The sequence below is a fragment of the Zingiber officinale genome, chromosome 2A (genome assembly GCF_018446385.1).
Source record: "Zingiber officinale cultivar Zhangliang chromosome 2A, Zo_v1.1, whole genome shotgun sequence".
NCBI classification, from domain to species: domain Eukaryota; kingdom Viridiplantae; phylum Streptophyta; class Magnoliopsida; order Zingiberales; family Zingiberaceae; genus Zingiber; species Zingiber officinale.
Genome location: NC_055988.1, coordinates 150,615,603 through 150,755,320, shown reverse-complemented (window position 1 = coordinate 150,755,320; position 139,718 = coordinate 150,615,603). Strand labels below are relative to the sequence as shown.

The 139,718-nt window shown below is 40.9% G+C and overlaps 4 protein-coding genes, 1 long non-coding RNA gene, 1 other non-coding gene and 2 pseudogenes across 7 annotated transcripts; 5 read left to right on the top strand and 3 right to left on the bottom strand.

The window, feature by feature from the left end:
* Positions 1-24,577: 24,577 nt before the first annotated feature.
* On the top strand, positions 24,578-25,410 carry LOC122042681 (gibberellin-regulated protein 11-like). The gene is made up of 2 exons (XM_042602929.1): positions 24,578-24,990; positions 25,061-25,410. The coding sequence occupies exons 1-2, from the start codon at positions 24,855-24,857 to the stop codon at positions 25,240-25,242; spliced, it is 318 nt and encodes a 105-aa protein (XP_042458863.1). The 5' UTR covers positions 24,578-24,854; the 3' UTR covers positions 25,243-25,410.
* Positions 25,399-25,470, top strand: TRNAD-GUC. Its single transcript has one exon. It is a non-coding gene; the product is annotated as a tRNA-Asp (tRNA).
* An 81-nt stretch (positions 25,471-25,551) lies between these two features.
* On the top strand, positions 25,552-32,098 carry LOC122042680 (prolycopene isomerase 1, chloroplastic-like). 2 transcript variants are annotated; one of them, XM_042602926.1, is made up of 14 exons: positions 25,552-26,125; positions 26,281-26,487; positions 26,566-26,665; positions 26,840-26,922; positions 27,027-27,083; positions 27,166-27,318; positions 27,411-27,489; positions 28,390-28,538; positions 28,633-28,767; positions 28,865-28,978; positions 29,977-30,087; positions 30,178-30,286; positions 30,592-30,671; positions 31,625-32,098. In XM_042602926.1, exons 1-13 carry the CDS (start codon positions 25,706-25,708, stop codon positions 30,663-30,665), a joined length of 1,791 nt encoding a protein of 596 aa, XP_042458860.1. In that variant the 5' UTR covers positions 25,552-25,705; the 3' UTR covers positions 30,666-30,671; positions 31,625-32,098. The 2 variants fall into 2 exon arrangements, with proteins under 2 accessions (XP_042458860.1, XP_042458862.1); XM_042602928.1 differs by having other exon boundaries at positions 31,618-32,098.
* On the bottom strand, positions 31,711-65,638 carry LOC122044130 (annotated as a pseudogene).
* Positions 60,935-62,643, top strand: LOC122040341 (annotated as a pseudogene).
* A 98-nt stretch (positions 65,639-65,736) lies between the features above and the next one.
* Positions 65,737-67,613, top strand: LOC122042679 (serine/threonine/tyrosine-protein kinase HT1-like). The gene is made up of 3 exons (XM_042602925.1): positions 65,737-66,640; positions 66,703-67,158; positions 67,251-67,613. The coding sequence occupies exons 1-3, from the start codon at positions 66,140-66,142 to the stop codon at positions 67,497-67,499; spliced, it is 1,206 nt and encodes a 401-aa protein (XP_042458859.1). The 5' UTR covers positions 65,737-66,139; the 3' UTR covers positions 67,500-67,613.
* Positions 67,614-82,664: 15,051 nt separating this feature from the next.
* LOC122044129 (putative RING-H2 finger protein ATL21C) lies at positions 82,665-83,267 on the bottom strand. The gene has a single exon (XM_042604667.1). The coding sequence runs from the start codon at positions 83,265-83,267 to the stop codon at positions 82,665-82,667; it is 603 nt and encodes a 200-aa protein (XP_042460601.1).
* A 45,820-nt stretch (positions 83,268-129,087) lies between these two features.
* LOC122040149 lies at positions 129,088-129,590 on the bottom strand. Its single transcript, XR_006128529.1, has 4 exons — positions 129,545-129,590; positions 129,390-129,465; positions 129,236-129,307; positions 129,088-129,163 (listed from the first exon to the last, which is right to left on the bottom strand). It is a non-coding gene; the product is annotated as an uncharacterized LOC122040149 (long non-coding RNA).
* Between the last annotated feature and the right edge of the window lie 10,128 nt (positions 129,591-139,718).

Here is a 139,718-nt window from a genome sequence, read left to right as displayed (position 1 = left end):
TTAATACCTTGGTTCACTATAGATCATAGTTTCAGAAGTTTTTCTGGTTTTGAAACCTTAAAGTTCAAAACGTCTGAACTCTATGCGTTTGGAGTTGGTCTGAGTTTTTTTTGTTTGGAACCTTCCGGTTCTGAACAATTTTAGACCGTAAGAGCTCATCTCTCGGAAATATTTATGTTTGTAGATTCTTCAGGTTCTAGGTTCTGAATTTGGAAGTTTCTGAACTTCTTAAGTTCTGAATCTTCAGAATTTTCGATAGAAAACTTCTACGAATTTCAGTTACTGAATGGAGAATCTTCAATTTGTCATACACTGATCGGTCTACAGCCCGATCAGGAGAGGCTGGATCGGTCTGTCGACCGATCCATAACTCTCTATTTGTTTACTGATCGGTCCAGGGACCGATCAGGAGGTTCCCTGATCAGTCCACCAACCGATCAGGGTATTCCCTGACCGATCAGGAGGTTCCCTGATCGGTCAGGATCTCTCCTGATCGGACAGCCGTCCGATCATATCAACACCTGGATCGATCACCCATCCCTCTTAACTCTTCTCGGTCTTTTCTCTTCCCATTGCACATCGAAGCCCTAGCCGACACCCTCCTACGCCTTAACTCTTCTCGGTCTTTTCTCTTCCCATTGCACACCGAAGCCCTAGCCAACACCCTCCTACGCCTCAACTCTTCTCTCCTTTATCCGAAAGATACATAAATGGCACCAAGGTAACTCCATTCTCCCCGAGCTCTACTCATTTTTGGCACTTCATTTTCATTTCTCACCGTATCTTTGTAATTTGGCTTGGTTCTTGGTTGTTGGTGGCTTCTGCGCTCACCTATTTGCCCCGTTCGTGTCACATTTTAACCTTTAGGAAGAAACAAGTTAGTGAGGGAACCTCTAAGTCGTCAACTGAGAAATCTAAATCTAAGGCTCCCTCCCGACCTCAACCATCCGTTTCTAGAAGATTTCCAAACCATCACTTTGAACAAGCTTTTCAACAAAGAACCTTCAAACTGCTTCCTTGTAGGTCTGTGGATCAAAAATTCATGGATGAATTTTGTCCATCTGTGTCAGAAATACTTGTCTATTACAAACTTGATTCTCTAGTCTATTTAGAACGGGACATCAATTACGACTTAGTATCTGAGTTTTATAATAATCTTCATTTAATGATGTTAATTATAGAACTAGAGTTGCTAAGCAAACTATTTATTTCTCTTTCTCGGTCTTCTTTGATTATCTAGCTTGCCGGAGGTGTTCAGGAAATGTCTTTTCCATATATCCTGATTTACCAGACCCCTTACCTTCTCCCTTTGATGTCTCATCTGACTCCATTTATGAGTATTTCTTCAGACATCCTAGACCAGGTGGACAAGATGAGTTAGATGTTGATTTTCCTACCTTTGCAACTCTGAGACTATCTGTCCCAGATTACATTCTCTTTAAGATTGTCACAAATTATCTTCTGCCAATCACATCTAAACCCTTATCAGAGATCTGACCATATCACTGCCTGATGCTTTATGGATTGCGTCGGCGTCTTGATTTTGACATCATGTCGAGCATTTATTCGTCTATCATCTCCTATAGTGAGCCTAACAACTTCACCATTTATATGCCTTATGGGCATATAATTACGGATTAGCTCGAGACCCTACAGATTGATGTCTCCAAGGGAAGGATAGTCAAGATGGTGAGGCAGGACTGCAGACTTGGAAAACGTGCATTTTCCAAGTCTGGCATCATAGGAGAGTATGGGGCGGTTCGTTGGAAGGACGGGAGAGCACTGGGTGAGTTACCATGGGCACCTCCATGACAGGTTGATGCTGCTCCTGTTGCTGCTGCTCCTCCTGCTGCTGATGACTATGGAGAGGCAGATCCTGATCTGCGCTGGCAGATCGCTGAGCTGGAGAGCCGCATCGATCAGCACGATGAGCTGCTGGCTCCATGGGCTGCGTTACGATAATCTACGCAGTCAGCATTTGGCGACGCAGCAGGTGCTTCTAGGATGGATGGCCAGCTACCCACCTCCGCAGTATTACTCGTGCTATCCACCCTCGAGCAGCAGCATGCCGCCTCAGGGACTCATTCCTCCAGCTGATGATGATGATGCCCCTCATATTGAGGATGTTGATTGATACACCTTGTTTTATGTTGGTCATTTTGATTGCCTATGTTTCGGATACTGTTTGATAGATACATGTGTCTGACCTGGATATTAGCTGTTTTCATATATTTATGCTACTCGTTTTTCTATTACTTACTTCTCTTTATGTTTCTATTTATATGTTTTTCATATGTCATAACTTGATTGTCTCTTATTTACTGTCCGATAATACACTTAGAGGGAATTCTATGTGGATTAAGAAAGAGACAATATTGGTTAAGGGGGAGTCCTTTAAGTCTTATTACCTAATTCGCACCTTTTCGGTGTTTGACAAAGGGGGAGAAGATGACTAAGTTTAGAGATGAATGAAGTTTTGATTTTAGGGGAGAGGATAATCTTGAGGATTATTGACTTCCTTACATAGTGTTGTATCCGTCTTAGGGGGAGGATCTTGATTCTTCTAAAATTATGGAAATATGAGCATTTCTGATCTAAACTTAAATCGTGTTGTCAAACAACAAAAAGGGGGAGATTGTTGATACAGTCTGACCTGGCTGTTGTTTTGATGTTGACACTGATTTAAGTTTGTATCAGATATTAATTAAACTTAGATTAATTACTGATCAAGGTTGATCAGGTGGAAGGGAAAAGTCCAAGTATGGAAACTTGGCATGCGAAGTCGGAGAGGGCTCGGTAGCTCGTTCTCCGGACTAGTTCAGAGAGGGCTCGGTAGCTCGTTCTCTGGACCGGACGAAGTCGGAGAGGGCTCGGTAGCTCGTTCTCCAGACTAGGTCAGAGAGGGCTTGGTAGCTCGTTCTCTGGACCGGACGAAGTCGGAGAGAGCTCGGTAGCTCGCTCTCCGGACTAGGTCAGAGAGGGCTCGGTAGCTCGTTCTCTGGACCGGACGAAGTCGGAGAGGGCTCGGTAGCTCGTTCTCCGGACTAGGTCAGAGAGGGCTCGGTAGCCCGTTCTCCGGACTAGGTCAAAGAGGGCTCGGTAGCTCGTTCTCTAGATTAGGAAGGCTTTAGGGTTTAGGGCTGGGAAGCTCTAAACCTACATAAGCATTGGATCGGTCTGTTGACCGATCCAGTGATACTATGGTTATCTGATCGGTCACCAGACCGATCAGTAACCAATCGGTGTGAACTCACCGAGAATTACTGATCGGTCTGTAGATCGATCAGGAGGCAACAGAGTTCGGGAGAGAGGATAGGGGGATCGGTCTGTGGACCGATCCACCTATAGCCTGATCGGTCCACAGACCGATCAGAGCCCTCCTGGACCGATCAGGCTGTAGCCTGATCGGTCAAAGAGGCTGTGGATCGGTCTGCTGACCGATCCACAATAATGGTAGTTTCTGTTGTTTCTCTGCAACTTCTGATTCGTCTGATTTAACCATCTGCTGTGAGCTTTTTAAATCTGCAGGTTGCAGGTATCGTGCCAATGCTTAAATTCAAATTAAGCTCCATCAGAAGAATAAGACAAAGTGTTCTTTCTACTGTGTTTCGCTGCAAATGGTGCAATTGGAGCATCAACGTTTACTGGCTGCGATCTGCTGGCAATCAGCTTGACTCCTGTTTATTGGTTCGAGCTCAGATACACCTGTGAAGACCATGGGTTCTATTGGTGTGAGTTCAGAGAACCAGATGAAGAGGAAGAGTGATTGACGACACCTTAGCTTGCAGTAGCGATTCGGTGCAGGTTGACAGTGATTCGATACAGACTGAATGCAGTGGAAAAGCAGAGGCATAATAAGAAGGATGAAGAGATTTTTCGTAGTAGAAACCAAAAAAAGAAAAACTCTCTGTCGATCAAGCGAGTGTGCTAAGCTTTGAGCTCTTGGCTGAGAAGCTGCTTCCTTCTTGCGCTCTGCTTTCACTGTCGTCTTCGCGTGGCTGTGAGCATATTCTTCATTCTCTTTAACCACTGATCATTGTAAGTCTTGTGCTTTATTTACATATCTCCTGAGACTTTGTGGAGAGGTTACTCCACCGAGAAGGAGGAAATCTTTAGCCGGAATCTATCCGGGGTGTGATCTACCGAAAGATCAAGGGATCGTCCACCTTACGGATACGCCGAGGAGTAGGGGCAAGTTATCCCCGAACCTCGTACATACTGGTGTTAGTGGTGTTTGTCTCTTTTTCTTGTATTATCTTTTCGTTTGTATATTCCGCTGCGCTAACGATTTGTAGGAAGAAATTCTTTAAGCTTTTAGAGGAGGCTATTCACACCCCCCCTCTCTAGCCATCCGAAGATCCTAACAATCATAACCCAAAGTCTGATTGTTATTTCAATATTGTTACATTCTACGAAGTCCCAAAGACTTTACATGTTCTATAAATGACTCTTTAGTCATTGGCTTAGTAAAGGATCTGCAAGCATAGTACGTGTAGGGACATACTCAAGAATTACTTTTCTTTCAGCCACAATATCCCTCACAAAATTATATTTAATTTCTATATGCTTGCCTTTGCTATGATATTTGGGATCCTTGGAAAAAGCTATTGCAGCTTGACTGTCACAGTAGACAGTTATTGGACTCCCACTATCCTCAGTAATTTTCAGATGATTCAGGAACCTTCTCAACCAGATTGCTTCTTGCACAGCCGCTTCAGTCTCTACTCCCCATGAGAGCAAGTTAGCATTCAAAACATCAAATCATTATTTATCCGTATAGTCCAATATCAGAGGAAGCAAATATCAATTTTATCATCCTGTTAACTAACCACAACTAACTAAATTTATTAAAATCTCATAGGCACACTCAACCTTAAACTCTCTAGCACCCGATTTATAATCTAATTACCAACTATAATCATCAAACCTGTGAATATCATACATGACACTCACTATGTCACCATCAACGACAACCCAAATAATAGATCATCAAAATAGTTATCCACTAATAGATCATCAAAACAAATATCTAGTAATCGATCATCAGATAACCACATAACATTTACTCTCATAAATCATTAGAAATCAACATATCACAATATCTGATATCATAATATCCCTCAACCTCAAACCATTCTCAACAATGATCAAACATGATAACTCCCCAACGACCAATTTTCATCGTATCGGGTACCCTAATATCCAAAAGATATGAGTATAAAAACTCTACTGGCTAAGTCAACAGGAATATGTAGGTATCATTCATTACCCAGCTAACAATAGCAGAGGTTGGTATGTGTCTCCATCTCCTACTAGTAGTAACAGAAGCTAAAACTATTGATGGTATGATATGAAAAATCACCAGAAACTATAATCCTTGATCTCTATTAAGGTCAACCATGCTCAATGGCTAACCTATCACATGTAATATGTGTTACAACAACCAGACAAGTATTAAATAAAGAATGCTAATACATGTCATAAACTATAAAATTAAACATCATACCTAATTGCTGTCTGGAGATGTTCCGTCGTTGTCCAGTCCCCAAATTGATCTCGGAATTCCGAACATGAAAATCACCGGAAATCCATATAAATCCGAAACGGAAATCCATAACATATACATAATGGAAAATCCGTGCAATCCAAATAACTACCCAGTTTGACTCGTAAACTTGGGCTAACCCAAATATCCAGAACACCAAAAGTAGGTAACATAACCCGCTTTGATACCAATAAATTGGTATCAGTTAAATCTCAAAAATCCGTAACACGAAAATCAAACAAGAATCGCCAAACTTTGGCACTCTGATACCATATCAATTGGTATCAGGTTATACCAACTATCCAAAATATGAAAACAAAGATCGTAAAACTTAAGCTCTGATACCAAATAAATTGCCACGCCCCGGAAGAGTCCCTGTTCGAAGAAATTTCGCCAGCATCTCCCCTGTACGGTGGACAATCTGAAACTTTCTACATATCCATATAACTCAGCCACATACGCCTGGAATAATAAAAGTAAATAAACAATCACCCACGCAGTTTAATAGTAGACAAACAGAGCAGTAATAAGATGACTCGAAAATAACTCTACTCCACTGCACCCATAAAGCTCAAATTTGATTTTTCCTACTCCACTACACTCATAAAACACAAATCCGACAAACTCACCTCTTCTGCCGTCCAGGCAGGTATGTAGTAAAACATATCGAATAAAAATCTATCGACAAATACAATCCATACATTATCCAAGTATCAAAGTAAACCAATTATAAACATAGTCAAATAAGAAGAAAAACTAAAAGGTCAATAAATCCTCGTGGTCTGCAGGGGACCAGCAACTAGAACTCTCTCCTGACAGCATCAACCTAAAAAATAACAATAATGGAGGCGGGGTGAGTCCAACACTCAGCAGGTACAACTGTTGGAGTGTATACTGAAAGCCTAAGCTTTTGTAAACATTTATGTTAAATAAAAAATCACATTTGGTCAATTTATCTACATTTGTTTATAGTTGTTCAATTAATTTATATTGTAGATAACATAGTATGTGGTGTCACATATAGAAGATGATGTTATCAGTACCTTATAAATTATAAACAGTAGCTCACGATCAAAATGGAAAGGAACAAACCATTGGGAGGTCGTAGTGTAATTAGGAATTAGTTTATCTTGACTATATAATTACACTAGTACACTTAGAGTGTATTAAGTAGGACCATTTGAGGTCGTTTCTTTTATACTGACTTTATAAAGAAACAAAGACCTCGGTTATTATGGAAGTGTGTGCTCTTAATCCTAATATAATAACAAGCACATATATTTGATATTTATTTCTTTAATTTATCAATGGGTGAGATTTAGTTCGATGAATCAATAAGCCTGATAAGTTGGGAAATGGTATCACTTATAGTGTGTGTTGTTGATTATAGAAGGAAACTGTGTCCTAGAGATACTAGGTTGCTAATGTCCTCAAGAGGAGCTCATAAGGATTGTCATGTTAAACCCTGCAGGTGGACTTAGTCCGACATAACGATAAGGTTGAGTGGTACTACTCTTGGACTAAGATATTAATTAAATGAGTTGTCAGTAACTCACTTAATTAGTGGACATTCGATATCTTAAACACAGGGAGACTAACACACTCATAATAAGAAGGAGCCCAAAAATGTAATTTGGGATTGGTGCGGTAGTTCAATAATAGTTCTCTAGTGGAATGAATTATTATTGATAAAATTAAGTTGTGTGTTCGGGACGAACACAGGATGCTTAATTTTATCGGGAGACCAAAACCAATTCCTCCTCTCGGTCCCTATCGTAGCCTCTTATTTATAGAGTACTATACCCACCTTCTATACCCACCAATAGGGGGCCGACCAAGCTAGCTTGGGAACCAAGCTAGGGTCGGCCTAGGTATAAGATTGGGTGGCCGGCCCTAGCTTGAACCCAAGCTAGTGAGGGCCGGCCAAATTAAATTTAAAAGGGATTTTAATTTTAATTTTTATTATGTGGGAGATATAATTTATTAAAGAAAATTAAAATTAAAATATCTCTCTTGTAAAAGATCTACAAAAGATTAAAAAAAGAGATTAGATCTCTTTCCTTATTTGTAGATTGGTGAGATATTTTATTTTCTCTTTAAAAATTATTCACATGTTGAAAAATTAAAATTATAGAAATTTCCTTTTATCAACCATGAAGAGATTTTGAAGAGAAATTTTATTTTTTAAAATTTCTGGAAACAAATTAGGAAGTTTTAATTGTTGATTGAAACTTGTCCAATTTGATTTCATTGATATGGCCGGCCATAAGATTTCAATTGGGGAAATTTTATTTTATTTTTCTCAATTAAATTATGTCAAGGAAATTGAAGAAATTTTATTGTAATTAAATTTCCTAAATTGCCTAGGCCAAGGAATATAAAAGAAGGGGTGAGGGTGCCTTCATGAGATACAACCTCTATTTTATTTCTCTCCCTCTTTTGTTCCTTGGTGTGGCCGGCCATCCTTTCCCTCTCTTCTTCTTGTGGTGGCCGAACCCCTCTCGTTCCTTGGAGCTCTTGTGGTGGCCGGATACTACTTGGAGAAGAAGAAGAAGAAGGAGAGGAAGCGAGCATCTCTTGGAGCTTGGTTAGTGTTTTGATTTTCTTCCTTGGTGAAGCTTCTTTCTTTGTGGCCGAACCTAGCTAGGAGGAGAAGAAGGTGGTTGGTGGTTTCTCATCTCGGAAGATCGTTGCCCACACAACATCCGAGGTTAGAAGAGGAATACGGTAGAAGATCAAGAGGTCTTTCTAAAAGGTATAACTAGTAATTTTTCTTTCCGCATCATACTAGTTATTTTTGGAAATAATACCAAATACAAGAGGCTTACGATTCTAGAATTTCGAATATGTTTTTCGATATTGTGTTCTTTTGTTTTTTCTTTTCCTTGTGATTTGATTGTTCTTTTCGGTTAACCTAAAGTTATTTTAGGAAATTAAATATTAGCTTTCTATAAAAGGTTTTGTCTAGTCGGTGGTGGTTGCTCCCATATCCAAGAAGGCCATGTGCCTCGCCACGTCAGTACTGGGAACCAATTATGGAAATTAATATTTAATGGAATTAATAACTTAAGGTGATTTGGGTCGAACGTGTTAAGTTCCGCAGGAGACCCAAGTCAAAACCTAAAAGAACGAATAGATTAAGTTTTGGATCAAACGTGTTAAGTTCCGCAGGCGATCCAAAATTTAATTTAAAAGAACACATGGTAGCTAGGAAAAGGTTCAGACCTTTGTACAAAATTTTTGTACAGTGGAACCTCTAGGTTTTCCGAGTAGCAACCAACAATTGGTATCGAGCTAGGGTTTCTGTGTATTTGGTATTAGTTTAATTATGCACATGTCATACATAATTTAGGCAGGTTAATAGTAGGATGTGCTAACTTTGTGGATGCAGGATCCAACTATTATGACTTTTAGTTATTATGTGTGTGATTGGACCCTTGGACATGTCAAGGGCATTTATATGTGTGTGCATGATTGTATTAAAATACAGCAGGAGCTGTATTTAGTTTTATTAGGATTTTATTTTTGATCTAGATACATGTACATTCCTTTTATGGAATATAGGATCAAAATGTAAAATTCTATTTATGTCGCGGATCGAATCTTGCAAAGCGTGGAACCTTCTAAGGACCAGAGGCGCAGTGGAACTAGGAGCAAGATGGATGCGACAGCTAGACCCGGTGGCGGTGGCCAAATATGGCAGCAGCTTGGGATGACAACACACGGAGGACAACTAGAGATAAAAGCCATAATAGTTGAAAATTAGATTTTCTATTTATTGCTTTTATATTGTGCTGTGTGTATGTGTTAGTTTACATGCTTAGTAGGCTAGCATAGTTAAAATTCCTCATTTATAAATAACTAAGTGGGAGAGGGATTTTTAAATAAATCCCATGGTCTCCATTACTGGTTTGTAAGTGATGCAAATAAGCTTGCGCGTTGGCTCTGAGTGTCTTCCTCCATAACGGATGAGCTTGTTTGTGGATCACTAGAACAGACTTCCATTTTTGGATGACTATAGGAAGTTAATTAAGAGCGTGTGATCTTCCCCAACGGAAGGGGCATAATCTTATTAATGGACTTAGTGTCAAGTAATGGTATACACTTAGACACATCTAATAGTATCCTCCCCATCGGAGTCACTGCTATTATTTGTGTGACCAAAAGACACCAACTATTAATTTTATTTGTCAAAAAGTTAGGTTGACAAGATAATAAAATTAATGGGATAAAACCCTCCTTTTACAAATGTTGAATTTGTATACGTCCACACTAACGTGGCATACAAAATTCACGGTGTTTTGAGGTGTTGGTTAATTTAAAATAGTATTGTTTGAGGAATCAATATTATTCTAAATTTAGAGTTCTGACCAAAAGTTATTTGTGATTCTTAGGATGACTTTCAACCCACTGTCCATCATACTTCAACAAAATAGACTTACTGGACCTAATTACATAGATTGGAAAAGAAACCTAGATATTGTTCTTACTGCTGAAAGCTATAAATTTGTACTGACTGAGCAGTGCCCTGATGCACCTACTGGTGAATCTACCCAAGAGGAGATTGAATATCATAGGCAATGGGTAAAAGCAGATGAGATGACGCGGTGTTACATTTTGGCTTCAATGTCAAATGTATTGCAACATCAGCATCAAGATTTACCAACAGCCTATGATATTATGAACAATCTCAAGGAACTCTTTGGTCATCAGGATAGGGCTTCTAGGCAAGAAGCCATGAGAAAGATAATGACAGCCACCATGCAAGAGGGTACTCCTGTGAGGGATCATATCCTAAAGATGATGGCTTACATATCCTTGGAGGAGAAATTGATGGGGAAACCCAGATCGATATGATCCTCCAAACACTACCTAGAAGTTTTGAGCAATTCCGCCTGAATTACAATATGAATAAAAGGGTATATTCATTGGCGGAACTACTGACAGAACTTCAGGCAGCAGAAGGATTATTTCGTCACAATGCTCAAATTCACTATGTTGAAAATGGTTCTACTTCTAAACCGAGAGGAAAGAAGAAGAAGAAACAAGCTAGTTCAGCAAAGAAAGTGAATAAGTCTCAGAGTACAGGATTTAAAGCTGGAGTGAAGAAGCCGAAGGGCAAGTGCTTCATCTGCAAGCAGGCAGGACATTGGAAGGCGGACTGTCCTCGTAGGAACCAAAACAAAGGTATATCTCATGCTCTAGTTGTTGAAACATGTTTAGCGGTGTTATCTACCAGCACCTGGTGTGTAGATACGGGAGCCACTGATCATGTCTGCAATTCCTTGCAGGGGTTCCAGGAAACCCGACGACTATCTGAAGGAGAAATTACCGTCTACATGGGCAATGCTACTAAGGTGGCAGCTGTTGCAGTGGGAGACGTCTACTTATCTTTTAGTAGAAATAGGAATTTGGTTTTAAGAAATTGTCTTTATGTACCCAGTTTTAGAAAGAATTTAATTTCAGTTTCTAAACTGTTTTTAGATGGATATTCAGTTTCTTTCAGTAACGATGTAGTTATTAAAAGAAATAAAGTGATTATCTGTTCTGGTGCATTAGTTGGCAATTTGTATACTTTAAATTCAATTTCTTCCACAAAGCAAAACATGGAAATTTATAACTCATCTTCTAATTCTAATAAGAGAAAAGAACCTTCGGAAATGAACCAAGCATATCTTTGGCATCTAAGGCTTGGTCATATTAACTTAAGTAGGATTCAGAGGCTTATAGCCGATGGACTTTTGAGTTCATTAGAGTTGGAAAATTTTCCAACTTGTGAATCTTGCTTAGAAGGTAAAATGACCAAGAGGCCGTTCAAGGCCAAGGGGTATAGAGCCAAAGAAGTGTTAGAGTTGGTTCACTCGATTTGTGTGGTCCTATGTCTGTCCTGGCAAGAGGAGGTTTTGAATATTTTGTCTCTTTCATGACGATTATTCAAGATATGGATACATTTACCTAATGCGCAGAAGTCCAAGTGCTTTGATAAGTTCAAAGAATACAAGGCTGATGTAGAAAAACGACTAGGTAAAAGTATCAAGACACTACGGTCAGATCGTGGTGGTGAATACCTCTTAGCAGAGTTTAGGAATTACTTATCAGATGTCGGGATTCAATCCCAATTGTCTGCACCTGGAACACCCCAACAGAATGGTGTAGCAGAACGAAGGAATATGACTCTTATGGAGATGGTTAGATCGATGATGAGTTATTCAGAATTACCAAATTCATTTTGGGGATATGCTCTGGAAACGGCAGTGCACATTCTAAACTTAGTACCTTCTAAATCAGTATCTTCTACTCCCACAGAATTATGGAATGGGCGAAAGCCCAGTCTAAGACATATTCGGATTTGGGGTAGTCCAGCACATGTGCTGAAACCAGATGCTGATAAGTTAGAATCCCGTACAGAAGTTCGCGTGTTTGTAGGATATCCCAAAGGAACGAAAGGTGGTTTATTTTATAGTCCTAAAGACCAGAAGGTCATTGTTAGCACCAATGCCCAGTTTTTAGAAGAAGACTATATAATGGATCACAAGCCCAATAACAAAGTTGTTTTAGAAGAACTTAGAGAGGACACGTCTACTTCAGTACCAACAATACAAGATGAAGTACCACAAGAGCGCAACACGTGTCACACATGATACACAACCGAGACGGTGCCTCGTCATAGTGGGAGGGTTGTGAGGCCCGAGAGATTCATGTTTTGGGAGAGTCTTGGACTTGATCCGGGACATGAACCTAATCCCGGACATATGATAAGCACTCCAAGATATAGATGCAACATCTTGGCAAAAGGCAATGAATTCGAAATAGAGTCTATGTACTCTAATAAGGTCCGGGAGCTTGTAGAACCACCGATGGTGTAAAAGCCGTTAGATGCAAGTGGATCTACAAAGGAAAAGAGGGATGACGGAAGGTAGAAACCTTCAAAGCTAGGCTTGTTGCGAAAGGGTATACTCAGAAAGAGGGAATCGATTATGAGGAAACCTTTTCACCGGTAGTCATGCTTAAGTCTATCCGGATACTCTTATCCATTGCTGCTCATATGGATTATGAGATTTGGCAAATGGATGTCAAGACAGCTTTCCTTAATGGAAGTCTTGAAGAAAATATCCATATGAAGCAACCAGAAGGGTTCATTGAAAAAGGCAAAGAGCATCTAGTGTGTAAGCTCAATCGGTCCATTTATGGACTGAAGCAAGCTTCAAGATCTTGGAACATCCGGTTTAATGAAGTAGTCCAGTCATACGGATTTATTCAAAGTCCGGATGAGTCTTGTGTATATAAGAAGTGTAACGGAAACGTGGTGGTATTTCTTGTACTATACGTAGATGATATTTTGTTAATTGGCAACAATGTCAAGGTATTATCAGACGTAAGGGTATGGTTGTCCAAACAATTTGATATGAAGGACTTAGGAGAGTGTGCACACATTCTTGGGATCAAAGTGATAAGGGATCGCAAGAAAAGAATGTTGTGTCTGTCCCAAGGTTCATATATAGATACAATCCTTGCTCGTTTTAGTATGCAGGATTCCAAGAAAGGTTTCTTACCTTTTAGGCATGGAATAGCTCTATCTAAAGAGATGTCTCCTAAGATATCAAAGGAGATAGAAGACATGAAAGCAGTTCTTTATGCCTCGGCTGTAGGAAGCCTTATGTATGCAATGCTATGTACGAGACCTGATATTTGTTTTGCCGTGGGCATGGTCAGCAGATATCAGAGTAACCCTGGACAAGGACATTGGACTGCAGTAAAGCATATATTAAAGTACCTGAGAAGGACTAGAGATTATATGCTAATTTACCAAGCAGACGATTTGATCCCTGTGGGTTACACGGATTCAGATTTCCAATCAGATAGGGACAATAGTAAGTCTACATCAGGCTATGTGTTTACTTTAGGAGGTGGAGCCATTTCATGGAGGAGTGTTAAGCAGAAATGCGTATCGGACTCAACCATGGAAGCTGAGTATGTAGCAGCCTCTGAGGCAGCTAAAGAAGCAGTATGGCTCAGGAACTTTCTAATGGACTTAGATGTGATTCCTGGTTTGCCCAAAATTATCACAATTTATTGTGATATTAGCGGTGCAGTTGCAAACTCGAAGGAACCACGAGCTCATAAGGCAAGTAAACATATAGAGCGCAAGTACCACCTGATACGAGATATCGTGAAGCGAGGAGAAGTTGTCATCGCCAAGATTGCATCAGCAGATAACCTGGCAGATCCTTTCACTAAGGCCCTTCCGACGAAAGCTTTTGATCGGCATGTGGAGGGAATGAGAATCAGATGTATGGTAGAAGATATGACAGCTTAGTCATTAGTATAAGTGAGAGATTGTTGGAGTGTATACTGAAAGCCTAAGCTTTTGTAAACATTTATGTTAAATAAAAAATCACATTTGGTCAATTTATCTACATTTGTTTGTAGTTGTTCAATTAATTTATATTGTAGATAACATAGTATGTGGTGTCATATATAGAAGATGATGTTATCAGTACCTTATAAATTATAAACAGTAGCTCACGACTAAAATGGAAAGGAACAAACCATTGGGAGGTCGTAGTGTAATTAGGAATTAGTTTATCTTGACTATATAATTACACTAGTACACTTAGAGTGTATTGAGTAGGATCATTTGAGGTCGTTTCTTTTATACTGACTTTATAAAAAAACAAAGACCTTGGTTATTATGGAAGTGTGTGCTCTTAATCCTAATATAATAACAAGCACATATATTTGATATTTATTTCTTTAATTTATCAATGGGTGAGATTTAGTTCGATGAATCAATAAGCCTGATAAGTTGGGAAATGGTATCACTTATAGTGTGTGTTGTTGATTATAGAAGGAAACTGTGTCCTAGAGATACTAGGTTGATAATGTCCTCAAGAGGAGCTCATAAGGATTGTCATGTTAAACCCTGCAGGTGGACTTAGTCCGACATGACGATAAGGTTGAGTGTACTACTCTTGGACTAAGATATTAATTAAATGAGTTGTCAGTAACTCACTTAATTAGTGGACATTCGATATCTTAAACACAGAGAGACTAACACACTCATAATAAGAAGAAGCCCAAAAATGTAATTTGGGATTGGTGCGGTAGTTCAATAATAGTTCTCTAGTGGAATGAATTATTATTGATAAAATTAAGTTGTGTGTTCGGGACGAACACGGGATGCTTAATTTTATCGGGAGACCAAAACCAATTCCTCCTCTCGGTCCCTATCGTAGCCTCTTATTTATAGAGTACTATACCCACCTTCTATACCCACCAATAGGGGGTCGACCAAGCTAGCTTGGGAACCAAGCTAGGGCCGGCCTAGGTATAAGATTGGGTGGCCGGCCCTAGCTTGAACCCAAGCTAGTGAGGGCCGGCCAAATTAAATTTAAAAGGGATTTTAATTTTAATTTTTATTATGTGGGAGATATAATTTATTAAAGAGAATTAAAATTAAAATATCTCTCTTGTAAAAGATCTACAAAAGATTAAAAAAAGAGATTAGATCTCTTTCCTTATTTGTAGATTGGTGAGATATTTTATTTTCTCTTTAAAAATTATTCACATGTTGAAAAATTAAAATTATAGAAATTTCCTTTTATCAACCATGAAGAGATTTTGAAGAGAAATTTTATTTTTTAAAATTTCCGGAAACAAATTAGGAAGTTTTAATTGTTGATTGAAACTTGTCCAATTTGATTTCATTGATGTGGCCGGCCATAAGATTTCAATTGGGGAAATTTTATTTTATTTTTCTCAATTAAATCATGTCAAGGAAATTGAAGAAATTTTATTGTAATTAAATTTCCTAAATTGCCTAGGCCAAGGAATATAAAAGAAGGGGTGAGGGTGCCTTCATGAGATACAACCTCTATTTTATTTCTCTCCCTCTTTTGTTCCTTGGTGTGGCCGGCCATCCTTTCCCTCTCTTCTTCTTGTGGTGGCCGAACCCCTCTCTTTCCTTGGAGCTCTTGTGGTGGCCGGATACTACTTGGAGAAGAAGAAGAAGAAGGAGAGGAAGCGAGCATCTCTTGGAGCTTGGTTAGTGTTTTGATTTTCTTCCTTGGTGAAGCTTCTTTCTTTGTGGCCGAACCTAGCTAGGAGGAGAAGAAGGTGGTTGGTGGTTTCTCATCTCGGAAGATCGTTGCCCACACAACATCCGAGGTTAGAAGAGGAATACGGTAGAAGATCAAGAAGTCTTTCTAAAAGGTATAACTAGTAATTTTTCTTTCCGCATCATACTAGTTATTTTTGGAAATAATACCAAATACAAGAGGCTTACGATTCTAGAATTTCGAATATGTTTTTCGATATTGTGTTCTTTTGTTTTTTCTTTTCCTTGTGATTTGATTGTTCTTTTCGGTTAACCTAAAGTTATTTTAGGAAATTAAATATTAGCTTTCTATAAAAGGTTTTGTCTAGTCGGTGGTGGTTGCTCCCATATCCAAGAAGGCCATGTGCCTCGCCACGTCAGTACTGGGAACCGATTATGGAAATTAATATTTAATGAAATTAATAACTTAAGGTGATTTGGGTCGAACGTGTTAAGTTCCGCAGGAAACCCAAGTCAAAACCTAAAAAAACGAATAGATTAAGTTTTGGATCAAACGTGTTAAGTTCCACAGGCGATCCAAAATTTAATTTAAAAGAACACATGGTAGCTAGGAAAAGGTTCAGACCTTTGTACAAAATTTTTGTACAGTGGAACCTCTAGGTTTTCCGAGTAGCAACCAACAACAACTGATATGCAAAGTAGGGAAATAACATCTAGCACTAATCATGCGTACAGTCTCCTGATATAAAAGGATGAAATGCAACTAAAGTAAACAGGAGAAAAACTTTATTAACCAGGACCTGGGTATAAGGACAAACAGTCTGAGGGGTATAGAAATCCTGTATGCATGTCAAACATAGGCGTCCAAACAATATACAGCATACAAATGCAGCAAGCACAAACACAAACAATAAATGCATCATGCATATGATGCCAATGATGCGTCCTGGTCACCCCTGACGCCAGTCGATCATCTCACACACAATAGTGAGGCCGAGTGGGTAGGGTTATGACAACCGTGCACTTTGTCGTCACTACTCCTGATGAGTGACCGAGTGGACGGGATGCTGTCGGAGTACACCTATCCTCCTACCCAAAATCATAAATGGGGGAGCGCAATGCTCTCAACTCCCGGTACACGATGACGGGGAGGAATCCCTGCCGGCTAACACGTTGCATCACGCTACCCATGAGCGGACCAACGGAGCCAAACAAAGTCCCTGCTGCAACACACACTGCCTGAATCGACCACTAACCCATGAGTGATGGTGTGTGCAGATCCATGTCACTGGCGATGTGCTCAACAATAATGGAGCGGACTATCGCACAGCATGCAATCATGCAAATGGTGCATGGCACTAACCACAAAATATCCTGAGCTAATCCATATATATATAAAAGTGCACCATAGGTCAACGAATCAAATCAAAGGTACACTGAAGGTACAAAACCTAGGTCCTGAACATGGTGAAGCATGATATATCACTACCCCTATAAGCATGTATAAGCAGGTAAGGAATACATGAGATGCAAAACAAGCAATCAACCAAGCATGTAATAGGTATCGGGTAGTGATTAACCGAACCAAATAAGAGAACATAATTATTGCTACTTGTTAAATTCACTACTATGCATATCAAAGACATAAAGTCAAAAGTACCCACCTCCAATAAGAAATGTCCAAATCCGACATCGAGATGCTCGTCTCACGTCAAAGTCCTGTATCCAATAGATATACGATTATTTAGCTAAATTCCTATAAATAGCTAAATAAATTATTTAACTCTAAATTAGGGCAAATCCCAAATCAACACCTAAACCTAATTCAAACACATAAACAATTATGTATATTCCAATTCCTACCTACATCAACATGTATCATAATTATGTTCTTTACCTTAATTCACAGCCACTGGTTTGTATTGAAATCCAAGAGTTGCTGGAATTCTTCACTGTTCGGATTAGATGAAATCAAGATCGACAACAAATCAAGCAACAAATTCTAATCAACAACCAAAGTTTACCTCCAAGATCCGACTAGGGCACAGCTCTGTGTCGTCTTCAGCACTGTCGAGCAGAGCACAAACAGGACTCGGCACTGTTGCTCCTGTCCGAAACTAACCTGTGCAGAGGTAGCAGTGGACCAAGGATAGGGCACGGAAGCAAGCAATCTCCAGCGATGGTCGGCTCTGTTACTCCTGTCCGAACCCAAACCTGAGCAAAGACACACCGGCGAGATGGTCGGCGTCGGCGCTGTGCCGAGACGCGACAGAGAGGAAGAAAGACACAGAGGAGTCGGGCTCGCGGTGTGCAACGGGGAGGAGTGGCGGTGGTGGCTCACGTGAGGGGATCGGCGAGGCTAGGGCTCGGCGTTACCCTCGTCTGCCGGCGTCGGCCGTGGCGATCGGGCTGGCTAGGGCACGCGGTGGCCGGCGCTAGGGCTGTGGAGTCGGTGTCGCTGCTGTGGAGAAGGAGAGAAAGGAATCGGGAGAGGAAGTCGGCGTGAGGGAGGTTTAGGGCATGGTCCTTGGCGATGAGATGAAGAGAAGGGGGAAGAAGGAACCGCCGGGCCAGCGCCGGTTAGGGCAGTTAGGGCAGAGAGTTCGCGTCGGGCGCGTGGAGGGGGGGAAAGGAAAGAATTCGACGAAAATAAAGAAAAGGAAAAGAAAAGTAAGGAAATAAATAAATTAAAATTTTTTTTCCTCGTTTAATTGGGTAGCCTAAACAGGCTTTTCTGGGCCCCATTTTTGTCCCCGTTAACTCGTCCATACGAGCTCCGATAAATTCCCGAAAAATTTCCAAAAATTTCAGAAAATTCCCTTATTAATATTCGCCTATTTTCGGTATTTTACACCCATTTTGCTATGGAGTTCCAGGGATTGTTAACTGTCTAATAATCCCTCTATCATTACATATTATCTTAAACATATCAGACAAATATTTCCCTCCACGGTCAGTGTGTAAAGTCTTAATTTTACGTTCCATTTGATTCTCAACTTCGTTCATATAACGAATGAAGCAATCTAATACTTCAGATTTGTGAGAAATCAAATACACATGACCGAACCTAGAGAAATCATCAATAAATATAATGAAATAGGAAGCTCCATGTCTAACCTTCACATTCATTGGACCACAAATATCCGAATAAATTAACTGCAATGTTGATTCAGATCTAATAGCCTTACCAAATGGTTTCCTAGTTGCTTTTCCAACAAGACAATGCTCACATATAGACAATTGAATCTTAACCCGAGTGCCCAATAGACCCTCTCTAGCCAACCGATTCATAAGTTCCTGTCCTATGTGTCCTAATCTAGCATGCCAAAGTTCATCAGTTATATCTGCATCACTAGTTAGAGCAATGTTTGAAAAACAACCATTAATAGCATAATTGACATCTGGTTCTACATTAAAAATCATAAAACCATTTGTTAAAAAACCATGTCCGATTGACACTGAGTCAATCTTAAGTTCAACAGATCGACTGTAAAAATTAATACAATATCCTAAATCAAGAAGACATGTAACGAAAATAAGATTCCGTCGAATTTCAGGAGCATACAAGACATCATGTAGAAACAAAACTCTACCACCACGGAGGTTGAGTTTGCAAGTGTCGACTCCTTTGAATTCAACTCTTGCATTGTTTCCTACATAGATCCACTTGTTACCAACTGGTACCCAACGATACTCAACAAATGAAACTCGTTCCCGAGCTATATGGTTGGTTGCTCCCGAATCTGTAATCCACAAAGGATAAGAATCAACTAACAACACTGAACTAGCAACAAAATGCTCTTGAAAAGAAGACACACTTGGATTTACCTTTTTCGGCTCAGTGCACTCCCGAGCGAAGTGACCCTTCTTGCCACAGTTAAAACAAGTCAACTTGTTTTTATGTTTCTTTCCAGTCTTCTTTACTATCTTCTTGATTGAGCTCTGTCCCATAGCAGCAGCTTGCCTTTTCTTTCCCTTCCCTTTCTTGAACCACTTCTTTTTCTTGGATCCAGATGATTTTGCAGAACCTATAGCCACATAGGCTTGTCCAGAAATCCTTGCGGATTCAACTCTCTCTGCCTCCAATTCTACACCTCCAATTCTACATGGCGTGAGACGTCAATGAAAGTTTTGATACTCTCACTGTGAGTTAAGGTTTGCTTCATGATCTCCTAAGAATATGGAAGTGAACGAATAACTGCTTGAATCTGTTGTTCATCAGTCAACTCATAACCAGTAGTTTTAAGCTCCCGAATCATGTTCGACATCTCCTTGAGGTGTTGAACCATTGATACATTCAGACGTTTTTTGTAGCTGTCAAACTTGATTGTCAGCTGTCGAAGCTTGCTCAGACTTGTTCCACTGTATTTTTCTTTAAGGGTTGCCCAGACTCCATGAGCCGTAAGATATGACTCATACTCAAAAGCTAGGTCGTCTACCATTGAACTAATCAATATACCTTTTGTAGTGGAGTCCTTTTTCTTCCATGCCTTATAGACATCAAAATCTCATCTGTGTTGTGCAGTAGGACCATCTACAGGTTCTTCCATAACCTGATTTACAGTCTCTAGAATTTCTTGTTTCTCAAGTACATACTGTATCATGAGGTGCAAGATCTTATAGTTATCCCCATTAAGTTTTTCACCTTTGTTGAGTTTAGCTATTATGTTTTTTGTTGCCATAATCTATCATAAATAAACATATTATTTAGTATTCAGTGTAAATCATATGCATGCAATTTATGATTGACTCAATATTACTTTGAGTTGGTTTACAAAATTAAGTGACAACTATGTTTTCACTCATCATTCGTATGACCAATCAAATTAATATTAATCAATTCTATTACATACATCCCAACAAATGAACTGATCATTTTTAATATCATGAATTCTTTAATTAAATAAACTAATCATTTAATATATCGTGATTTCTTTAATTAAATGAATTAATCATTTAATACATCATGAACTAATCATGCATCATGTCAAGTAAACAGCATAAATAAATGAACATATCATTAACATAAAATTATGCTGCATAATGTTAACATATAACTAACTGACATGAATGAAAATGAACTAAATATTGTTCATACATAATGACAATAACAATAACAGAACCTTAGTAAATTAGATAGGTTACTACCACCCCCACTAGGACAGACACTAGTGCAGTGACCAATATTATCCCTTTCAGCCTGAACTCATTTGGGGTAATCTCAGGCAGGACAGCTTCAGGATTCTCTATTGGATCTTCAGGATCTTCTGAATCCTCCTCAGATTCATCTAGATCCTCCTCTGGATCTTCAGGACTCCAATAAAAATGAAATTGGCTACACATCTCTGAATACGAGATGTTCCCATCATAATCATCCCATAGTTGGAATGTTATCTGTCTGAGATTTTTCGATAGTGAATAGACTAGAGCCCATGATCTGTGTGTGTCTTGGACTGGAAACTCTTCTCGCTCGAGTTTCTAGAACAACCGATCGAACCGACCAATAAGTCATCCGAGTCCTAGAATCGGGTCGAAATCAGGCTCCTTAATCTCCTCCCAAAGCTCATGTTGTCGTAAATCGTGACTAGCCATATGAAAACTTGAAATTAATTAAGTCAGTACAAAACCGACTAACCAGTACAGAATCAGTTTATTTCAATTTATACAGGCATAGTACCAACATAATAAATCAAGAAAAACAAATCTTCTCGATTTTCAGGAGTCTAAGTTGACTGACCCATCGGATCGGTTGAATAGGAATCCAGATCCTCAACCTGGTTCATTGTCCTTAATTAGAACTAATCTAATTGGGCAGGGATTTTTGTACCTATGTTCTGTTACTGTTTGATCTAAGTCCATTTCTACCAATTTCAAACTTTATTGATCAAACTCAGATCCGTTTGATCAAACCAATGTCCATTGGTTTAAGTCAGACTGATTAGAACTAATCTAATCATTTTGATCAAATCTAATTAATTGTCAGATACGGATGAGGTTCCACGACGCGTACGTGGACTTCCCGGAGAAGAAGATGAAACGAAGGGAACGGAGAGAAGCAAACATGTTTACTTTAGCGAATGGAAACTGGATTTCGTGGAAATATCACGGTTCTCCTTGCATTGCTTGTCTTACACCATTGGGACAATCAACACCATTGCGTTTAACAAAGAATAAGTCGCAATCTAGATGGGCAAATTGTTATTCTTTTATCAAACAACACCTACTGTTAGTTTGGAGCTAGGAATTTTATATCGAGGGAATAAAATATATGTGCTTATATTGAAGATAGGTGATCAGTATCGTTGTCTCCCATTTACATATCTTTTATCCTCTATTTTTATACCTCATACATTTTTTATATTTAAAAATTGAGGGGGGTGACCGCCGCCATCGCTCCCCTTTAGCTCCGTCCCTTGTAGCCTTTGATATAGAAAAGAATGCCTAATACAAGACATGGAGAGGAGGGTAGACTAAGAGAACGTCCTAGGTTAAGAAAAAAATATATTCAATGAGTGTCTTTTAAGAAAAAATAAATGGTTGTTCCAATTAGTAATTTTATTCTTAAAAATACATCTTCATCTATTAGTTAACTGTTATAGCTTGCTGTTACAATTTGTTTAAGAAGTTATCTAGTAGTTGTTATTATAAACTACTTGTTGATTATTCTAAATGCATGAAAGACGATAAATTAAAGCAGTAAAAACTTACAGCGATCTTCCGCAGATCCGCAATCGGCAATGGCGAAACTCGCTGTTGGAAGAGCGATCACAGGATCGAAAAGCCCTCCACGATTCCACGAACCAAATTTCACCGCCTAAGATGTCCTTCTCTAGCTCTCGTTGCCTTCGTTTTCTTCTTCGTTCGTTTTTTTTTTCTTTTCTTGAATGATCATTGGATGCTCCCCTTTATATAGGGAAATAACCCAGGGGCATAATGGACTTTCCATTGTAAGTAGTGGGAAACGTGGGCCATGTTTTCACGTTTTCCACTTTCCCATTTCCTACATTACTAGTAGTCATTATAATGTGTTTAGGATAAATTAAGCATTTAATATTTATACCGTGCAGAAGTTATCGAATAACTATTACAATATATAGAAGCTACCAAATAGCTATTACGTGTAAAAGTTACTCAGTAACTATTACAACATGTAGAAGATACATAGTAACTGTTACAATGTGTTTAAGATGAGTTTAGGATTTAAGACTATAGCAGTTATAAAAAAACTTGTACAACTATTTTTAAGTGATTTGAAATATTTTAAAATGATTTTAATAAAATTTAAATAATTTTGATTAAATTGATAAATATTATATTGATATAATTGGGTTTAGAGATCATAAATTCTAAATTTTAAATCCTAAATTCTAAACTCACAATAAGCACATTGTAGTAGTTATTCAGTAATTTTTACATGTAATAGTAGCTACTCGATAATTGTTATACAGTGTAAATTCAAAATTCACACTAAATGTTTTGTAGTAGCTATTAGGTATATTTTATACTATATAAACCCTGTCTTTTAAATCATAAACTCACTTAAAGACATTATAATAACTACTTGATAGACTTTTGCACATTATAGCAACCATCCATAGCTAATAGTACTGGTTCAAAGAGTATTTTTGAAATAAAATTATTAAAAGAATGTCCTTTTATTGTTTATTTTTAAACAATAATAGATGCTCTTTAATAATTTATAAAATTTAAGACGCCGGGATTTTTTCTTAAAATAAATGTTAGAAATGAAGGGATGGCCCTTCCTATTTTTTTTTTATTTGACTCAATCCTGCACGAACCAAGAACTAAATGGTCAAGACTATTATGCATAAGATACTACTACTTATCTTTTTTTTATATAAACAAATGTTGAACTAATAAGCACCAAATTTGAAATAGTTCAGCTTTTAAAAATTTTCTATCGACATCTCTGTGATAGGCGGTCAAAAAGTCTAATATTCTATTTTAGAGAAAAAATTTCTATTAACTAGAAATTCATCATGTTTTTTATACCATATCCAGTTAGTTCGAAAATAATCTATTAAATGGACAAAATTAAAAGGCGTCCATTTTTTTATTAAAAAAAGTTTTCATTTTCAAAATTTACTAAAAGTCTTCTATTCAAAATCTATATCTTCCACGCTCTGCCTTAATTTTATTAAAGTGATAGAACTTTGATTAAAACTGCACTAAAGTCGTATAAATTTAATTAAATATGTTGTTCAATGATGTAGCATTAGTCAAATATCAGAATAAGCTTATTATGCTTAATGTCAAATGGGGGACGTAATTAAAGGATATTAAATTTCTAGGTTAGTCGTCGCGTGTACTTTCCGATTATCCTGGTGGCTGATGGGAAACTTTTGTGGGACCGAATCGGTCATCCCAGAAATAATTAATGAGGCTAACTGAGATTATCAATTTTTTTATTATGCTTAATGCTGTGAGCAAATAATAATTTACCCCTGCGGCTTGCAACGGTAACATGTTTGATGGATAATAAAAACACTTAACTGATGAACTATGTACATTTTCTATTTGAAAAAAATATACAAAATAATACATTATTCAGGTGAGACCGGATGACTCCCACCGGAGAAGTTGTGCCTGCGAGTATTTTTTTTTTTTTGTTAGATTTATCCATAAAAGGACCAAACCAATCCGGATTAATTGATTTAAAGAATTGAAAATGTAGATTATATAAAAAAAATAATTTTGATTAAAATTATTTTCCATGTTCATTAATTTTAAATTATAAAAATAAAGTTTAAATATTAGTATTTTAATAGTATTAATATTTTAGGCTGGGCGGGTTACCACTTGACAGCCCGAGTCAGTCCTACCGGTCACCCAAATCAGGCCGGTCCTATTTAGTACCAAAGGTTGGGCCGACTTTAATTCGGCCTTGGCCCATGAATTCAAGGTGCGTCGCCCTGTTCTCTTTCGCAGGATAAAAGTTGGGAGTCGGTCACCGAATCTATCAATGATGGATGATGCCTCCAAAGAAGAGAAAGCGTCGAACAATCCCCCTCTCCCCTTAGCTGTCCTCCATCGTCGCTCAATTATCGACATTATTCAATTCACGATCGAATTCACTCCAGACTGCTTCATCCTTATCCCTCACTTCCATGCATCAACCTGCTTCACCACACGTGTATTTACAATCTGAAACTCCACCGACTCGATTGCCACCTCCTATAAATCGGCCGTGTCTTGCTTGCTGCTGCTTCTGCACACATACCTGCTCAAGTCATGGCTCCGAGGCGGCGGCTGCTTCTGCTGCTTTCTCCTCTTCTCGCCTCCCTGCTGCTGTGTGTCTGTTTTGCGGCGGAACCAGGAATATTGTGCGGAAGGACAGGGGGAGCTCTGTTCGCCTACACGGCCATTGGTAACTGAATTCATCGTTATTTTAATGTGTGAAGTGATTTGTGGTTGACTACCTAGTTGATGGATGATAGACTGCGTGGGGCTGTGCGGAGAGAGGTGCAAATTGTCGTCGAGGCCGAACCTGTGCAAGAGGGCGTGCAGGACGTGCTGTACGCGGTGCAGCTGCGTGCCGCCGGGGACGTACGGGAACTACGACAGCTGCCCTTGCTATGGACAGATGACCACCCATGGCGGCCAACGCAAGTGCCCTTGATTGGTTCAGTACTCTTGGGGGAAGATGAAGTTGTGTGTCATGGAGAGAGCTCGAAATTGCAGAGGGCGAAGATATGAACAGAGTACTCTGAGATATGTTTGTCACTGGTGTATATATATATATATAATAAATCTTGTGTTAGAATAAATCAATCGAGTCGTTGTAGTATAGTGGTAAGTATTCCCGCCTGTCACGCGGGTGACCCGGGTTCGATCCCCGGCAACGGCGTAGAAAGTTTTTAATTTTTTTAATGTTCCAAACTCGTCCCTATTCTCTTCCACCAAATATTTAAACCCTATCGGCACTTTCCGCCCCACTTCGCCTTGTCTGGTTCCCATCGCGAAATCCCTGGCCATGCCTTCCCGAGATTCCGCCACGTAGTACTTTGCCGGCACTCCTTCCCAATCCTCTAGCAAATTCTATCGATCTCTCCCGAGAGCCCCGCGTCGCGTTCCGCTCCGCCATGCTCCGTTTGGCCCCGCCGCTGCTTGTCGCAGCCACCTGTCCGGCCGTCGACACCGATGGGTTCCCCCTCCGGAGGCGAATTCTAGCTTTGCCCCCTTTAGCATCTAGGCGGAGCTCAAGCCGGGCCTTGAGGTCAGCGTCCGGGATCCTTCGGATGCCCCCAGTCGCCGTCCTGAGCCCCGAGAGGGCGATCCGGAGAGGTGCGAGCGAGAAGGGAGAGGCGGGAGAGGAGTACGACGCGATTGTGATCGGGTCCGGGATCGGCGGGCTCGTGGCGGCGACGCAGCTGGCGGCCAAGGGAGCTAGGGTTCTGGTTCTGGAGAAGTATGTCATCCCTGGGGGAAGCTCTGGGTACTACGAGAGGGATGAGTTTACTTTCGACGTCGGTTCGTCCGTGATGTTTGGTTTTAGCGATAAGGTGAGATCTCTGTGCACTCTTAAGAGGTAAAAAAAAAAAGTCAGAATTTTTTAACTAGTTTGGTCTCAATGGAAATATTTGTTCTATCAAAGCTAAATTCTTTCAATTACGATCATCTTTTCAAACTTTCACATTTTGGTTACGTTCACTTGTAGGGCAACCTGAACCTAATCACACGAGCATTAGCAGCAGTTGGTCATAAGATGCAGGTCATACCTGATCCTACCACCGTTCACTTCCACCTTCCTGGTGAACTGTCTGTTCGTGTGCATCGTGAGTATAATGACTTCATTGAGGAACTAATCAGTAAATTCCCGCATGAAAAAGCGGGAATAAATCAGTTTTACGATGAGTGCTGGAAGGTAGTTTATAGTTCTTTATTTGACAGATTGATTCTTCTATTGGCCACTATAATCATGTTTAATTGTATTCGTGGATAGATATTCAATGCACTGAATTCATTGGAACTGAAGTCACTGGAAGAGCCTATATATCTCTTTGGACAGTTCTTCAAGAAGCCAGTCGAATGCTTGACTCTTGGTAATCATATTCCCTTATGCTTGTGAATAAGTAGAACAAAGCATAATCCCTTATGCTTGTGAATAAGTAGAACAAAGCATAATGTTTACGTCAAGATTTCAATGTATTCTATGTGATGGACACCAAAGTACGTGTCTCTACACTTGTTTTAAAGTGGTTTCATTTTTTTCCCAGCTTATTACTTGCCACAAAATGCGGGGGATATTGCTCGGAAATATATAAAGGATTCTCAGTTATTATCATTCATTGACGCTGAGGTGCAATGTTAACCTTTGTTCTTTTCAGTTTCAATATAAGTTACATCTCATAAAACTCTGTGAACTTCATTTGAAGACCAAAATCCTTTGTGGCGTGTTTGCAGTGTTTCATTGTGAGTACAGTAAATGCATTGCAGACACCAATGATCAATGCCAGCATGGTATGTTTCATTTGAAGATAATTGCATGTAATCATCATAGTTTTCTTTATTGACCACTGTTATTTTTCATTTTCCATGCAAGGTCTTGTGCGACAGACACTTTGGAGGGATTAATTATCCAGTTGGCGGTGTTGGTGGTATTGCTAGGGCTTTGGCAGATGGGCTAGTTACTAAGGGAAGCAACATACTTTACAAGGCAAATGTGACCAATATAATACTGAAAGATGGAAAGGCTGTGAGTAATGACTAATGAAGCTCCATAGTCAATGACTTTGCTGTATGAGATAGGCTATCTCAACTTCACAGATTTGTGTTGGTTTGTATTAGGTGGGAGTGAGGCTCTCAGATGGAAGGGAATTTTTCGCTACTACAGTTATCTCAAATGCAACAAGATGGGATACCTTCGGTAAGTTCCTTCTATTGTAAAATGGTTGAGTTGAACTAATACTTTCAACTTCCAACCTCAATTCATACCTGCAATTTGCATTTGTACCTGGTGGTATCCTTGATTCCGAGTTTACTTGGAACACTGTCATAATCTAATAATTAAAGAGCAAGTCATCAAAACTTTGGTTACTACTTAGAATACTCAAACGGACAGAAATGAACCATTGCTTTGATAAATAAAAAAAAAAAAATTAATTAGACAGTGGAATCTTAATGGGTGATGATCCATCTAACTTTCTTTAGTTATCACCAGATGTAAATCTTGAACATTATTCCTTTGCTTACTTTAATACTGTCAGGAACATATTAAATAGTTGATTTTTCCATCCATGTCGTGCCTATTTGTCAAGACAACTGAATCATATTAGGTGTAAAAATATTTAATTTTTATTTTCTTTTTCAGAAAGGCAATGGTAATGCTGATATGAACTTCCAATGAAAGGTTATAATGAGGCAAGAAGAAATGTGGCAAATAATCGATGGAATTATAGCACTCATTTTCTTTCGTTCTATCCAAATTATGCTAATAATGACAATGGGCCATGTCTTCTGCAGTCGCCTTTTAAACCCATCTAGTATAACATAAATCAAGTATCTGCTTCATCATTAGTTTTCTGTTTCTTCTACAAAATAGAATTTACAATATTGTAATTCTTTCTTCTTTTACAGTTTTTTGTCAATTTTCTAGATTTCTTTCTTGTGGTGCTTTGCATTCATCAATTGGTATATGTTCTTTATCCCTGTGTATTGACAAGATTTCTTCTGAATTCTACCTAGTGCCTACGATCTGACATCGTCAACCTTTGTATGCTCCAAGCTCAAACTTTAATTTAGCACTCCTTACTCCTTTGATTTATAGGTAAACTTGTGAAAACGGATGAAATACCGGAAGAGGAGAAAAACTTTCAAAGAGTTTATGTCAAGGCACCGTCTTTTCTTTCCATTCACATGGGAGTCAAAGCTACAGTTTTGCCTCCTGAAACAGATTGCCATCATTTCATTCTTGAGGTAATTAATGCTTTTCTGTTTCAAATTTTTGGATAAAATACTACCATTTAAGATGCTGCCGGTGCTCATATTTTGGCGATTATCAAGAATGCAGGATGATTGGGCAAATTTAGAGAGGTCTTATGGAAGCATATTTTTGAGCATTCCTACTGTTCTTGATTCATCTTTGGCCCCAGAGGGACATCACATTCTCCACATTTTTACCACATCTTCCATGGATGACTGGAAGGTACGTGATTCAGTCATTTGTTTGTAAAATTTAGTCTTGTATAGTGGCCTGGCGATTCATTGTAATTTTTGGAATAAAAACATGTACTATTTTCCAGGGCCTCAATTCAAAGGACTATGAAAAGAAAAAAGAACTTGTGGCTGATGAAATTATATCAAGGCTTGAAAATAAACTCTTCCCTGGTCTCAAAAGCTCTATAGTGCTTAAAGAGGTATAAGGCATCTGTTCGTGGACTGCATTTTGTTTTGTGGATGTGGCATGCACTTAGCATTTGAACACCATCCTATAGATGTCCTATCATTTCGGTGCTAATTCAGATGGATGTTTGTACCGTACACTGAAACTGCTACTGATTCATCCAACTGAAAGCATGTAGATGGAAAAACATTTATCGTTCCTCTGGAAACCCATTCCCTCCTTTCAAACAGCAAACACACCAAATTTCAGAGATTGGCTCGGACATCAATTCGGGAATGTGTCCAAGGGAGGTCTAGTCGGTTGAGTTTAGACGAGTTAAGATTGAAGTCGAGCAGGTTTGACCTAACTGGAAGGACTGTGGTCAAGGTAAATGAATGAAAGGGAAGTGTTTATTTAATCTGTCCAATGTGCTCAGGAGTTCAGCTGAGTTGTTTGAGAATGATGAAGGTTCGGATGAGGTGAAAAGTTTAGACGGTGATAAAGTTTGGTGTAAATGACTTGATGAAGGGGATGAAGTGGGGCTAAATGAGTTACATTTACATATTCACGGTGGTGTGAAGTGAGGTTAGAGAAAGTCCAAGTTGGAGAGAAACTTAATCGTCTTGCGTGTTGTCCAGGATGCCACTCATGGTCAGAGTCCTTAGCCTTTTATAGGTCATAGGAGTAAGGTCCACATCCAAGAACCTTATACTTGGTGTTGGCTGACATGTCTAGCTGTTTTCTGTTCCCTCAATTGGGGGTTAAGCTCTAGGATGATTTTTTAGATAGACTCTTGTTCACATTGACTCTTTGTGCTTTGTTACACGTGTATTTCGACAAATGGCCATTAATCCACATCAGTTCCCATTCTAAAAGCTGACACAGGTGGACCTTTTATCGACTATTTCCAAGTATTCAATGAGCTTCTTGCAAACATCTGATCAGTGATAGGTTAATCATACCTATGCTTGTTGTGCCATAGATTCATTTTTTTTACTTCTCAATTAGAATCTCTTTCTATTCTCATGGCAGGTGGGTACTCCAAAGACCCACAGAAGATTTCTTGCTCGAGACAGTGGTACATATGGGCCAATGCCACGCCAGATTCCAAAAGGATTACTTGGGATGCCCTTCAACACTACTGTATGCGAGAAGCCACCTTTCGACATTTTCAGATTGGTTATTTTGTTAATGGAATATCGATTTGGTAAAGTAAGAGTGTTGGATTTGCAGGCAATCGACGGTCTATACTGTGTTGGCGATAGCTGTTTTCCTGGACAAGGAGTTATCGCTGTTGCCTTTTCTGGAATCATGTGTGCTCACAGAGTTGCTGCTGATATAGGTAAGCAGGAATTTCACATTTCACCATCTTGCAATGATTAGAAATGTGAACAACAAAATGATCATTATATTTCTTCAAGTACTTGTATGGATAGCCTTGTCTATCGTAATTGTCGTAGTCATCATCAAGCTGTGTTTGCCCTAATTATTTAGGATTGACTATGTAAATCTTATTCTTCCATTGAGTTACATGCAAAGCGATAAGCTCCTCATAGAACATAGGAGGTTCTTGTAAGATTGATTGTATTTCTTTCGTCGGTCCTAGATGCGACATCTATATCAGCTAATTTTGATGTATCATGCCAGGTCTTGAGAAAAGATCTCCAGTGCTGGATGCTGCTCTTCTTCGCTTACTTGGCTGGTTGAGGACACTGGCTTGATAGCAGGTCAGTGTGTGTGTATGTATTAACAACTAGCAGTACTTATTTCACCCTTAAGCATGCTAATTGCTAAAATGAAATCTTTTTATTATTATAAAGTGTTTTGACAATTTTACAATTGTCAAAACAATTTGAAAAGAAGGATTCCTAGTAAGCAAAATAAATTATAATTTATTTTTTTATTAAGTGAGTTGATATAAATTAGACAAATGAGCTACTATTAATTTGAGGGTATTTTAGATTAATGGTCTAAGTCTACAAGTGAATGGATAAGCTCTTATGATCAAGTGAGTTATGAAAAATGATAGCAAAAAGATTTAATTCTAAATGTAGTCTAGATGATGGTATAACCACTATTTCACCTTATATACCATCAAATAGGAATTATTTAAAGTTACGAGTTAAACTTTAGGTCGTTATGGAACATCAAGTCTTAAGCGGGGAGATTAACACTCTCGTGAGTTCCCAATAACGGTAAGTTATGGATAAGTTACTATAATTTGGATTTAAGCATTTCCAACTAAATAAGCTTCTTGCGGACGGAGTACTCAAGGGAGCAAGGGACAACCATCAAGGCGTTAAGCTTTGACAACATCCAATGAAGACCGTAGCAAGGTAGACGCCATCAATGGAGATGTAGTCCATGTTATTCGACTCAGTCCTCCTACTCATCATTCTAAATGTATATCAAGAGTTACACCTCATTTGAGTCATCCACCTTGTTGATCACTCCGCACTTCATTAGACCGAGTTGTTAGAATAGTTATGTACAATTACACTCATAATCACACTTTATGGACAAGCTTATACAAATACACATCTTACCATCCTTTTGTAGCAATTTAATCTAATATGATCAACCACATAAATTTACATACACATATTTACTGATAATACTTGTGATTTTTTGTCACCATGTATCGTCCGTTGCCTTTCAATAACTCCTATAAAGTTTCCAGGATTTTAAGAACCGTATGAGTTCTCCATAGACATCATCTCCGTCTTCACGCTTAGGATGAAGTCGATGTGGCCATCAGTAACATGCTTAGGATGTAGTCGATGTGGCCATAGTTGTCTTTGTTGAAGATGGATGAGGTTCCAACTCCAAGTAATAGTCCATGCGGGACAAGTTGAAGCAGCAAATATCGCCTGCAAAATAGGAGCAAATTTAACCATTAGCGCGAAACAGGGAGTCTTCATAGCTTGAACAGATCGAACCAAATGGAGAGCGTGAAGATCCTATTCTACAGGCAGTAGCAGAGCCAAACTCATGGGGGTTGTTTGACCCTTTGTAAAGTTAGGTATAAGTATATTCGATATAACAAATTGTAAGGATATTAACTGTAAACTGTATGTAAAGATATTAACTGTAAACTGTATGCTGCTTCTTGTTGCTTCCTACTTATGCATTTTCGAACAATTTCTCTCGATAACCATGCATTTAACTTTTCCTAGTTTCTTCTTTTCCATTTTTTATATGCTGACACAACCAATTTCTTCTATGTGATTCCTATTGGTGAATTTAAGTAGCCAACCTGTTATTGAGGCCACCAAATGTTTGCAATACACGTGGCCAACATTTCTTACAAATGAGGGAGCTAATGGACATATCTGCGATCCCATAAAAAGACATTACAACCTGGGAGGGAAAAAAAATAATTTGTTGAGATGGAAATACAGAATTAGATAACGGAAGTTCCAACCACTAAGAATCCTCATGAACTTTTTTTTTTAAAAAAAGATACAATAAAAATTGCTCGTTTTTTGACACAAAAGAATACGACGAATCAAAACCATACCTTCGTGGATTTAGTTGGTGAATGCCCATGCTTAGAAGCATCTGCAATGTAGAAACAAAGGAACAGTTCAAATTGAATGCATTCCATGCTTCCCTCAAAGACTCTGGATTCACAAGGTTATCTGATCGAGATGACGAGACACTGCTCAAAGGACAAAGCTTGAAGTGATATGATCTAAATATGAAATTGGACAATGAAGAGCAGCAGCCTCAACCATCTTAACAAAATCCGGCACCGTGAAGGCAGCTAAACCCATAGTAGTTCCCTGTCAATTGTAGAACAAATGCAATTTACGAGTCGTTGCCTCTCTCGTCGACTAATAAATATTTGAAACATCCTAATGGAGGAAGTAAATGGTTAATGAGATGAATGGCCTAGGTAGAAAACTTTAGAATTTGAAACAGAGGATATATAGTTTGCTACTCGTACTGCACCCATTCTTGCCGACTCCAATCCCAAAATGCCTAGAAAAATAGTCAAAGGATTACATAACATTTGGATCAAAATACTCTTATATAAAGAGTACAAGAGAACATAATTATATATTATCAAGGTCTGATACATAAAACTTCTATCAATATAGGATCTCGAGGAAGGGTTGGTCTATTCTATATTGTTTTATCTTATATTACAAGAGGTTATTTCTACAATTCAAATCTGTAACTTGTGAGTCACATGATAATAATTTTATTATTACGTCAATGCTCCCCTTCAACTATGTATTATTAAGTTATTGAAAATGAAAAATAGGAGACGAACCTTCTAATGAATAGGTAAATTGGTATGACCTTGGCTCCATCTTGTGCCATGAACATTCCCAACCCAAACGTCAAAACCACTATCTGCAAGGATAAAACATAGGAGACGAACCTTCTCATGAACAGGTAAATTGGTATGACCATGGCTCCATCTTGTGCCATGAACATTCCCAACCCAAACATCAAAACCGCTATCTGCAAGGATGAAACCTAGTGACTGCTCAAATGAATTCATGAACATGTGTCTCCGCCCTGCTCACACTAGAAGACAAAAGAACAAGAATATGACAATAACATGAACAAATGTTCAAATTTGGGAGACATTCACATCACCAAACATGCAGCAAATGAGGAACTATTTGATAGTAAATGTATATAACAACAACAATAATCAAGCTTTATCCATAAGGTGGGATCAGTTATATGGATTCTTTTACATCATTGAACTCTATTTCTTATTATATCATTATCTATACTTAAATAAATTTTATATTATTTTATTATTGTTAACCAAGTCTTTTTTGATCTTCCTCAATTGATATGCATGTTTGTCATAGTCTCACATCACTTAACTGGAGTATTTATTGGTCGTCTAAGTACATGTCCGTACCATCTTAAATGTGTCTCTCGGAGTTTTCCCTCAATAGATGCAATTCCGACTTTCTCTTTAATGCTTTCATTTCTTATTTTGTCCATTCTCGTATGTTCATACATCTACCTTAACATCCTAATCTCTGCAACTCTCATCTTTTGCTCATGTACTGGAGTTATAGCTCAACATTCAACTCCATATGACATAGCAGGTCTAACTATGATTTTGTAGAATTTTCCTTTAAATTTTAGAGGTACTTTATGGTCACATAAAACACCCGATACTCTCCTCCATTTTAACAATCCTGTTTGTATTCTATGTAAAATATCTCTCTCAATCTCTCAATCATTTTGTAAAAATGATCTTAAATATCTAAAGCTCTCGGTTCCGGACAACTCGTTATCTTTCTATCTTAACAATTGTCTTATTACGTCTAATATTACTAAACTTAAATTTCATATATTCTGTTTTTATTCTACTAAGCTTAAAACATTTCCCTTATAGTGTTTCTCGCAAAGATTCTAGTTTAACATTTACTCTTTCATGTGTCTCATCTACCAAAATAATATCATCTATAAACAATATGTACCGCGGTACTGTATCTTGAATGTGTGTAGTGAGTTCATCCATAATTAATATAAAAATATAGGGACTTAGAACTAATAATTGATGTAACCCTATCTTTATTGGAAATATTTCAATTACTTTGTCTGAAGTTTTTACTCTAGTTATTACATCCTCATGCATATCCTTAATTAGTTCAATATATATTACGCTAACATCTCTCTTTTCTAGAATTCTCCATATAATTTCTCTTGAAACTTTATTATAAATTTTTTATAAGTCAATGAATAGCATATGTAGATCTTGTTTTTGCTCCTGATATTTTTCAATTAATTGTCTAAGAAGATATATAACTTCTATTGTCAACCTTCCAGGCATGAACTTAAATTGATTTTCGATTACCGTGGTCTCCTTCCTTAATTTTTTTTATTTTTTTTTCTTAAAGTTTCATGGTATGATTTATTAGTTTAATACCCCTATACTTTGTATAATTTTGTACATCTTTCTTAGTCTTACTTTTTCGAATTCTGAAAACAACCTCTTGCAAAAAGCAGGGTAAGACTGTGTACAATAGATCCTTCTCCAAGACCCCACATGGCGGGAGCTTCGTGCACTGAGTTGCCCTTTTTTTCCCTTAGTCTTATATAAGGGAACTAGAGTATTTATCCTTAATTGATCATACATTTTTTTCATTTTTAATATCATGTTAAATAATTTTATAAGACATTCAATACCTTATTTCCCTAGACACTTCCATACCTCTATCGAAATATCATCTGGTCCAATGACTTTTCTATTATGCATCCCATTTAAAACTTGTTATACTTTTGAAGTTTGAATTTTACGATAAAAATTTAAATTTCTAGGCATTTGACCTACTTAAATTACCTAAGTTAAGTTGATCACCTAAACCTTCATTAAAAAATTGATGAAAATACCTTTTTCACCGCTCTTTTATTTCTTCATCATTTACTAGTACCCTATTACATTCATCTTTAATCTATTTTATTTGGATAAGATCTCTTGTCTTTTTTTTTTTTCACTTTAGCTATTCTATAAATGTCTCTTTCCCTTTATTTTGTATTCAATTTTTGATATAATCGTTCAAAAGTTTCATTCTTTGCTTCATTCAGTATACTGTTAGTTTCTTTCTTGGCTATTATATATATTTTTTAAAGTTTTTCTCGTTCTTACAAATATATAATTCCTTATAAGCTATTTGTTTTTTCCTTTACTTTCTCTTGTACTTTTTCATTCTACCACCAAGATTCCTTATTTAGTAGTACATGTCCCTTTGACTCACCGAATATACTCTTAGCTACTATATTCAACTTTGATACCATCTTATCACATGTTATATTAGAATCACCATATATTTCACTTAATGCTTGTACTTTTACCTTCTCCTCAAATAGATCTTGCTTTCCATCCTATAACTTCCACCACTTAATTTTAGGAGACATATATATTTTCTTTCTATTAATACTATGTTTGCGACGTATATCGTATATCCAACACTATTAACATATGTTGGACAGTTAAGCTTTTCCAAGGATGGCGTTGTAATCTTTACAAATCTTTTTATCCTTCTTCCTAACCATAAGAAAGTCAATTTACGATTTATTATTTCCACTTTTGAACGTGACTAAGTGTTTTTCTCTTTTCTTAAAAAATGTATTAGCTAATATAAGGTCATATGCTATCGTAAAATCTAATATAGTTTTCTCTTTCTCATTTCTCATTCCAAACCCATAAGCCCTATATACTCTCTTATATTCCTAATTTTTCACTCCGACATGTTTATTTAGACCACCTCCTATTAAAATTATTTTATTTGATGGAATGTTTTGTAATGTTTCATTTAAGTCGCCCCAAAACCTTGATTTGGTAGCTTCATCTAATTCTTTTTGTGGTGCATATACACAAATTTGTTCATATTTTCTTTCGTTACTATTATCTTAAGGGCTATAATTCTATTTCCTTTTCTAACTACTACAACTTCATTCTTTAACAAATTATTTATAACAATGCTTACTCCATTTCTGGTTTTACTCTTTTATGTGTACCATAACTTAAAATCCAAGTTCTCTATCAGTTTTGTCTTCTGTCTACCCATTTTGTCTATTGTACACATTAAATATTAATTATTTTCATAATCATCATATCTACTACCCCCATTGATTTACAGCGAGAGTTCCTATGTTCCATGTTCCAACTCTTAGATTGTTAGTTTTCCTATCATATTTGTTCTTATCTAATCTATTGTGTGAGAACTTTTACTTATTTAATATTACACTCAAGTTCTCATGGAGATGTAGCAGTCCTTGTCGATACGTTACAGTCAGATCTTGCAACGTAAACTTTTGCATATTTAGCACTACACTCGAGTTCTGAAGATGTAGCGGTCCTTGCCAAGATGTTACAGTCGAACCCTATAACACATTTCTTCTGGGGAACAACCTAGCATTAGCATAATAGTTTAATGTATCCATTCATTGATATTTGTCATAGTTTTAATGTTGGCTGAAAACCTAACGTAACCTTCATCCTTTATCTGGGCTTGAGACCGACCATAACTAATTCATCATGGACGGAGTTAGGACTATGACAAATGTATGCAACCAGAATAAAATACTTTAACAACTAAGAAATCATATCGAAAGGATCCTTTAAGTTAATGCCTGAAAAATACCATGTTGGAGGAAAACCGGAGACCATGTCTTTCTCCTAATTTTTTTTCCGTGATGAACTTGTTGAATGGACAAAAGATAGCTATCTTTAGTTTTAACCTACAGTCTGTCAGCGGTTGGAGTTGTGTCTTGAGAAACCGAAGAGTTTGCTAACCCATCAAGCTAGATAGTATCATAAAAAAATCACTTAACTTTGCTCGAAGAGATAAAAAAACTCCCAAAGTAACATATCAAAGCACACAAAATGTCCAAGAGCTTAACTTGAGATAAGACTCCACACTCAACTCAATCCCTACTTACAATCATACATCTCATGAGCATATGTCACCCAATGAGATGTCCACACCTATCAACCTTGCATGCAAGCAAGAAACACGTGCATTAAGTCCCCTCGGATGGGTCTAGTGGCTAGCGCATGAGATGTTGCCACCATGAGGTCTGGGTTCGAATCTCGGCAAAGACGAGGTAAATGCCTCCCTTATGTGCTAGTCCCTATTCTAAAGGCTAGTAGCCGCTCGTGATTTACCTCCTCCGTGTTGACCTGGGACGGGTTGGCGGGGGCGCTGGGGGCGAGTATATTCGCCTTTTGCCCCCAAGAAACACGTGCACTACTCGTCCACATTTGCCATCAACATTACAATTGCAGCCATGCGCGCATTACACGGACTCCAACCGAACATTACACGTACTCCATCAGACAGACTGAGGAGCATCACGTTGACTTGAGGTCCACAAATCGATACATATGATTCTGGATTTTACAAAACATCCGGTCAATATTTGGAGCAATCTCTTAATACCGACTTTTATTGCGTGCCTCTCATATAAAGTAGATCATATTTGAGATGCCTAGGTACTAAGCCTTCATCTTTCAGCTGCTATCCTTATAATACCATCCAAGAACCTGTTGTAGCTCATCAAAGGAGTGGAAATTCTGTACAATATCCAGTCATTGCCTCACTTTACACCATAAATCGCAAGCCATATGACACTCAAAAAACAAGTGATGGTTTGTTTCTTCATAATGCCGACACAACGCATATTTTTTGTTTGGCTCATATTCCATTCTATCCTTAGTTCGTAGATTTCCGTTTGCTAACATCCACAAAGTGGACCGATGCTTTGGCATGATTTTCGACCTCCACACCACCGAGTTCCAATCTACTTCTTAACCCCTCAGCATGAAGAATTGGTAAGCATTCACAACCCCCTTTGTTTCACCAACGAACCACTCCATCATTGTCATGTTTGTTGTTCCTACTCCATTTGAGGCTCTTAAAATTTTGTTTTGGGTTTCTATAAGTCTCTTAATCAAAGGAGAGCCCAAAACTTTGGTTTCCCATGCCCCAAAATCTACATATTTCATATAGTGATGATGTACCCACTTGACCCATAAAGAATCTGTTTGACTTGATATCCCATAAAATTTTGCTTAACAATGCGTCATTCTATGCAAGTAGATCCCTAAGGTCATACCCCTCATCTTGCTTTGATAGCCAAATCTTTGACTAAGATATATGAGAGTATTTTGAGGATCAAACAAACATACGACAAATAACTTTTATCTTATCTATGACTTCACTAAGAATTGGAAGCATTGAAAGCCAAAAACGCTCCATACCTTGGAGAACCATACCTACCAATTCCAACCGCCCGACATATGACAAGGTATGCTTGGGCAAAACATTTATTCTTTTTGTAATAACATCTAGGAGTGGCCTATAGTTAGTAATTCTTAGTTTTTCTGCCGCCAATGAAATGCCCAAATATCGAAAAGGAAAAGAACCTTCTTGGAATCCCATGAGACCAAAAATCTGAACCTGTAAACTTGCCCGAACACTGGCCATATAGATTTGCATTTTTTGTGGATTTGCCCTTAGTCCCGAAGTTCTTCCAAAGAAATCTAGGTGTTGTGTAGATGATTTATCCGCTTGGCAAAATAACATAATGTCATCCGTATAAACAAGATGTGTGATGCCTACCTCCTTGCATATTGGATGGAAATGGAAAGAAGGTAAAGTGGTGGTGGTCTTGAGCTTCCTTGATAATACTTCAATACTTAGGCCAAATAATGGATCCTTCCCCAGGACCTCGCATAGCGGGAGCTTCGTGCACTGAGCTGCCTTTTGTTTTTACTTAGGCTAAACAATAGGGGAGAAAGGGGATCCTCTTGCCTAAGTCCTCTTTGCCCACTAAAGAAACCATATATGTCACCATTTAGAAAAATTGAGTAAGATACCGTAATGACACATTCCTTTATCCAATTGTAATATCGTTAAGGAAAATCAAAACCAACGAGTACCGACATAAGGAATCCTAATCCACCATATCAAAAGTTTTTTTCAAGTTCACTTTGATCATGCATCTAGGAGAAACCCTTTTGCAGACATACTTCCAGAGCAATTCTTGGGTCAAATATATGTTATTACCTATAGAACGCACCTTCATGAATGTTACTTTAGCCGGGTCCAATAAGAAATCCAAGACCTCCGATAACTAGCCAGCAAATATCTTTGAAATGACTTTGTAGAATACATTACAACAAGAAATAGGTCTCTAATTTGAAACCCCCACAGTATGGTCTCCTTTTGGCACGAGCAAGATCAAAAAGTGATTCCATTGCTTGAGTAGCTTGCCACTTTGAAAAAATTCCTGCATAATTGTAATAAGATCATTACCAACAATATCCCAAGATGAAGTAAAGAATTTCGAACTGTAACTGTCCAGGCCCAGAGCTTTTCCACAGCCAATATCATATAACGCAGCCTTTATTTCTTCAAGCTCAACCAGCTTTACATAAATTCTCAAATTGCCTCATGGTTAGTTTCCTTCCCATGAGCTCATTGCTGTCCAGAATTCTCCACGCCTCCTTTTGACCAAGTAAGTTATGGAAGTAGTCAACAAATTCCTCCGCCACTTCACCTAAACTTGTGGTTTGTTCCCCATTCCATTTCTTGAGTATAATGATTGCATTTCTCTTATTATTCCTTTTCACCATATCATGAAAAAACTTTGTACATTTGTCCACACTCTTCAAGTAGACATTCTTTACCCTTTGTTGATAAAATTATCTTTCTTCTTTGGCTAGTAGGTTGGCTTGCTTCCTTATGTGTTTGTACTCCATAAGAGTTGGACCACCATCTAAAATACCTCTTTGTGTCTCCTCCAACTCTTCCTTTGCCCTTCTTACCTTCTCTGAAATATGCCCAAAGTTTTTCTTATTTAGCTCTCTCAAGCATCCTTTCAAATGAAACATCTTTGTCTTGAGAACATATTGGGCATTTCCCATGTTAATGAATTTAAAGACTCTATTTGGTGGCCGATCCTTGGCTAATGTGTGCACAATGGCACATGAGTGATATGAGAGACATCTCAGTGCCATAAACTCTGTATACACATCAAAATCTACCATCAAGCAAAATGAGTTAATCAAATCTCTATCTAGCTTGCAGGAAACATTACCATTAGACCATGTAAAGTGACATCCAAAGGACCGGAGATCCACCAAACCACATGCTTGTGCAAAAGTCTGTAAGTCCCGTATTTCATGATTTGTAACTGGAGATCCTCCTTTCTTTTCATGAATAGATAAATAAGAGTTGAAGTTTCCCATAATCATCCATGCATCGGGAATGGTACCTCCTAAATCAGTGAGTTCTTTCAATAAAGGTCTTCGTGAGACTATTGAATGCAACCCATAGATAAAAGTCACCAAGAAGCCTTTATTGGAGATGTGACATCGAACATAACAATGTATGTACTGATCAGTAGTCATAATAACATTCATATCCACCCTCTACAAGTCCCAAAGAAGCAATATACGACCATGGTTAGAAAAACTAAAGTTGTGTGCATGTCCCATACCTGAAAACCTTATCCCCGGATTCGGTTCTAAAGAGTTCTCATTAAGTTTTGTCTCCATTAGTGCCATAACTTAAATATCTTTGTGTTGAAGGAGGTACTGCACTCCTCCATGCTTTAGGGACTTGTTAAAGCCCCTAATGTTCCAAGCGGCTACCTTCATTGACCACCTCGGTGAGCTGCTCGTGCCCGAATTTGTCTCTCACTCCTTGGTGCCAGCATCATCTCTTTTGCGGCTTCATTTGTGTCTCTATTTATAGCTAAGGTTGTAGTTGTAGGTATGGAGGAAAATGAAGATTCATTAGATGTAGATGCCAAGGTTTCACTTGATGCCGTGGAGGATGAAGAGGAGCTCCCCTCGCCGGATGTTGCCACCTGCTACACATCATTTTGCTATTGTGGTTCCTCATTAGCCTGTGTGTTGACAATTGGTGGGGGGTTGCTGTTGGGGCAATTTCCCTAGGTCAAGTTTGACCAGTTTGACTAAGCTTGAGGTTGAGTCGGGATTTGAGTTTTGATATTTGACAATATAAGGAGATTACTGGAGCAATCGTTCGATTGTGGAGATGGTCAAAGGATTGACCAGGTTGATGAGAATACAAGTCAAGTAGGTCAAGGTTGGCAGGAGACTTGACTGGGAAAGTCCTAACTGAATGTTAGGTATTTGGAAAGTCCTGGTGAGGAGCCAGGCAACAGAAAAGTCTTAGTGAGGAGCTAGGCAGGAGGAAGTCCTGGTGAGGAGCCAGGCAATTGGAAAGTCCTGGTGAGGAGCCAGGCAATTGGAAAGTCCTGGTGAGGAGCCAGGCAAGTGGAAAGTCCTGGTGAGGAGCCAGGCAGTTGGAAAGTCCAAGTGTGATCTTAGCAAAGGAGAAAGTTCTGGTGAGGATCCAGACAATTGGAAAGTCCAAGTGTGATCTTGACAAAGGGTGTGAGTCCAAGCATGTGATCTTTGCAAGGTAAGTCCTGGTATGACTTGGCAAGGAAGACCCGACAACTAGGATGAGGCCGAAGGAAGCTCCTGAAGGTAAGGCGTGAAGGATGGGCGATATCCGAGGGATGCAAGGCTGATGGAGGAGGCTAGAAGACTAGTTCGAGGTAAGTCCAAGCATGTGGTCTTGGCAAGGTAAGTCCTGGTATGACTTGGCAAGGAAGACCTGACAACTATGATGAGGTCGAAGGAAGCTCCTGAAGGCAAGACGTGAAGGATGGGGAGATATCCGAGGGACGCAAGGCTGATGGAGGAGGCTAGAAGGCCAATTCGAGGTTGGTCGGGTGTGGCCAAATGCTAGGCATGGAGACCGAACATGTAACACCCCACCCTCCTCACTACTAGTCTGTGAGGGCGGAGCGCTACTGGACTACTAACTTATCTTAACTAACATTGCACACATGTGAATATCAATACATAAATCTCTCTAAACATGCAACTGATAGCAGCGGAAAACATAAACAACTATCTCTACATACTACTCCAGTATATGAACACAACTAAAACTATACATCAATCTAATCATGCTGAAATATATGTATTAATCTGAACATGCATGCAACCATTATACAACTCAAATGATAGGTCTAATGTGCATAACAATTTAAATGAAAGAATTCTAAATACATGGCAATCTTAATAAATTCTTATACTAAATCCCAAGGCTTCTATAGTCCAGGCATCACACATCCATCCGCACCTCCTTGTCGCCTTCCTTTGCTATAGCTTTTCCTTTCCTTTATCTGCAGTAAGAGGAAAATGCATTTATAAGAAAAATTGTTTAGTAAGCGTTATCTAACTCACAAAACTCGAATATGCATGTGAATAAGAATAAATCTAAAACTGAATGCTTTAAAGGAAATACTACACATGCTCATCTAATAGCAAAAGAAGCAAGACATGCTGAAATGCTAAACATGTAAAGCTTATTTCACTTGTTCAAAACTTATACTTTTATACTTCAGAATAATAAGTTTAACCGAACTGATACATAAGCTGAGCTAAACTGATGCTAGGCTAATGCTGAATCTGAACTGTATTCACGTAACTGATTTGTGAAGTTTTGAAAACTATTTTTATAATAGATAAAAATAATAATCATGCTGCTGATGGGCCCGACAACTGTACTTGCTATGCGTGCATCCCTAACTAGACCCGAGGTAGCTAGTCCCGAATCTAGTATGATTTACTAGGTTATCTAAACCTAGGGACGACTATGGGAGCCCAACCCAAGGACAACTAAGAGTCCAGCACAGTGCCACTGATAAAAGTAAAATACTGATTCATAAGCTGATTTATCTTAATTACTTCTTCTTTAAATGCCTTGGCATTTTAACAAGCACCTTGTGTGCCAAAATCTCTAAAGTCTTGACTTTGGGATCTACTTAAGGCCTTGACCTTTTTCTTTCTTTTCTTTATCTTTCTTATACTTGTTAATACCTCTAATTAAAGAATGCTTCTTTAAAAACTGAAATGTTTAAATAAATTTTAACTTTGAAATCATAAACAAAAATCTGCATACTATGCTAATTAAAATTCTGCATACTATACTAATAAAATCTGCACTTGTAAGCTTAATAAAATCTGCAAATCTAATTAAGCTACTAGAGATCTAATTGGATCTTCCAATGCTAAACCATCAAAACTGCAATGCTAAACAATTCAAAATCTGTAATGCTACACATAGCTATTCCACACTAAAAATCTGTTAAAGCTTGATACCTATGTAAAGCTTATACTTTTATAGAGCAATAGAGATCTTTAAGCATGTTACAACATGATCTAAACTGGAATACTAAGCCAAAATCGTAAACTGAAAACTAAATCTGCATACTATACTAATCAAGATTCTGCATTCTATGCTACACAATTTCTGCATACTATGCAAACATAAATTCTGCACTATAATACTTAACCAAACTGCACTATAATCTTTTTTTAAAAACTGCACTATAAGTTCCACCAAAAATTTGCACTACAAGTTCCACAAAAAATCTGCACTATAAATTCCACCAAAAATCTGCACTACAAGTTCCACAAAAAATCTGCACTATAAACTTAATTAAAATATGCACTATAAGCTTAATTAAAATCTGCACTATAAGCTTACATAAAAATCTATACTATAAGCTTAATTAAAATCTGCACTATAGGCTTAATTAAAATCTGCACTATAAGCTTAAATAAAATCTGCACTATAAGCTTAATTAAAATCTGCATAAAAATTCGAATTTCTAATTTCAAGGGAAAAACAAATCTTGGATCTACTCTAAATTCCCAAGCAACCACAATCCTTTACAGCATATTCCGAAAACTAAAAGAAACACTAAATCAAAGCTCAAAACTACCCTTACCGCAGGTGAGTAGCACTTACCTTGCGTTCTTGGACTCACTACCGAAGGAGAAGGCTCCTAGGGTTTCGGCTAGCTCAAGATTTCGGCTCCTCCTCGTGCCCACGAAATCTCCTCGACGAGGAGATCGTGACGGTGGAGAAAACCCTTCGGATTGGACCCTTGGTCGGCCACCGGAGACGAGCCCTAACCTTCCTTGCTCTCCCCCCGAGCTGCCGTCACACGCGAGAGGGAGAAGGGAAAGGAAAATTAGGTTACGGAAAAATCAACCCCTAAGTTCTCCTTTTATAACTCCCATATTCTGTTAACTAACTATCCTTAAAATTATTTCCGTTCGATATTTGCTCAGCACCGCCCGCTTGGGCGCTTGGTCATTGCGCTTTGCTTAAGGCGTGGACAGGGTCGGAGGTTGCGGGTTCGAATCTCGGCCTCAACTCTTTTATACTTAATATTTTTTGTTTAACTACTACTACTTAAAATATTTATGCTATCTTTTCTAAGCAGAACCGCCCGCTTGGGCACTTGGCTATCGCATCCGCTTAAGATTCGGGTCGGGTCGAAGGTCGCGGGTTCGAATCTCGGCCGAATCCCTTTTATTCCTAATTATTTTCTATTTACTACTACTACTTAAAATATTTCCATTCCTTCTTTAATAAGCACGACCTTGCTGGATTCTTGGTCAGCCGAGACAACTAAAGGTTTTGCTTAACCGGAGGTCTTCGGTTCGAACCTCAGCTTAATTTCTTTATTTTTTTTGTAACTTGTTTCATTTGGTAAAAATACCAAACGACCTCCAAAAATTACATAAAAATACTCTAAAAATTTCTAAAAATCTCTAGAATATTTCTAAAGTATTTCTAAATATTTTTAAATACTATTAGGACTCGTAATGAGGAAATTTTGGTCGTTACACAACAGGTCACGGTTGACCGAGAGTGGGTTGGAGACTTTGGATTTGAGTTTGAGTCAAGTCCAGGATGGTCAATCGATTGGGAAATCAATTGAACCAGGGTTCAATCAATCAGCCGATCGATTGGAGTGTGCTGCGAAGGAAGAAATGACCCAATCGATTGGTCGATCGATTGGGAGCATGAGTCACGAGCACAGAGGCCTTTCCAATCGATCGGGCAATCGATTGGGAATCTCCAATTGATTGGTCGATAGATTGGAGATGGGAGTTCTCGCGCGATCGCGAGAACACAGAAAGCATCTAAATCGATCGGTGGATCGATTCAGAATGTCCCAATCGATTGGCCGATCGATTGAGATTCGATCATTGCGCAGGATGCAGGTGATGGACGACTGGGATTGTGCTGAGCTGACGTGGCAATCGATTGGGGTTGATTTCAATCGATTGGGAGCACATGATATAGCCGTTACGGAGTGTTTTTCTTCGCAGATCTTTGTGATCTTCTCTTGCGAGCTTACAGCGATTTCTCCAGCACTCACGCCAGTTCTTGAAAGTACTTGAGGAGCATCTTCAAGGTTCAAGAGGCAACAACAAGTAGCAAGAAGAAAGGTGTATTCACTTGTATTCTTAGAGTTTCTTCTTGTATTTGTGTTTGTGTTGTGTGTGAGTTTGTACGAGGCTTCTCCGCCTCCGGCTGCGACCGAGAAGGAGGTTTTCATTAGTGGAGATAGCGTGTCGTGTGTGGATCCTTGGATTAGTCACCTCTTCTTGAGGTGGATACCAAGTAAATCCTAGGTGTTAGCATTGTGAGTGTTTGTCTTCGAGTATTCCGCTGCACAACAACAAGACGAAGCAAACCGACACAAGCGTGATGAAACGCTATTCACCAACCCCTTTAGCGGGCACATCGGTCCCAACAATTGGTATCAGAGCGAGGTCGCTCTTCTACGGACTAACGCCAAGAGATCAAGAAGCTAGAGGAAGAAGAAGATGGGGATTGAAGGACCGCTCGGATGGGATATCCGAATTCCACCTCTGTACGATGAAGAATACTTCAATTATTGGAGGACGAGGTTGGAGACATGATTTCAAATGGATTGGAACCAATGGGTTGCATTGGAAGATCCATTTTAAGCTCCTAAAGATAAAAAGGGGAAGCGCCTCCGACCTCGACATTGGAGCGAGGAGCAACGGGAGCAAGCGGAGGCGGATAAGGAGGTAACAAAAATCTTGTTAAATTTATTACCTTCTAATATCATTGTGAGTGTAGATGAATGCATAAGTGCATGTGATCTTTGGAAAAAGATCATTGCCTATCATGAAGACCCATCACAATTCCAAGGAGTAGAGGAGCCTAAGGAGAAGGATTCATTGGTCCAAGAAGAGGAGGACCAATCGGATGTTGACACGAGTGCAACATTCAAGGAAGAAAAAGAAGAGGAGAAGAAGGAAGATGAGGAGAGATCATCCACATCTTCGAGATAGGAAGAGGTGGAAGCATCCACATCCTCAAGGGTTGAAGAGGTGGAAGCACACATATCCTCAAAAGGAGAAGAAGAAGAAGATGATGCAACCTCCACAATTCAAGCTACATCAAATGGAGAATCAAACATCATTCCTACAAGCAAAGGTATAGAAATTTTGATTGTAAATAATAAAAATCATATCATTTTCTTTGAATGTAGGGAACATGGATACTATAAGAGCAAGTGCCCAAAATTGGCCAAAAAGAAGGGCCAAGTGGCAACCAAGGCTAAGGAGAAGCCTAAAGTGGTTGGTCCCACGGAACACAAAAGCAAGGAGCACATTGTGTGCTTCTCATGCAAACAAAGAGGACATTACCAAAGTCAATGTTCTAAAGAGAGGAAGCCAACTAAAGTCAAAGGAGGAAACACAAGTCTAGAGGGAGCTTCCAAGGTAAAAACCAAGGTATCATTTAATGAATCTATTCCTTTGACACAAGATAAAAAGCATGCTAGAAATAATTCTTATCATTTTAATGCTAATTATCATGAAAGTAGGAAGCATGATGACACTAAGGATAGATATATTCCTCTTCATGCTAGATCTACCATACCTAAGTTTAGGAAGGTAGATAGCAATTTAGGCAATAATTCTAAGGATTATAGATATATGCCTAAATATAGAAATGCTCATAGGAATCAAGAAAAATTCAAATCTACGAATTTAAGAGTGGACAATCAAGTCTTAAGGTCAAGACTTGATAATTTAGAAAGGATCCTAGCAAGAATGGAAAATATGCTTAAGGGTCAAAATGAGTATAACCTAGGAAAAGCTAGATAAGAGCCTTCCAATGGCTATAGAGGTTTGGGATACAAACCTAAAGCCAAGAAGGATGTGACTTCCTTTTATAGGGTTCCATATAGCTATGGGACCAACCCTAGGTGTAGAGGTTAAGTCAAAGATACTAGGGAAGGAATCCCTAAGAGTACTTTTGATAAGACCAATGTGACTAAGACTTCTAAGAAGTGTAACAAAGTCATAAAGAAGGTTACAAGGGAATTTATTCCTAGAAGTGACCTAGTAGAGGTGACCAAGGCTTCTAAGAAGCCTAGAAAGGTCCTTAGGAAGGTATCTAGGGAAGTCATCCCTAGTGAATACCTAGAGCATCCAAGAAGTAACAATAGGTTTTCGGTTCCTAAGAGCATATTCTCTATACCCTAGATGGGTTTAGAGAGTGTCAACTCTAATTGGAAGGGTAGTCAATCCAACCCTGATGAAGTTGGCACTTGGAGAGCATTTTCAAGGTTTTACTTGTTGGTGCGGGTAGCACTAACGGTCTAACCTAGGTTTTGATGAATGACAAATAGGTTAAGTTAGTTTTGTTGTTGTCTGACACTTTGATCGAGTGTGCAGGAGAAGTCCAGACAGGTCGACGGGCTGACCGGATGTCTGGCACGAAGTCCAGCTAGGTCGACGGGCTGACCGGATAGCTAGCGAGAAGCCCAAGCAGGTCGACGGGCTGACCGGACGCTTGGAAGAAGTCCAGCTAGGTCGACGGGCTGACCGGATAGCTGACGAGAAGTCCAGACGGGTCGAAGGGCTGACCGGACGTCTGGCAGGTAAGTAAGGTAAGTCACTGGAGGGGAGTGATTGTGAGGACGCGTTCCCGGGAAGGGAACATTAGGCGTCGATCCGGCTTAGATCCATTTCGGATATCTAAGTCGAGATCGTGACTAGATTCCGGTCTCGGAAAGACGGAATCTAAGTCATACTTTTTCTGTTAATCAATACTTTATAAATTGTGCTAACAATCTGTGTTGCAGGATATAGTTTTGCCTCGGACTAACCTTGTTTTGCAGGAGAAGGAATCTCTGGAAAAAGGTGGTCCGGGCGCCCGGAGGCAAGTTTTATCCTCTGCGTCGCCTCGTCACGTGGAGCATCCTGACTGGACTTGCCACGTCGCACCAGGGCGCCCGGAAGGGATCCAGGCGCCCGGAGTAAAAGAAGCCCCAGGGGTGGAGCTTATACACATCTCTCAGAATTCCCAGATTGCTTTGCTGCTCTGTGCTCTAGCGACGCTAACAAAGCTCCGACACTTCGCTCCTTCCTTTTCTTTCTTGTCGGTATTTGTTTTCATTAGCATTCATTGTACTTCTTTTGTAATCATTATTTCGAATTGCTAGTGATTGCCCAACGAAAGTGGTCAAGGACCACGGGCCTTCGAGTAGGAGTCGTCATAGGCTCCGAACGAAGTAAAATCAATTGTGTCTATTTACTTTTCCACTGCGTACTTTCACACTCGAATTTTCGAATCGATATTCACCCCCCTCTATCGAACGATCACGGTCCTACAAATGGTATCAGAGCAGGTACCGCTCTGATTTGGTGCAACCACCAATCAGACTGGGGGTGAAACCTTTATTTTCGGTCTTTAGTTTTACGCTTAATTCTAAACTGGTTTATCATTTTTTTTTAATATTTTTTGTTTGTTGCAATTAAACCTAAATTGATGCAACACCAATCTAGATTTTTCTACTATTTTTTCCCGCACTACTAATCCAAGACCAAGTCTTGGGATTCTTGTTTTGCTTTTCTTTCTTCTGTGCGCAGGACTAAAATGTCTCAGACAGAAGGATTCAGCACAGTACGACCTCCACTTTTCAACGGAGACGATTTTCCGTACTGGAAGAAGCGCATGGAGGTTTACCTCAAAACAAACTTTGACCAGTGGATGAGCGTCACGAGACCCTATAAAATTCCAGCGGACAACTCCGGGAATATACTGGATCCTGAAGACTGGACAGCAGATTTGAAGAAAAAAGCGTCAACAGAAAATAAAGCGATCAACACTCTACAGTACGGATTAACAAGAGAAGAACTAAACAGAGTCGGTCCACACAAAAACGCTAAAGAGCTGTGGGACAAATTGATCGAGCTGCACGAGGGAACGAGCGACGCCAAGGTAACTAAACGAGACCTGCTCTTAAATAAAATTCTTAATATAAAAATGCAGGAAGGTGAAACGGCAAATCAGCTTCACGCGAGGATCAAGGACATCCTCAACGGACTTCATGCGATAGGCCACCAGATGGAAAATAGAGACTTAATAAGGTACGCATTAAATGCTTTTCCACGTAATAGTTTATGGGCATCAATCGTAGATGCCTACAAAATTTCTAAAAATCTTTCTAAGTTAAAATTAGACGAGCTTTTCTGTGAATTAGAATTACATGAACAAACTAATGCTGTAGCTGAGAAAGGTATAGCTTTATTTGCAGGTTCCTCCAAAGAAAAGAAGAGCAAACCTGAATATGAAGAAGATTCCGACCAAGACTCCGAAGACGAAGAACACTTGGTGAACTTGGTAAGAAAAATGTTCACCAGGAGAAAAAGGAGCTTCAGCAAAAAGGACCTTCAAAAGATCAGCTCTCCCTCAGAACAAAAGAACGTGACTTGCTTCGGCTGCAATAAAAAGGGACACTACAAGAACGAATGCCCAAAACTGAAGTTCGACAAACCGAAGTCAACCAAAAAGAAGGCCCTCAAAGCAACGTGGAACGACTCCTCGGACGAATCGGAGGAAGAAGAGCAGAAACATCAGAGCCACCTCGCACTGATGGCTCGTGAAGCTGAAACAGAAGACGAGTCGGAAGATGAAGACGGGTCTGAACCCGAAACAAGCCACGAGTCTGTACTCGTTTCCGAAGGTCCGAATGAGGTAGATTTTAATTTAAACAAAAAATTTTTTAGAATTATTTCCTGTTTAAATAGTAAATTAATTAAAATAGAAAATGAAAATAAATCACTACTTGAGGAAAATCAAAACCTCAAGGAACAAATTAAAAATTCAAATCCAACTCAAGATTTAACACTTGAGGAGGAGAATCTATCATTAAAAAATAAGATTAACAATTTAAAAGAAATGTTAGAAAAATTCACAACAAGATCAAAAAATCTAGACTTAATCCTAAATAATCAAAAAGCATGCTATAATAAAACCGGACTAGGATATAAGTCGAATTCAAATAAGACCTTCAAATCATTAATAACCCAATACAAATCAACCAATCTTGCTTGGGTTCCGAAAGCGTGCTTAACCACGCAAATAGGACTTAATCAATATTATATACCTAAAGAAAAAATACATTATATAAAATCGAATAAACCAAACCAAAATCCAAAATCCAAACCTAAATCAAAATCAAAATCTAAACACCTTAAAAAACAACAAAATTATCATCAAGTTAACTGTAACTATAAAATGAATCGACACAAACCTGAAACTAAAATTTAAATTAATGGCCAATAATTCAGGGGGAGACTCCAGAATAGCTGGCACCTCCAAAACTAACTTACCCGACAGGGTAACCTAAAACAAACTAACCTGGCAGGGTAATTAGGATTAGAGACCATGTTTAACTTGAATCATGGTACTGGTGAAGTTTTTAGATGATAGTACGTTAGGGAAACTTGGGCATCGCATGTCTAGAAAGATATGGTTTCGATCTGGTGCATTTGGCCAAGTGGAACTGACCGAAGCTACCCTTAAATGAATCATAACCAGTTAGACCAAGATTTAGTACTAAGCTCCGTGGATAGGACTATTTAGAAAACCTCGAAAGGTTGGTTACTATTAATGAAGTCCATGTGACTCACCAAGCTTAGAAGTTTATCCGAAGATTGCCTATTTGTGGAGACCAAACCTAAATCTGAATCTAACACAAGTTAAACCAAAACTCCATAATTAAAAATCCAATTTCATCTCACAAAATCATAGGATTCCCTGATTGATAATATAGATCGGGTGAGATGAATAAGGCTTAAATTTGTTTAATTAATTTCAAAATTTTAATTTTAAACTTAAAAATTAATTTCAAAATTTTAATTTTAAACTTAAAAATTAATTTCAAAATTTTAATTTTAAACTTAAAAATTAATTTTAAAAATTTTAATTTTAAAACTTAAAAAATTAATTTCAAAATTTTAATTTTAAAACTTAAAAATTAATTTCAAAATTTTAATTTTAAAACTTAAAAATTAATTTCAAAATTTAAATTTTAATTTTAAAAATTAATTTCAAAATTTTAATTTAAAAATTAATTTCAAAATTTTAATTTTAAACTTAAAAATTAATTTCAAAATTTTAATTTTAAACTTAAAAATTAATTTCAAAATTTTAATTTTAAACTTAAAAATTAATTTCAAAATTTTAATTTTAAACTTAAAAATTTCAAAATTTTAATTTTAAAACTTAAAAATTAATTTCAAAATTTAAATTTAAATTTTAAAAATTAATTTCAAAATTTTAATTTTAAAACTTAAAAATTAATTTCAAAATTTTAATTTTAAACTTAAAAATTAATTTCAAAATTTTAATTTTAAAACTTAAAAATTAATTTCAAAATTTTAATTTTAAACTTAAAAAGTAATTTCAAACTTTTAATTTTAAACTTAAAAATTAATTTCAAAATTTTAATTTTAAAACTTAAAAATTAATTTCAAAATTTTAATTCTAAACTTAAAAATTAATTTCAAAATTTTATTTTTAAACTTAAAAATTAATTTCAAAATTAATTTCAAAATTTTAATTTTAAACTTAAAAAAATATATATATAATTTCAAATTTTTAATTTAAAACTTAAAAATTAATTTCAAAATTTTAATTTTACACTAAAGACTTACTCAAAAAATTCAGAATGGAAAATACAAAAAAAATAAAAACACCTATGGCAGTAAACACAATCTTTGACAATGACCCAAATGGAAAACCAGTTGATTTAAAATATTATAGGAGTGCAATAGGTAGCCTACTGTACTTAACTGCAAGCCGACCTGATATTTTATTTGCAGTTAGTATGTGTGCTAGATACCAAACTTGTGCTAAGGAATCCCATTTGACACAAGTTAAAAGAATTTTTAGATATCTTAAGGGAACAACAAATGTAGGAATTTGGTATCCTAGGACAAATAATTTTGAACTAATAGGGTATTCTGACTCAGATTATGCTGGATGTAAATTAGACCGCAAAAGCACAAGTGGTGGATGCCAATTATTAGGTTCATCACTTGTCAGCTGGTTTAGTAGAAAGTAACATTGTGTTGCTCTATCTACAACTGAGTCAGAATACATAGCTATAGGCGAATGTGTTGCACAATTATTATGGATGATGCATACTCTAAAAGATTTCAACTTAAATATCACAAATGTAAAAGTATTAATTGACAATATAAGTTCAATTAACTTAACCAAGAACTCTGTGCATCATTCAAGAACCAAACATATTGAAATTAGGCACCACTTTATCAGGGATCATGTAACTAAAGGTGATATTGAACTCAAATACATTGAGTCCAAATCAAATTTAGCTGACATTTTCACAAAACCACTCCCTGAAAGTGAATTTAGCAACTTACGTCGAAAATTAGGGATGTGCTTAATAGACTAGGATTTTTCAAAAATATTTTCAAAAATTGTTTTCAGATTATAAGTTAAACCTGTTTGTGTTCAAAACTTTCCATTTTTAGATTTTCAAAAACAGTTTTGGCCTTAGACTAGTTTTTGAATCCTTAGAAAGCATGTACCCATAGGACTAGTTTTTGAGCATCTCACCAACACCTTAGGTCTACCTTGCTTGTTTTTGACAAACATAGAAAGGGGTGAGATGCATAGGCCAACTGTCTGGACTTAAGATGCTTATTTCAGTGCATCAGCATAAGTCTGGACGTTAAATACAAATCAGACATTAATCAGATTAAGCTCATCAGTCAAGTCAAACACTGACTGCTTATAATCACCTTAATCTGACTAACCAAGTGAAAGCTACTATGTTCTGATAGTTAGTTAGTACCTAATTGGTTAGACAGTTGTGTAATTTTAAGTGTCAAGTTCAGGGGGAGAAATTAATTAAAATTTTGTATGTTTTTGTACATCTATTTTAAAACTAACTTATTTTAAAATCCCACCTAATTTTTAAACTTGATTTTAAAGTTGAAAATTATTACAAATCTATTCAGTTTTGTAACATCTGCTTGAAACTTAAACTTTCCAAACTTAGCTTTTATCAAATTAGCCTTAACAAATTTATTTTGGATAAAATTTTACTTGTCTTTTGAAAAATTAAAAATTTTGCTTTGTTTTGAAAAATCAAATTTGAAAATTGGAATTTGAAAAGTAGAAATTACCTTTTGAAAAGTAAATGTTACTTAAACTTGAAAAGTAAATTTGAAAAACCTGATTTGAAAAAGTTTACACGTTTGAAAAGTTAAACTTGATTAACTTTAAACTTATACTTTTCAAAATTAAACTTGTCTCCCCCAAGTCAACGTGACTATCTTTTTAACACTACTAGAAAACTAAGCTTTTGAGACACAACAAAATATGTCTTAAACTATAAATTTAGTGTCTCAAAATGTTTTTGAGACGGTGATGAGACGGTAATGTAGTCGTCCCTAATACAAGCGTCTCAAAAAAATATTGAGACAGTTGTACTGTCTCAAATGCTATTTAAGACGGTGATGAGACAGTTATCCAATTGTCTCAAAAGTATTTAAGACAGTTATTGTTTTATCTCAAATGTTATGTCTTATCCTGTGAAAAAACTAAAGACACTAAATCGAGATGGTAATGTGCTGTCTCAAATAGAAGTGAAGACAGTAAATTATTATTCTTAATATTTTAACTTATTAGATGCAACAATTATGACAAAAATTAATAATTTTTAAAGAACATTTATTATACAAATTAATCTAGATTAAATTTATTAAATTGTAATTTCAAAACAAAAGAAAAAACTCTCTTTTATACATTAAAAATGATATCCACAATATAAAATTCTATAATCATTAATTGAAATGCATCCAATATTCATCCAATAACAGAAATATCTGCATATCTATCATTAATTTGATAATAAAAAAATAATTATTCCCATGAAAGTTACACAAAAGAAAGTCTAAAGAACAACTCCTCGTGATCTAGAGATAACTTCTATAATCCTTCTTCACCAGAATCCTGAACATAAAAAAAACTCTTATTAGAGGTAAAGATGATTTATAATATATACTGTTCAAAAAAATCAATAAATAGAACATTTCAATAAGAAATCTCATCATCTAACACATAATCCTCTTTATTGCAACTATATATATATATAACATAAACAATCGCAAGTTAAACAAACCTCTTCATCTCGTAATAAGAAATGATGGTCTATGTGTTTGTCAATATCTTTGTGCCTTTCAAGTTGTTGCACCTGTAAAATAAATTTATCTACAGCTTAAAAATATATACACTACTACATCACCAAAATTGTTAATAAAACTAAAAAAAAAATTCTTATGAAAACAACTACCAATGTACCTGTTGGTTATCCAATCTTTGTTCATGTGAAATAATATTATCTGTAACCTAAATAAAAAATAATGTACGTATCACAAAACTATCAAAATTTATTATAAAAGTCAATTATTTAAATAAAGTAAAGATACCTTTTGATTTCTAAATCTAGTAATTCGTTCAAGATAGTACCGTATAGTTAACCCGGACCCACCTTTGGAATGTCATAATGCTCATTGAGATTTGCCAGATACTGATTGAAATCCTGGATGCGATCACGGTGAGACTTGTTTGATGTCTTCGCCAGCTTTTTCGCATTAATCCTCTCCCTCTATTCAATATATCGCCTTTCTGCTAGAGTCAAGTGATCATCGACTGATGGGGCTTGTCCTTCAAACCCAACCTTCTCGGCTTCAGTGAGGACTTCAGTTGGATCAGTTGATAATCCAGAACTCCCACCTGTATGATACCATAAGCAATCTTAAAAAAATGTTACATCCCTTCTCAAATAAAGTGGATTTTAATAAGCATCAGAAAACAAGAACATCTCATGAAAGGCCAAGGTAGGACAGAATAATCTTGAAATTGCTTGGTATGATTATAAAATATTTTCTAGAGAAAAAAATAGTAAGAATCTACCTTATGTAAGTTCCTGGTTTTCGGTCTTGGAATCTATTTCATAGTTATGCTTCTTCTTCTTTTTCACGCCACCTCCCTTCACATCCAATGCTTTTCCTTTCAGTTTAAGCTTCCCACCAACATGAAACATAACTCAAATACAATAGAGCGAAGGAAAAATACAATATGTGAAAGATCCTACATAGCTAATAGGGGTGAGTATGCCACATATCTAGTAACCACTAATAGAGCCAGTCAAACAGTCCCATGACCCTAGAGGTACCTCCTAGAGAACATGTAGTCATATAGCCGAAGCTAACAATAAATAACAATATCAATCATAAGTTACAGTATCAGTCATATTTGGAAGGGCCCTTCCCGGAGCTCATCCCGGGGCACCCAACCCGTACTGTCACCACATATGCTCATACCCATCCAATTAGCCACATAAGAAAATATGCTCAATCCACGTTATACCTATAACAATAATACATTAAATTCATTCTGTATTCACAACAATTCATAAATCATGTATAACATAGGATAACTAATGAATAATAAGGACTCATGCATAATAAATAAAGACTACAGCTCTAGTTCTTCCATAATTCTACACCTCCTAAGCAGTTAGGTGAAGCAACTATATTAAACTTCAATAGTGCAATAACGTTCAAATTTCACAGAATTGATGGATCACAACTACCCAAGTTCAGCTATCATGGAATAAAATTCAGCTAACTATAAGATGTGCACACCATTGAAAGAAAACCCCTCATCTTTGTTACTGCCAGGAAGAGGAAACTCAATGCCAACTCAATTGAAGAACACTTAAGGGTAACTAAGAAAATTGAAATCCACAGCTGCTTGGGTACAGAAAAACAACGATACAGGGAAGTCCCATAACATTCCCATTTCGTCCAATCTTTACCGAACACAAACAGACAGCATCAAGAACCAAAACAGAAATCAAAAACCACAACAAAGGAACAGAACAATCTCGAAAGGTAATTCCATATCAAAGCCCAATTTCATCCAGTGTTCTCGAAAACAAAAAGGAATGCAGCAAGATCATCAACAAACCCTATAAAAATCCCAACGACCTTTTCCAAAACTTCCAGATGCGCAAAAACAAATTTAACATCATTGCAACCAATCAAGGCTACCAAAAACTGGATTCCAAGCTCAAATTGACAAGAAGAAACCAATCAAAACTCATTTCAACCACAAACCATAGCAAAAACCTCATGGAAACCCAATCCGAAATCAAGACCTGACAGAAATCTCAAACCGAATCTAGAACTTCACAAAAGCTCGATCACAACTCATTCTACCAATCAATATCTTAGTCAAGCATTTAAGCAAACAAGTGTGACACAGTAAACTCGTAACATCCACTTCACATAAGAAATCGAATCTAAACTCAATCACAACCCATCGCACACCAGAAGAACCATGAGCAGAACACTCTGGGAAAAATCAAACTCATCACCACAGAATGCACTAGCAAAAAAATCCAGAAGCAATGCGAACCAAGCAAGAACACCAACGGAACCTCAAACCAAATCAATAACAACACGGAAAGAAATCGATCCCTAACACAATCCATCAATCGGACTTTGTTGGCAAGTTTATCAACCTACCTAGCTACCTATCCTTTACCTCATCGATCCCATATCATTATAGAGGATGTACTTGCCTTCTCCTTCTTTTGCCACTGCCGGGAACCTTAGCCACAGGACGACACGAAGGAGAGGAAGGCTTGTCCACAGAGGAGATCGCCGGCGTGGCGTCAACAATCAGCCAAGATCTCGGCCCAAATCGAGAGCTTGGGTTGCGGCGGTGAAGTTGAGAGGAAGAGGATTAGGGATTCCGTGAGAGGTGAGCGGCGGAATTCCCTTAGGCAATTAAAACCAAGGTTTAGCTCTAAACTTAGGTATTATATATATATATATTTAATTAACTCCTCACTTAATTAGGTATTACAAATGGTCTTTATCTTTTATCCAATTTTAACCTTTAAAATATAAAATAATTCTTTTAAAATCCAGAAAATTTTCAGTAAATATCTTAAATTCATATAAACTTATTTCCTAATAAATTATATACTGAATTATATTTATTTTCCTTAAAATAACAAAATTTTAGTTAGTATATCCTTATTTACATTTTTGGTATGTTACATTAGGTATCTTATTTAGTTGAATTTGAGACAAAATCTTAAATACCGTCTTAAAGTTAATGTCTCCATGTAAAATTTTGAGACATCTATTATTACTGTCTTAATTACTTAGTATTTGAGACGAGTTTTGTCACTGTCTTAAAATTTTTGTCTCAAAAGCCTAGTTTTCTAGTAGTGTAACTTGGTGTTTTTATCATTATCTTTGAATCAAACTTAGATATTTTTTCAAAATTAACTGTTTTTTAATTGATTACTTTTTACAGTAACCCTACACTATGCTTGTTTACCCTTGCTTATTTTTTGATGAATGCCAAAGGGGGAGGGTTAGGTGGTTAAATTAGCTAAACCAAATTGAAAACACTAAAACCCATGTACCTGTTTATTGCGTCTTTTCACTAACTTAACTAGGTTGTCATTCCATCAAAAAGGGGGAGATTGTTGGTACGGGTAGCACTAACGGTAACCTAGGTTTTGATGAATGACAAATATGTTAAGTTAGTTTTGTTGTTATTTGACACTTTGATCGAGTGTGCAGGAGAAGTCCAGACAGGTCGACGGGCTGACCGGATGTCTGGCACGAAGTCCAGCTAGGTCGACGGGCTGACCGGATAGCTGGCGAGAAGCCCAAGCAGGTCGACGGACTGACCGGACGCTTGGCAAGAAGTCCAACTAGGTCGACGGGCTGACCGGATAGCTGACGAGAAGTCCAGACGGGTCGAAGGGCTGACCGGACGTCTGGCAGGTAAGTAAGGTAAGTCACTGGAGGGGAGTGATTGCGAGGACGCATTCTCGGGAAGGGAACATTAGGCGTCAATCCGGCTTAGATCCATTTCGGATATCTAAGTCGAGATCGTGACTAAATTTCGGTCTCGGAAAGACGGAATCTAAGTCATACTTTTTCTGTTAATCAATACTTTATAAATTGTGCTAACAATCTGTGTTGCAGGATATAATTTTGCCTCGGACTAACCTTGTTTTGCAGGAGAAGGAATCTCTGGAAAAAGGTGGTCTGAGCGCCCGGAGGGGATCCGGGCGCCCGGAGGCAAGTTTTATCCTCTGCGTCGCCTCGTCACGTGGAGCATCCTGACTGGACTTGCCACGTCGCACCAGGGCGCCCGGAAGGGATCCAGGCGCCCGGAGCAGCATATAAAAGAAGCCTCAGGGGTGGAGCTTATACACATCTCTCAGAATTCCCAGATTGCTTTGCTGCTCTGTGCTCCAGCGACGCTAACAAAGCTCCGACACTTCGCTCCTTCCTTTTCTTTCTTGTCGGTATTTGTTTTCATTAGCATTCATTGTACTTCTTTTGTAATCATTATTTTGAATTGCTAGTGATTGCCCAACGAAAGTGGTCAAGGACCACGGGCCTTCGAGTAGGAGTCGTCACAGGCTCCGAACGAAGTAAAATCAATTGTGTCTATTTACTTTTCCGCTGCGTACTTTCACACTCGAATTTTCGAATCGATATTCACCCCTCTATCGAACGATCACGGTCCTACATTACTAACCTTTGAAAATGAGAAGGATTATTAGTGTTACTCTTTGAAAGAGTAAAATGTGTCACAATTTGAGGAGTTGAATCTAATTTAAATTGACACACTTGAGAGAAGCAAAAAAAATGCCAAATTGGGAATTTGACATTTTCCTATGGAATTAAGGGAAATGTAAACCTTAATCCAAATTGTCACTCTTAGAAAGAGTAAAATGTGCCAAATAAAATTTGAGGATTTAATTTTTAATTTCAATTGGCACAAATGGGAAAGGGTAAAAGACATGTCAAGTTGGGTTGTGGCATTTCTTCAATAGGCAATCTAGGATTAGAATTTAAAGGCTTAGCTAAGGGATTAAGGATACTTAGATAGTCTATCTAGGTATATTTTATATATGCTAAAGTGCCATGATTGATTGCTTATCACATCTCATGACATCATGTGTTGCATTCATTTTTAGTATGAAAAACATAAAAATACCATGTCATGTCATACATACATCATGTAGCTATAACATTTAGAATTACTCATTTTGATGTATGCCATATAACATCATGCATTATGTTAATTTCCTTGTAATTAAGGACAAAAGACATTTATCATGAATGGTAAATATCTCAACAAGTGGGATGATACCAAGTGACATCCTAGGTGGATGATCATAAATTTCATAATATCTAGATAGATATGCATGATCCCTTAGTTTAGGGTAAAACCAAATCTACATCTAACAAAGAATCATAAGGTGACTTGTATGTGTTTAGTATGCATTAGACACTAGTGAGATGTTAGGATGGTGAACAAAACTCAAGATGTTGATATAGTGCATCTTGTGAAGTTTTAGGTTCATCAAAGCACATAGTTATGTGTCTTCCAATCATTGGGAAAACTAATGTACAAGTTATGTGCATTGATCCCAAGGAACATGGTTGGATATTGGTTTTGAAAATGATTTTAAAAGGCTTTTGGAAAATCTTGGTGAAGACTATCTTTTGATAGTAATCATCATTGAATAGTTAAACACAAACTTGGAAGAAAACACTAAAATTTTTACAAGGTCTCAAGTTTATGTCAATCTTTTAAAATAGGAAGTATTTTCATAGAAAACTATTTTTCCTTGATAGAATATACCCTAAATAATGTCTACATGAGTTTTCATGATTTTTAGAGGTTTGTAGAATTTTTGGAGAGTTTCTGAAGTCTGCTGAAATTGAATTTCAAAGAAATCAGAAACCCAATCGATCAGTCGATCGATTGGATGAGTTTCGATTAATCAATGGGTCGATTGGAAAGTTTATTCCCACGAACAAAAGGTCAGTGAATCGATCAGTCGATTGATTGACCCAAGATGGATCGATCAGTCGATCGATTCAGAGGGAATTTCTGCAAGCAGAAGCTTGCGGAATCGATAAATGGATCGATTGAAGTAGCTTCAATCGATTGAGTCCCAAGTTCAATCGATTGGGAAGTCTGATTATGGTTGGAAAAGCCTAATTTTAGCTTAGGAAGTGAGAGTGGTGTGCCGTATTTACCACAGTTGTCATAAAACCTTAGATGGGTGTTAGTAACAAATTGTGTGCAAGCTAACTGTTGTCCATCAAATTGTGTACTTAGTAATGGTTGTGATGCTGTTTTATTTATATATATATAGGGCTTTGGGCCTGTGGAGCATGCCCTCGGTGGCCGTGGCTGTTCTCTTCTCGTCGCATAGTGCGATCCGTGAGTTCCTTCCTCAGTTCCTTGTGTTGGAATCGGTAGCAACTTGGGTGGAGAAGGGAGGATGTCTTCTCCTGCTCCTCCCTTCTGAGATGGACTGCGAAGCCCTGCATAATGGACAAGCCGGAAGAGGTGCCATTTTGGGTACACTTGTTTTCTCCTTCATCCTCCATTTCCTCCCTTCTTTCCCACTATGATCACTTGATTTCGCTGCGTATTTCATTGACAAAGAACGATCATCTTCTATCGGTTTAGGTCCCATGGTGTATGGTTGCTTGTACTGTGCGAAGTCCTACCAGAAGACCCTCGCCACTTTGAACTTCGCAGGTCCAAATTGTCGTCATCTTCTACTGCTTGTTGATTTTTCCCCCCTTTGATGAAGTGTCTTGTTTCTAATTAGAAAAGCTTGTCAGTTGAAGTTTCTGTGTAGGTACGAATGTGGGCACATTGATTTAATCCTGTGATTAGGTTCAGAATAGATAATTAACATAACATTTCTTCCACTGATACTGTCTTTATCTGATTATTTTGTGTTGCTAACAATGTGGTGCAGCTGTGGAACTATCTATGCTAGTGTTGTCTTCTAAAATAGTTCGTGTATTGTCGTTAATGTTGTTCTAAGGAAAGAATTTATCTCACAATTCATTGTTTACTTAACATTTTGTTCCTTGCATTTCACTAAGTTAGTTTGCTAAAACAAAAGAACACTTCGTAAGAATGTTTTCCTTATTTTCTCCTCCTTGGTAATATTTTAAGAACTAGTGGCAATGCACTTATTGAGATTGTTTTCATGTCTACTTTGAATATTTTGATCTCTGAGTGTCTGGAATGAGAAGATTAAGTTCATAATGTTATGAATGGAGTTGAACTATTGGCAATGACATTGCTTGAACAAGAAGTAATTTTTGTTCAGTGGAGTTGAGGGAGAGGTTTATTTTTACTGTATTCATCTATTTATTTTAGTCTTAAAGTTCTCCTAGTTAATGAAGTTAGAAATCATTTTATTTGTGAAATTTCAAATAAAGATTGATGCGATTCTGCACCATTCTACAAGTTGATTTGCCTGTTATTATGGATCCGAAGGCAGCGTATGTGATGGCTTTTGTTGTTTCAACTTTTCATAGATTCTAAGACTCATAAAAAGGAGAAGAGGGAAAAGTTGTTTGAAAATCTAAAACTTGATGATTCTATTGGATGGGAAGTTGATGTTATAGATCCACGGGAGCTATCAGCTAAGATGTTAAAGAGGTATGCATATGATGCTTAGCACCTTATCTAACAATCAGCTCTAGAATTGTGTAACCGAACACTCCATTAACCATTAACAGGACAAAAATCAATTTGAATGACATCTCTCACAATTCAGCTATGGGTCTTGTCAAAAGGCTTCTTGACGTGGGAGTTTTATTGACCGAGGTAAAGCACATGCTATCTAATTAGTCAAAGTAACTGTTTAGGATAATTCTGATCCCCTTGCAAGTTGTGACGACACTGGCTTCCAATTATCTTAACAAATTTTCCTTCATTGTGAGGCGATACTGAGAAATATAGAGTCAAATTGTCTGAAAGATTACCCAGTATACAATTTGTCGTGGCCAAGAAAACTGACAGCCTTTATCCTGTTGTTAGTGGTGCTAGTATAGTTGCTAAGGTAAGCAAATAATCTATGCTGTTTTACTTGACCAGTTAACTGCTTGATAAATAGTCGAAGTAGTTATTAAGATACTGCATAATGATTTCGGTTGCACCACTTCAAGGGTACCTGTTTGAACCATTGTCAAGGAAGGTCGAGAGGAAGTTGTTGAAAGGTAGGACTTGCAAGCATATGGTGCTTGGCAAGGATTGTAAGTAGAATGATGGTTTTAAAATACTCCTGGGTTCAAAGCCTACTAAAAGCATTATTTACTTAAGAATAAAAAAAATTATTCCTTCAATTCTGAATGTAGTAGTTATCAATTAAAACAATTGACAGTTCATGTTTGCATATGAACCATAAGAACATAAAAAATAACAAATTGATGACAAATGCATTTAAATTCATTGTGCTACATTATTTGTAAGTAGCAAGATATATATATTGACTTTCAAGCCTATCGCCAACCTCTAATATCACTCTAACTTTATAATTTAAGTACTTATCTTTCTTGTTAGAAATAATCTGGTTTGCTTGTTTATTTTTATATAGGAAAAGAAGATTTGATGAGAAGAAAGTTTGTGGGAAAAAAATATGAGTTGATGTATGTATAGTTTATTTTGAAAAAACTTGTATAACTTTTAGGAGTGTTGGATTTGTAACTTCGTGGAGTCTTTAAGAATTGGTTTGTGAAACTTTGGATTTGTATTATTGTAAAATTGATTTTAAATATTAATAGATGTGTATATTTGTTAAATAGGATGTGATAATGTTAATTAGGATGTATCGAATGCTTATGATGTGCTAGTTAATTTTGTTGTACATGGATTATAAATAGGTATTGGATTTGATTAAATTGTAAAATTGGTTCTGTTGAATTCTTTGATATTTAGGGATGAATTCTGTGATGAAAATAATTTAAATTACTGTGTATTGATAATTTGTGATAAATTAATTTTTATTCTAAAATTCGTCTTAGATCCTGGGACAAATATGTGAATTCATCCCAGAATCTAGGATGAACCCACATTTTTGTCCTAGATTCTAGGACAAATCTGTGAATTCATCCAAGATTTTGGAACGGATGAATCAACAAATTCAACTCAAAATCTGGGATGAATTCACAAATTCGTCCCAAAATTTGGGGCGAATCCACAAATTCGTCTCAGAATTTAGGATGAATCCATAATTTTGTCCTAAAATCTGTGAATTCATCCATAATTTTGGGACGAAAATTAATTTATCACAAATTATATATTTTTTTAAAAAAATATTATTTTTGTCGTCAAATTCATCGTAAAATTTGCAATAAATTTGCAATGAAAATAATATTCGTCGCAAGAGTTGTTTTTGTCACAGAGTTGACTATGAGAATTTTGCGACGAATATAATTTTTGTTACAGAATTAGTGATGAATTTGGCGATAAAATTATAATTTCTTGCCAATTTCGTTGCTGAATTCCTCCCCAATTTTGTAGTAATTTTGCGACAAAAATATTGTTCGTCGTCATTTTCGTCTCCAAATTTGTCACTAAGTTGGCAACTAGAATTTTGGAACGAATTTTTTTTTGGTGCAGAATTCATCCTAATATAAATTCGTCTCAAAATTTATCCCTAAACACTGTATTTTTGACAATGGAAGATAGCTCATCATACCATCCTTTTTCAGATTATGATAATTCAATCAACATTCTAGCCACATTACTCTGATAATTTCTGTCTTCTTAACTTTTAGGGAGGATCAGTCTATAAGAAACAACCACTCAGTTCATTGTTCATTTTCCATATGTTTAAATATGAGTTCCTAAGATCCATAAGTTTTTGACAGATACTGTCAGTGACTCAATTCATACATTGAACTAAACTTGGCGTGGTGTTATCATTTTATCCATGGGAGGAAGGAGTTATATACAATGCAAGCAGAGTCATGTGATCAATAATAGTAGCCAAATATCAACAAAATATAACCAATCAACAAGTCTGCAAGCAGTCAAGCACTGATCCAGAGTTTCCTCGATGGCAAATTCGAATCTACAGTCCCTCAAAACTCACGCCATTGCTTTTGTGACCAACAATTTTCACTAAAGAGAGGTCAACAAACAATCACAGACAGCGAGCGAGATTTCAGCACCGTGTGTTCGGAGCAGGGGTAGCCGGCCGAGAGTGGCGCAGAGGCCATCGGTCGCCGGCGGCGGAGCGGTCTGGCCGAGGGTAGACTCGGGGGAGCAGGTGACCCTCACGACGAGGAGAGAATCGAGGCAGGAGACGGCGCTCTCTCCATGAACAGCCGCCGCGGGCGGAGGACGAGACTCCCCCTCCCAATCCCTCGATAGCCTTCTTCGAGCGGTACGGTTACCGATTTCTCGCCGGTTTTTTTAAGACGGCCCTCGGCCGGGTTCGGATAGGATTGGCTCTTTATAACTAGTACACGATTGAACTTCCGGCGTCGGCACCCGACCCCACCACCCCAACTAACTGCGTGGGTCCCTCCACCGGCGTCAGCGATTTATCCGCCGACTTGGCCTTCAACTTTGGCCTCCTCTTCCGAGGAGCGCGACGGCAGCAATGCAGGTACCTGCGACTCTCCTCTCGGCGGCGACGACGACGAAGCTGAACGGGTCAGTGACGGAGTACTGCTCCATCTGCCTGACGGAGTTCGCGGAGGGCGACGCTCTCCGGGAGCTGCCGGCGTGCAACCACGGCGTCCACGGGTGGCGTGCAGCACCACAGCTCCCCGGACGAAGCCCTACCAGTTTAGAGCGTAGTTAAGCAATCGAATTAGTAGCTACTTAATATTAATTAATTTAATCAATCGTTAGTTAATTAACGTAACTATTAATTATACCTTGTAATTTTAATATTACACCATCTAACGATCTTCGTGTTTCTCATTTAATGAAGGATGCAAATTAGCAGTCCTTGTCCATCTCCATGAGTTGGGAAATTTAAGAGGAAGTGATACAAGTGCCAAAAGCGAAAAGAGACAGACAAGAAGAAGAGCCAAGAAGAGGAAGAAGAAGCGCATGGATGCTTGCACTTTTTGAACTACCACATCACGAGACTTCCTTGACTCCTTTAAAATTTTTTCTTATCTGTCTCTCTCTCAGAATCACAGTTATAAATCGGACCACGAGAAGACCAAATCGATCGATTCAGCATGTTACTGGTCATTGATCATCAATCTATCTACGTAAAGTGAACCAACTTGACAATCAATTTAGGCTTTTATATTATATATATATCTATCTATCTTTACTTTGTTGGATTATGGCTCAAGGATTGAAGAAACGCCGCGTCTCCCTCCATTCCAAGTCTCTTTGGATTCTTTGCGTTAAATTCTAGCCCTTTCTCATCATGCCCAATTTCAGGCACACAGTTGTTATGATCTCCATGCGCCAATATCGAATCCTGAGGAGGAAGATGACCATGATGCCATTGAGGTTCTTGGGCTTCTTCAGCCTCGCCTTCTCCTTCTCCTCCTCCTCCTCCTTCAGCTAGCTAAAGCTTCTTCCCTTCCTCGATCTCGATGGCCTTTTGCTTTCCAATCGTGACCTTGTGGCTCGGGAGGAGGAGGCAGAGTAGCTCGGGCATGGCCCTCCCTTCATCATCATCATCATCCTCGCCGCCGCCGCCTCCTCCCCCTGGCTCGTCCTCCTCCCGGTGGCCGGCGAGAAGGAAACCGTTGCTGCCGGAGATGGAGATCATGGAGAAGAGGAGGTGGGACAGTTTGGAGTCCTGGTCCATGCTCCTTGACCCTAGCAATGGAGATCAGGGTTACAATAACTTGGAGGGCGCCGGCGGGAAGAGGGAGGAGTGGATGGCCGACCTCTCGCAACTCTTCCTCGGCAACAAATTTGCTTCAGGATCAAACAGCAGGATCTACAGAGGGATCTACAAACAGAGAGCCGTGGCGATAAAGTTAGTGAAGATCCCAGAGCAGGACGAGCAGAAGAAGGCAGTCTTGGAGAAGCAGTTCAACTCAGAGGTCGCCTTCCTCTCCAGGCTCTACCATCCAAACATCGTCCAGGTCAGTTTCGATTCTTGCCCATCGCCATTGACACATGCAATCGATCTCATCTCCTCGTGCAGTTCATAGCAGCTTGCAGGAAGCCCCCGGTGTACTGCATCATCACAGAGTACATGTCGCAGGGGACTCTGCGGATGTACCTCCACAAGAAGGAGCCCTACTCGCTGTCGACGGAGACGATCTTGAGGTTAGCGCTCGACATCTCCAGGGGGATGCAGTACCTGCACTCCCAAGGAGTCATCCACCGCGACCTCAAGTCCCACAACCTGCTGCTCAACGACGAGATGCGGGTGAAGGTGGCGGACTTCGGCACCTCGTGCCTGGAGACGCAGTGCAAGGAGTCGAAGGGGAACATGGGCACCTACCGGTGGATGGCGCCGGAGATGATCAAGGAGAAGCCCTACACCAAGAAGGTCGATGTCTACAGCTTCGGGATCGTGATGTGGGAGCTCACCACTGCTCTCGTGCCCTACCAGAGCATGACCCCCGTGCAGGCTGCCTACGCTGCTTCAGAGAAGGTCATCGATCGATCGATCGATCAGAATTAAGCGCCGCCTTTAATTCCTTCCTTCCAAATCTTTAAAATTTTAGTTTAATATTTTCCTTGCAGAATCTGAGGCCTCCGCTGTCGACTTCATGCTCGCCGGTGCTGAACAATCTCATCGAGAGGTGTTGGTCGGCGAATCCGTCGAAGAGGCCGGACTTCAACTACGTGGTTTCCCTACTGGAGAAGTACGATGAGTGCCTCAGGGAAGGTCTTCCGATTCTGGTGGGCAAGGAGTTGAGGCTCGGCACTTCGCTCTTCAAGCTCGTCAAAGGCTGCATGGCCACCACTTCGTCCATTCCCGTTCAAGCTTGATCAATTCTCAATTCTCAATTCTCAATTCTCAATTCTACCTGTGTAACTGACACTGATGTGGAATCATTTACAAACCAAAATCTTGTTTCACACTCAAAATAAATTTTGAAAGAACATCCCTAGATCTCAACAGACTTTCAAAACTATTCATTGTAGAGCATAGCTGCATAGCATAGAGGGAGGACACATGGATATACGTGACAAAAGGCGATTCGCTCATCTTGAACATCCTCCGTCAACTTGTTCTTAAATTGACACGGAGGAGATAAATCATTGATGACTACTAACCATTATTAGTGTATGTGATCAAGACATGGGGGAAGATATGTTTTCGAGTTTTGATTCTAAGATCTCATATAACAATATCCTATACTTCATCCACTGCACCACCCTGAGGAGACGAGCACATGGATATATATGGACTAGAGATCTCTAGGCAATTAACATAGAAATAATTCTTTTTTTCTCTAGCCGAGAAGCACAAAAGCAGGGTATACCTCCTTCCAGAAGAACAGTGAGTAGTTTACAGGAAGTTAATCCTGAGCTTGATGCAGGTTTATGATGGTGCAATATTAGTAAAGTGAGGAGTTTTACTTTACTAAGCCCTGGTTTTGCCCAACTAATTTGAAGACAGATGGTTTTTCTCTCCCAATTCACCTATCGGACAAATTCAGAGCACAAGCATCGCCTATTAAGTAATTTGGGAGCACAACACTCAAGGGTCGACCTCTAAAATATTTATCTCTATAGAGATTCAAATTTTAATCCTTTATTTTCTTAAATATTTTACCTCTATATCACATCCACTTAGGCAAGAGTGAAGTCTTACTAGAATACTTAATATGAATAATTAAATTCACATGAACACTTCGTGCAACTAATAATGGAAGAAAACTTGATTTGATAGAAAATTTTGGTAGGATTGAACTGATAATCCTATGATTAGTTGATTCAAAAAATTAAATATAATGCCAACTAAAAAAAACAATAGAAGAAAGTCACCCCCAACATGTTGTAGCTGTAAAACGTTCAACAGATTAACTAAACACGCATGGTTCGAATTCAAGCAACAATGCGGTAGAACATTTTTCTTCTGTAAAATAACATATCTAAGACAATGACGATCGATGTAAGAGGAGTCACTTGTATTTTTAAAATTTTCTAATAGATAAATCAGGGGCTGCTCGCCTTCCAGATCAGTTGGGTTTTTAGAAGTATAAATATTTTGATTATTAAAAAACAATAATAATAATTTCTTTGAACTTTGATTCATTGCTTCGTTTCCTTCGAGGACGGAGCCACCTTTTAGCCTACCTGGGCCGTGGGACCCGACGATGTCGAAGTGGAGTTGCAGTTTAGAAGTATATGGGAGAAAGAAAAAATGTGGGTAAGAGAAAAAGGTAGATTAGAAAGACCATAACATAAAGGAACATAGGCAGATAGCCCGGGAGCTTTTCTTTTCATAAGCTCGATTCAACCCAGACTATAAAATTCTGGCCCCCTTACAACCAAGGGTCAGCTGAGTTCGTAGCTAACTTCACTACATAGGCATTCTTGGTAGAGCTCAAATTCTCTAGACCACTTTTTACGATTTAGAAGATGATCCCTAAATATTTATTGATGGGGATGAATAATCCTCACCTATTTTATAAATGAGGATCATGTATTCCACCAATGAATACTTAGAGACCATCCCTTAAATCATAAAATACGGTCCAAAAAATTTACCCTTTTCTTGGTATACCCGAATGTTTGAAAGACCTTCGCCTCTTTCTTTGAGCACCATTTAGCCCCTAAATTTCATTTCATTTGCCGCATTTTTTATATCAATTCATTAGCATTATTTTTTTTTGAAAAACAAAATCAATTCGTTTATGTTAATGGTCATTGTTTATAATTAAAGCATGCGCATATAAAAAATCTCCTTAAATTTTTTTTAGAGTTTAATATCATAAAAAACTTTTAATTTAATCAGCATTTAGTTGATTATCCTTGTTGACACTGGACAAAAGCAACTAATTTTAAATGTTTTAGTTGATTAAGACCTCAAAGTCAAGTTTTAGCATTTTGTTTTGGGCAAAATCATATTTTTATTATCTTAAAAACATTGTATTTTTAAAAATATATATTCCTCATCATTTTTTTATTTCAAAATTATCTTAAATAAAATTATTGTATAAAAAAATACTGCTGTATCAAAATTATTTAAACTTAATAATATTACTCTAACTTAATGATCCTGTCTAAAAGTCGAGGTGACGAATGCGGGGATATGACACTCCTGTTGACTGTTCGCGGACATCCGACGAGACAAGCCTATAAGCACAAAAGCGTCAGTGTCGAGCCAGGGAGTGGTTCTCCGACTATGGCCCTCCGACGCTCAAGTCAGATCTCCGGCGAAGACAACAAGCAAGCGAAGAAATGAAAGTGGCAGCGTAACTGTAGCTACAGTAGAATGCGTCTACCTCCGTCAAAGCCTTGGGGTCCTTATATAGAACTCCCAGGGAGCGCATGCGTGCTTCCCGAGGCGCGCACGCTCCTCAAAGTATACATGAAAAAGACGTGTTAGAAAAGCGTCTTCGACACCATACCGTAATAATGCGAGTATATTTCTGACAAGACAGGGGAAGCTTCCACCGTACAATCTTTTGTCTGGCCATATGATGTGCGTAGATTTTATATACTTTTATGCATGTTTTGACGCACATTTACGTACTTTGAGCATGCTTGATCTATGCATTTTTGTACTTCCAGTTTTCCTTTTAACATATTTACTCTTTTTGTTCGGAGATATGCTTTTGTGTATTTTCTGTACACAAGAGTCGAATTCGGTGAAGATTCTGCATTCTTGGGCAAAACTTATGAGCAAAGCAAGTGAGAAGGCACCTGGCTGTGTACCAGACACGACCCTGCATTGGTAGGGAGCTCTGGCCGTGTGGAGTTCAGAGGTAGTGTGGCAGCAACAGCAAAGGAAGAAGGCCTGGCTGTGTGAACCTCACACGGTCGTGCCAAGTTTTGAAGCAAATCAGAGTTCAATCCTTACATGGCCGTGTGGATCTACATGGCCGTGTAAGGTTTCCAGAGACCAAGAAGGCCCTGACCGTGTGCATCACATGGCCGTGCAGGGTTCCCAGCACTTAAAGGTGTTCTGGCCGTATGCACCACACGGTCATGCCAGGTTTCCAGAAGCTGGGGCAGTCCAGGCCATGTGGATCTACACGACCGTGCTTGGAGGTTTTGATGGGAGTTGCCCACGGTCGTGTACCACACACGACCGTGTATAGATGGCAGAGAGGGGAAAGGCTCTGGTCGTGTGAACCTCACACGACCATGCCTCGGGGTCGTGTGGCGCCCAAAAGCCTCCCTCTATTTAAAGCCTCCTTGGAGATTTGAAAAGGGATCTTCTCCCCTTTGGGAGAAATCAAGATTTGGTGGATTCCTCCCATTCTTGGGAGGATTTTTGGACAATCTAAAGGGTAATCTTGGCGAATTCGACTCCGGAAGCGAGGATTAGATCCGAAGATGGAGCTATATTGTAGATAAGTTTTCTTTCTTTCCTCTTCTTGGATTGAGATTGAAGAATGCTTGTAATCTTCTTATCTTTGGTTTTCTTCCTTCGTTTTATGGAGTAGATCTATTTGTTCTAGGATGGAGGGAGTATTTGTGAGATAAATTGATGTAAACTCTTGTGGATTTGCCATTTCTTTGTTTCTATGATGTTGCCTAGTTTGTATCGATTGGATCTTGAATGATTAATTGTGATTAGGGCTTAATTCTCATTCTTGATTGATTGTTTGGATATCTTATAGACTTTGTAGAGATTAACTCTCACTCGATTTTCCGAGGGATCCACGTGACAGGTGCAAGCCAGTGTAAGGACGTTTGAGAGATAACCTTGAAGGGGAAATGAGAATATTCAAGAGGGTAGGATAGATTTTATGATTCAATCCTTGTATCTTTATGGGTTAAGAAGCTATGAACTTCTATGTTGGTATCCGAGGGAAGCATAGTAATAGGTGCAATCCTGTGTAAGGACAACGTAGGTTCATATCTAATTGATCACATTTAGGTACATTTTCAGTCCTAAGATGGTTATCTATTGCAAGAGAGAACCGACAACTTTCTACAAATATTAGACAATTGAGGAATAAGAATTGGTAAACCATATACATTCAAGAGATCTTATAAAGAACCAAAACTCCTAGAACCTCCCTTTATCATAACTCAAACCCCCAAACTCTTATTTGTTAATCTTTCATTTTAGATTTGTTTTTCATCCTTAGCATTTGAACCCAATTGATTAGTTGTTTAGCTATTTCGCTTTGAGATATTTCTAGTGCTTATTCCAGTTCCTGTGAATACGATAATATTTTATATTACTTGCGACATTTCCGTACACTTGCGGAGAGCGAACACCATGCTGTCAACCATGCTGTCTGTCGGTGGCACGGGTTCTCAGGAGGATATCGTCAGCTGCTCCTTTTGTCCCTTACTGGGTTGAGTGGGAGAGTCGCTCGGCCGGACGTCTAGATGATATCATGGTTGGGCCGAGCGAGATGTCCGCTCGGCCAATGGTCCGCTATCCCGGCTCCGACCTGTCGAGCGAGGGAGTCATGCCTACTTGGTCGGGGCTGTGCCCGCTGGTCAGCCTAGCGGGATGGCTGTTCGGCCTTCATTTCTTCATGCTTGAGCCTTTTGAGCGTCGGAAGCTCGGTACCTGCCGAGTTATAGTAAGGTAGCATTGGATACTCTTCGTCAGATCAGGATGGTTAGTCGGTCGTTCGGTAGACCACTCGCGACGTTGCCCGCTTTGGCTTTGACCTCCAACGTGGCGAGGACCCCCTCTAGGGCAGGCCCCACCTTACCTGTAACACCCATAAAAATCTCTAGCAATTTTATATAATTTTTTTATGGTTAGAATGAGTTTTATGTAGGTTCCTTCTTCAAAAAAAAGAAAAAAAAAGAAAAAAAAAAGAGAAAATAGAACCAAAAAAAGGCATGGCCAAGGTTCGAACCTTGAACCTTTTAGTAAGTGACAAGCTCTCTGTGATATGGGATAACCAGTAGCCCCAACATGGGTGGGTTGTTAGGAATGAAAGAGAAATTGTAGTTAAGGGTAGGGAAGGTGAAGGGACACCTTTCTCCCTTCACTTAAAATGAAAAGTTTATTTTCCCTTTCTCCATTCACTTAGAATGAAAAGTTCATTTTCCCTTTCTCCCTTCATTTAGAATAAATAGGAGTAATGGAAAGAAAAGTTATTTTTTTTCTTCTTCCTCCTTCTTCCTCCCTCCACCGAAACTAGCCTCCTTCTCCTCCATTTTCGGAATCAAGCCTAGGATTCCTTCTTAGGAAGTCTTCACAAGGAGGAGTCCTTAAGGTCTAAGCCCTCTTACAAAGCAAGATATGCAAGGGGGAGTCCTAGAAGCGGAAGGTCTTTTTTTTTCTCTCCACCAAGTGTTCTCCTTGTGGTAAACTAAGCGAGAGGGTGTAAATATTCCCCTCACATGCAGTACAAGTAGTTTTCCTCGTTGTTTTTTTTTATGTTGCTTAAAGCCTAGGAACATGCCCTTGTAAGTTTCGGCCAAGAAGAAATAAAGAGGCTTAGGAAAGTTTAAACTCCAACTAGACTTGCTTATGCTTTCTCCCATGATACCTAATATGTTATATGATGTTATTAAGATGCTATTCATGGTTGATGTTGCTTAAAACCTAGGATCATGCCCTTGTAAGTTTCGGCCAAGAAAAAATAAAAAGGCTTAGGAAAGTTTAAACTCCAACTAGACTTGCTTATGCTTTCTCCCATGATACCTAATATGTTATATGATGTTATTAAGATGCTATTCATGGTTGATGTTGCTTAAAACCTAGGATCATGCCCTTGTAAGTTTCGACCAAGAAGAAATAAAAAGGCTTAGGAAAGTTTAAACTCCAACTAGATTTGTTTATGCTTTTTCCCATGATACCTAATATGTTATATGATGTTATTAAGATGCTATTCATGGTTGATGTTGCTTAAAACCTAGGATCATGCCCTTGTAAGTTTCGGCCAAGAAGAAATAAAAAGGCTTAGGAAAGTTTAAACTCCAACTAGACTTGCTTATGCTTTCTCTCATGATACCTAATATGTTATATGATGTTATTAAGATGCTATTCATGGTTGATATTGCTTAAAACCTAGGATCATGCCCTTGTAAGTTTTGGCCAAGAAGAAATAAAAAGTCTTAGGAAAGTTTAAACTCCAACTAGACTTTCTTATGCTTTCTCCCATGATACATAATATGTTATATGATGTTATTAAGATGCTATTCATGGTTGATGTTGCTTAAAACCTAAGATCATGCCCTTGTAAGTTTCGGCCAAGAAGAAATAAAAAGGCTCAGGAAAGTTTAAACTCCAACTAGACTTGCTTATGCTTTCTCCCATGATACCTAATATGTTATATGATGTTATTAAGATGCTATTCATGGTTGATGTTTCTTAAAACCTAGGATTATGCCCTTGTAAGTTTTAGCCAAGAAGAAATAAAAAGGCTTAGGAAAGTTTAAACTCCAACTAGACTTGCTTATGCTTTCTCCCATAATACCTAATATGTTATGTGATGTTATTAAGATGCTATTCATGGTTGATGTTGCTTAAAACCTAGGATCATGCCCTTGTAAGTTTCGGCCAAGAAGAAAAAAAAGGCTTAGGAAAGTTTAAACTCCAACTAGACTTGCTCATGCTTGCTCCCATGATACTTAATATGTTATGTAAAGTTCTTGTTGCCTACAAACTAGGGTTATGCTCTTGTAAGTTTCGACCAAGTTTAAGAAACTAGGGTTAAGGAAAAATCTGAATCCCATTTATGTTTGCTAAAGGTCTCCCATGTTATGCTATGTATTATGTGATGCTAGTTTGATGTTCCATGCTTAATGTGGCTTAAAACCTAGTACTATGCCCTTGTAAGTTTCGGCCAAGAGAATTACTAGAGCTAGAAGAGAACAAATACTCCAATCATGCTTACTAATGGTTCCCTATGATTTGCTATGTGTTGGGTGAATCTTACGTCACCATGTTATGCTTATGCAAGACTTATGTATGATGAATTGCTTAAGAGATGTTTCCCTATAAATTGGGACTAAGAGCACTCTTTATGTTATGACAAGGAACATGATGTGCTATTTTACTTTTGTATGGCTTGTACCGGACCCTAGCAAGGTCCAGGGGATGGGCTCTTACGTCGCTCCTAGGTCGAAGCATGGTCCTAATTCCCTAGTAGGTTCGGGATTAGCTATCTCGGATTTATTTAGGGATGTACGCAAATCATGTATGTGGTACAATGTCGGGCTCTCATGTTGAGATTTATGTTTAAGTATTTATATAATATATGTTTTCAAAAGAACATCTTGCATATATATATTATTTCATTCTATGTGATTATTATGCTTTAAGATGATGTACTCTTGTGATATGCCTATATGTTGTCTAAATGAATAGGTCACTACTCTATGGTTAATTCATGTTTTATGGCTTTTGTGGGTAGGAAAGGATCTTACTAAGCCTATGTGCTTATAGTTTTATTTTTCCTTGTACTGCAGAAAAGGATAAAGAATGGCTAAACTAAAGGGAGCAGCAGGAGGGGCAAAGATGTGTGTGGCAGTGACATGGTGGAAAGGATCTATTTTGTGTTTCAAGACTTATGCATGTTCTAAGTTTTTGCATGATAACTTGTTCTTTTACTTGATGCTTTTAATGGTTGCTACTTGATGTGAACTATACTATCTTTTGTTTCCATGAAACCTTGAAATGATAAGCACTTGTTTTAGTTAAAGAATTGCTAAGAACCTCCTTATCATGCTTGAAGTGTTAAGTGATGGATGACTAGGTACTTAGCTTATGCTTCGAACCCCATATTAATGTTTATACTTGTGTTTAGACTCCTATACTTCCATCAGGTTAGTTATCATGAACTTTCTTTAAAGAAGTACCAATCACCCCTTTAGAGAACAATATACATGCTTAGTAGTTCATCCTCTCTTTATTAGTACACTTTATGCTCTAGTTTTAAACAATCATGTATCATGTTCCAAGAAATAGATACTAAACCAAGTTATATGCAAGAATGCTAAGCATGCCCACATGCGTTACATGTTTACATGCTTTAAGAGATTTACATGTTTAAATATTTGTTTCTCCATGTTTAAATTTAAATTCTTCCGCTACAACGATTGCATATGCATGTATGTATGTTCGCGTAGCGCCGCCCTTCCTACCCCCTATAAGTAGGAGGGCATGCGTTACAGGTTGGTATCAGAGCCAGTCTATCTTTTCACTACACACACATCAAGCTTCCATCTTGCCATTCTAAGTAAGAAATTCTATGTCTACTCTATTTCTTTTAAGTATGATAAGGAATGATTTTGTCTAGGTATGCATGAATGTAAGTAAGAATGGAAATAATCTTATGCTAGCCTTGTTGTCATTCATGAAGATAAGCATGGATAGAAGACGCAATAACAGAGTCGAGGAACAGGTACCCTCTACCACGGATTGATGACCTATTTGACCAGTTAAAAGGTGCCACCGTCTTCTCTAAGATCGACTTGAGGTCGGGCTATCATCAAGTAAAAGTGAAACAGGATGATATACCGAAGACGGCTTCCCGAACAAGATACGGACACTATGAGTTCGTAGTTATGCCTTTCGAAGTGACGAATGCTCCTGCGATGTTTATGGACCTGATGAATCGAGTATTCTCGGCCTTCCTCGACAAATTTGTGATAGTCTTCATCGATGATATCCTCATCTATTCGAGAACCTAAATAGAGCATGCCGAACACCTGAACATGGTATTACAGATTCTTCAAGAAAGGCAGCTGTATGCGAAATTCTCCAAATGCGAGTTCTGGCTCGATCGAATATCATTTTTGGGTCATATTATCTCCAAGGACGGAGTAATGGTAGACCCAATAAAGATTGAAGCAGTGAGTAACTAGAACATGCCAAAGAATGCCAGTGAAATTAGAAGTTTTCTCGGGCTAGCAGGCTATTATAGGAAGTTTGTAGAGGGCTTCTCTAGAATTGCAGCCCCTATGACAATTCTCACCAGGAAGAACAAGAAGTACGAATGGACAGATGACTACGAGAAGAGTTTCATAGAATTGAAAAGGAGACTGACCAGTGCTCCAATCCTCACTCTTCCGGAAAGTAACAAAAGTTTCGATATGTACAGCGACGCTTCCAGGTTAGGACTCGGAGCCGTACTCATGCAGAACGACAAAGTCATTGCCTACGCCTCTAGGCAACTCAAGGAACATGAAAGAAATTATCCCACTCATGATCTAGAGCTAGCAGCCGTGGTCTTTGCTATCAAAATATGGAGGCATTATCTATATGGAGCTCAGTGTAAGATTTATACGGATCACCAGAGTCTGAAATACTTCTTCACACAGAAAGACGTAAACATGAGACAATGCAGATGGCTCGAGTTAGTCAAGGACTATAACTGCGAGATCTTCTACCATCCGGGAAAAGCGAACAAAGTGGCCGATGCACTCAACAGGAAGTCCTGTGCCACCTTGATGTCGCTATCGGTATTATCCCAGCCCCTAGAAAGGGAAATTATGTGTTACAGGGTCGAAATCATTTCGGGACAGCTTTCTACCATGACGATAGCACCGACGCTGTTCGATGATATATTAGAAATGCAAGCCCGCAAGCATCCAAAGGATCAAGAAAGAGGTTGTAGAAGGAAAGAATAATGGGTTTCGTATCGCTGACAGTGGAATACTATACCTCAGAGATCGCTTATGTATTCCCGACGATCCAGAGTTACGAAAGAAGATATTGGAGGAGGCTCAGGGAACACCTTATGCGATGCATCCTAGATCCACCAAGATATACCAAGACCTGAAAGGGAAGTTCTGATGGTTTGGTTTGAAAAGAGATGTAGCTCGGTATGTCAGTACCTGCCTGACCTGCCAGAGGGTTAAAGCAGAACACCAGAGACCTGGTGACTGCAGCCAATTCAAATTTCAGAATGGAAATGGGAAGATATTTCTATGGATTTCATCTCAGGACTACCCAATGTTAGGGTGTATACTAAAAGCCTAGCTTTTGGTATAAACATTTATCTAGTAATAAGAATCACATTGGTCAAATGTCTACATTTATGATAAATGTAGTTGTTCAATTAATTTATATTGTAGATAACATGGTGTGTGGTGTCACACACAGAGGATCATGTTATCAGTACCTTATAAATTATAAACAATAGCTCACGACCAAAATGGAAAGGAACAAACCATTAGAAGGTCGTAGTGTAATTAGGTATCAGTTTATCTTGACTGTATAATTACACTAGTACACTTAGAGTGTATTGAGTAGGACCATTTGAGGTCGTTTCTTTTATATTGATTTTATAAAGAAACAAAAACCTCGGTTATTATGGAAGTGTGTGCTCTTAATCCTAATATAATAACAAGCACATATATTTGATATTTATTTCTTTAATTTATCAATGGGTGAGATTTAGTTCGATGAATCAATAAGCCCGATAAGTTGGGAAATAGTATCACTTATAGTGTGTGTTGTTGATTATAGAAGGAAACTGTGTCCTAGAGATACTAGGTTGATAATGTCCTCAAGAGGAGCTCATAAGGATTGTCATGTTAAACCCTGCAGGTGGACCTAGTCCGACATGATGATAAGGTTGAGTGGTACTACTCTTGGACTAAGATATTAATTAAATGAGTTGTCCGAAACTCACTTAATTAGTGGACATTCGATATCTTAAACACAGTGGAGACTAACACACTCATGATAAGAAGGAGCCCAAAATGTAATTTGGGATTGGTGCGTAATTCAATAATAGTTCTCTAGTGGAATGAATTATTATTGATAAAATTAAGTTGTGTGTTCGGGGCGAGCACGGGATGCTTAATTTTATCGGGAGACCAAAACCAATTCCTCCTCTCGGTCCCTATCGTAGCCTCTTGTATATAGAGATTTATACCCACCACATACCCACCTTCTTACCCAACCAATAGGGGCGCTAAGCTTGAAGCTCAAGCTTAGGGCCCGCCAAGCCTAAAGTAAGGTGGCCGGCCAATAGCTTGAAGCCCAAGCTTAGGTGGCCGGCCACATCATATTAAAAAGGATTTTTTATTAAAATTATTTCTTATGTGGATATCATAGTTTTAAAAGAGAGTTTAAAAATTAAATCTTTCCTTTTAAAAGCTTTCTACAAAAGATTAAGAAAAGATTTGAAATCTTTCCTTATTTGTAGATTGAACGGAGATTTTAGTTTTACAAAAGGCCTTCCTTTTTACCCATGATAATAATTTAAAAGAGAGTTTAAAAATTAAATATTCTCTTTTATTAGTTTCTACAAAGATTAAGAAAAGATTTGATATCTTTCCTTATTTGTAGATTGAAAAGAGATTTTAATTTTAAGAGATAACTTTCCTTTGGAAATTATCCACATGTTTAAAAGAAGAATTTTAATTTATAAAATTTCCTTTTATTACAACCATGAAGGAAAATTATTGGAGAAATTTTTTATAAATTTCTGGAGACAAATTAGGAAGTTTTAATTAATTAAAACTCTCCTTGTTTATAGCTTGATGGTGGCCGGCCATGTAAATTGAGAATAGGAAAATTGTTTTTAATTAAATAAAATTTTCTTTTCCATGGCAAAAGAATTAAGGAAGTTTTTAATTAAATTTCCTTATTTGCCAAGACCAAGGATTATAAAAGAGGGGGTAGAGGTGCCTTCATGGGTGATCAACTCTATTATTCTTCTCCTCTCTTTTCCTCCTTGGTGGCCGGCCCTAGCTTCTTCCTCTTCTCTTCTTCTTATGGCCGGCGGCAACCTCTCTTTTGGAGCTCTTGATGGTGGCCGGTTCTAGCTAGGAGAAGAAGGAGAGAAAGGTGGTTTTGTTTCTTGCATCCCTTGGAGCTTGGTGGTGGTGGCCGGACCTCTACTTCTCTTGGAGAATTGTGGTGGCGAAACTTGTAAGGAAGAAGAAGGTGCTTGGTGGTTCTCATCTCGGAAGATCGTTGTCCACACAACGTCCGAGGTTAGAAGAGGAATACGGTAGAAGATCAAGAGGTCTTTTAGAAGGTATAACTAGTAATTTTTCCTTTCCGCATCATGCTAGTTATTTATGAAAATAATACCAAATACAAGAGGCTTACGATTCTAGAATTTCGAATATGTTTTTCGATGTTGTGTTCTTTTGTTTTTTCTTTTCCTTGTGATTTGATTGTTCTTTTCGGTTAACCTAAAGTTATTTTAGGAAATTAAATATTACCTTTCTATAAAAGGTTTTGTCTAGTCGGTGGTGGTTGCTCCCATATCCAAGAAGGCCATGTGCCTCGCCACGTCAGTACTTGGAACCAATTATGGAAATTAATATTTAATGGAATTAATAACTTAGGTGATTTGGATCAAACGTGTTAAGTTCCGCAGGAGATCCAAGTCTAAACCTTAAAGAACAAATAGATTAAGTTTTGGATCAAATGTGTTAAGTTCCGCAGGAGATCCAAAATTTAATTTAAAAGAACACATGGTAGTTAGGAAAAGGTTCAGACCTTTGTACAAAATTTTTGTATAGTGGAACCTCTAGGTTTTCCGAGTAGCAACCAACACCCAAAACGACGAACGGATATAATGCTATATGGGTAATCGTGGACAGATTGACAAAGTCTGCCCACTTCTTAGCAATCAAGATGACTTACTCGACTGAGCAACTGGCTCAATTATATGCTAAGGAAATTATCATATTACAGATAGAGATGGTCGCTTTATTTCACATTTATAGGAAGGTGTTCAGAAGGCCCTTAGCACGAAGCTATTATTCAGTACTGCCTCCCATCCTCAGACCGACGGACAAACAGAAAGGGTGAACCAAGTGCTGGAAGATATGTTACGAGCTTGCACCTTAGATTTCAAGGGGAGCTGGTGCCGATATCTATGCTTAGCGGAATTCGCCAATAATAATATCTACCAAGCTACTATTGGAATGGCGTCATACGAGGCTCTGTACAGGAGGAGATGTAGGTCTCCTATATGCTGGAACGAAGGTGGTGAAAAGAAGGAGATGGGACTCCAAATAGATTTCATTGAAGACACCACCCGAGCTATACAGAACATCCGCCAAAGAATAGAAATTGCTCAGAGCCGGCAAAAGAACTATGCGGATAGGTGGCGTAGGTCGTTGGAATTCAGTGTCGGGGATTCAGTATTTTCTCAAAGTAGCTCCTATGAAAGGAGTGATGAGATTCGGAAAGAAGGATAAGCTAAGTCCGCGCTAATTCGGACCATATCAGATCCTGAAAAGAGTCGGCAAGGTAGCTTACGAGCTAGAGCTGCCTCAGGAGATGTCGGCTATCCACAACGTGTTCCATGTTTCAATGCTCAAGAAATGTATTCCTAGTACAGACCAAGTGATCGAGCCACAAACAGTGCAAGTTTAAGAGGACCTGAGTTATGAAAGTCGACCTATTCAGATACTAGATCGAGAAGTCAAAAGACTAAGGAACAAAGAGGTGCCCTTAGTAAAGATCCTGTGGTAAAGTCAATGGTTCGAAGAAGCCACCTGGGAACGTGAGGATGATATGAAACGAAAATACCCAGAGCTATTCTAAGTTCGAGGACGAACTATTTATAAGGTATGGGGGATTGTAACACCCATAAAAATCTCTAGCAATTTTATATAATTTTTGTATGGTTAGAATGAGTTTTATGTGGGTTCCTTCTTCAAAAAAAAAAGAGAGAAAATAGAACCAAAAAGAGGCATGGCCAAGGTTCGAACCTTAAACCTTTTAGTAAGTGACAAGCTCTCTGTGATATGGGATAACCAGTAGCCCTAACAGGGGTGCGCTGTTAGGAAGGAAAGGGAAATTGTAGTTAAGGGTAGGGAAGGTGAAGGGACACCTTTCTCCCTTCACTTAAAATGAAAAGTTTATTTTCCCTTTCTCCCTTCACTTAGAATGAAAAGTTCATTTTCCCTTTCTCCCTTCATTTAGAATAAATAGGAGTAAGGGAAAGAAAAGTTATTCTTTTTCTTCTTCCTCCTTCTTCCTCCCTCCACCGAAACTAGCCTCCTTCTCCTCCATTTTCGGAATCAAGCCTAGGATTCCTTCCTAGGAAGTCTTCACAAGGAGGAGTCCTTAAGGTCTAAGCCCTCTTACAAAGCAAGATACGCAAGGGGGAGTCCTAGAAGCGGAATGTCTTCTTTTTTCTCTCCACCAAGGGTATTCTCCTTGTGGTTAACCAAGCGAGAGGATGTAAGTATTCCCCTCACCTGCAGTACAAGTAGTTTTCCTCGTTGTTTTTTTTATGTTGCTTAAAACCTAGGAACATGCCCTTGTAAGTTTCGTCCAAGAAGAAATAAAGAGGCTTAGGAAAGTTTAAACTCTAACTAGACTTCACTACAAGAAAAACGCCATTCAACAACACTCAAACGACAACGGTTTTATACCAAACCGTTGTCTTTTTTCCTTTTAACAACGGTTTTAAAAAAAACTATTGTCTTTTAGTAATTTTTTTGGCCTATGACAACGGTTTTTAAAAACCGTTGTCTATTTATGTTTTTTTGGGGATACGACAACGATTTTTAAAGGGTACGACAACAGTTTTTTAAAACTATTGTCTATGTGCGCTTTTTTGGGATTACGACAACGGTTTTTAAAAACCGTTGTCTATTAAGTGTTGTTGAATGTGATTGTTTTTTCTTTCGCCACTTTTTCTCCTTTGTCATTTTTCTGTCTATTAAGTGTTGTTTACGCCTTGTTTTTTCTGTCTCTTTCCCAAACCCTACTCTTCGCCGCCTCCTCCTCACCGCCCTCTTCGTCACCTCCCTCCTCACCACCCTCTTCGCTGTCTCCCTCCTCACCACCTTCTTCACCGCCTTCTTCGTCGCCTCCCTCCTTACCGCCCTCTTCGCTGCCTCCCTCTTCGCCGCCTCCCTCCTCACCACCCTCTTCGCTGCCTCCTTCCTCGCCGCCCTCTTCGTCGCCTCAACTTTCAGCCTCGCCACCTCCTCCTCGCGGCCTCTACTTTCAGCCATCTTCACCGCCTCCTCCTCGCTGCCTCGACTTTCAGCCATCTTTGTTGCCTCCTTCTCACCAGCGCCTCCTCCTCGCCACCTCGACTTTCATCCATCTTCGCTGCCTCCTCACTAGTGGCTCCTCACTTCTGTCGCTGGAATCATCGACACAAAATGACATGATGGATAAAGGTACGACAAACTATTTCCTTTATCTGCAACAACGACATAGACAAAAGTGTTGTTTTTGTTGCTCAAGCAAGGAACAAGCTGATACAAACTCTGGGCCTCGATTCTTCTCCTACAACTCATGAAACTTGCCCACCAACCATTTTGGTAATGGTCGAAGCCAGAGCTTGAAAGATCGGAGGGTGACAAAGATTGGGAAGGGAGGCCACAGCTTCCGCTCGTAAACTTCGGATCCACCAAGTGGATCGTGCCGCTTTTGTAAGATAGCTGAGTGATCAAGTAGTGTGTGGAGCCGATGGAGATGGTGGCTTTGTTGCCGTCGCAGGTGAGCTCGTACATCCGATCCCCGCACTGAGGCGGATCAATTGTTTGACGAAATGGGTGGCTGATGTCGTGGAACAGACCGCAAGAGAAGGGAGCACAAGCTTCTTGGCTCCACTGCTGCTGCTGCTGCCCCGTAGCTGTAACAGCAGCCTGGGACAGGAGGAGGAAGAGTAGCGGCAGAAGCAGAGCGTAGAAGCTGCGCCATGATGCTTTGCAGGCCATGGCCATGCAAAGGGATCGAGAGCTGTTCTTGGTAGATGTCTTCTTCATCTATCTCAAGGGAAACTACAAGAATTGGGTATTGATTAACAGGCAATCACGTTTACGCGGGTTATAAGTTGGGGACAGGAGTCCCAGATCGATATCACGGAGCAGGGAACATTGGCCACCCCATTTCAGTCCCCTATGTAGGATCGAAAAGAATTAAGATATCTCCACAATAGCATGATATTGTCCACTTTGGGCCTAGACCCTCATGGCTTTGCTCTTGGGCTCTTCCCAAAAGGCCTCATGCCAATGGAGATATCTTTTCTCTTATAAACCGATAATCTTTTCCATGTGTTTCCAATATGGGACTATGTTTGCAACCTTACAACCCCAACAATCCCCCCCTCAAACAAAGGACCATAGGCTTCCCACGTCTGATCCTCGACCCACCAGGTCTTCCTGCCCCTCGGTCCACCCGACCTACTAGAACTTCCTTGCCTAGTCGCAACTAGGACTTCCTGCCTGGTGTCTGGTCCTCTTGATCCGAACATAAGAGCCCCCACTTTCTTTGTTCGAGGTCAATATTGTACCCACATGGCTCAATCAGACATAGCTCTTGTGCACAGTCGGCGGTTAAACCTTCTGGCAGTCCGGGCTCTGATACCAATTGTAGGATCGAAAAGAATTTAGATATCTCCACAATAGCATGATATTGTCCACTTTGGGCCTAGGCCCTCATGGCTTTGCTCTTGGGCTCAACCCATAATCTTATCCTGCCGATCACGCCAATTGTTGGATCGAGACGCGCTAGAGGGGGGGGGGGTGAATAGCGCTCGTGGCTATAATCGTTCAATTATCGGAATCGTAAAACGTAAGAGTTAATGCAGCGGAATAAAATGACACAGAGAGACAAGGGATTTTTACTTTGTTCGGAGCCTGTGACGACTCCTACTCGAAGGCCCGCGATCCTTGATCGCTTTCCGTGGGCAACAACTATAAGCTCGACAAGAGTACAAGTATTACAGTTAAGTATTAAAAAGAACACAGTTATACCGACGACAATATCGTAATCTGAAGATTCAGAGCTCCGGGTCGTCGATGTCTCGCAACAGCACTTCGGAATCGTCTCGTGAGCAGCTTGTAGCAGTAAGATCACTTGAAAGTTGTGTTTTGAAGCTGCTGGTCGAGACCCCTTATAAAGGGGGTTCAAGGCGCCTTATACTGTTCACCAAGGCGCCTTGAACGAGCCGAGTCACCCGCATGGATCAGCACATACCTGGTCGAACTCTATCTGGTTCAAGGCGCCTTCAGCCTATCCAGGGCGCCTTGAACTCCATTCAAGGCGCCTCCAGTCTGCTGCGCTGGCCTTTTCCTGACTTGCACCCGAGGCGCCTCGGACACTGCTCATCCGAGGTCTTTTATACTTTGGTCCCTGCAAGATATGTTAATCCCAAAAATACCCTGCAGCACAAAGTTAGCACAAAACAATGATATAACTATTGAAATATTTAATAGTCTCTTGACCGTCCGTCGGATTTTTCACCGGAAACCCTAGGTCGACCCGACGCCTACTGTTCCTCTACGGGAACGTCCTCACCTACTCCACTCAGAGATTTACCTGTTGAGACGATCCTCCGATTGACTGGACTTTTGCTCGGTGCTCGATGCTTCCGGACTTTCAGGAACATCCGCTTCACCGGCCAGTTCAGCCTCAACCCGCCTTGGCTTTCCACCTAGGGTTACCACCCCCTAGGACTTTTGCCTGAAGCCATCGACCTGCCAAGACTTTCCGCATAGGGTTACCACCCCCTATGACCTAGGGTTACCACCCCCTAGGGTTTTACCTTGCCTAACCACAGTTAGGACTTTCCTGAAACACTCAGCAAAAGCTGTCAGATAACAAAGCACCTTATCTTTGAATCCTTTGCCATTATCAAAACTTAGGTTCGATCGTCGGATGCTTCCCGCACCAACACCCTATTTGTACCGCTACATGGCATGCGACATTTCATTTAAAAAAAAAATGGTTAACAAGGTATTTGAATCTAGGGTGGTCTATGTTGGTACAGCGGAGGCCGACAAGAGGGGGGTGAATTGCTGAAAACAAAAATTAAACTATACCCTCCTCGTACTTTCAACTCAATTAGTGCAATAGTGATAAATTAATAAAGCAATAAAAACTAAATAAAGAAATACAGAGAAGATCAGGATTTTAACCTGGTTACAACCAAGGAGGTTGTTAATCCAGGACAGTAGAAAAGAGCGCAGTAAGAAAAATCTCCTTCTCTGAAGGCGGAGAAGCCTTTTACACTTTTGAAGCTCATTAGTTGCTTAGGAATTACTTACAGATTGATTGCTTGAGTTGTTGTTGAATTCCTAGCTCCAGGGGCCTTTATATAGGCCCTGGAAATCTTATCCTGAGAATCCAAGGCGCCTCCAACAGGGTTTAAGGTGCCTCCAACTCAATCTGCGGATAAAACTTTATCCGCAGCGCAAACGGTCAAACTGGCCTGCTCAAGGCGCCTTAAACAATCCATTCAAGGCGCCTTCAATGTGTTTAAGGTGCCTTCAATGTGTTTAAGGCGCCTTCAATGTTCCTGATACAGTAATTTCTGCTACAGTAACTTTCAGCCTCTTTTGACTCCTTTTCTTCTTCACTTTGTCTTCCGAAGCTTCCTTTGTTTGGGTGATTTCGGCCAACCGAAATAGGGCTCACCTGAACCCAATTTCCGGCCTTCTCCTCGAGCAGCCTTCCGTCCCGGCTTTACGTCCCTCGAACGCCGCGCACGCTCTTCACGCCCACCGGAGTACTCTTCCGCAGCTCTCTCGTCCTTCGGACGCACCGAGCCGGTCAGCTCCCTTCCCGTGCCGTCCTTCTCGCTAGCTGCGTCTTCCGCTCGACTTCCTGTGTTCCTAAGCTCCTGCACACTCAGACACAGGGATCAAATACAGCAGGACCTAACCAACTTGGTTGATCATATCAAAACTACCACGGGGTCCAACAATCTCCCCCTTTTTGATGTGCATCAACCCAAGTTCAAGTTAGGGTTAAAAACAGACATAAACAATAATTTTAAAGAAAAATTACTAAACTAACAAGTTAAGAATAATTTTTGCAATTAGTAAAATTGCAACACTTTTAAAAAAAATTTAAGTTTTCTCTAACTCCCTCCTAAACTTGTATTTTTCTCTCCCCCTTTGATCACAGCAAAAAATGGGGTCTTAAAAATCTTCAAGTAAGATTAAAGTTTTTGAAAATTTTCTAAGTTAAAAAGAATTTTTGAAAAAATTGCTAAGTTAAAATGAATTTTCCAAAATAAATTTCTAAGAAAAAAAAATCCTAAGTAAATGTTCAAATGTTCCCAAAAAAAAATTTCTAAGTCAAGTGAATGAACTATTAGAATTTTCCAGAAGAAAATTTCTAATTCAAAAAAAATTAAGTTAGAATTTTTTTTAAAAAAAAAATTCTAAGGAATTTTTGTTTATTTTAACAAATATTTGATAAACTTTCAAAGCATTATTTAATTCTTGTTAATGCTTTTTCAGAAAGTTAATTAAACATTTTCTTTCAATATTTTAGCTTCCAGGTCGTGGCGAGGCACTAGGCCTTCTTGGTTATTGGAGCAACAACCACTTCCTTAGACAAAGCTTCCATAAAGAATTTCAATGTTTAATTTTCTCACTGTAAGCTTTTAATTTTTTAAAAAATTAATTAAGCACAGATTTTGGAACCCAATAGAGGTTCCTTCCTACAGGATTATTCAAAAATCTAGGGGGTACATAGTTTCTTGGTATTTTTCTAAGTTGACCTTGATGCTGTTGGATCGAGAAGCGCTAGAGGGGGGGGTGAATAGCGCTCGTGGCTATTTCGTTCGATTATCGGAAAACTATCGGAGTTAAAACGTGCAGCGGAATAAGCGGAAATAAAATAAAGAGACAACACAAAGAGACAGGTCGATTTTACTTCGTTCAGAGCCTAAGTCGACTCTTACTCGAAGGCCCGCGATCTTTGATCGCTTCCGGTGGGCAACAGCTATAAGCTCGTTAAAAGATTACAATTATGAGTACAAATAAAAGCTATCAAAAATTATACCGACAACAAGAAATGCTAATTCTGAAGCTTCGGGTCGTCGGGCACTTGTAGTAGCACTTCGGAGCGTCTTTTGGAGCAGTGTGTAGATGAAAGATCACTTAGAATTCGTTGTTCTTTGATGCTGCACCTCAACTCTCCTTTTATATGCGGTTCCGGGCGCCTGGATCCCTTCCGGGCGCCTGGAGTGTGACGTGGCCAACCAACCAGGATGCTCCACGTGGCGAAGTCGCGCAGGGGATAGAATTTGGTCCCGGGCACCCGGATCCATCCCGAGCGCCCGGACAGCCTTTTTCCAGCAGGTTCCTCACCTGCAAACAAAGGTTAGTCCGAGCAAAATACCCTGCAAGACAATGTTAGAATCTGATAAAACACAGTAAGTAATAATTGACAGTCTTCGGACTGTCCGAGTCTGACTTTGGATTTCCAGCCGGAAGCCCTAGGTCGACCCGACGCCTACTGTTCCCTCTTCGGGGAACGCGTCCTCACCTACTCCACTCAGGAGATTTACTTGTTGCCAGTCGATCCTCCAGATCGACTGAATTTTGCTCAAGACTCGATGCTTCCGGACTTTCTGCTGGACATCCGCTTCCCCGCTAGTCCAGTCTTTCACCTAGTTCGCGACACCAGGAATTTTCACCTAGGGTTACCGCCCCCTAGGACTTTTGCCTGAAGCCATCGACCTGCCAAGACTTTCCGCATAGGGTTACCACCCCCTATGACCTAGGGTTACCGCCCCCTAGGGTTTTCCCTTTGCCTAACCGCAGCTAGGACTTTCCTGAAATCCTCAAGTAGACTTGTTAGACTAAAAAACATCTTAACTTTGAATTCTTTGCCGTTATCAAAACACGAGTTCGATCGTCGGATGCTTCCTGCACCAACAATCTCCCCTTTTGATTATGGCAACACAAATTCAGTTAAGTGAACAAGCGAATAGATAGTCCTTTTAAACACAGATAAAATTTGCTAAGTTTAATGAACAATGTAACTAAAGTAAATTTTGCCCTATATACTCCCCTTAACTTTGGCTCCCCTTAACTTTTGCTCCCCTTAATTTTTAACTTGAATTTTATGTTTACATTTTGACTACTCTCCCCCTTTGCCATAACTCAAAAAATAGGCAATGTATAAAGAGTTGTACATGATTAAAGTTAGCAATATTCAACAGTGTTTAAGGTCAATTGGAATTTAAGTTTTTAGGACCAGATTATTCATTTAAGTTCAGTTGGTCCTTAAGTCCAAGCACAAGTCATGTTTATATATTAGGTATCAGAGCCATAGAGAACAAAACATTCTTGAAAAGGAAATTGAGTATCTTTTGCCAACTGTCTAACCTTTAGTTACTTGCTGATTGTCTATAGGACAATAGCTTTTACTAGGTTAGTCAAGTTAAGTTATTTAGGTCCAGATAGACTTGACTAGAGCTGGAGAACTTTAACTTGATTAATGTTTATTGCATATTTAACGCCCAGACTCATATTGATGCACAGATATAAGCATTCTTGAGTCCAGGCTATACCCTATGCATCTCACGCCATTCTATATTTTTCATTCACAATCAAGGTAAACCTAGGTGTTTTGTGAGATGCTCTGGCTTAATTCTAGGGGAACATGCTATCTAGGGGGGAAATCCTAGACTAAACCCAACTTTTGAAAGTCTAGTAAAATTGGAGTTTTGAAAAACTATTTTTCCTAGAATTTGAAAACAAAATAATAATAGTAAGATATCTATTCTACCCAACACATTCCTATTTGCCTTCTAAGTCCACTGAACTCAAGTTCAAGTAAGGGTTTTGTAAAAATGTCAGCTAGGTTTGATTTGGACTCAACGTGGTTGAGTGCAATTTCACATTTAGCTACATGATCCCTTACAAAGTGGTGTTTTACCTCTATGTGTTTGGTCCTAGAGTGGTGTATAGGATTTTTGGTCAGATTAATTGAGCTGATATTATCAATAAAGATTTTAGTATTTTTATAGTCTAGTTGATAGTCTTTTAGTGTATGCATCATCCATAACAATTGAGATGCACATTCTCCTAGAGCTATGTATTCAGCTTCTATAGTAGATAGAGCAACACAATGTTGCTTTCTGCTTGACCAACTTACTAGGCACTGACCTAGAATCTGGCAGCCACCACTTGTACTTTTTCTGTCTAGCTTGCACCCGACATAGTCTGAATCAGAATAGCCATAAAGGTCAAAAGTGCAAGTTCTTGGATACCAAAGTCCTACATTTAGAGTTCCTTTAATATACCTCAGTATTCTTTTAACATATGTTAGGTGTGACTCTTTTGCACAGGATTGGTATCTAGCACACATACCTACTGCAAACAGTATGTCAGGTCGACTTGCAGTTAGATAAAGTAAACTCCCTATGACACTCCTATAGTATTTTGGGTCTACAGATTTTCCGTCAGGGTCAGAGTCAATGTTTATGTTGGTTGCCATTGGAGTATTTATAATTTTTGAGTTTTCCATGCTAAATTTTTTGATTAACTCCTTAGCATACTTAGTTTGATAAATGTAGATTCCATCTTTGGTTTGTTTTATTTGTAAGCCTAGGAAAAAGTTGAGTTCCCCAACCATGCTCATTTCAAATTCACTTTCCATTCACTTAATAAATTCTTTTAGAAATTTTGAGTTAGTTGAGCCAAAAATTATGTCATCAACATAGATTTGGGCTATAAAGATGTCTTTTCCTATAGTTTTCACGAACAAAGTAGGATCAATTTGTCCTTGGTTAAATTCTTTGGATATTAAGTAATTAGATAATCTTTCATACCATGCTCTAGGGGCTTGTTTTAGTCCATATAGTGCCTTTTTTAATTTAAAAACGTGATTAGGGTAGTCTATGTCTTCAAACCCTGGAGGTTGGCTTACGTAGACTTCTTCCTTGATAAAACCATTTAAAAAAGCTGACTTAACGTCCATTTGGTACAATTTGAATCCTTTATTGGCTGCATAGGCTAATAACATCCTAATGGACTCGAGTCTAGCTACTGGAGCATATGTTTCATCATAGTCTAGGCCTTCGACTTGACTAAACCCTTTGGCTACTAATCTTGCCTTGTTTCTTACTATATCACCGTGATCATCTAACTTATTCCTAAAAACCCATTTAGTATCTATTATTGATTTATCTATGGGTTTAGGTTCAATTTTAGAAATTAGAGCAATCTGACTAAGGTTTCTATAGGACGATCTAGTTCTGACTCCTAGGTTTGGGTCACCCAAAATTTGGTCAGGTGGGTGAGAGGTGCTTATTCTAGTTGGTCTTATTTGTGAGTCAGAAACTGGTTCTTCAGACTCATTAAGATTAGTTTGGATTTCATCATCATCTACATCTCTTGGATTAGTGTTAATATTTGCAGTTATATTAGGTAAGTTGTTTTCTTCATCAAATATTACATTAGTTGTTTCTTCAACTTTCAATGTATTTTGATTATATACTCTAAAGGCTCTACTGGTAGAGGAGTATCCTAAGAATATTCCTTGGTTAGATTTGGGTGTAAATTTTCCTAAGTAATCTTTAGTATTTAAAATGTGAACTTTACAACCAAATACTTTTAAATAATTTAGATTGGGAATTTTATGATAGTAGAGTTCATACAGTGTTTTGTTGTGATATTTGTTTATTAAAATTCTGTTTTGAACATAATTTGCCGTATTTATTGCTTCAGCCCAAAATTGGTGACTTAACTCATATTCATTTAACATTGTCCTAGCGGCTTCTTGTAGTGTTCTACTTTTACGTTCTACTAGTCCATTTTGTTGGGGGGTTCTAGGACATGAAAATTCATGTTGGTATCCATTTACTTTACAAAATTGGGTGAACTTATGATTTTCAAATTCCCCTCCGTGATCACTTCTTATCCTTTTAATTTTAGTATCTTTTTCATTTTCCGTTAAGTTACAAAAATTACTAAATATTTCATAGGTTTCATCTTTTGCTTTTAGAAATTTTACCCAAGTGTACATGGAGTAGTCATCAATTATTACTAAGCAATATTGGTTCTTGTTTACTGATTTGGCTCCATGTGAATCAAATAGATCGAGGTGAAGGAGCTCAAGTATGGTGTTGGATCTTTCTAGGTTAGTTGACTTATGGGTTGACTTGGATTGTTTTCCTTTTTGACATGCATCACAGATTGAATTTTCAATAAATTTTAATTTGGGCAAACCTCTAACTAGACCATTTTGACTCATTCTTGAAATAAGTCTTGTGTGTGTGTGACCCAGCCTTCCGTGCCACAGTTGGGTTTCCTCTTGTTGTGTCAGAAGACACTTTATAGAGGATATTGATAAATTAATTGTGTAGATGTTATTTTTCCTAAGTCCCTTAAGTTTAATTTCTGGATTTTCAATATTTTTAACTAGACACCCAGTTTTATCGAAATTAACTAGATATCCACTGTCACACAATTGACTTATACTTAGTAAATTAAAGTTAAAATTGTCAACCAATAAAACATTTCGAATAACGAAATCGGAACTAAGTTCAATATTACCTTTTCCGATTACTTTAAGTTTACCGTTGTTGCCGAATGCAACTGATCCTAGACTCTTGTACTTGAGTTTAGTAAACTTCAACTTGTCTCCAGTCATATGTCTGGAGCATCCACTATCCAACATCCATTGTGTTGGAGTGTATACTGAAAGCCTAAGCTTTTGTAAACATTTGTCTCGAATAAAGAATCACATTTGGTCAAATTATCTACATTTGTTTGTAGTTGTTCAATTAATTTATATTGTAGATAACATAGCATGTGGTGTCACATGCAGAAGATAATGTTATCAGTACCTTATAAATTATAAACAGTAGCTCACGACCAAAATGGAAAGGAACAAACCATTAGAAGGTCGTAGTGTAATTAGGTATCAGTTTATCTTGACTGTATAATTACACTAGTACACTTAGAGTGTATTGAGTAGGACCATTTGAGGTCGTTTCTTTTATACTGATTTTATAAAGAAACAAAGACCTCGGTTATTATGGAAGTGTGTGCTCTTAATCCTAATATAATAACAAGCACATATATTTGATATTTATTTCTTTAATTTATCAATGGGTGAGATTTAGTTCGATGAATCAATAAGTCCGATAAGTTGGGAAATGATATCACTTATAGTGTGTGTTGTTGATTATAGAAGGAAACTGTGTCCTAGAGATACTAGGTTGATAATGTCCCCAAGAGGAGCTCATAAGGATTGTCATGTTAAACCCTGCAGGTGGACTTAGTCCGACATGACGATAAGGTTGAGTGGTATTACTCTTGGACTAAGATATTAATTAAATGAGTTGTCAGTAACTCACTTTGATCCGGCAGTAAGAATGGGGGACCCACTTCCTGAAGGGTCTTAGCTTGAGAACCGATGAAGGGCTGACTAAGCGGTTAAAGGCCGAGCTGATCAGCCGGGTTGGTCCGAGCGGAGTTAGAGATAACCCATCCATGGGGTTGGGTGTCCGACGCCAAGGCAGGAGGATCGAAGGGCCGACCGGGAGCCCGAACGGCAGGGGCCAAAGAGCCGAGCGGGCAACCCGCCCGGACAAAATAAGGGCGAGGGGACAAAAAGGTGGCCGAGCGGCCTATGCGCTCGGCTCGGAATATGGGATATCGGTAGAAGCATGTCTGATGATTAGGCCGTACACAAGATCGCACGATGGAGGATCTCGCCGTCACATCATGGAAAGGTTGATACAATAGCAGTATGGCCTCAGGGACGCCTTTTCTGACGGATCCATATCTGGGCATGGTCAAATGCAGGTGATTGCTTTGATTGGCGCGCCCAGGCTTCTTCGAGGGGTCTATATAAGGCCTCAATTTCTTCACCGGAGGTATGCACGTCTTCATCTTGAGGCCACCTTTTTGTCATTCCTCGCCTGACTTGAGCGTGAGGACGCCGGACACCCTCCGACCGGTCGGGGATCCACGTGCATCAGGATCCAGAGAGTGCCACGTGCCCAGCGCCCGACTCTTGGTTCGGACAGATCAAATTGGCGCCGCTGTGGAACGCTCCCGCATCCGATCGGAGACAATGGACGAGGGCGGACGACAACACACGGTGACGCTTTCAACAGAAGAACTCGAGGCTCGCGTCGAGATGAGGGCCGCCAAACTCATGGAGCAAAACAAAAGCATCCGCCGAGCGGAGCAACAAGCAACATCTGCGTCTGGTGGCCGAGCGGAAGCACCTCCAACCACCGTCGCATTCCATCGGGCCTTGTTTCGCACCCCTGAAGCCATACCAGCCCGAAGAGATAGAGGATCTTCCTCAAATGAAATGCCAAGGCGGGATGACAGGAAGGGGAAAGCTCCCCGAGCGGACTCCTCCCCCGAGCGGATCAATCGCCAATTTTCGGAGGTTATCCTACGAGACCCTCTGCCCAAGCACTACGTGCCTCCGACGATCGACGAATACAATGGAACAACGGACCCGGATGATCATCTGGGTAAGTTCGATAATACAGCCACGCTCCATCAGTACACAGATGGAGTAAAGTGTAGAGTTTTCCTTACCACCCTCTCGGGATCGGCTCAACGGTGGTTTCGAAGGTTGCCGGACGGATCCATCACGAGCTTCAAGGAATTCCGAACGGCCTTCCTCCACCATTTCGCCAGTAGTCGGCGTTATCAAAAGACAAGTGTCAGCTTATTCGCCATCAAGCAAGAGCCGAGAGAATCGCTTCGAGGCTATATTCAGCGATTCAACCAAGTGGCGATGGATATCCCAACGGCCACATCGGAGACGATGATGAATGCCTTCACACAAGGCCTTGTGGATGGGGACTTCTTCCGGTCGCTCATCCGAAAGCCGCCCCGAGATTATGATCACATGCTACATCGGGCTAACGAATATATAAATGTGGAAGAAGCGCAAGCCGCTCGGAAAAAGGAGCGCGCACCTACTCATGCCGAGCGGAAACAGACACCGCTGCTCACCCACCCAGAGGACCGAGGGTCAAGCAATTCGCCCTCACGTCGGATCGCACGTACAAGAAGTGGCCCGCCCAAGCCAAAGAAGAGGTGGACCCCTATGTTCTGCAAATTCCACCAGACGGATACGCACAACACGAGGGATTGCCGAAGCCTTCCCTTTGTGTCCAATCCTGTTCCCAGGAAAGCCGAACGACGGTCGCCTCCCATCGACAGGAGACGTAGGACTCATGAAGCTGACCGGACCCGCACTGAGGGACAACACCAGCAGACACCCGATCGGCACCGATCCCCGAGGTAGGAGAATCGCCGGGCGTCCAGAGAACGGTCACGACCGTCCGCTCGGGAGGAGGAAAATAGGAGCAATACTTCCCGAGGCGAGATCAACGTTATTGCTGGTGGGCCGACCGGAGGAGATTCCAACCGAGCCAGAAAGGCGGGCGTCCGTCAGCTGCAGATCCACGCAGTCGGCTGCAGCCAAGAGCGGGCAAGTGGGCCGGAAATCACTTTCGGACCCGGGGACTTAGAAGGAGTTGAAGTGCCCCACGACGACGCATTGCTCATTAAAGCGGTAATAGCAAATTACACCATTCACCGCATATTTGTTGACACAGGGAGCTCGGTCAACATCATATTCAAGAAGGCGTTCGATCAGCTGCAAATTGATCGAGCCGAGCTGCTGCCCATGACGACCCCACTCTACGGGTTTACGGGCAACGAAGTTCAGCCGGTCGGACAAATCCGGCTGGCCACCTCGCTGGGAGAAGAGCCGCTCAGGAGGACCAGGACAATAAACTTCGTGGTGGTCGACTCTCCCTCATCCTACAACGTCATTTTGGGACGACCGGCGCTCGGCGAATTCCGAGCGGTTGTCTCAACCTTCCACCTGAAGATAAAGTTCCCCGTGGAGGACAAAGTAGGAGAAGTGCGGGGAGATCAGCTAGCAGCTCGGCGGTGCTATATAGAGCAGAAGCTTGTTCCGCTCGGAAGGCGCCCCGAATTGAGGTACACGCCATAACCGAGAAACCTCCTGCTTTAATTTATGATGAAAAGGAGGAAGTCCAGATCCATCCGACCCGATCGGAGGCCACGACTTTTATCGCCTCTGATCTGGGGAAAGAACAGAAGGAGAAGCTGATTCAATGCCTCCAACGAAATCATGATGTCTTCGTTTGGTCGACACATGAGTTACCTGGAATTTCGCCGAGCCTAGCGCAGCATGAATTGCATGTCCGACCGGACGCTCGACCAGTGAAGCAGAGAAAAAGGGACTTCAGCGCCGAGCAGAATGCCATTATCCGGGCGGAGGTGGAAAAACTTCTGAAGGCCGGCCACATACGCGAGGTGCAGTACCCGAGCTGGCTGGCCAACGTAGTCTTGGTCTCCAAGCCGGGCGGCAAGTGGAGGGTCTGCATCGACTTTCGAGATTTAAACAAGGCATGCCCCAAGGATTTTTATCCTCTGCCCCGGATAGATCAGTTGGTGGACTCCACGGCCGGCTGCGAACTAATTTGCATGCTTGATGCTTACCAAGGATATCATCAAGTACCGCTCGCCCGAGAAGACCAAGAAAAAGTAAGCTTCGTAACGGCTGACGTGCTATTGTTACAATGTGATGCCGTTCGGATTGAAGAATGCCGGAGCCACCTATCAACGCTTGATGAACAAGGTTTTCAAGGAGCAGATCGGGCGGAATCTGGAAGTTTATGTGGACGGCATTCTTATCAAATCCGTCCGAGCGGCCGATCTTTTCAAGGATATGGAAGAAACCTTCCGAACGCTGCGCAAATATGGAGTCAAACTAAACCCCCAAAAGTGCCTGTTCGGAGCCAAAGGAGGGTGTTTTCTGGGGTATATAGTGACCGAGCGGGGAATTGAAGCAAATCCCAGCAAGATTAAAGCACTGCAAGACATGCCGCCCCTAAGAAATACAAGAGAAGTGCAAAGGTTGACCGGTCAGATAACCGCTCTATCGAGATTCATCTCCAGAACTGCCGACCGGAGCCTGCCATTCTTCAAGATCCTGCGCAAGGCTACTAAATTCCAGTGGGATGAAGAATGTGACCGAGCATTTGAAGAGTTGAAGACATATCTTAATTCTCTACCAGTGTTAGCCAAGCCGGTCGGGGGTGAGTCACTTTATATGTATCTGTCGTCAACTGAGCATGCTGTAGGCTCAGCACTTGTGAGGGCGAACGGCGAAGAACAGCCGGTGTATTTTCTAAGCCACATTTTAAAAGATGCTGAATCTCGCTACACTGGGCTTGAGAAGTTGGCCTTTGCTTTAGTTCTAGCCGCTCGGCGCCTGCGACCATATTTCTTGGCTCATACCATTATTGTCCGGACGAACAGTCCACTTGGAAGAGTGCTGTTGAATCCAGAAGCGTCCGGACGGCTTATCAAGTGGACGACAGAATTAAGTGAATTTGACATCCAATATCAGCCCCGCTCGGCGATTAAAGCCCAATCCTTGGCTGATTTTGTGACCGAAGTGCAAAGGCCAGAGCCGGAAGCTATGTGGAGAATATATGTGGATGGATCCTCCACTCGGCTTGGAAGTGGGATCGGAATATTACTACTCTCACCTCATGAAGAAAAGATGCACCTATCCGTCCGGCTAGATTACAAAGCTACTAACAATGAAGCAGAGTATGAGGCCCTCATAGCCGGATTGCAAGCAGACGGCATGTGGGAGCAGCTCGGGTGACACCACTCAGCAACTTTCCGGCACCTTTGAAATCAACGCGTTCGGCTCAAACTCTACGCTGAGGCCTTTGAAAACTCAAAGCTACTTTCCGAGAGGTACTTATTCAGAAGATCCCCCGAACGGAGAACCAGGCTGTCGATGAGTTAGCCAAACTAGCGAGCTCAATAACGCCGGTCGCCGTTCAGCAACCAATTGAAAAAACGCTACTAGTGGCGCATGTCGACCGGATGCAAGGCCTCGCATTTCCAAGTGACTGGAGGACACCTATTATAGAATTCCTCCGCTCGGGCACCACACCATCCGATGAATATGCAGCCCGGCTCCTCGGAAGAAGAGCCGGTCGGGTCACACTCATCGGAGATCAGCTTTACAAGAAAGCTTTCTCGCGCCCTTTGCTGAAATGCGTAAGCTCGGAGGACTCAGCTTACATCCTCCAGGAAGTACATCAAGGATCATGCGGGGGTCATCCGGGCGGACGCTCATTGGCCAAGAAGATCCTCTTGGCCGGATACTTTGGCCAACTTTACAAACAGATGCCGCTCAGACCGTCTCCACGTCATGCCGAAGTATCACAACTTCTCCCACCGACCCAGAGGAGATGAAGGCATCAACCATCTCATGTCCGCTCGATCAATGGGAATGGATATTGTGGGCCCATTTCCGATGGCGACGGCAGAGGAAATTTTACTAGTGGCGGTAGACTATTTCTCCAAGTGGGTGGAGGCCGAGGCGCTAGCCAAGATGGTTAAAAATTCATCGCAACACATCATTTGTCGGTTCGGCATCCTCGCCGACTAGTGTCCGACAACGGGCGGCAGTTCACAGGGAAGATGTTAGAGGATTGGTGCAAAAGCTACGGATTGAGCAACATTTCACGTCCGTGGCCTATCCTCGAGCAACGGTCAAGTCGAGAAATTCTTCGGATTCTTCAGGCTCGGCTCGACCATTTGGGAGGGAGTTGGCCGGATGAAGTGCCGAGCGTCTTGTGGGCTATCCGAACGACGCCAAAAGAAGGGACGGGAGTCACACCGTTCCATTTGGTATATGGCGGTGAGGTCGTCATACCGGTCGAAGTCGGCAGATCCAGAGCTATGATGATGACAACGCCAACGAAGAAACATGGAGTGGACTTGGTAGAAAAGGAGAGGGCAAAGGCGTCTGTTCGGCTGATGGCATACCGTCGGATGAAGCAAAACTACAACCGTCGCGTAATTCCCAGATCGTTCAAGTCGGCGATCTTGTCCCGAAGAAAGTCAAGCCGGCGACGCCGGCAAGCTTGAAGCTCCATGGGCGGGCCCTTTCAAAATCATCGAAAGGCTCCGCTCGGGCGCGTATTATCTGGGACGGCAGCTAGATAGGCCGTGGAGCGAACCACCTCCACTTTACCAAGGGTGAAAGGTGTATCACCGTAAATCACCGTGTATTTCATTTTTCGACTAAATACTTGAAATGCAGAGATGAAAAGTCAAAAGAGCGAATATAAGGCATTATCATCGTAAACGAAGGCCCCGAGCCGATCGGCCGGGAGGTTTGTATCCGAGCCGGGAGCTCGAAGACCCCAGGCCGTTCGGCCGGGCTGCGTATAGAATAAAAGCAGCATTCGAAATCGAAGACCCCGAGCAGTTCGGCCGGGCTGCATACTAGTGTGGCAGGAAGGAAACCAAAGCCCTGCGTTGCTCAGGATGATAGAGGGAGGTTATTGCCTGGAGCGAAGGCCGGAGCCGGTCGGCCAGGTATATGGTTTTCCGAGCCAAGTGCTCGACAACGAAGGCCCCGAACCGCTCGGCCGGAGGTATACGGATCAAATTGGCGCCAAACGCTCTAAAAACGGAAGCCCCGTACCATTCGGACGGATATAAATTATCCGAGCCAAAATGCTCGGAGCAGACCCTGAGCCGTTCGGCCAGGAGTACGTTCTTGGGTAAAAGGGGCATAGGAATTATCCGAGCCAAGCACCCGAATAGTGAAAGCCTCCCTGCCGATCAGGTTCGCGAGCGAATGACCCGTGCTGTTCGGCCGGGCATAAATATTGTTCAAGCGCGGGATATGAAGGCCAAGGTCGCTTGACCTGGTAAGGAGTCAACCTCGAAGGCCGTCTAGCCCAGACGTTAAACCGTAGAGACGAGCCGGCGTCTATAAACCCTCCGAGCGGAAGACCGACGAGCACCGTCGTTAAAGATCGAGAGCCGCGCCGATCGGCTATAAACATCCGCGCCGACGAGCACCGTCGTTAAAGATCGAGAGCCGCGCCGATCGGCTATAAACATCCGCGCCGACGAGCACCGTCGTTAAAGATCGAGAGCCGCGCCGATCGGCTATAAACATCCGCGCCGACGAGCACCGTCGTTAAAGATCGAGAGCCGCGCCGATCGGCTATAAACATCCGCGCCGACGAGCACCGTCGTTAAAGATCGAGAGCCGCGCCGATCGGCTATAAACATCCGCGCCGACGAGCACCGCCGTTAAAGATCGAGAGCCGCGCCGATCGGCTATAAACATCCGCGCCGACGAGCACCGTCGTTAAAGATCGAGAGCCGCGCCGATCGGCTATAAACATCCGCGCCGACGAGCACTGTCGTTAAAGATCGAGAGCCGCGCCGATCGGCTATAAACATCCGTGCCGACGAGCACCGTCATTAAAGATCGAGAGCCGCGCCGATCGGCTATAAACATCCGCGCCGACGAGCACCGTCGTTAAAAATCGAGAGCCGCGCCGATCGGCTATAAACATCCGCGCCGACGAGCACCGTCATTAAAAATCGAGAGCCGCGCCGATCGGCTATAAACATCCCGAGCGGAAGAACAAATATCAAAGACCGTGGAAACTACAAATATTAAAAAATTCAGGCCCGATTGGGAGTTGGTCCTTCGATACTCGGCTTTGTGGACTTCACGCAGGCAGGATACGTGCAAAGTGAGTAGGCTACCTCGCTCGGACCCTATGCAATGTGCCAAGCCGATCGGACGCGTGAAGGAGAACCCTTAAGAGCGGGACTGACTCTAAGTATCAACGTTAAGCAAACAGAAGAATATTATGGACAATGAGTAGGAAAACAAACAAAGGAGCAACGTTTCTTTAGAAGAAGAATTATGCCGAACGGCACCCACAAAAATTTTACATCCGCCGAGCGGATGAAATACAGAAGGTACCCGAAATAACCTGCCTCACTCAGGGTCTTCAAAGCTGAAGAAGGCATCGGGAATATCATCAATCATGGCCGCCAGGTCGGAGGCGGGAATATGCATTCCCTCGGGAAGGTGGCCCCCTTTGTTCAAGTATGTCACGGTGACCTTGACCGCTTCGGCGAAAGTGGAAGAGACGTTGCCACCGAATTTTAGGCCGAACCTCTCCGAGTGGAGGTATTCCTGGCGCGCGGCTGCTAGGCGACTCGGCTCTCCCTCTTTATATTTTCTGAGTGCTGCTCGGGAAGCGGTTAAGGTGTCTTGAACAGCCTTCAAGTCCACCTCGGCCTTTGTGCGCTCTGCCGAACGGATCTCTCGCTCGGCATTCAGCTCGGCCTCTAGCTTCTTAGACTGCTGATCTAGGGCCCGGACTTCGACTTTCATTTTATCCAGATCAGCAATCGCTCGCCTCTTCCGGCCACTGGCGCGCTTCACGTCCCCGTCCTCGAGTCGGGCCACCTCTGTAGCCAGATCGGCAGCCTTCTTCTGTTCGGCCTCGAGGGTTTGTTTCTCCCGCTCGGCCGATGGACCCCCCGATACTTGGAGTTTTTCCAGGAGATCCTCCAGCTCGGCTAGCCGTTGGCTGGTGGCGATTTGCTCAGCCCAACGCTGTAAGGAAATAATGAAATCAGGAATCAAACAATAGCATGTCACATGAAGAAAGATGAATTTACCTGTGTGGCCTGCTGCATGTTGTTATCGCCGAGCTGCTTGGGCGTCATGAGGGCCACCTGAATCTGGGCGTCCTCGAAGAGCTTGGCGAGCGGACCGGTCAGGGTTATTTCGTGAACTGGGCTCGAAGGCCGATCGACGGACAGTAAATATTCCTCCGATGGGAATCGGAGGGTAGTCTTGATGGTTGGATGGCCGGACGCCGCTTCTGCAGTCCCCTATGGTGAAAGTTTCGCCCAACCGATGTAAGCGGCGACGAGTCCGGGGAGGAGAGTCGGTGGGCTGCGCAGGAGGCGATGTCACAGGAGTCCCGATCTGCGACGGCGTGCGATCGGGCGAAGTTACGCCGATCGGCTCATGTGGTTCCCCCTCTTGGGGTGGCGGAGGACCGGAGTCTCTTCGACGTTTTCGCCGAAGTTCTAGCGGTGGATCCCCGGACTCGGCGGGAGCCGAGGAAATAGGATCCGCCTCAACCTCCGTTGAAGCGGATGGGCAAGATCTGCTTGTGGGCGGACGCGCCCCTCTCCCGCAGAGGCGGTGGGATGAGACCCGCCGCTCCTTTTTGGTGGTCGCCTCGATCTCCACGGCCTTCAGTTTCAGATGAGCGGTAGCTTTGGAGCGCCACATGACTTCAGCTGCAATAGGAGAAATTAAAATCAGTTAGATAAAAAAGGTGAAGGGAGTAAAGAGTCTCTTACCCATACGGTAGGGAAGATTGGCCCGAACGGGAGATAATCCAAAAATATATAACACCCCCTTGAGCAGCAACTGGTCGATCTTGTATCGCTGACCAGACAACCAGTTCGCTGCATGAAGATAGGCTGGATTGCTTCTGAACTTGCCGAGCTCCGACTGAGTCGGCACAATGGTCTGCCATTTGGTTCGAAATGCCGGCCGCTCGGGAAGTCGGATGTAGAAGAAAAATTCCTTCCAGTGCTTGTTGGAGGTCGGCATATTATCAAAAAATTTAAAGCCTATTCTACTCTGGAAAATGAAAGTGCCCAACTCGGATTGTTTGGGGTAGAAGAAGAAGTGGAATATTTTGGGGTCAAGTGGGATACTATGCAGCTTAAAGAGGACAACCACCCCGCTCAGCAACCTAAAGGAGTTCGGCACAAGCTGGCCGAGCGGGATGCGGAAATAATTACAAACCTCCAAAATGAATGGATGGGTAGGAAATCTAAGGCCGCCCTGGAATTGGTCTAGAAAAAAGCAAATGGTGCCGATCGGCGGGTTATGGGGCCGATCGGACGGGCTGGCTATAATTATTTCGTGGTCATCAGGGATCCCATACGTCCGAACAAGATGCCGAGCGCCCTCTTAATCAAACCGACTCTCCATGGTCATATACCAAGGGCCATGAACACCAACAGCGGGCTCAGAGGAGCTTGCCATCTCGGAGAAGCAATAAGAGGGCAAGAAAACAGAGGAACGGGAACGAAAGAGGCAAAACGACTTGGGAGGACCTTGTAAACGAAGGGAGAAGACTCACTGAGAAGGAAACGGGCGGAAAAGATCACCGGTGGGTTGGTAGCCGCCGAAAAACAGGAACTGGATCGTCGGAGGTCGCAGCAGAAGAAGAGGCGGAAGGACAACGCACGAGCAAGCATGCGGCGAAGGAAGTAGACGGAGGCTTTATACTGCCGAGGTTGGTTGGCCTCCGCCGTCGGATGCAGGTCACGAAAGACGAGGCCCTCATCCGACCGTCTATTTCAAAGCAATCGCGTCCCATCGTACTAAGCATCGCCGCCACGTGAGAAGAGCCACGTGGCGCCTTGCCACTAGGCGCAATTAATGCGCGTCATACCGCGCATGCTGCGACTTAATGGGAAGGATTTGCGCGATTTTCGAGAAGATTTAAGCAAGCAAACGTCCACGTTGAACAACAAGGCATCCGAAACGAAGAGCCGAGCGGCTGAATCCGGCATAAGGGCCGAACGGCTAAAAGGAAGATTATGGAAGCGGCGACCGCCCGCTCGGACACATATAGTCCAGTCAGTCGGACTCACTGCCTCCTTCGACTAGACTTGAAGGGAAGGCAAGTGATCCGACAGTAAGAATGGGGGACCCACTTCCTGAAGGGTCTTAGCTTGAGAACCGATGAAGGGCTGACTAAGCGGTTAAAGGCCGAGCCGATCAGCCGGGTTGGTCCGAGCGGAGTTAGAGATAACCCATCCATGGGGTTGGGTGTCCGACGCCAAGGCAGGAGGATCGAAGGGCTGACCGGGAGCCCGAACGGCAGGGGCCAAAGAGCCGAGCGGGCAACCCGCCCGGACAAAATAAGGGCGAGGGGACAAAAAGGTGGCCGAGCGGCCTATGCGCTCGGCTCGGAATATGGGATATCGGTAGAAGCATGTCTGATGATTAGGCCGTACACAAGATCGCACGATGGAGGATCTCGCCGTCACATCATGGAAAGGTTGATACAGTAGCAGTATGGCCTCAGGGACGCCTTTTCTGACGGATCCATATCTGGGCATGGCCCTTCTGACAGACCCATGCCTGGGCATGGTCAAATGCAGGTGATTGCTTTGATTGGCGCGCCCAGGCTTCTTCGAGGGGTCTATATAAGGCCTCAATTTCTTCACCGGAGGTATGCACGTCTTCATCTTGAGGCCACCTTTTTGTCATTCCTCGCCTGACTTGAGCGTCGGAGGACCGTCGCCGGGACACCCCTCCCGGCTCGGTTTTGTTGCAGGTTCACCGGAGCACTCGAGGATCCAGCAGAGAGCGCCACGTGCCCAGCGTCCACTGACTCTTGGTTCGGACAGGATCACACTTAATTAGTGGACATTCGATATCTTAAACACAGGGAGACTAACACACTCATAATAAGAAGGAGCCCAAAAATGTAATTTGGGATTGGTGCGGTAGTTCAATAATAGTTCTCTAGTGGAATGAATTATTATTGATAAAATTAAGTTGTGTGCTCGGGGCGAACACGGGATGCTTAATTTTATCGGGAGACCAAAACCAATTCCTCCTCTCGGTCCCTATCGTAGCCTCTTATTTATAGAGTTCTATACCCACCTATACCCACCTTCTATACTGATCCAGCGGTAAGAATGGGGGACCCACAGATGGGGTCCCGTCCGAGTGGAACCAGAGATTACCCAGCCAAAGGTTTGGGTTTCCGACGCTAAAGCAGAAGAACCGGAGCCAAGTGGCCGAGCGGAGGTGTCCGCTCGGCCGTGGACAGAATGGCCGAGTGGAGGTGTCCGCTCGGCCAGAATCGTGGCGAGGGAACAGTGGTTAGCCGAGCGGCCTATTCGCTCGGCTCGGGATATGATATGTCAGCAAAGGCATGATGATTAGACTATACGCAAGATGGCACTATTAAAGGCCCCACCATCACGTCACGGACAGGTTGATACAGTAGCAGTATGGTCTTATGGATGCCCTTCTGACAGGCCCACACCTAGGCATGGTCGAAAGCAGGTGATCGCTTTGATTGGTGTGCCCAGGCTCCTTCGAGAGGTCTATATAAGGCCTCCATTTCTTCAACCGAAGGTAGACAAGTCTCCATTTTCTCAGCCGCTTTCTTATTCCTTCGCCTGACTTGAGCTGGAGGGCCGCCGGACATCCCCTCCCATTTCGGTTTTGTTGCGAGTTCGCGAGCATTCGAGGATACAAGAGGGAGCGCCACATCCCGGCCCATTGACCTGTGTTCGACAGATCAATTTGGCGCCGTCAGGAACACACCGCATCCGAGGCAGGCAATGGGCGAGGCTGAAGACTACATACCGTGGCACTCTCACAAGAAGAGTTTGACGCTATAGTCGAGGCGAGGGCAGCCAAGGCAAGCGCAGAAAAGGAGAAAGCATAGGTCGAGCGAGCGCAACAAAGAAACAACCTCGGCGCAAGGCACCACCCGAATATGTTTCAACAGAGGGTTCCTCGTGCACTCTTCCGTACTCCCCGAAATAGCGCCTACCACGGGAGCAAGGATCTTCATCCGATGAGCCTCCTGTTCGGGATCATAGGAAGGGCAAAGCTCCCTAGCGAACGCACCACCCGAGCAGGTTCACCGACAGTTACATCGGGATCCGTTACCAAAATACTATACACCACCGCCGATCGGAGTTTACAATGGGACGACTGACCCCGACGATCACTTGGGGAAGTTCGACAGCATCGCCACCTTGCATTAGTACTCCGATGGCGTAAAGTGCCGGGTATTTCTCACCACTCTATCGGAATCTGCACATAGGTGGTTTCGGAGGCTGCCGGACGACTCTATCACTAGTTTCCCGGAGTTCCGAAAGGCATTTCTTCATCACTTTGCGAGCAGCCGACGTTATCAAAGGACAAGCGTCAGCCTGTTCACCATCAAACAAGAACCAAGAGAATCTCTCCGGGCGTATATACAGCGATTTAATCAGGTAGCGATGGACATCCCCACAGCCACCTCGGAGACAATGGTAAACGCCTTCATGCAAGGCCTCGCGGAAGGTGACTTCTTCCGCGCGCTCATTCGCAAACCGCCCAGAGACTACGACCACATGCTACACCGGGCGAATGAGTATATAAATGTGGAAGAGGCGGAGGCTACCCGACGGAAGGAAACTCATGCCGAACGTCTGGCCCATGCCGAACGGAAGCAGCCCGCTGCCCATCAGCCACCAAGAGGACCAAGAGTTGAGGCATCCCGGGCACATCATGTAAAGTCCCCGGTGGTCCAAGAAGTAGCGGCCGAGCGGCCAAAGATGAAGAAAAAGAGGGTATGGACCCCAATGTTTTGCTCTTTCCATAATACTGACTCCCACAACACCCGCGACTGTCGGGGCCTGCCTTCAATCACCCATCCCGTACGACGGGGTGGCCCTCGTCGATCGCCTTCACCCGACCGCCGACAGCGGCATCAAGAGTCCGGTCGGCGAACATATAGAAGATCTCCCGAACAGCGTTTCCCTCCAAGGCATGAAGATCACTCTCGAAGGTCCAATGAGCGACCTAGGCAGTCCGCTCGGGAGGAGGAGAACAAAAACAACACCTCCCGGGGAGAAATCAATATTATTGCGGGTGGGCCGACCGGAGGAGATTCACACAGGGCGAGAAAGGCAAGCGCCCGGCAGCTCAGAATCCATGAGGTGGGTTGCAGCCAAGAGAAGGCGAGCGGACCCGAGATCAGTTTCGGGCCCAAGGATCTGGAGGGAGTTGAAGTGCCGCATGATGATGCCCTTATCATCAAAACGGTGATAGCCAACTACACCATCCACCATATCTTCATTGACACTGGCAGCTCGGTCAACATCATCTTCAGAAAGGCTTTTGATCAACTACAAATCAATCAAGCCGAGCTGCTGCCCATGACAACCCCCCTCTACGGGTTTACGGGCAATGAGGTTCTTCCGGTCGGACAGGTAAGACTGGCTATCTCCTTAGGGGAAGAACCGCTCCGGAGAACGAGGACAACAAACTTTGTGGTGGTCGACTCCCCTTCATCCTACAACGTGATACTGGGGCGACCGGCGTTAAGTGAATTCCGATCTGTTGTGTCGACGTTCTATCAGAAGATCAAATTCCCGGTCGAGGACAAAATCGGTGAAGTGCGAGGAGATCAGTTAGCCGCTCGAAAATGCTATGTGGAAATGGTCCGAGCCGAATCCAGCGCCGCGCGAAAGGCTCCACGGATCGAGGTACACGCCATAACCGAGAAACCTCCTGCTTTAATTTATGATGAAAAGGAGGAGGTTCAGATCCATCCGAGCCGATCGGAGGCTACAACCTTTATTGTCGCCGACCTGGAGGACGAACAGAAAGAAGAAGTGGTCGAGAAGCTCCGTTCGGGCGCTTATTACCTCAAGGATGCGGAAGGAAACAAATTATTCCCAAGGCATTCTGTGTTCATAGCCGAACGGTTGGTTATCCAAAGGCCCCGTGCCGTTCGGCCGGTGGTAAATTATCCGAGCCAAAGGCTCGAGTATCGAAGGCCCCGTACCGTTCGGACGGACGTATATTAGCCGAGCCAAAGTCTCGAGGATCGAAGGCCCCGAGCCGTTCGGCCGGAGGTAAATTATTCGAGCAAAATGCTCAAGTCCGAAGGCCCCGTGCCGTTCGGCCGGTGGTAAATTATCCGAGCCAAAGGCTCGAGTATCGAAGGCCCCGTACCGTTCGGACGGAGGTATATTAGCCGAGACAAAATCTCGAGGATCGAAGGCCCCGAGCCGTTCGGCCGGAGGTAAATTATTTGAGCAAAATGCTCAAGTCCGAAGGCCCCGTGCCGCTCGGCCGGAGGTAAATTATCGGAGCCAAATGCTTGACGACGAAGGCCCCGAGCTGCTCAGCCGGAGGTATATTGTACGAGCCAAAGGCTCAATTCCAAAGACCCTGTGCCGTTCGGCCAGGAAAACGTTGTCCAAATTAGGCTTAAAAGCCCGACGAGCTCCGTCGTTAAAGATCGAGAGCCGCGCCGACCGGCTATAAATATCTGTGCCGAAGAGCTCCGTCGTTAAAGATCGAGAGCCGCGCCGACCGGCTATAAATATCCGCGCCGACGAGCTCCGTCGTTAAAGATCGAGAGCCGCGCCGACCGACTATAAATATCCGCGCCGACGAGCTCCGTTAAAGATCGAGAGCCGCCGACCGGCTATAAATATCCGCTACCGACGAGCCCGTCGTTAAAGATCGAGAGCCGCTCCGACCGGAATATCCCCGAGCTCCGACGTTAAAGATCGAGACGAGCCGCCTATAAATCCTCGAGCGAAGACCGCCGAGCTCCGACGCGAAGATCGAGAGCCACGCCGACCGCTATAAATATCCGCTACCGACGAGCTCCGCCGTTAAAGATCGAGAGCCGCGCCCGACCGCTATAAATATCCGCGCCGACGAGCTCCCGGCGTTAAAGATCGAGAGCCGCGCCGACCGCTATAAATATCCGCGCCGCCGAGCTCCGACGTTAAAGATCGAGACGAGCCGGCTATAAATCCTCGAGCGGAAGACCGCCGAGCTCCGACGTTAAAGATCGAGAGCCGCCGACCGGCTATAAATATCCGCTCCGACGAGCTCCGGCGTTAAAGATCGAGAGCCGCTCCGGCCTATAAATATCCGCGTCGCCGAGCTCCGACGTTAAAGATCGAGACGAGCCGGCTATAAATCCTCGAGCGGAAGACCGCCGAGCCCGGCGAAGATCGAGAGCCGCGCCGACCGCTATAAATATCCGCGCCGACGAGCCCGCCGTTAAAGATCGAGAGCCGCTACCGACCGGCTATAAATATCCGCGCCGACGAGCTCCGAGATCGAAGAGCGCCGCGTAGGCTAAATATCCGCGTCGCCGAGCTCCGACGTTAAAGATCGAGAGCGAGCCGCCGTCTATAAATCCGAGCGGAAGACCGTCGAGCTCCGACGTTAAAGATCGAGAGCCGCGCCGACCGGCTATAAATATCCGTGCCGACGAGCTCCGTCGTTAAAGATCGAGAGCCGCGCCGACCGGCTATAAATATCCGCGCCGACGAGCTCCGTCGTTAAAGATCGAGAGCCGCGCCGACCGGCTATAAATATCCGCGCCGTCGAGCTCCGACGTTAAAAATCGAGAGACGAGCCGGCGTCTATAAATCCCCGAGCGAAAGACCGATGAGCTCCGTCGTTAAAGATCGAGAGCCGCGCCGACCGGCTATAAATATCCGCGCCGACGAGCTCCGTCGTTAAAAATCGAGAGATGAGCCGGCGTCTATAAAAACCGAGCGGAAAACCGACGAGCTCCGTCGTTAAAAATCGAGAGACGAGCCGGCGTCTATAAAAACCGAGCGGAAAACTGACGAGCACCATCGTTAAAAATCAAGAGTCGGTCCGGCGACTATAAATACCTCGGGCGGACGAACGAATATCAGAGAATAAGAAACCGCGGAAACCACAAGTATTAAAACATTTAGGCCCGCTCGGGCATCGGTCCTTCAATACTTGGCGTTTGTCGACTTCGCACTGGCTAGATACGTGCATAGCGAGTAGGCCATCCCGCTCGGACTTTGTTTTATGGGTTAAGCTGATCCGCCGCATGACGGAGAACACTTAGAGCATGATTAACTCTAAGCATAAACGTTAAGCAAACAGAAGAATATTATGGATAAGGATCAGGAAGACGCAAGCAAAGACATAATTGCATTAAAGGGAAAGCATGCCAGACGGCAAGTACAAAAAGTTGCGCTGGGCGTAAGAAACGCAAAAACATGATAGAGACGAGGAACACTCTTCACTCGGGGTCTTTGAAGTTGAAGAAACCGTCCGGAATGTCGTCTATCATGGCTGCCAGATCGGAGGCGGGAATGTGCATTCCCGCAGGAAGGTGGCCACCCTTCTTCAAGTAGGCCATAGTGACCTTAACGGCCTCGGCAAAGGTTGAAGAGACGCTGCCACCAAATTTCGTGCCGAACCTCTCCGAGCGGAGGTAATCTTGACATGCAGCAGCCAGACGACTCGGCTCCCTTTCCTTGTACTTTCTGAGCGCCGCTCGGGAGGCAATCAGTGAATCTTGAAGAACTTTCTGGTCCACCTCCGCTTTAGTGCGTTCAGCTGAGCGCCCATCCCGTTCGGTGGTTAGTTGGGCTTCCAGCTCCTTAGATCGCTGATCCAGGGCTCGGACTTCAACTTTCATCTTGTCCAGATCAGCGATCGCCCACTTCTTCCGGCTACTGGCGCGTTTCACGTCTTCGTCGTGCTTCTTCACCAAGCCTTCAAGTCGAGCCACCTCAGTAGCCAGGTCGGCGGCCTTCTTCTGTTCGGCCTCGCGGGCTTGTTTCTCCCGCTCGGCCGATGGACCCCCTGAGACTTGGAGCTTTTCCATAAGATCCTCCAGCTCGGCCAGCCGATGGCTAGTGGCGATTTGCTCAGCCCAATACTGTAAGGGAAATAATAAAATCAGGAACCGAACAGTAGAATGGCACAGGAAGAAAAATGAACCTACCTGAGTGGCCTGCTGCATGTGGTTATCGCCGAGCTGCTTGGGCGTCATGAGGGCCACCCGAATCTGGGAGTCCTCGAAAAGTTTGGCGAGCGGACCCGTCAAGGTTATTTCATGAACGGGGCTTGATGGCCGATCGGCAGACAATAAATATTCCTCCGACGGGAATCGAAGGGTAGTCTTGATGGTCGGGTGGCCGGCCGGCACTTCCTCAGCCGCAGTCGCCTGGCCCAAGGACTCCCCTATGGTTGAAGTTTCGCCCAACCGTCGTAAGCGACGACGAGTCCGTGGAGGAGAGCCAAAGGGCTGTGCGGTGGGCGAGGCCACGGGGGTCATGATCTGCGAAGGCGTGCGATCTCGATCGGCGCCTACGGTTCGCCCTCTGGGGTCGGCGGAAGGCTGGACTCTCTTCGGCGTTTCCGCCGAACCTCCAGTGGCGAATCCCCGGCCTGGGGGACTCCCAGCTCGGCTGGAGCAGAGGAAACAGGATCCGCCTCAACCTCCGTTGAAGCGGGTTGGCGGCTGGGGATAAGACCCCGTGCGGCGAGTTCTTTTTTGGTAGCCGCCTCAATTTCCACGGCCTTCAATTTCAGATGATCGGTAGCCTTGGAGCGCCACATGACTTCAGCTGCAGTGGAAGAAATTAAAATCAGTTAGACAAAAAAGGCGAAGGGAGTAAAGAGTCCTTACCCATGCGGTAGGGGAGGTTGGCCCGAACGGGAGATAATCCAAAAATGTACAACACCCCCTTGAGAAGCAACTGGTCGATTTTGTACCGCTGACCGGACAAGCAATTTGCCGCATGGAGGTAGGCCGGATTCCTTCTGAATTTGCCGAGCTCCGGCTGGGTCGGCACAGCGGTCTGCCATTTGGTTCTGAATGCTGGCCGCTCGGGAAGTCGTATATAGAAGAAGAACTCCCTCCAGTGCTTGTTGGAGGTCGGCATGTTCTCAAAAAATTTGAAGCCTATTCTACTTTGGAAAATAAAAGTACCCAACTCGGATTGTTTGGGGTAGAAGAAGTAGTGGAATATTCTGGGGTCAAGTGGGATACTGTGCAGCCTAAAGAGGACGACAATCCCGCTCAGTAGCCTAAAGGAATTCGGCACAAGTTGGCCGAGCGGGATGCGGAAATAATTACAAACTTCCAAAATAAATGGATGAGTAGGAAATCTATGGCCGCCCTGGAATTAGTCCAGAAAAAAACAAATTGTACCGATCGGCGGGTTGGCTACAACTATTTCATGGTCGTGCGGGATCCCGTAGGTCCTAACAACGCGCCGGGCGTGCTCCTCATCTAACCTACTCTCCATACTCATATACCACGGACCGAGAACCTCGGTAGCGGGTGCAGAAGTGCTCGCCATGACTCAAGAAGGGAAGGAAGCCTAGCAATACTCGGAAACAAGGGGACGAGAGAAGAGAAGAAGCTTACTTAGGGAAGATCAAAGGAAAGAAGCCCAGGAACTCGAAAACCACCGGAAAGCAAGCACTGGGAGTCGCCGGAGTAAGCTAGCAGCAGGCAGCTTCGACAGAGGACGCGCGATGAAACAGAGAATGCGGCGTGAAGGCCAAAACGAGGGCTTTATACAAACGAGACCGCTCAGCCTCGTCCGTCGGATGAAGGGCACAAGAGGCGAGGTCATCATCTAGCCGTTTATTTCAAAACAAAGGGTGTCCCATCGTACGGAGCATCACCGCCACTAGAGACAAGCCACGTGGCGCTCTGTAACCAAGCGCAATTAATGCGCCCATACCGCGCATGCTTCGGCTTAATGAAAAAGACTTGCGCGATTTTCAAGAGGATTTAGGTAAGCAAACATCCACGTTGGGCGCCAAGGCATACAAAGCGAAGAGCCGAACGGATAAATTTGGCATGAGGGCCGAATGGCTCAAGGGATATCAACAGCAGCGATAAGGCAACGACCGCCCGCTCGGACACACAGTCCAGTTAGTCGGACTCACTGCCTCCTTCGACTAGACTTGAAGGGGAGGCAAGTGATCTGGCGGTAAGAATGGGGGACCCACAGATGGGGTCCAGTCCGAGCGGAACCAGAGATTACCCAGCCAAAAGTTTGGGTTTCCGACGCCAAAGCAGAAGAACCGGAGCCAAGTGGCCGAGCGGAGGTGTCCGCTCGGCCGTGGACAGAATGGCCGAGCGGAGGTGTCCGCTCGGCCGGAATCGTGGGAGGGAACAGTGGTTAGCCGAGCGGCCTATTCGCTCGGCTCGGGATATGATATGTCAGCAAAGGCATGATGATTAGACTGTATGCAAGATGGCACTATTAAAGGCCCCACCATCACGTCACGAACAGGTTGATACAGTAGCAGTATGGTCTTATGGATGCCCTTCTGACAGGCTCACACCTAGGCATGGTCGAAAGCAGGTGATCGCTTCGATTGGTGTGCCCAGGCTCCTTCGAGAGGTCTATATAAGGCCTCCATTTCTTCAACCGAAGGTAGACAAGTCTCCATTTTCTTAGCCGCTTTCATATTCCTTCGCCTGACTTAAGCGTCGAAGGGTCGTCGCCGGGACATCCCCCTCCCAGCTCGGTTTTGTTGCAGGTTCACCGGAGCATTCGAGGATACAGCAGGGAGCGCCACATCCCCAGCGTCCATTGACCCAGGTTCGGACAGGATCATATACCCACCAATAAGGGGTCGGCCAACCTAGCTTGGGAACCAAGTTAGGGCCGGCCTAGGTATAAAATTGGGTGGCCGGCCCTAGCTTGAACCCAAGCTAGTGGGGGCCGGCCAAATTAAATTTAAAAGGAATTTTAATTTTAATTTTTATTATGTGGAAGAAATAATTTATTAAAGAGAATTAAAATTAAAATATCTCTTTTGTAAAAGATCTACAAAAGATTAAAGAAAGAGATTAGATCTCTTTCCTTATTTGTAGATTGGTGAGATGTTTTATTTTCTCTTTAAAATTATCCACATGATTGATAAAATTAAAATTATAGAAATTTCTTTTTATTAACCATGAAGAGATTTTTAAAGAGAAATTTTAATTTTAAAATTTCCGGAAACAAATTAGGAAGTTTTAATTGTTGATTGAAACTTGTCCAATTTGTTTACATGATATGGCCGGCCACTTGATTTCAATTGGGGAAATTTTATTTTATTTTTCTCAATTAAATGATGTCAAGAAAATTAAGGAAATTTTATTGTAATTAAATTTCCTAATTTATCTAGGCCAAGGAATATAAAAGAAGGGGTGAGGGTGCCTTCAAGAGACACAACATTTATTATTTCTCTCCCTCTTTTATTCCTTGGTGTGGCCGGCCATCCTCTCCCTCTCTTCCTCTTGTGGTGGCCGAACTTCTCTCTCTCCCTTGGAGCTCTTGTGGTGGCCGGATACTACTTGGAGAAGAAGAAGAAGAAGGAGAGAAAGCTAGCATCTCTTGGAGCTTGGTTAGTATTTTGGTTTTTCTCCTTGGTGAAGTTTTCCTTTGTGGCCGAACCTTGCTTGGAGGAGAAGAAGGTGGTTGGTGTTTTCTCATCTCGGTAGATCGTTGCCCACACAACGTCCGAGGTTAGAAGAGGAATACGGTAGAAGATCAAGAGGTTTTTCTACAAGGTATAACTAGTAATTTTTATTTCCGCATCATGCTAGTTATTTATGGAAATAATACCAAATACAAGAGGCTTACGATTCTAGAATTTTGAATATGTTTTTCGATGTTGTGTTCTTTTATTTTTTCTTTTCCTTGTGATTTGATTGTTCTTTTCGGTTAACCTAAAGTTATTTTAGGAAATTAAATATTAGCTTTCCATAAGAGGTTTTGTCTTGTCGGTGGTGGTTGCTCCCATATCCAAGAAGGCCATGTGCCTCGCCACGTCAGTACTGGGAACCAATTATGGAAATTAATATTTAATGGAATTAATAACTTAAGGTGACTTGGGTCGAACGTGTTAAGTTCCACAGGAGATCCAAGTCAAAACCTAAAAGAACAAATAGATTAAGTTTTGGATCAAACGTGTTAAGTTCCGCAGGCGATCCAAAATTTAATTTAAAAGAACACATGGTAGCTAGGAAAAGGTTCAGACCTTTGTACAAAATTTTTGTACAGTGGAACCTCTAGGTTTTCCGAGTAGCAACCAACAATTGGTATCAGAGCTAGGGTTTTGCCTCTGTGTATTTGGTATTAGGTTAATTATGCACATGTCATACATAATTTAGGCAGGTTAATAGTAGGATGTGCTAACTTTGTGGATGCAGGATCCAACTATTATGGCTTTTAGTTATTATGTGTGTGATTAGACCCTTGGACATGTCAACGACATTTATATGTGTGTGCATGATTGTATTAAAATACAGCAGGAGCTGTATTTAGTTTTATTAGGATTTTATTTTTGATCTAGATACATGTACATTCCTTTTATGGAATATAGGATCAAAAATGTAAAATTCTATTTATGTCGCGGATCGAATCTTGCAAAGCGTGGAACCTTCTAAGGACCAGAGGCGCAGCGGAACTAGGAGCAAGATGGATGTGACAGCTAGATCCATTGGCGGTGGCCAAATATGGCAGCAGCTTGGGATGACAACACACGGAGAACAACTAGATATAAAAGCCATAATAGTTGAAAATTAGATTTTCTATTTATTACTTTTATATTGTGCTGTGTGTGCATGTTAGTTTACAAGTTTAGTAGGCTAGCATAGTTAAAATTCCTCATTTATAAATAACTAAGTGGGAGAGGGATTTTTAAACAAATCCCATGGTCTCCATTACTGGTTTGTAAGTGATGCAAACAAGCTTGCGCGTTGGCTTTGAGTGCCTTCCTCCATAACGGATGAGCTTGTTTGCGGATCACTAGAACAGACTTCCATTTTTGGATGACTATAGGAAGTTAATTAAGAGCGTGTGATCTTCCCCAACGGAAGGGGCATAATCTTATTAATGGACTTAGTGTCAAGTAATGGTATACACTTAGACACATCTAATAGTATCCTCCCCATCGGAGTCACTGCTATTATTTGTGTGACCAAATGATACCAACTATTAATTTTATTTGTCAAAAGTTAGGTTGACAAGATAATAAAATTAATGGGTTAAAACCCTTCTTTTACAAATGTTGAATTTGTATACGTCCACACTAACGTGGCATACAAAATTCACGGTGTTATGAGGTGTTGGTTAATTTAAAATAGTATTGTTTGAGGAATCAATATTATTCTAAATTTAGAGTTCTGACCAAAAGTTATTTGTGATTCTTAGGATGACTTTCAACCCACTGTCCATCATACTTCAACAGAATAGACTTACTGGACCAAACTACATAGATTGGAAAAGAAACCTAGACATTGTTCTTACTGCTGAAAGCTATAAATTACCGAGCAATGCCTGAAGCACCCACTGGTGAATCTACCCAAGAGGAGATTGAATATCATAGGAAATGGGTAAAAGTAGATGAGATGGCGGTGTTACATTTTGGCTTCAATGTCAAATGTATTGCAACATCAACATCAAGATTTACCAACAACCTATGATATTATGAACAATCTCAAGGAACTCTTTGGTCATCGGGATAGGGCTTCTAGGCAAGAAGCCATGAGAAAGATAATGACAGCCACCATGCAAGAGGGTACTCTGTGAGGGATCATATCCTAAAGATGATGGCTTATCTAAACGAGATACAGATCCTTAGAGGAGAAATTGATGGGAAACCCAGATCGATATGATCCTCCAAACGCTACCTAGAAGTTTTGAGCATCGAACTATAATATGAATAAGAGGGTTTATTCATTAGCGGAACTACTGATGAAGAAGCAGAAGGATTATTTCGTCACAATGCTCAAATTCACTATGTCGAAAATGGTTCTACTTCTAAACCGAAAGGAAAGAAGAAGAAGAAATGTGGTTCAAAGAAAGTGAATAAATCTCAGTAGTACGGATTTAAAGTCGGAATGAAGAAGTCAAGGGCAAGTGCTTTATCCGTAAGCGGTGACATTGGAAGGCGGATCGTCCTCGAGGAACCAAAACAAAGGTATATCTCATACTCTAGTTGTTGAAACATGTTTAGCGGTGTTATCTACCAAACCTGGTGTGTAGATACGGGAGCCATCGATCATGTCTGCAATTCCTTGCAGGGTTCCAGAAACCCGACGACTATCTCAAGGAGAGATTACCGTTCACATGGGCAATGCTACTAAGGTGGCAACTGTTACGGGAGGCGTCTACTTATCTTTTAGTAGAAATAGAAATTTGATTTTAAGAAATTGTCTTTATGTACCCAGTTTTAGAAAGAATTTAATTTCAGTTTCTAAACTATTTTTAGATGGATATTCAGTTTCTTTCAGTAACGATGTAGTTATTAAAAGAAATAAAGTGATTATCTGTTCTGGTGCATTAGTTGGCAATTTGTATACTTTAAATCCAATTTCTTCCACAAAGCAAAACATGGAAATTTATAACTCATCTTCTAACTCTAATAAGAGAAAAGAACCTTCGGAAATGAACCAAGCATATCTTTGGCATCTAAGGCTTGGTCATATTAACTTAAGTAGGATTCAGAGGCTTATAGCTGATGGACTTTTGAGTTCATTTGAGTTGGAAAATTTTCCAACTTGTGAATCTTGCTTGGAAGGTAAAATGACCAAGAGGTCGTTCAAGGCCAAGGGGTATAGAGCCAAAGAAGTGTTAGAGTTGGTTCACTCTGATTTGTGTGGTCCTATGTCTGTCCAGGCAAGAGGAGGTTTTGAATATTTTGTCTCTTTCATAGACGATTATTCAAGATATGGATACATTTACCTAATGCGCCGCAAGTCCGAGTGCTTTGATAAGTTCAAAGAATACAAGGCTGATGTGGAGAAACGACTAGGTAAAAGTATCAAGACACTACGGTCAGATCGTGGTGGCGAATACCTCTTAGGAGAGTTTAGGAATTACTTATCAGAGGCCGGGATTCAATCCCAATTGTTTGCACCTGGAACACCCCAACAGAATGGTGTAGCAGAACGAAGGAATATGACTCTTATGGAGATGGTTAGATCAATGATGAGTTATTCAGAATTACCAAATTCGTTTTGGGGATATGCTGAAACAAGTATCATTCCGAACTTAGTACCTTCTAAATCGTTTCTTCTACTCCCATAGAATTGTGGAATGGGCGAAGCCCGATCTAAGACATATTCGGATTTGGGGTAGTCCGGCACATGTCTTTGAAACGAGATCTTGATAAGTTAGAATGAAGTTCGCGTATTTGTAGGATATCCCAAAGGAACGAAGGTGGTTTATTTTATAGTCCTAAAGACCAAAAGGTCATTGTTAGCACCAATGCCCAGTTTTTAGAAGAAGACTATATAATGGATCACAAGCCCAGTAGTAAAGTTGTTTTAGAAGAACTTAGAGAGGACATGTCTACTTCAATACCAACAGTACAAGATGAAGTACCACAAGAGACTGCAACACGTGTCACACATGATACACAACCACAGACAGTGCCTCGTCGTAGTGGGAGGGTTGTAAGGCAGCCTGAAAGATTCATGTTTTTGGGAGAGTCTTCGGACTTGATCCCGGGTAAACATGAACCTGATCCACGAACATATGACGAAGCACTCCAAGATATAGATGCAGCATCTTGGCAAAAGGCAATGAATTCTGAAATAGAGTCTATGTACTCTAATAAGGTCTGGGAGCTTGTAGAACCACCTGATGGTGTAAAAGCCGTTGGATGCAAGTGGATCTACAAAAGGAAAAGAGGGACAGACGGGAAGGTAGAAACCTTCAAAGCTAGGCTTGTTGCGAAAGGGTACACTCAGAAAGAGGGAATCGATTATGAGGAGACTTTTTCACCAGTGGTCATGCTTAAGTCTATCCGGATACTCTTATCCATTGCTGATCATATGGATTATGAGATTTGGCAAATGGATGTCAAGACAACTTTCCTTAATGGAAGTCTTGAAGAGAACATCCATATGAAGCAACCAGAAGGGTTCATTGAAAAAGGCAAAGAGCATCTAGTGTGCAAGCTCAATTGGTCCATTTATGGACTAAAGCAAGCTTCAAGATCTTGGAACATCCGGTTTAATGAAGTAATCCAGTCATATGGATTTATTCAAAGTCCGGATGAGTCTTGTGTATATAAGAAGTGTAACAGAAACGTGGTGGTATTTCTTGTACTATACGTAGATGATATTTTGTTAATTGGCAACAATGTCAAGGTATTATCAGACGTAAGGGTATGGTTGTCCAAACAATTTGATATGAAGGACTTAGGAGATTGTGCACACATTCTTGGGATCAAAGTTATAAGGGATCGTAAGAAAAGAATGTTGTGTCTGTCCCAAGCTTCATATATAGATACAATCCTTGCTCGTTTTAGCATGCAGGATTCCAAGAAAGGTTTCTTACCTTTTAGACATGGAGTAGCTCTATCTAAAGAGATGTCTCCAAAGACGTCAAAAGAGATAGAGGACATGAAAGCAGTTCCTTATGCTTCGGCTGTAGGAAGCCTAATGTATGCAATGCTATGTACGAGACCGGATATCTGTTTTGCCGTGGGCATGGTCAGCAGATATCGTGACAGATTGGACTTTATCAGTAAAGCATATATTAAAGTACCTAAGAAGGACAAGAGATTATATGCTAGTTTACCAAGGCACGATCCGCTCCCCATGGGTTACACGATTGATTTCTAATCGATAGGGATAACGAAGTCTACATCAGCTATGTGTTTACTTTAAGAGGTGGAGCCATTTCATGGAGGAGTGTTAGCGGAATGCGTTTGGACTCAACCATGGAAGTCGAGTATGTGGCAGCAGGCAAAGAAGCAGTATGGCTCAGGAACTTTCTAATGGACTTAGATGTGATTCCTGGTTTGCCCAAAATCATCACAATTTATTGTGATAATAGCGGTGCAGTTGCAAACTCGAAGGAACCACGAGCTCATAAGGCAAGTAAACATATAGAGCGCAAGTACCACCTGATACGAGATATCGTGAAGCGAGGAGAAGTTGTCATCGCCAAGATTGCATCAGCAGATAACCTGGCAGATCCTTTCACTAAGGCCCTTCCGGCGAAAGCTTTCGATCGGCATGTGGAGGGAATGAGAATCAGATGTATGGTAGAAGATATGGCAGCTTAGTCATTAGTATAAGTGGGAGATTGTTGGAGTGTATACTGAAAGCCTAAGCTTTTGTAAACATTTGTCTCGAATAAAGAATCACATTTGGTCAAATTATCTACATTTGTTTGTAGTTGTTCAATTAATTTATATTGTAGATAACATAGCATGTGGTGTCACATGCAGAAGATAATGTTATCAGTACCTTATAAATTATAAACAGTAGCTCACAACCAAAATGGAAAGGAACAAACCATTAGAAGGTCGTAGTGTAATTAGGTATCAGTTTATCTTGACTGTATAATTACACTAGTACACTTAGAGTGTATTGAGTAGGACCATTTGAGGTCATTTCTTTTATACTGATTTTATAAAGAAATAAAGACCTCGGTTATTATGGAAGTGTGTGCTCTTAATCCTAATATAATAACAAGCACATATATTTGATATTTATTTCTTTAATTTATCAATGGATGAGATTTAGTTCGATGAATCAATAAGCCCGATAAGTTGGGAAATGGTATCACTTATAGTGTGTGTTGTTGATTATAGAAGGAAATTGTGTCCTAGAGATACTAGGTTGATAATGTCCCCAAGAGGAGCTCATAAGGATTGTCATGTTAAACCCTGCAGGTGGACTTAGTCCGACATGACGATAAGGTTGAGTGGTACTACTCTTGGACTAAGATATTAATTAAATGAGTTGTCAGTAACTCACTTAATTAGTGGACATTCGATATCTTAAACACAGGGAGACTAACACACTCATAATAAGAAGGAGCCCAAAAATGTAATTTGGGATTAGTGCGGTAGTTCAATAATAGTTCTCTAGTGGAATGAATTATTATTGATAAAATTAAGTTGTGTGTTCGGGGCGAACACGGGATGCTTAATTTTATCGGGAGACCAAAACCAATTCCTCCTCTCGGTCCCTATCGTAGCCTCTTATTTATAGAGTTCTATACCCACCTATACCCACCTTCTTTACCCACCAATAAGGGGCCGGCCAAGCTAGCTTGGGAACCAAGCTAGGGCCGGCCTAGGTATAAAATTGGGTGGCCGGCCCTATCTTGAACCCAAGCTAGTGGGGGCCGGCCAAATTAAATTTAAAAGGAATTTTAATTTTAATTTTTATTATGTGGAAGAAATAATTTATTAAAGAGAATTAAAATTAAAATATCTCTCTTGTAAAAGATCTACAAAAGATTAAAGAAAGAGATTAGATCTCTTTCCTTATTTGTAGATTGGTGAGATGTTTTATTTTCTCTTTAAAATTATCCACATGATTGATAAAATTAAAATTATAGAAATTTTTTTTTATTAACCATGAAGAGATTTTTAAAGAGAAATTTTAATTTTAAAATTTCCGGAAACAAATTAGGAAGTTTTAATTGTTGATTGAAACTTGTCCAATTTGTTTACATGATATGGCTGGCCACTTGATTTCAATTGGGGAAATTTTATTTCATTTTTCTCAATTAAATCTTGTCAAGAAAATTAAGGAAATTTTATTGTAATTAAATTTCCTAATTTACCTAGGCCAAGGAATATAAAAGAAGGGGTGAGGGTGCCTTCAAGAGACACAACATCTATTATTTCTCTCCCTCTTTTGTTCCTTGGTGTGGTCGGCCATCCTCTCCCTCTCTTCCTCTTGTGGTGGCCGAACTTCTCTCTCTCCCTTGGAGCTCTTGTGGTGGCCGGATACTACTTGGAGAAGAAGAAGAAGAAGGAGAGAAAGCTAGCATCTCTTGGAGCTTGGTTAGTATTTTGGTTTTTCTCCTTGGTGAAGTTTTCCTTTGTGGCCGAACCTTGCTTGGAGGAGAAGAAGGTGGTTGGTATTTTCTCATCTCGGTAGATCGTTGCCCACACAACGTCCGAGGTTAGAAGAGGAATACGGTAGAAGATCAAGAGGTTTTTCTACAAGGTATAACTAGTAATTTTTATTTCCGCATCATGCTAGTTATTTATGGAAATAATACCAAATACAAGAGGCTTACGATTCTAGAATTTCGAATATGTTTTTCGATGTTGTGTTCTTTTGTTTTTTCTTTTCCTTGTGATTTGATTGTTCTTTTCGGTTAACCTAAAGTTATTTTAGGAAATTAAATATTAGCTTTCCATAAGAGGTTTTATCTAGTCGGTGGTGGTTGCTCCCATATCCAAGAAGGCCATCTGCCTCGCCACGTCAGTACTGGGAACCAATTATGGAAATTAATATTTAATGGAATTAATAACTTAAGGTGACTTGGGTCGAACGTGTTAAGTTCCGCAGGAGATCCAAGTCAAAACCTAAAAGAACAAATAGATTAAGTTTTGGATCAAACGTGTTAAGTTCCGCAGGTGATCCAAAATTTAATTTAAAAGAACACATGGTAGCTAGGAAAAGGTTCAGACCTTTGTACAAAATTTTTGTACAGTGGAACCTCTAGGTTTTCCGAGTAGCAACCAACACATTGATCCAATTCCTACACATGAAGTAGTTGAATTGGTTTCTTTTTAATGGATTAAAGATAGCGTGATTGAAGCAGACACTATGTTTATTGTCTCCTTAAATTTTCTATTCTATTGTATTCAAGATAAAAATAATTTTGAAATTTAAGTTAAAAATAATTTTGAAATTTAAGTTAAAAATAATTTTGAAATTTAAGATTAAAATAATTTTGAAATTTAAGTTTAAAATAATTTTGAAATTAAAGTTTAAAATAATTTTGAAATTTAAGTTATGAAGTTTTAAAATAATTTTAAGTTTAAAATAAGTTTGAAATTTAAGTTTTAAATAATTTTGAAATTTAAATCTGAAATAATTTTGAAATTTAAGTTTGAAATAATTTTGAAATTTAAGTTTGAAATAATTTTGAAATTTAAGTTTTGAAATAATTTTGAAATTTAAGTTTGAAATAATTTTGAAATTTAAGTTTAAAATAATTTTGAAATTTAAGTTTAAAATAATTTTGAAATTTAAGTTTGAAATAATTTTGAAATTTAAGTTTAAAATAATTTTGAAATTTAAGTTTGAAATAATTTTAAAATTTAAGTTTGAAATAATTTTGAAATTTAAGTTTAAAATAATTTTGAAATTTAAGTTTAAAATAATTTTAAGTTTTGAAGTTTGTTTTTTTAATTACTTAGTCATCTCACCCGATCTAAATTCTCAATCAGGGAGTCCTATAACTTTTTGTGAGATAAATTGAGGTTCAATTAAAGGGTTTTGTTTAGTCTTGTGTTAGATTCAGGTTTAGCTTTGGATTCAACAAGTAAGCATTCTTTGGATAAACTTCTGGGCTATGGTGAGTCACAAGGAGCTCATTAAAGTAACCATGCCTTCGAGGTTTTCCAAATAGTCCTACCCATTGAACTTAATACTAAAACTTGGTCTAACTAGTTAGGATCCATTTAAGGGTAGCTTCGGTCAGTTTCACTTGGCCAAATGCACCAGGGCGAAGCCATATCTTCCTAGACGTGCGATGCCCAAGTTTCCCTAACATACTATCATCCAAAAACTTCACCAGTACTGTGATTCAAGTTAAACTTATCCCGTTTTAATCTAACCTTAACTACCCTGCCGGGTAATCTATTCTTGTTTTACCCATTCCGGGTAAATTAGGTTCAGTTACCCTGTCGGGTAGTTCAGTTGGAGGTGCTAGCTAGTTTGGACCCTCCATCTATTTATAATTTCGATTTGTTTAATTTTGAATTTGTAATTTTGAATTTTTAATTTAATTTCGAATTGATTTTTAATTTTAAAATTTTTTAATTTAATTTCGAATTTTAAATTTTGAATTTGATTTTTAAGTTTTAAATTTTTAATTTAATTTCGAATTTTAAATTACGATCGTTTTCATTTTAGCTTTCCCTGGATCACGGCCTCGATATGGTCTGTCGAGGTAGTATATTTGATCCTTCGGAACCCAGTATTGGCCAAGTCCAATTTGATTTATCAATTTGGACTTGGGGACCCATGCTTGGACTGATTTACTACTTTGTTTGTTTATTAAGGATAAATAAGATTTATATTTCTTTTTACTTTTATATCCTAGCCCAGTTCTATTGTAGACGGCTCTTTGTGTCCCAAGAATTAGATCCAAATTCTTGGAGCCCAGAGAGAACTTTTCTAAAGTAATTTTTAAATCATTTAACTGATTTTTCAGATTTGAATTTTCTTTCTCAAGTTGTTGTACTTGAGTTGAATCTTCAGTTAAAGATTTTGAGTTAGTTACTCCTTTAAGAATGGTTACTTCTTTTAAAAGTGACTTAATTTTCAAATTTGACTTGGCTAATTTGCGAAGTAAATAATTGACTAAATTATTAAGCCTAGGAATACTTACAGCGGAGTCTGGCCCTTCGGAAATGGATGCAGATCCGTGGCTTTGCTCGGAGTCGGCTTCTGACTCGCTCTCGGATTCGCTGATCTGGTCCAGGGCCATCAATGCGAGTAAACTTGTTTGGTCGAGTTCGTCGTCTTCGTCCTCCGAAGAAGATTCGTCCCAGGTTGCCTTTAGTGCCTTCTTTCTTCTTTGCTTTTTGGCCTCCTTTTGGTTGGGACAGTTGGCCTTGATATGCCCTTTCTGGTTGCACCCGTAACATGTGACTTCGAACTTTACCTTTGAGTTTTGTTGGGCCTCCCTGGATTGGACTGCCTTCTTTAGATCTTTCTTGTTGAAGCCCTTCTTCTTCTTGTAGAGCTTCTTTACAAGATTCACAAGTTCGCTGGTTAGTTCATCTTCTGAATCTTCTAAGTCAGGTTTATCTTCTGATTCCGATTCAATTTTTCGCCGTCCTCTCGATTCCCGTGTTCGATTCGTTCCTGCAACCAAAGCAATCTCTTTCTCGGATGGCTGTGCATTAGTTTGTTCATGGAGTTCGAATTCACTAAATAATTCGTCTAATTTCAAGGAGGACAAATCCTTAGAGACTTTATAGGCATCTACCATTGATGCCCATAGTGTACTCCTAGGGAATGAGTTAAGGGCATACCTTATTATATCTCTATTTTCTACCTTCTGCCCAATTCCATGTAGAGAATTCAGGATATCTTGAATTCGGGTGTGCAAAGAGCTTTCCATCTCACCTTCCTGCATTTTCAAATTGTATAGTTTATTTAGTAACAAATCACGCTTACTTACCTTGGTTTCCGAGGTGCCCTCGTGTAGTTCGATCAGTTTCTCCCATAGTTCCTTTGCGGAGGAGAATGGACCGACTCTGTTGAGCTCTTCTTTGGTAAGACCGCACTGGATTGTGCAGGTGGCTTTGGCGTCGGCTTCCACCTTTTTGATAAATGCTGGCTCCCAGTTCTCACAGGATGTAGGCTTACAGTCCTGTTTTGACGATCATCCAGGTGTCGAACTGGATCTTTAGATAAATTTCCATTCGCCCCTTCCAATATCCGAAGTCTTCTCCGGAAAATAATGGGGGACGAACGGTGCTAAATCCTTCTTGTTGGGCCATTTAGATCTAAAAAACAGAAACAACAAGATCTATTCCAAGACTAAGTCTTGGATTAGTAGTGCGGGAGGAAGGAAAAAATTACAGGCTCAAGTGGTATTGACCGGCTTTGAGCAGAAAATCGATTCGTAAAAAAAAATTAGAATAGAGCTATGAGGCTAAATTCTAATCGACTCCGAACAAAACCACGAAAAAAATTGTCTCGAATAGTGGTTGCACTGATTCAAGACGACCCCGCTCTGATACCAATTGTTGGATCGAGAAGCGCTAGAGGGGGGGGTGAATAGCGCTCGTGGCTATTTCGTTCGATTATCGGAAAACTATCGGAGTTAAAACGTGCAGCGGAATAAGCGGAAATAAAATAAAGAGACAACACAAAGAGACAGGTCGATTTTACTTCGTTCGGAGCCTAAGTTGACTCCTACTCGAAGGCCCGCGATCCTTGATCGCTTCCGGTGGCAACAACTATAAGCTCGTTAAAAGATTACAATTATGAGTACAAATAAAAGCTATCAAAAATTATACCGACAACAAGAAATGCTAATTCTGAAGCTTCGGGTCGTCGGACACTTGTAGTAGCACTTCGGAGCGTCTTTTGGAGCAGTGTGTAGATGAAAGATCACTTAGAATTCGTTGTTCTTTGAAGCTGCACCTCAACCCTCCTTTTATATGCGGTTCGGCGCCTGATCCCTTCCGGCACTGGAGTGTGACGTGGCCAACCAACCAGATGCTCCACGTGGCGAAGTCGCGAGGATAGATTTGGTCCCGGCGCCGGACATTGCGCCGGACCTCGCGCCGGATCCATCTCCGGACCTTTTTTCCAGGTTCCTCACCGCAAACAAAGGTTAGTCCGAGCAAAATACCGCAAGACAATGTTAGAATCTGATAAAACATGAAGTAATAATTGATGCCTTGACCGTCCGAGTCTGACTTTGGATTTTCAAATTGAAGCCCTAGGTCGACCTGACGCCATCTGTTCCGGGAACGCGTCCTCACCTACTCCACTCGGGAGATTTACATGTCCAGTCGATCCTCCAGATCGACTGGACTTTTGCTCAGCACTCGATGCTTCCGGACTTTCTGCTGGACATCCGCTTCCCCGGCTAGTCCAGTCTTTCACCTGGTTCACGACACCAGGACTTTTCACCTAGGGTTACCACCCCCTAGGACTTTTGCCTGAAGCCATCAACCTGCCAAGACTTTACGTATAGGGTTACCACCCCCTATGACCTAGGGTTACCGCCCCCTAGGGTTTTCCCTTTGCCTAACCGCAGCTAAGACTTTCCTGAAATCCTCAAGTAGACTTGTTAGACTAAAAAACATCTTAACTTTGAATTCTTTGCCGTTATCAAAACACGAGTTCGATCGTCGGATGCTTCCCGCACCAACAGATGCTTCCTTATATACCAATTTAATTTACCATAAATTCTTAATTTTGAATTTGGAAATTGATTTAAGCATGCATCAGATTTCAGTTTTTCAATTTCTAATTTCAAATTTTCATTTTCTAATTTTAGATGATCATACATTTCTAACGGGCATGCTCTTGCTAGGTTCAACTTTAGTTCAACATTCTCTTTTTCTAATTGATCTAACTCTTTAGAAAGAGACTTGATAAATTTAAAAGATTGAGTTGGGGTTAGATTGCGTACCTTACTTACCTGGTCTAGTGACGCTCCCCCTTCACTGCTGCTTTCTTCTTCTGATGTTCCTCCCCCTTCATCGATGCTCATCTCTGAGCTTGAGTCTTGTTCCGATTGATGGTTCGCCAATAGCGCTAACCCTGAGAATTCTTCGATGTCCGACTCAGAGGTTGACGAATCTGACCAAGTAGCCTTCAGATTCTTGTACTTGGAGGGTTCTGGTTTCTTGTATTTTGGCTTTTCCTTTTCTTTCTCCTTTCTCTTCAATTTTGGGCAGTCCTCCTTGATGTGCCCTTCTTCGTTGCAGTTGTAACAACGAACTGCCCTCTTCTTTCGATAATGCCTCTGCGATTTAAATTTATTAGAACTGAAAAACTTATTGAAGCGTCTTACCAGTAGTGTCGCTTCGGATTCGTCGACTGAGGCTTCGGAGTTAGAATTGTTCATCTTTGCCTTTAAGGCAATGTTCTGACTTGTCTTCTCTGCTCTGTTGGGTTCTGAAACTCGAGATTCGTGAAGTTCAAAAGTCAAAAATAATTGTTCTAACGTACTTACCTCGAGGTCCTTAGAGATGTAGTATGCATCTACTAAGGAGGCCCACTCTGGAGTTCTCGGGAAGGCATTGAGCGCGTATCGAATAGAATCCCGGTTGGTTACCTCTTCTCCAAGGTTCGTTAGTTACGTTATCAGCTCCTTGATTCTCGCTTGGAGTTGCGCTACCTTCTCGCCTTGGTTCATCCGGAGGTTCGTTAACTGGTTCCGGAGGATGTCGCGCTTCGCTAGCTTCGCTTCGGAAGTACCTTCGTGAAGCTCCAGGAATTTCTCCCAGAGATCTTTCGCTGAGTCATAGCTTCCGATCCGATTTACCTCCTGCGACGGCAGCACACTGAGCAGGTGGAACTCTGCCTTTTCGTTGGCGACGAAATCGGCCTGTTCCTTCTTGCTCCATGTGTTTTCTTCTTTGTCTTTCGGCGTTGCAAAATCATATTTCATTGTAATAAGAATATCAAAATCGGTTTTAAAAAATACCTCCATTTTGCGCTTCCAGGTGGCGAAGTCTCCGTCGAACTTCGGGGGATGGATGTTCGCTCCGGCCATCGTCTTGACCGTGGTGCTTCAGTTGGCGGTTAGTCCTTCTGAGGTGATCAGGCTCTGATACCACTTGTTGGTACAGCGGAGGCCGGCAAGAGGGGGGTGAATTGCTGAAAACAAAAATTAAACTATACCCTCCTCGTATTTTCAACTCAATTAGTGCAATAGTGATAAATTAATAAAGCAATAAAAACTAAATAAAGAAATACAGAGAAGATCAGGATTTTAACCTGGTTACAACCAAGGAGGTTGTTAATCCAGGACAGTAGAAAAGAGCGCAGTAAGAAAAATCTCCTTCTCTGAAGGCGGAGAAGCCTTTTACACTTTTGAAGCTCACTAGTTGCTTAGGAATTGCTTACAGATTGATTGCTTGAGTTGTTGTTGAATTCCTAACTCCAGGGGCCTTTATATAGCCCTGGAAATCTTATCCCGAGAGTCCAAGGCGCCTCCAACAGGGTTTAAGGCGCCTCCAACTCAATCTGCGAATAAAACTTTATCCGCAGCCAAACGGTCAAACTGGCCTGCTCAAGGCGCCTTAAACAATCCATTCAAGGTGCCTTCAATGTGTTTAAGGCGCCTTCAATGTGTTTAAGGCGCCTTCAATGTTCCTGCTACAATAATTTCTGCTACAGTAACTTCCATCCTCTTTTGACTCCTTTTCTTCTTCACTTTGTCTTCCGAAGCTTCGTTTGTTTGGGTGATTTCGGCCAACCGAAATAGGGCTCACCCGAACCCAATTTTTGGCCTTCTCCTCGAGCAGCCTTCCGTCCCGGCTTTACGTCCCTCGAACATCGCGCACGCTCTTCACGCCCACCGGAGTACTCTTCCGCAGCTCTCTCGTCCTTCGGACGCACCGAGCCGGTCGGCTCCCTTCCCGTGCCATCCTTCTCGCTAGCTGTGTCTTCCGCTCGACTTCCTGTGTTCCTAAGCTCCTGCACACTCAGACACGGGGATCAAATACAGCAGGACCTAACCAACTTGGTTGATCACATCAAAACTACCACGGGGTCCAACAGTCTATTGGATTTCATAAAAAATTCGGCAATTTACCAAAAGGCGTTGCTTACATTTTGTATTTATCAAAAGGAGCATCGTAGTTGTATTTATCAAAAGGCGCAATTTAACAAATTCAATTCCTAGATTACCCTTCTGGCTACCTGGCAACCACCTTTTTCAGTCACCATTTTCCAAGAATAGATAGTGACCCTTTCACTTAAAATGGTTATGGAACATATACCTTGGTTGGTTCATGCTCTATGCTTTTTATCATGAGCAAATATTTGCTCGTGCATCTCTTTTTATTGTTATACTCATTTTCACATTCTTGAATCTTGACTTTATATTACACGTTTATAAGTTTTATCAGTTGCCTAACTCTTATGAATTGCCATTTTATTAGTGTTCTTTTTCTCCAAACAATGATGTCTTTTTGGAAGTAATGGCATTATTGTGCATCAGTATTATCTTAGACTAGAGAAAACAATTTTTTGATGTCACCAGTCAGAACAAAAACAAAGATTTCAGTGTATTGTTTGCTTTACTCACCAACATATTAGAAAATCGAGTGCTCTATTAACTGCTGCTATATCATCTGGTAATCTTGTAGCTGGCTCAAACCAGATCCCTAGTAAGGTAATTCCAATATATCCCCCTTGATTTGGCTTTTGCACAAGAACAACACTCTATTTTAGATAACACCCTGAATAACATTTAGATCATTCAATTAAAAGAGAAACTAATGCTGAAACCTGATATTTCTTTCTATATAGGGAGACTGCTGATGCATGGGAAAGCAAAAGGTTATGACCAGCTACATATGGTTCAACAGATGAATTCACTTTGCTGCAATTGAGGCCAAGGGAAGAGGCCAAGGAGGAAGAGCAGTGATTTGGTGGAAATATTCCCAGATCATGGCCAAGGATGGGTTCAATGTTTGGCTCATTGACAGTGATCCAATATTTCACTCTATCCCCAAACTCTCTAAAGCACACATCAGCATAAGCATTGAAGTCCTCTCTACATCACAATGGACACTATCTTAGACATTATTTGAGGAGATGCAAATGAAAGGGCTGTAGTAGAAATGTACACAATTTTTGGGCACAAGAGTCCAGAATATTCATCTTCCAAAGATTGGGGGAGGTCAAAGTGAAGAAGAGTGACATGAGGTTCAATTCCTGCCGGCCAAACATAGTTTGGTAAAATTGTGACTGAAAATTGTTAAGGTATGACCACTATTCTAATTGTACCATATTTCTTGAGTTCATTGATCAAGTTATTATAATACTGCACCCCTTCTGGATTAACTGGCCCTCTACCATCTGCAACATGGCACCAATTAGAATCATGTAATGCTTAAACTATTTGGTCAGGAAAATAAATTATTGCAAGGTGAATGCCGACTAGGAATGACTCTGCTCCAGGAGATAGAGAATCTGTAGGCATCCAGGCCCATGTCATGCATCAACTTCACATCTTCCTGCCAACAAGAAAAACCAAAATTTTATATGCCTACAGTTCACAGGATTGCATAATTGCCTAAAAAACTCACGATCGACCTTGTACTTGTGATACTGATCAGCTGCTATGTCTCCAGTTCTTTTGTCCTCTATTCTCCCTGAGATTCTGAAGACATTTTAGAGTTTGCAGTCACTAAATTAGTGCTTTTTTCTTGTTAAACGAAATTTAACGTTCATGTGCAAAGGTGTCCCAGATGCAAGGAGTTCTTCCTCCCTCTGCAGCAGCCCCTTCCACCTTCATGAGATTGAGACCCAAAAGATTACACCATGCAAACTCAAGAAATTAGTTGAACTCTCAAGTTGAGGCAAATTAAGAACTAATGAGACTGCACCATGTAAACCTGTTCCTTTGACATTATGTTTTATATTACCTCTTCAAATGTACTCTTCAAGCTAATGTTTTGGGACACTAGAGAAGATATTAATGTTTGAACCCTCTAATACATGCTTAGTGAAGCATACATGCAGTTCGAATTTTGCTTCTACATCTTTGTTTTAAACTGCATTCCCTACATCTTTGTTTTAAACTGCATTCCCTATATATCTTCTAGAGCCTTGAAACACCTTTATTTCTTACGTCTTTTTTGCATGCCTGCATGTCTATAATTATGATATAGGCCTTTCCTTAGTGTATGTGTATTTTCTACTGTTTGTTGCTGCAGGATGGAGTAACTTCTCTAGGAGTCCTTTTGAGGATGTGTGTTCCACAAATATACAGAGGTTCAGATCTAGCAGAATCATAAACCAAAGCTCTCTTGCTTAACTTTTGTTGTCCTTTTTCGACAAGGTGCGATCTTTTAGATTCATGGCTAGTTACCTAATTGTACAACATTTAGCATTTTAGACTTAGTAAGTCTCGATTTTCATGAATAGGTTGGGTGGAGCTAATTAGAGTTTTCTAATTAGATTAAGATTAGGTTTTGTTAGGTCTCTAAATCATTTTATGCATTTTTTAACTTACTTTTGGACAGCGAGTTAGTTCTTTTGATGGAATTATACATCTATGATGCTTAATTTGGGATTGTATCATACTTTTTGACCAAAGAAGTCTAGATCAATGATAGATTGTTCTTCAATCTACTACTCTTTTTAGCATCTTTATCCTGCTATAATGTTATTCTTTAAGATTATGTTGCATTGATTTTTGTTACTCTTTCTGGATTCATTTTTATTTAAGGCATTCTTTCCTTTAATGGTCCCTTTTAGAATTTAATGTATGACTTACTCCTTAGCATCATATGGACTGTGTGGGAACGTTTGCATTAAATTGTACCTTTTAGAATTAATGTTGCTTGATCACTGGGAAAAATAATGTTTGCATGATTTATAATAGAAGCTTTGTATGCAGTGACATAGAATGAAAATTCTGCTTAATAAGAAATTTAAGAGTCACCATATTGTTTCAAGAGGTTACCATTTATGTTACGTAGATAACGCTTTTTGCACTTCTATTAGATGACTATATCAAATGGTTTTTATGGTTATGTAACATTTATGCAGTGCAATTAGAATCACACGTACAGTTTAGTTGCTAATTTGTAATATATATCTTTATTCGAATAGGTGTCCTCAAGAGTATGGGGAAGAATGTCGACAAGCTAAAAAAATGAAGAGACTTTAACAAATTAAGGAGCACTAGGAGCTGCAATCCCTCATCTTCACCGACATCTAAGTAGAAAATCTTGTGTTATATTGTTCTACCTTTGTTTTAATAGTGTTATCATTTTGTTGATTGTTTATGAAATTTTGTTGGTTGCTTATTAAATTTCTTCAGAATGTTATAGATATTATTTTTGAATGTTAGAAAATTGTATATTAAATTTTATTTTGAAATTTAGTATTTTGAATGATTTATAATATTGGAAAATTGTGTATTAATTTTTTTTTTTCTAAAAAAGACAACGATTTTTCACCGTTGTCGTAGATAGTTTAAAACTGTTGTTGACGACTCTGTTATTAAAGGTAGACGCTCAAAAACAACGGTGAAAAACTGTTGTCTTTCAAGGAAAAGACAACAGTTTTTCACTGTTATAAAAATGTTGTCTTTGCCTTCAAAGACAACGGTTAAAAACTGTTGTCTTTGGGTACCCCTTTTAACAACACGACCTTTAACAACAATTCAAAATGGGCTACGACAACGGTGAAAAACCGTTGTTGTTAGGCTTTTTTCTTGTAGTGCTTGCTTATGCTTTCTCCCATGATACCTAATATGTTATATGATGTTATTAAGAGGCTATTCATGGTTGATGTTGCTTAAAACCTAGGATCATGCCCTTGTAAGTTTCGACCAAGAAGAAATAAAAAGACTTAGGAAAGTTTAAACTCCAACTAGACTTGCTTATGCTTTCTCCCATGATACCTAATATGTTATATGATGTTATTAAGATGCTATTCATGGTTGATGTTGCTTAAAACCTAGGATCATGCCCTTGTAAGTTTCGACCAAGAAGAAATAAAAAGGCTTAGGAAAGTTTAAACTCCAACTAGATTTGTTTATGCTTTTTCCCATGATACCTAATATGTTATATGATGTTATTAAGATGCTATTCATGGTTGATGTTGCTTAAAACCTAGGATCATGCCCTTGTAAGTTTCGGCCAAGAAGAAATAAAAAGACTTAGGAAAGTTTAAACTCCAACTAGACTTGCTTATGCTTTCTCTCATGATACCTAATATGTTATATGATGTTATTAAGATGCTATTCATGGTTGATATTGCTTAAAACCTAGGATCATGCCCTTGTAAGTTTTGGCCAAGAAGAAATAAAAAGTCTTAGGAAAGTTTAAACTCCAACTAGACTTTCTTATGCTTTCTCCCATGATACCTAATATGTTATATGATGTTATTAAGATGCTATTCATGGTTGATGTTGCTTAAAACCTAAGATCATGCCCTTGTAAGTTTCGGCCAAGAAGAAATAAAAAGGCTCAGGAAAGTTTAAACTCTAACTAGACTTGCTTATGCTTTCTCCCATGATACCTAATATGTTATATGATGTTATTAAGATGCTATTCATGGTTGATGTTTCTTAAAACCTAGGATCATGCCCTTGTAAGTTTTAGCCAAGAAGAAATAAAAAGGCTTAGGAAAGTTTAAACTCCAACTAGACTTGCTTATGCTTTCTCCCATAATACCTAATATGTTATGTGATGTTATTAAGATGCTATTCATGGTTGATGTTGCTTAAAACCTAGGATCATGCCCTTGTAAGTTTCGGCCAAGAAGAAAAAAAAGGCTTAGGAAAGTTTAAACTCCAACTAGACTTGCTCATGCTTGCTCCCATGATACTTAATATGTTATGTAAAGTTCTTGTTGCCTACAAACTAGGGTTATGCTCTTGTAAGTTTCGACCAAGTTTAAGAAACTAGGGTTAAGGAAAAATCTGAATCCCATTTATGTTTGCTAAAGGTCTCCCATGTTATGTTATGTATTATGTGATGCTAGTTTGATGTTCCATGCTTAATGTGGCTTAAAACCTTGTACTATGCCCTTGTAAGTTTCGGCCAAGAGAACTACTAGAGCTAGAAGAGAACAAATACTCCAATCATGCTTACTAATGGTTCCCTATGATTTGCTATGTGTTGGGTGAATCTTACGTCACCATGTTATGTTTATGCAAGACTTATGTATGATGAATTGCTTAAGAGATGTTTCCCTATAAATTGGGACTAAGAGCACTCTTTATGTTATGACAAGGAACATGATGTGCTATTTTACTTTTGTATGGCTTGTACCGGACCCTAGCAAGGTCCAGGGGATGGGCTCTTACGTCGCTCCTAGGTCGAAGCACGGTCCTAGTTCCCTAGTAGGTTCGGGATTAGCTATCTCGGATTTATTTAGGGATGTACGCAAATCATGTATGTGGTACAATGTCGGGCTCTCATGTTGAGATTTATGTTTAAGTATTTATATAATATATGTTTTCAAAAGAACATCTTGCATATATATATTATTTCATGCTATGTGATTATTATGCTTTAAGATGATGTACTCTTGTGATATGCCTATATGTTGTCTAAATGAACAGGTCACTACTCTATGGTTAATTCATGTTTTATGGCTTTTGTGGGTAGGAAAGGATCTTACTAAGCCTATGTGCTTATAGTTTTATTTTTCCTTGTACTGCAGAAAAGGATAAAGAATGGCTAAACTAAAGGGAGCAGCAGGAGGGGCAAAGATGTGTGTGGCAGTGGCATGGTGGAAGGGATCTGTTTTGTGTTTCAAGACTTATGCATGTTCTAAGTTTTTGCATGATAACTTGTTCTTTTACTTGATGCTTTTAATGGTTGCTACTTGATGTGAACTATACTATCTTTTGTTTCCATGAAACCTTGAAATGATAAGCACTTGTTTTAGTTAAAGAATTGCTAAGAACCTCCTTATCATGCTTGAAGTGTTAAGTGATGGACGACTAGGTACTTAGCTTATGCTTCGAACCCCATATTAATGTTTATACTTGTGTTTAGACTCCTATACTTCCATCAGGTTAGTTATCATGAACTTTCTTTAAAGAAGTACCAATCACCCCTTTAGAGAACAATATACATGCTTAGTAGTTCATCCTCTCTTTATTAGTACACTTTATGCTCTAGTTTTAAACAATCATGTATCATGTTCCAAGAAATAGATACTAAACCAAGTTATATGCAAGAATGATAAGCATGCTCACATGCGTTACATGTTTACATTCTTTAAGAGATTTACATGTTTAAATATTTGTTTCTCCATGTTTAAATTTAAATTCTTCCGCTGCAACGATTGCATATGCATGTATATATGCTCGCGTAACGCCGCCCTTCCTACCCCCTATAAGTAGGAGGAGGGCGGGCGTTACATTACCATCGGATCACGTGCTTTTCCTTTAAATCTAATCGAAGGAGACTGCAAGTCCGACTGACTGGATAAGTGGTCTGACAACCGATTGGCCGATCGGCTGGTATACTGGCTTGATCCCGATCAGTCAGTGTAGGACTGATCTTTGTGGGCTGATCGGCACTCTGAGAATTACCTCTTACGGGGCAAGACTGACCGATAGGATAAGTGACCGATTTGCCGATCAGCCAGTGTGTTGATTGGACCCCGGTCGGGTCATGTAGGATAGCTCCTTTGGGTCGCTCGACACGCTAAGGGTTTGTACTTGGATAGATTCTCTTATTATGCGCCTTCTTGGTTGGCGCGAAATGCCCTGTCAATGCTGATGTCACCTGTATCTCCTTGGAATTCGTGCAAATCACCCCATTAAGGCTGAGCACGTGCTCATCCCTGATAATGGTGCTCATTAAATGCCCCCTGTGAGTGGATGCCACGTGGCATTGCCGCCATCACCGCACGCTCGAGGCGACAGAGCTGATGTGATGTTTGGCGGTTTGAATTTTATTACTGGATTCGTGCGTTGGTTCCTGTGCCCTAGATCCGACGACTCTGGTTAGACGAGCTAAGCTTTATAAAGTCGTCGCTTCCTCCTTTACGCCCACTTCGATGTCTTCTTCCCCGATTACTGCGGGCTGTCTTTGTAGCGCTCAGTGCTCACACAATCACCAGTTTCCTTCATCGACAACCGTATTCACTCCTCCAGTAAGCTTCTCCTTCCCTGATCTTCCGTAGTCCTTTCTGCTTCTGCATCTTTCGCTTCCTTTGTGTTTTCCGGTCATCTTCTCCGTCAAACCATACGCCTTGTTTTCCGGCCATGGCGAGCTCTTCTCAGCCATCCGACCCCGCTCCTACCCTGTGGTACACCGTCATGGAAATCCGGTTTGATGCAGGCAACGCGGCTAGCCTCATAAATGCCTTCGACATTCCCTCTGACCACGAAATTGTCTTGGCTTCTCCGTCCGATCGGTCGAACGACCCATCGATCGACACGATTTGTCTGTTCAGAGATCAATTCATGGTCGGTCTCCGATTTCCGATCCACCCATTCATAACAGAAGTTTGCATTATTTTCATGTCCCTCTTGCCCAGCTCGTCCCCAACTCCTTTCGCCTGCTGTGCGGCATGGTAGTGTTGTTCCGAGTGCACAACATTCCACTGACCCCTCAAGTCTTCCATTACTTTTATGATCCCAAACAGTCTGAACTGGGTACCTATATTTTCCAGTCTCAGTTTGGCCTAGTCTTTTTTGAAAAAATGTCTACTTCCAATAAACACTGGAAGGAGTACTTCTTTTTCTTGAGACTCCCCGAGTGGCCAAACTTCCGGACCAAATGGCAGGTCAAGGTTCCACCTCAGCCAGATTTGAAGAAGTACAAGACCCAACCGGAATACCTCCACGCGGTTAACATGCTAGCTGGCCTGAAGTTTAACATCCACCAGCTGCTTCTGGAGGGCGTTATGTACATGTTCGGGCTGAGTCCGATCCGAATGAAGCTCCCGAGCAGCCTAGGTAAGAAATTTCTTGACCTTCTTCCCTTGAGTCTAATTGATTCTTTCCTTCTTTTGCAGCTGACATCATGATGCGCTCCTGGGTGGCCGGTATTATGAAGGTCAAGCAGGCTGAGATCCATGCAGCTGCAGCAAAGGAGATGGAGAGGCTCGACTTGAAATAGGTCGGCTCCTAGGAGGGTACTCTTGGGGAGAGCGGTGGAGCTCCAACTGTGGGCGAGGGGACTGTTGAACGGATGACCAACGTAGAAGGGGCGGCTGACCCGTGCCCGATCTCTGAAGTACAACCCGTCCCTACTGAAGGCTCGGGGTCTTCAGGCAATGAGGTACCCCTCACTCGACATAAGAGACGCCGAACGGACACTCCGTCTCGCTCCGCCACTTCTACTGTGAGGGCTTCCGAGCAGGGAGGCACTTCCTCTCCGGTGGCTCCTGAAACTGTAGAGGTCATCTCCTCTGATCGGACCCCCTCGTTTGTCGATCTACTGCCCGAACCGATCGCAGTCCAACCACTCTCCTCTCTTCCTCCGGCTCGACGAAGGCTCTTACGATCCGACATCCTTCCGGCCTCAGCATCCCAAGCTTTTGGCCCCGCGACTTCTTCTCAGTCAGCCCCGAGCGACCGCCGATCCATGACGGCCATTCTCCACCTCCCGATGGAGGAGTTCTTGCCGGTCGGTGATCAACCGCAAACTCCCGAACTGTTAGATTGTATACTAAAAGTTTAGCTTTTGTATAAACATTTATTTTATAAATAAAGAATCACATTGGTCAAATGTCTATATTTATATGCTAAGTGTAGTTGTTCAACTAATTTATATTATAGATAGCATGGTGTGTGGAGTCACACACAGAAGATCATGTTATCAATTCCTTATAAATTATAAACAGTAGCTCACGACTAAGATGGAAAGGAACAAACCATTGGAATAGTCGTAGTGTAATTTGGTATTAGTTTATCTTAACTATAAAAATTACACTAGTACACTCTGAGTGTATTATGCAGGACCATTTAAGGTAAGTTATTTTTATACTGACTGAATAAAAGAATAAGACCTCTGTTATTATGGAAGTTTGTGCTCTTAATCCTAATATAATAACAAACATATATACTTAATATTTATTTCTTTAATTTATCAAAGGGTGTGATTTAGTTCGATAAATCAATAGGCTCGATAAGTTGGGAAATGATATTATTTATAGTGTGTATTGTTGATTATAGAAGGAACTATGTCCTAGTAATCTAGGTTGATAATGCCCCTAAGAGGAGCTCATAAGGATTGGCATGTAAACCCTGCAGGTGGACTTAGTCCGACATGACGATAAGGTTGAGTGGTACTACTCTTGGACTAAGATATTAATTAAAGTGAGTTATCAGTAACTCATTTAATTAGTGGGCATTCGACATCTTAAACACAGGGAGATTAACACACTCATGATAAGAAGGAGCCCAAAATATAATTTGGGATTGGTGCGGTAGTTCAATAATAATTCTTTAGTGGTATGAATTATTATTGATGAAATTAAGTTGGGTGTTCGGGGCGAACACAGGAAGCTTAATTTCATCGGGAGACCAAAACCAATTCCTCCTCTCGGTCCCTATTGTAGCCTCTTATTTATAGAGAATTATATCACCAAATATCCACTTCCTACCCACCCTTAGGTGGCCGGCCAAGCAAGCTTGGGTCGGCCAAGCCAAAGGCTTGAGCTAAGTAGGGTGGCCTGCCATAGCTTGGAGCCCAAGCTTGGTGTGGTCGGCCATATAAAATAAAAAGATTTTATTTTTTAAAATCTTTTCTTATGTGGAAGACATGGTTTTAAAAGATAGTTTAAAATTTAAATCTTTCTTTTTATAGTTTTCTACAAAAAATTAAGAGAAAAGTTTGATATCTTTCCTTATTTGTGTTGGTGCAACCTTAGGTCAAGGTTAACCTGGTTGACCCGACTCGAGTTGACTTGACTCGAGTTGTATTTTGATGTTTGACTTAGGAAGATTGTCGGTGCAACCTTAGGTCAAGGTTGACCTAGTTGAGTTGCATGTTGATGTTTGACGAAAAGAGAGTTCTATTCTTGATGTTTGACAAGAATAGATGTTTGGGAGATGGTTGGTGCAACCGTAGGTCAAGGTTGACCTGGTTGACCTGATTCGGGAAAAAGTCCAAGTATGGAGACTTGGCAAAGGAAGCAAGGGAGACTTGACGAGTGAAGCCAGGTGAAAGACCTAGTGAGTGAAACTAAGCAGGGAAAAGTCACAGTGAGTGAAGCCGGGCAATGAAGAATCACGTGAGTGAAGCGAGGTGGGAAAGTCTGGTGAGTGAAGCCAGGCAGTGGGAAGTCCTAACTGGGATGTTAGGCGGTTGGAAAGTCCCGTGAGTGAAGCGGCAGTGAGAAAGTCCTAACTGGGATGTTAGGCGGTGTGGAAAGTCCCGGTGAGTGAAGCCAGGCAAGGGGAAATCGTGAGTGAAGCCGGTGAAAATCCTAGTGAGTGAAGCTAGGTGAAAGTGAAAGTCCTGGTGAGTGAAGCAGATGGAACTCCTGGTGAGTGAAGCCGGTGAAAACCCTAGTGAGTGAAGCTAGGTGAAAGTCCCGTGAGTGAAGCCGGGCAAGGGAAAATCCGGATGGATCAAGGGTGATCGGACATCGGTGTTGAGAAGGTCAAGTAGGTCAAGGGTGGACCGGATACTTGACACGAAGAGAAAAGTCCAAGTGGGTCAAAGGTTGACCGGACACTTGGTGGGAAGTCTTAGCAGGTCAATGGGTGACCGGATGCTAAGTATGATATACCAACAGGTCAAGGTTGACCGGATGTTGGTTTGAAAGGTTTGGGACTTGGTTTGGGCAAAAACCAAGCTCGGATCGATGCGATGGATCGATCGATGATCTAAGTTTTGGTGTTAGCAAGTCACGTAGTTTAGGTATTGCTGTGTCCATGATCTTTGGCGCTGAAGAGCAGCAAGAGAAAAGGAAGGAGATTCGCCGATCCACATGCACCCTGATCGGTCCACAGACCGATCAGGAGACGAACAGAGAACTTGGGCGAGTTCTCTGTGAAGAGTGCTGATCGGTCTGGGGACCGATCAGAACAGGTCCTGATCGGTCTGCAGACCGATCAGAGAGGATCTGGACCGATCAGAGAGGATCTGGACCGATCAGGCTTCAGCCTGATCGGTCCACGCACTAGCCGTTGCGACACAACGACTAGATTCTGTGTCTTCTTTATCTTCTTCGCAGGTGCAGGTATAAAGGGGTCCGGGGCTTCGTTGCTGGGACTTAACCTCTTCCTCTAGAACTTCTGTTCTTCTGCTGCTGAAGCTTCTGCTTCAACTGAGCTTTGATTGAGCTCGCCTCCGAAGCTTCGCGTAAGCTTCCCGTCGTCGACAAGCTGCTGCGTTTGGGTTGTGAAGTTGCTGCTTCACCTCCAGTCGACAAGAAAGCAAGAAATTGGTAGAGTGCTATTGTATTCATATTGTATTGCTTTTCTTACTGTTCTTGTACTCTTTGTTTGCTGTTGCAAACGTTTGTGGCGAGGTTTCTCCACCCACAAGGAGTATATTGTATTAGCCGGTTCTCCGGGGACTCATCCACCGACGGATTGACTGGACTCGTCCACCTTACGGACACGCCGAGGAGTAGGAGCCCTAATCTCCGAACCTCATTACATCCTTGTGTTAAGGTTTGTCTTTCTTCTCCTGTTTTCTTTCTACGTTGTATTTCCGCTGCACTAACCTAATCGTAGGAAGAAACGCGAAAGATTGGGGTCGGCTATTCACACCCCCCTCTCTAGCCGTACAAAGGATACTAACAATTTGTAGTTAAAAGGAATATTTTAATT

Excerpts from the sequence above, each read along its gene's own strand:
- LOC122042681 (XM_042602929.1), top strand. The coding sequence starts at position 24,855 with ATGGCTCCGAGGCGGCGGCTGCTTCTGCTGCTTTCTCCTCTTCTCGCC. Across the intron at positions 24,991-25,060 it reads GTTCGCCTACACGGCCATTG|ACTGCGTGGGGCTGTGCGGA; the intron begins GTAACTGAATTC and ends GATGGATGATAG.
- LOC122042680 (XM_042602926.1), top strand. The coding sequence starts at position 25,706 with ATGCTCCGTTTGGCCCCGCCGCTGCTTGTCGCAGCCACCTGTCCGGCC. Across the intron at positions 28,768-28,864 it reads CTTCCATGGATGACTGGAAG|GGCCTCAATTCAAAGGACTA; the intron begins GTACGTGATTCA and ends ACTATTTTCCAG. Across the intron at positions 30,088-30,177 it reads GGATGCCCTTCAACACTACT|GCAATCGACGGTCTATACTG; the intron begins GTATGCGAGAAG and ends TTGGATTTGCAG.
- LOC122042679 (XM_042602925.1), top strand. The coding sequence starts at position 66,140 with ATGGCCTTTTGCTTTCCAATCGTGACCTTGTGGCTCGGGAGGAGGAGG. Across the intron at positions 66,641-66,702 it reads ACCATCCAAACATCGTCCAG|TTCATAGCAGCTTGCAGGAA; the intron begins GTCAGTTTCGAT and ends CTCCTCGTGCAG. Across the intron at positions 67,159-67,250 it reads CCTACGCTGCTTCAGAGAAG|AATCTGAGGCCTCCGCTGTC; the intron begins GTCATCGATCGA and ends TTTTCCTTGCAG.
- LOC122044129 (XM_042604667.1), bottom strand. The coding sequence starts at position 83,267 with ATGGCCTGCAAAGCATCATGGCGCAGCTTCTACGCTCTGCTTCTGCCG.